Genomic DNA, 144179 nt, shown 5'->3' on the forward strand with positions numbered 1-144179 from the left:
CATCACTGAAGACATCTACAAGTATATTTAGGGTTGAGGTTTTCGCTCGAGATAAATGAGATCTTTGCCTTTTAGCAACGCTATATTTACGTGCCCTAATTGTACGGAGCGGAAAAATACATTTATGTTTTGTGCATTTTAGAAATAAAACGGACATACATACGTGTAAAGCCCTTTTCTGATGTTACTCGCCATGGTATTGCTTAAGGTGGCGTTAAGCGACACATACTCAGTCACATATCGACACATGGTATAACAGAGGGGACACTTACCGACACATTGTATATCTGTGCATACACGTACCGTCACATTGTATAAATGAGGACACACATAACAATACATTGTATGACTGGGTATACATATCGACACATTATGGAACTGTGGACACATATACTGAAACACTATATAACAGGGGATATTATCATAATACAATTATGTACATAATGTACAGGTAGTTTTTATCTGTACAAACTAAACATATTTCGATACATATCTTTTAGTGGATATCTGTCATCGTATAGGTATTTTTGTATTTGATAAGCTGTGTGGAATTGTAAATATTTTATGCTTATTTTTATTTTGTTAACCGCGTGTAAATGAATATATTTTCATTTCAATTATCGGAATGACATCTGGAGCTCTCTGTGACACACTGTATAACCGAGGACTCTCACTCACATACTGACACATATAACAGAGGGGACACATACCGACACATTGTGTAACTGTGGACATACATACCGACACATATAACAGAGGGGACACTTACTGACACATTGTATAACCTAGGACACTCGTACAGGCAAATCGTATAGCTAATGAGAAACATACCGAGCATTGTATACGAGTAACCATGCCAATATTTGACCAAACAGAACGGGGACACACGTAACGAATCATTGTTCAGCTGAGAACACACAAACCGTCACATTGTGCAACTGAGGACAAACATACTGACGCTTTGTGTAATTGAGGACATACATACTGACACATTGTGTAACTGAGGACACACATACAGACACATTGTGCAACTCAGGACAAACATACTGACGCTTTGTGTAATTGAGGACATACATACCGACACATTGTGCAACTCAGGACAAACATACTGACGCTTTGTGTAATTGAGGACACACAAACCGTCACATTGTGCAACTCAGGACAAACATACTGACGATTTGTGTAATTGAGGACACACATACTGACACATTGTGTAACTGAGGACATACATACTGACACATTGTGCAACCGAGGTCACTAATACCGACACATTGTGTCACTGAGGACACACATACTGACACATTGTGCAACCGAGGGCACTAATACCGACACATTGTGTCACTGAGGACACACATACTGACACATTGTGCAACCGAGGTCACTAATACCGAAACATTGTGTCACTGAGGACACACATACTGACACATTGTGCAACCGAGGGCACTAATACCGACACATTGTGTAACTGAGGACACACATACTGACACATTGTGTAACCGAGGACATACATACCGACACATTGTGCAACTGAGGACACTAATACCGACACATTGTGTAACTAAGGACACACATACTGACACATAGTGCAACCAACACTAATACCGACACATTGTGTAACTGGGGACACACATACTGACACATTGTGCAACCGAGGACAAACATACCGACACATTGTGTAACTGAGGACAGACATACTCACACATTGTGCAACTGAGGACACACCTACTGATACATTGTATAACTACGGACACACCTACTGACACATTGTGTAATCGAGGACACACATACCGACACATTGTGTAACTGAGAACACACATACCGACACATTGTGTAACTGAGAACACACATACCGACACATTGTATAATTGAGGACATACATACCGACACATTGTAGAACTGAGGACACACATACTCACACATTGTGCAACTGATGACACACATACCGACACATTGTGTAACTGAGGCCACAAATACCGACACATTGTGTAACTGAAGACACACATACAGACACATTGTGTAACTGAAGACACACATACCGACACATTGTGTAACTGAAGACACACATACCGACACATTGTGCAACTGAAGACACACATACCGACACATTGTATAACTGAAGACACACATACCGACACATTGTGTAACTGAAGACACACATACCGACACATTTTGTAACTGAAGACACACATACCGACACATTGTGTAACTGAAGACACACATACCGACACATTGTGTAACTGAAGACACACATACCGACACATTGTGTAACTGAAGACACACATACCGACACATTGTGTAACTGAAGACACACATACCGACACATTGTGTAACTGAAGACACACATACCGACACATTGTGTAACTGAAGACACACATACCGACACATTGTGTAACTGAAGACACACATACCGACACATTGTGTAACTGAAGACACACATACCGACACATTGTGTAACTGAAGACACACATACCGACACATTGTGTAACTGAAGACACACATACCGACACATTGTATAACTGAGGACACACATAGGTCAAATGACATTTTCAAAATGGCTACAATGGAGGCCTGTCTGAAGTTGGATCGATACTTGTGATTCTGTTGGCATCACCAATACACAGTTTCAGTATCGGGATGCTCATAGGCCTTTCGCAATGGGAGGAACATGTTCCATAATGTCAAGGTTTATGAAGGACAGATGACAGATAACATGACACACCATAACTCCGCTTGAACTTGAGCTAAAACTTGGAATATATATTCAGCCATCTGAAACACTGCTGCCTTTTCACCTGTCATGACAGACACAACCCACTGCGGGTACTATGTTACGATTTGGTCATTTCTACAACATAAACATCCTTGCATCCCTTTGACCTCTCCATCAATCTTGGGACCATAATGAAAACTTTAAAATCTTTTAAAGTTTCAGATTAAAACTTAACGATATTAAGACTGATATCTCATCTGTGAAAATGAACGGCCCTTCTGAGCCTTGTGTTTTATTCATCTGAAAGTAAACACGATTCTCCATTCCCCCTTGTGATTGAGTGAGTATGGTTTTACGCGGCCTTTAGCAATATTTCATCAGTATCACGGCGGGGACACCAGACATGGTTTCACACACTGTACTCATCCCCCTTGTGACGTATTAAGACAGCAATGCCATTTGCTGAACAACTGGTTATTGGAAATATTTCATTCGTTAAACAGTAGTCTCAAGCACAAGGCATGGCAAAGGCCAGGATATCCCAGGGTACATTGGGCACCGTAAGAAGCAATCATTACAGTTTGCTAATCATGCTCATATTGTTTTTTTCATTTTCCTTCGTGGTTGCAAATCAACGTCGTCAGCTCTAATCTGGATGGGACAGTCACCGTTGATGGACATTTATTTAGTTATAAATCAAGATGCCCCTGATCAATGGCGATATCAGGAGCATGATTTCACCTCTTCTTGTATTCTTGTGGAGAAAACAGTGAACAGTTTGACTGACGAATTGCCAGAAATCAAAAACATAACATCATCTGACAAACATCAGACATGTTCATGCGACTTTCCTTTAGAGGCACAAAGAAGCAAAAATGTGGTGTTGGCATATTCACGCGATACTGGAAGTTAACTAAACTAAATACGTCATCAAGAGCTGGTGGCCATGGACAACAGTTTGGGTAATGAGTAGAAAAATTAATATATAAGCGGGATTTATTGTCTCACCTTAGGTTAAAACCTTTGGAATGAAGTATTTACGAATGTACTGATTTTAAGATATCGAGATTAGTAGTTTTTGTAAAATTAGCATTCCAATGCAATAGTGAGTGAGTGAATGAGTTGGGTTTAACGCCTCTTTTAACATTATTCCAGTTATATCACTGCGTGTCAGCTTAATGTGGGAGGAAAGCCCGAAGTGATGCAGGTCTCAGACGTACCATGCAATATAGTGTTAAGATCAACTGCATCAGAGTAGAAGAATGAATCATGTCTTATATCATTATAAAATGAACAGGAAAAGAAATAGCGTGATACATTTTCATTCATGTAACCACAAGAGCAAGCTGCATTGTCAGAAATGTGTCTTCCATATCGATGGGCATTTAGATCGTGACAACCAAGTCTGAGGCGAGAATGAACAACATGACAAAATCTACTTCCAAAATTTAGATCAATATACAAATTGGTATTTTTGTTCTGTTTTTAATTCACCAACAGTTTCTATATTAATAACGTCATCAGGCAAATGGTTCCAATGTTTAACAGCGTCTGGTAAAAACGATTTAGCATAATAATTTGTCCTACCTCTCATTTAGTTTGACTGCCTCTCCATCTATAGCTACTGTTAGCAGAGACATTTCGAGGTATTAGGCGAGAAAAATATTCAGTCGTGAAGCAATATTGATAATTTTATAGAAAAGAGTTAGTTCTGAGTTCTGTCAACTCAACAATTCTGTTTGGACTAGTAGTAGGAGATCTGTCACAGCATACAAGTTATCGTGAATTGTGCCTCTTGTTGCTCCGCAAATCGCCCTTAATGAGTTCCAAAGTAAATTTTCAAGTGTCATCTCTTGTTCTTTCGTACAATTATCCCAAATATGAGTGCAATGATCAAGGACTGGTACGATGGTAGACTTGGACATTATTTCTAGCGATTTGCGTGACGATGGAAGACTTGGACATTATTTCTAGCGATATGCGTGATGATGGAAGACTTGAGCATTATTTCTAGCGGTTTGCGCGACGATGGAAGACTTGGACATTATTTCTAGCGATTTGCGTGAAGATGGAAGACTTGTGTATTATTTCTAGCGGTTTGCGCGACGATGGAAGACTTGTGTATTATTTCTAGCGATTTGCGCGACGATGGAAGACTTGAACATTATTTCTAGCGATTTGCGTGACGATGGAAGACTTGAGCATTATTTCTAGCGATTTGCGCGACGATGGAAGACTTGTGTATTATTTCTAGCGATTTGCGTGACGATGGAAGACTTGTGTATTATTTCTAGCGGTTTGCGTGACGATGGAAGACTTGAGCATTATTTCTAGCGGTTTGCGCGACGATGGAAGACTTGTATATTATTTCTAGCGATTTGCGTGACGATGGAAGACTTGAGTATTATTTCTAGCGATTTGCGCGACGATGGAAGACTTGAACATTATTTCTAGCGATTTGCGTGACGATGGAAGACTTGTACATTATTTCTAGAGGTTTTCGTGACGATGGAAGACTTGTGTATTATTTCTAGCGGTTTGCGTGACGATGGAAGACTTGTGTATTATTTCTAGCGATTTGCGTGACGATGGAAGACTTGGACATTATTTCTAGCGATTTGCGTGACGATGGAAGACTTGGACATTATTTCTAGCGATTTGCGTGACGATGGAAGACTTGTGTATTATTTCTAGCGATTTGCGTGACGGGCGGGATTTGAGACAACGTAGACAATTCACCACATGACTTACTTTTCTAATAATACTATCAATATGGAAATTCCATAAAGATCGTATTGCATGATTAATACTAAGTGTTTTTGCATATCAACTTCAGTTATATCAATTCCTTTCATTTGAAGACTAGGCTTATTGCTGGAAAATTTCTAACGAGATAATGATGTCTCGCTTGCAGATTCTGGGTCAAGTTTCCTTTTTACAAAAAAAAGACAAAACTTTCCAGATTTCTCTCGAAGAGTTATTCTCAACACAACACAGCCTTCAAAGTGGACAATTTATAAACACAATTCTAGAAAGTGGGTCATATTTATCGCTGATCCACTGCGACAGGCAAACTAAATATGTTTATTTCATTCAAAATGCTGAAAAGAATTAACAACATTTGATATATTTAACCATCAAGACGTTGTGTTTGGTTGGTTGGTTGGTTGGTTGGTTAACGCCGCACTCAACAATATTCCAGCTAGATGACGGCGGTCTGTAAATAATCGAGTCTGTTGATGTTGTGGGGAGACATTGTATAGGATATGTCGAGTCACGTATGTTAGTGTGTATTTCTACACTGGTTGATAAGAAGAAGAAAACAACTTCCTCTGTTAAATTTCTCCTGGTAAAATACAACAAATCAAAGTTTGTGTCCCCCTAGATTTTAACAATATTTGAGACAGAGACCGCGAGAGACATTGGCCTTGTTGCCGACCTTTTGATCTGGTACAGTGATGTGACGCTGGTATCGGTATACAGCATCACGTCAGGACTTCGAAACCACCTATATAAGTGCACAGGACGGCACCAAATCATCGCAGATAACAGACTGTTTGATACATACTTACATGTTTGTTGTAGGGAAATGCAGTACCTTACAGAGAAACCAGCAGGCTGGCTATATTTATTTGACAAAAAGAGGGTCAGTTCAGTAGTGGAATACTAGTTTATGTTCCGGTTGACTATACACAAACTGTGTAGGAATATGTTTCTCTACAGTTAAGCTACAGATACAAACTGTAGGAATAAATTCCACTTCATTTAATCTACAGATACAAAACTGTAGGAATAAATACCACTGCATGTATTCTACAGACGCAAACTGCAGGAATAAATTCCTTTCCTTTTAATCTACTGATACAAACAAGATTAAGAATGTATTCAGACTGTAGAAATGTGTTCCTCTGCATTTATTCCTTATTTATACACTTATTCTGTGTACCCCTTGAGGTTCTACTACACCAAATCAGAACTGGTTGTGACAGTGCGGTTTTCGTAGGGTGCCTTCAGTGCAGATCAAGAGACATCTGCAGGCTGTGATTGGATGATATTGTGTAAGATTTTTATGTCTTTTAAATGTACATCCATCCAGCAATTAAAACTGCCCATATTTTTCAATATTTGGTGCTGACTTTTTTAACAAGATGACTTGTGCTTTATGTGAGCACAGATATTTCAAGTAGGCGACATTTGGTGCGGAACTGGGGTTGGTGTGTTCAGCTTCCTGTACTCGGAAAAGGAGCTGATTAACCTAGCCAAAATTTGTGTTTTTATTGCAGCTTTAAGGCCAGACTGTGCATATATGTAAATGTAATGGCTGTTGAATGCCTAGTTATTTTTTAAAAAGATATAACGTTACTATAGAAGTCTATGGGAAAACATTTGGTTGTGTGTAACCTTGAGGGACATAGGGCCTTCACAACAGTTCTCCATCTGTTCCAGACTTGTGCTCTTCGTTTAGCTTCTCCCCATGACATGTGGATTGATCTCAGTTCTGATTCCAGGGTTCGTCGCCAGGTTGTTACGGGTCTTCCACTCTTTCTCTTGCCTTGTGGGTTCCAGTCGAGTGCTTGTCTCGTGATGATTCCTTGCGGCCTTCTTAGGATGTGATCTATCCGCCATTTCCTTTTCTTGATGGTATCTATTATTGGAGCTTGGTTTGTTCTGTTCCAAAGATCCTGGTTTGATATTTTCTCAGGCCATCTTATTTTTAGCAGTTGTCTGAGGCATTTGTTGATGAAGAGGTCGTGTTCTGTCTTCTTTGTTTGTTTCTATGTCTAATCTACAGTTACAAACTGTTCCTCTTCATTTTATATACAGAAACTGTAAGAATGCGTTTCTGTGAGTGTAATCTACGTATTCCAACTGTGAGTGTATAGACGTATGACTGGTGTTCAAGACTTCAGGTCAACTTATGGGAGACACGACCCGGAGCGAACTAGAACGTTGTCTACCTGATAGGACAGGATATCTTTACAAACCCATTACTTTAGTCATAAATGTTAACATTAATTTTATTTGTGCAAATCTAGACAACATCATGAACACCACTTCCGGAAACGTAATCTCTTTGTGGTCCTTGAATACTTATCAGCTGAGTAGAGAAGCTGCCCCCCCCCCCCCCCCCCCCCCCCATGAGTTCCCCGTGATGCAGCTTGTCACATTTGGAATTGATGGTGTATAGGGTGCACCTATCTGCATTTGAGAACCTCCGGTGGGGCGAGTTATCAGCGTTTCAAAGGTACCAACCATGGTATCCCGATGGATCCCAGAAAAATCTTTTTTCAAGTATCGTCCCGATAGCCGATATCCATCCATCCATACATCTTGTTATCAGTGGAATGTCGATTAAACTGAGGATTTGAATGTAGCTATCGTTGAGGTGTACATTAACAATACCACGGCGTTGCATCTGAATGCATCATCTAATTATAATGAAATTTCACTTCATGTATGAACCGCACGTGATGCACGTACACAAAGAAGCCAAAATGTGTGCGCCTATAGGGGACCTCACAATCACTAAAGCAGCTGAGCTGAGCATACGTTTGAAAATGCCTCCGAGACATTATCTCAATGAGCAGAGGTGAGGTGAGGTGAAATGGGGTTTAACGTCGCGTCCAAGATTATTGCACTAATATAGCGACGTGCATGTACGTGTGTGTGTTTGTGTGGCTGCTTGTACTAGTCCGGACTGATGCCGATTTATAGTGCTAGCTCACTGAGATACCATGCCGCAGTTTAACGTGAATACCCCACTCAGACACAGTATACTGACTCTGAGTCGACCAGTCCTTGTTTTAGCCCCTTTATGCCGAGCGCCAGACAGGGTAACAACAAGTACCATTTTTAAACGTCTTTTGGTATGACGCGGCCGGGGATCGAACCCCGTACCTTTCCGCTCTCCGGGCGGTCTCAATGAACAGACAAAATGGCAATATCTCTCACGATCACCTTGCCCGAATGTTTAACAAAGCAAAAAGTGTAATTTCTCAACTGTTGGACAAGTACCGTCAAAACAGTTGGGGTTGAAATGAGGGTTGGACGTAGCAGGCCGAAAAAATGACACCAAGGCAAGATCGTCTCATTACAGTGTTAGCGCATGCACTAGCACTACTAATCGATTCAAATCTGATCCTGTTATCAATAGAGACGTCCATACTATAACAAAAATAATAAATAATAATTCATAAAAACTGGAATATATATTGCAATTAACACTAAAGAATCGTTTTTATATTCGGAACAACGACGGATTCTGAATCTTCCAATAACATTTGTCAAATATCACTTTACAAAAGTGTTACAAGGAAAATTATTCATGTATATAACATAAATATTTTACGCTTTTTCTGACACCATGTTCAAGAAATTTTGAAATTCTGGTCTTTATGTCATCTTCTATGTTATCCGTGACACAAAGGTAAATGTTGTGCTTCTTCTTCTTCCACCTGCACTTTAGAAGTCTACACATTTGTAAAAAATACGAATAAAATCCAATACCGCACTCGACGCCCAGGGCGCTCTCACAATTAGAAATAGGAGGCTCTTATTGTTGAAAGATAAATTTCGTGGTTTAAGCTGACAGCCTGAAATGTTTATGTACGTCAGATACATTTTTCCAGAATTAAATTGCCCATAATTAATGATGCATATAACACAGGAGTGCGTATTATACGCGTATGAATAAGTCGTGTTTACATTGATCAATCGGAAGGGGTGCTAATATATTAGCAAATATCGCCGTGGGCGCTTATTAGAACGGGGCGCTTATTACGTCGAATACGGTAATAATAAAAAAAAGTGTCCGGTGACGTCACAATAGCAATGGTGTCATGGAATTGTTCCATGACGACGTTCCTGGTCAAAGCGCTCAGCACATTGTGCTTAGACGTAGCTTGCCATCAGGATCAGACTGTTATGGTTATTTTAATCCCTTGGCCTTTATCAGCGTTTGTCGCCTCTTACGACAAGCAGAGTTGCCTTTTATGGCAAGCATGGATTGCTGCCAACTGTGACAACAGAAAACACACAACATTTGATGTATGTATTGATACCCTGCTTTTAGTAAGCCTACAGGTCGTGTATGGGTACTGCTGAAGTCAGCCTACAGGTCACGTATTGGTACTGCTGAAGTCAGCCTACAGGTCACGTATTGGTACTGCTGGAGTGAACCTACTGATCATGTATGGGTACTGCTTTAGTACGTCTACAGGTCATGTATTAGTACTGCTCAAGTGAATATACAGGTCGTATATTGGTACTGCTGAAGTGATCCTACAGGTCGTGTATTGGTACTGCTAAAGTGATCCTACAGGTCACGTATTGGTACTGCTGAAGTCAGCCTACAGGTCATGTATTGGTACTGCTGAAGTGATCCTACAGGTCACGTATTGGTACTGCTGAAGTCAGCCTACAGGTCATATATTGGTACTGCTGAAGTCAGCCTACAGGTCACGTATTGGTACTGCGGAAGTGATCCTACTGATCATGTATTGTCACTGCTGAAATGATCCTACCGATCATTTTTGGTACTGCTGAAGTCAGCCTTCAGGTCATGTATTGGTACTGCTGAAGTCAGCCTACAGGTCATATATTGGTACTGCTGAAGTGAACCTACAGGTCATGTATTGGTACTGCTGAAGTGAGTCTACTGATCACGTAGGGGTATTGCTGAAGTGGTTTTGACCTCAACATGGAACTTTCATATCACACTGGCACTTACTTTAATGGTTCGGGTGGACATGCTTAATGACATGGTTGACCATGTGGCGTCGTGCCCCGACGACGCCGATTATTACTCATGATACTGATAAGGTTCAGACTTAACTGTTTACATGCTGCCGACATATAGCAGACAAATTAATGGGTGCGGTGTTTTCACAAAATGAAAAGTATATGATCACTGTAGATCAGTGATGTCACCACGTGTTCGCGAAAAGGGTAAGCATGTCATGCCCCGCCGGCAGCACCGGTCCCTAACACGCTTTGCATAAATTATCTAAGTGTTTATATGTTGTCTAAGGCAGAACCCAGTTGCAATATTCCAGCTGTGTGACGGCTGTATGATAATCGAGTTTGAGAAAGCTTCAGCAAGCCGATATCTACGGAAGCCTTTTAGGGCCATTTGGTTTTTTCCGATACTATCTTGAAATTTCAAGATACTAAGTTGAAATTTCAAGATACTAAGTTGAAATTTCAAGATACAGAAGTTGAAATTGCAAGAAAAGAAAATCCGAAGATGTAAAAATACGTTTGAAGTGAATGATCTTGAAATTTCAACTTAGTTTCTTGAAATTTCAACTTAGTATTTTGAAATTTCAAGAAAGTATTGAAAAAAAAACAAAAAACAAATGGCCCTAAAAGGCTTCCGTAGATATCTGATTGGCACACACACATATTTCATATTAAATGGGCTGCTAAAATTTGCCCAGGATTCGTCTGCAGTGACCACTGGTGAATGGTTTTCAGATCTTGGCAAAGAGGTATCAAATTGGACAAACAAGATCTGATTTTAATGAACTTGTGAAAAACCGTTCTCATTGCTGCATGTTAAACATCATTCAGTTCTTGTGACCTTAATCAAAGATCAGTGTTGTCACCTAATTTGCTTTTTTCTCGTTGCCATATTTCATGTACATGAAAATACTGGTATCTCTTTTCGTCTTTTATCTTAGTGAGTGAGAAGACACCGCTTTGAACAGTATTCTTGTTACACCACGGAGTGTCAGTCTAATGTGGGAGAACCTTTTATCTTAGGTTTGTGTCATCTTTTATCAAGATCATATATGCCAGCCCCCGTGTAGCCTTACATCAAAGATAACTTCGACACCTCGTAATACAGATCAATCGTGTCACCGTCAATAATAGACTGGTATCGCTATTTCAGCCTCAATTAAAATACCATGTCTTCTTATGATTTGCCTGTTTCGACGCCGTTTGTGTTTTAAATACCAATAGTGTCCCCTATCAAAGATTTTTCTCATCAACATAAATTGAAAATCTTTCATGTCACCTTATGTTATGTGAGGTGAAATTAGGTTTAACGTCGCGTCCAAGATTATTGCACTTATATAGGGACGTGCATGCACGTGTGTGTGTGTGTGTGTGTGTGTGTGTGTCTGTGTGTGTGGCTGCTTGTTCTAGTACGGACTGATGCCGATATATAGTGCTAGCTCACTGAGATTCCATGCCGCAGTGTAACATGAATACCCCACTCAGACACAGTATACTGACTCCAAGCCAACCTTGTTTTAGCCCCTTAATGTCGAGCGCCAGACAGGGTAACAAGTACCATCTTTTAACGTCTGGTGTGACGCGGCCGGGGGATCGAACATACAGGTCGTATACAGGGGATTGATAGGCATTTCGAAGTTGGGAGAAAATGCATGACACTTTTGTAAGGATAGCAACTTCTTTTTATAATGATGATTCAGTTGGTGAAGAAGCAAGAAGAGGCTCTGAAACGTCGTACAAAGAATAACAAGAAGTTATTGTCCATAAAAAAGTCAGGTATTCACACATAGTTCAGTTCCTTGATTTTTACTGGCGCTTGGTCATTCTGCGATCCATACACAAGCAGAGTTATTTAACATCTGACTTTTAGCCAGTGCAGTTCTCTTACCATTGGTGAAACATGATCAAATTTTCGTGATATTGCCATCAGTCCAGCAGCAGCAAGCTGAACATGCTACAGTTCCTGGATCAAGTGAGTGAGTGAGTATGGTTTTACGCCGCTTTTAGCAATATCCCAGCAATATCACGGCGGGGAACACCAGAAATGGGCTTCACACATTGTACCCATGTCGGGAATCGAACCCGGGTCTTCGGCGTGACGAGCGAACGCTTTAACCACTAGGCTACCCGACCGCCCCTCCTGGATCAAGGGCTTGGGTAAGCCAATGGGGATGTTGCAGTAAACAAGATGGCATGTTACTCGTGAGTTGGCCAATACAGCAGCTGTTTTGCAGTATAACTGCGAATGTGGCCAATAAATATGGTGTTATGAAATGGCTTCTTGTAGATTCTATTTATATAGGCTTCTGCACAGGGAACTGAGTTCAATAGAACTCCCAAGATTTCGCACCTGGGTAGCTGGCTTAATGATATGATGCTTCATGTCTCCCCTTGTTGCTCAATATGAAACATCTCTCTGTCCCTTATATTAGATCCTTCTTGTCGCCTAATATGAAACATCTCTCTGTCCCTTATATTAGATCCTTCTTGTCGCCTAATATGAAACATCTCTCTGTCCCTTATATTAGACCCTTCTTGTTGCCTAATATGAAACATCTCTCATGTCCCTTTATCAGAATCATTCTTGTTATCTAATATGAAACATCTTCAATGTCCCTAATGTCAGAATCATTCTTGTCACCAAATATGAAACACATTCTCATTTCGCTTATATCAGAATCATTCTTTTTGATGAAACATCTCTCATGTCCCCTATATCACAATCATTGTTTTCACCAAATATGAAACATATTCTCATTTCTCTTATATCAGATCCTTCTTGTCGCCTAATATGAAAGATCTTTCATGTCCTTATATCAGAATCATTCTTTTTGATGAAACATCTCTCATGTCCCTATATCAGAATCATTCTTGTCACCTAATATGAAACATATTGAATGTCCATATATCAGAATCATTCTTGTCACCTAATATGAAACATCTTGAATGTCCCTTATATTAGAATGCTTCTTGTTGCCTAACATGAAACATCTTGTTATCTAATATGAAACATCTTCAATGTCCCTTATGTCAGAATCATTCTTGTCACCTGATATGAAATATCTCTCATGTCCGTCATATCAGTCCTTCTTGTTGCCTAATATGAAACATCTTTCGTAAGTCTTGTCACCTTACATTAAATATCCTTTTTGTCATCCAATATGAAAATTCTTACATTCCCTTTAAATAAGGTGGTGAGGTGAAATGGGATTTAAGGTCGCGTCCAAGATTATTGCACTTATAGAGCGACGTGTGTGTGTGTTGGGGGGGGGGGGGGGGGGGGGGGGGGAGGTGTGGTTGAGGTGAGGTGAGGTGAAATTGGATTTCACGTCGCATCCATGATTATTGCACTTATATAGCGACGTGCATGCAGCACGTGTGTGTGTGTGTGTGTGTGTGTGTGTGTGTGTGGCTGCTTGTACTAGTCCAGACTGATGACGATTTGTAGTGCTAGCTCACTGAGATACCATGCCGCAGTTTAGCATGAAATACCCCACTCAGACACAGTATACTGACTCTGAGCCGACCAGTTGTTTTAGCCCCTTAATGCCGAGCGCCAGACAGGGTAACAACAAGTACCATCTTTTAACGTCTGTTGGTATGACGCGGCTGTGGATCAAACCCCGGACCTTCCACTCTCCGGGCAGACACTCTGCCACTAGACCACAGAGGCCTTTAAATAAAAGATGCTTCGTGTAGCCTTCTATGAAAAATCCTTCGTGTCCCCTACGAACAAAAATCTTCCTCGCTGATGATCATTTAAGAATTCTTCAAGTAGGTTTACATCAAAGTTCCTTCTTCATGTCTCATATGAATACTCTTTGTTCACTAATTTGAAAAATTCTGGAAAACAAATAAAAATTGTAGGCTAAAATAGTTTAATACTGTTATTTGTCAATGTATTTGACATCATGCACACAGCACCTCACATAACCGCATCATTCAATGCAAACAAGTCATCAACAGCAACTTGGAACATACATAGGACTACGCAATTACAGATAGGTATACTTTACTAATACCACAGGAAATCCTTACTCTCATTTACAACTGACAAAACTACTGCACACAGAGATCTGCTCAACATCCCCAAGTACATTCATGGGAATGCTCTGGTATATGTCATTTACTGAAGACCAATCCCAAACCCCCCCTCACCCCAATCCCCACCTCACCCCAAACCCCACCTCACCCCAATCCAGTTCAGTAACCTCAACACCTTACACATGTAGTCATCAACAGTCTAAAACCCAATTGCCATTTAACAGTTTTATCATGTCACAAAACCTCAAATCACATTTTACAACAAAAGCTTAGTACAGGAAACAGTGTTTGTCCCCCAACTCAACAGGTATCGTTCTGGACCCGTGAAGATCCCGGGGTAGAATAGGTCTTCAGCAACCCATGCTTGCCGTAAAAGTTGACTATGCTTGTCGTAAAAGGCAACTAACAGAATAGGGTGGTCAGGCTCGCTGACTTGGTTGATGCATGTCATCGTATTCCAATTGTGTGGATCGATGCTCATGATATTAATCACTGGATTGTCTGGTCCAGACTCGATCATTTTACAGACTGCCGTCATATAGCTGGAATATTGCTGAGTGCGGTGTTAAACAACAAACAAACAGTGATGTATCAATTTCATCATAGGGTAGATAAATTTGTCACTGAAACATGAACATATTGAATGCTTCAAAATCATAACTTGCCTGATATGAAATAAGTTCTAACAAAGTTTGAATAATGCAGCTCAAGGAGCCATCATGACAGCATGGAGCCACCATCACGACAGCATGGAACCACCATCAGAGAGCATGGAGCCACCATCACGACAGCATGGAGCCACCATCACGACAGCATGGAACCACCATCAGAGAGTATGGAACCACCATCACGACAGCATGGAGCCACCATCAGACAGCATGGAGCCACCATCACGACAGCATGGAGCCACCATTACGACAGAATCGAGCCACCATCACGACAGCATGGAGCCACCATCACGGCCATTACCACATGGAATCACAGAACTAGCTGCCATTACAGATGCCCTCATCAGTTCCTAGTTTAATATCAGTGTTGTATATGTTACTACCAGGAACTATGGATTGTCCCGTTAGAAATGTTTGTGCATGTACAGCCCACTTCTACATCTCCATAAAATAATTTTAGAATCTAATATACCAATCTCTTCCGAAATCTTCAATTACATAAACTTTTTCCCATTGAAAGTGAATTTTGAATAGGATTCAAGATGGAAAACAAGAACTGGTGGTTCTTTCGTTGGGAATGCAATCTTGTTTTCCCAAACCTGTACTAGTTATTGTTTTGGCAGACTTTTATGGGACGATCCGTTAGTGATCCGTTAGTGACTGAAACTGAACAAGGAACAGATTAGGGGATCAAGTAACTGCAGCTATCATGGACCAACCGAAAATGTACAAACCACAAAATTAGTTTAAAAAAGCAAAACTCATGCCTCATGTAAAAATACTACCAATTACTTCCTATCATTCTAATATGTTGAAAACATAAAGAGATTGAAATTGGATATTTTTTCAAGAAAGTCAGCAGACCATCGTGAGTTTGAGTTGAGACATTAATTTGTCAAGGCCTGATAGTCCCCAAATCCTGTGATTCCTGCTGATGACACTGCAGTACATCACAACAACCTATCCAGGTGACCATAAACAAGAAACATGGTGATCCTGCAAGGAATATAGACTTGCTATCAGTTTTCTGATTATTATTCCTGTTTCATAAACATAGATCAACAATAACATATACAGTAGCGCCTCATTTATACGGGCACTTGCGTCATTTCACAATTCATCCGTATAAACGAATGTCCGTATAACTGAAACCAGCTTCTTACTGGAAGAGTTACTTCCCTTCAAAAGATATACAAAGGGTACACAAAAAGTTTCAATATGTGTTTGTGGCAAACCATTTCACCTTTTACAGGAATTTGTAAAGAAGTTTATGTATTGTCTGTTATGAGTAATTCTACCATAAGATGTCTTGCATCAACAGAAGATATGTGCTACCCAAAACATATATGGACAATGAATGTTCTGTGATGGATTTTGTCATGTTGGTTTACCATTGATTGTACATCAAATTTCCCTGACTTCGTTTTGTTTTGTCTGTGTTTTTTTTAACACCTGACTGAATGAGTGAGTGAGTGAGTGAGTTGGGTTTTACGCCGCTTTTAACAGTATTCCAGTAATATCGCGGCATGTCAGCTTAATGTGGGAGGAAAGCCCGAAGTGATGCAGGTCTCAGACGTTTACCACTTCGGTGAAACCCACGAGCACGGGTATGGTGCTGACAAACCTAGAAACATAATTGGGGCGAACCGGTATTCAAACCCACAACCATAGGTTTCTGGCGTGTCCAAGGGAGGCAACTCTGCACAGTGAATCACGGCGCCTATGACGACCTGGCCACCCATGCCCCGCAGCTCATGATTTATAGTCTTATCTATACAGACATAATCTGCAGTTGAAAACATATGTTGACTGTAAGTGAGTATGGTTTGTACGCCACTTTTAGCAGTATTCCGGCAATATCACTGCAGGGGACACCAGAAATTGGCTTCACACATTGTGCCCATGTCGAGAATCAAACACAGAGTGAATGCTTTCATAACGCGGCTACACCAACACCTTCTGTTGACTCTAACCATTACATTGTAAGGGTTATTTCAACGGTACATGTACTTCAAAGATGCTTCATAGTCTGTGTGGACACACCAGGGGATAGTGTTCTGCCAAGAGGTGAGGTGAAATTGGGTTCAACATCGCATCCAAGATTAATGCCCTTATATAGCGACGCATGCATGTGTGTGTGTGTCTGTCCGTGTCTGCTTGTACTAGTCTGGACTGATGCCGATTTAAAGTGCTAGCCAAGTGAGATACTATGCCACAGTTTAACATGAATACCCCACTCAGACACAGTATACTGACTCTGAGCCGAGCAGTCCTTGTTTTAGCCCCTTAATGCTGTGGGTAACAACAAGTACCATCTTTTAAAGTCTTTTGGTATGACGCGGCTGAGGATCGAACCCCCGACCTTACGTGACTCCGGGCGGACGCTCTACCACAAGACCACGGAGGTGGTCTGTTCGGCCAGGCTCCCTTCAGCTTCAAAATATTTTGAAATAATGAAATGATTTTAGAACAAATAGGGCCATTGTCTGAGAAAAGGTAAATCATAATCAATGGACCATTGATGTACATTGGATATAAGTCAATTAGCTGCCACAATTAACAATTTAACAAATCCAATTCTTAACAAAAGTGTCAGTTCTCAAGAAACCAAACCAGTTGTTTCCACAAATTGTATAACGAGGAAATTACAACTAATAGTTTCTGCAGGCTGTCAGTGTAATGTCAGGGTTAACCTTTAGCTGCTTTCGACCGTATTTCATGGATAAGAAGAACTGCCAGATTAATGTGGGAGGAAATCTGAAAGTGAATCGAGTCATGGATATGTTCCTCTTCAGTGAAACCAACAAGCAGAACTAAGACCAAGGATCAGGATTTGGCAACTCAGGAATTAGAGATGAAGGACTGAATCTACCTACCCAGAGAGTGGCAGAACCTTGACCAGAAACAAATGCGCGTTTAGTGCTATGTGATGCTCTTCCATCAAACGATCTGGGCCCTTCATGCATATAGCAATAAGAAGCTAACATACTTTAAAGCCTTAGGGACCAGTCACTTTTTACAAGGGTGGGTGGGTCAAAGAGAATGAGGGGAGGGTCATCAAACAATATGACAGTCTCTAGGGGAGGGTAAAAAAATATAATACGCATATCTGGGGGAGGATCATAAAAAAATGGACATTTTATAATAAAATTATTTTCAGTACTTTAGCATGTTTAGTGCATGGAAATTTCATACACAGACACAAACACACAAACACACACACAGTGGGCTAGCACTATAAAACCAACATTAGTCCGGACTAGTACAAGCACACAGACCCAAACACACACTTGTAATAAATGACCGGTCCCTTAAATGTCACTATTAGGTGTCTTCAGCCCAGGTTGACTGTATCGAAATCGAACATTCCATGGCTTAATCTCCAGCAGGGATCGACACCTTGAGTTAAATCCAACTACATATGTAGTCCACTGCTCCTAGTGGACTAGTACCTTCATGCTTAAAAAAACTAGTACTTCCAGACCTTCACTAGTCTTTAACTAGCGGAATAGTAACTGTGTCTATCCCTGAACATCTCAAACAAGCAGGCGCACTTTTCCATCACTGTCAGCCATTTTGATCAGAGAATCAATACTCTCAACATCATTTAATACCTTGCTCTAGCAGTGTTCACTGGAATCACAAATGTACATGTCGAAAAAACAAACCATTGTTAAAAAAAATCAATTCAACAACTTAAGCAACACAACAACAAATTTAAGAATGACTTTAGAAGCAGTAAAGATTCTTTTCATAGTCTCTACCGTAAACAAGTTTTGTGTATAGCATGATATTCCCACCGTAAAACTGTGTTAGGGCACAACTGCTCTCCCTATTTCCCAGTGCCAAATTAAACAAGTTGTCTAATCTAAATTGTACATATTGTCCATCACAAGTCTTTCATATCATTGTAAATTCTTTGGGAGAGAAGTGGTTGAGCTTGTTGATGCTCCAATCTCCTTCCATGCCTTTTGTGAACTCTCGGATAAACCTGAAACAATTGAGAGACAGAGAGTTTGGCTCACATCACAGTGTTGTTTGTTTGTTTGTTTGTTTGTTGTTTAACCCCGCACTCAGCAAATATTCCAGCTATATGACGACAGTCTGTAAATAATCAAGTCTGGACCAGACAATCCAGTGATTGACATCTTGAGCATCGATCTAGGCTTTGGTTGTTGGTTGGTTTGTTGTTTAACGTCGCACTCAGCAATATTCAAGCTATATGGACCAGACAATCCAGTGATTAATATCATGAACATCGATCCACTCAATATTGGGATCGATGACATGTATCAACCAAGTCAGCGAGCCTGATCACCCGATCGCCTTTAACGACAAGCACAGTCGCCTTTTACAGCAAGTATGGGTTGCTGAAGACATATTCTACCCCGGAATCTTCACGGGTCCATCGATCTAGGCAATTGAGATAGGATCATCAACCAAGTCAGCAAGCCTGACCACCTGATCCCGTTTGTCATCTCTTACGGCTAGCAGAGTTGCCTCTTACGGCAAGAAAGGGTGGCTGAAGACCAATTCTACCCCGGATCTTCATGGGTTCTCAGTGAAATTACATTCACGAAGTAAACAGATGGATCAAAAGTATTCTTCTACTTGGCACACTGACACATCTTTAGAAGTGACCTGTTGCACACTTGAAAAAATATGCATTTCAGTCCCTGGTGGTATGGTGCCAACAAACCTAGAAACATAGAAGTGGATGCCTTGACGGCCTTCCCCCACTCTCGGCATCCGGCATACCACTTAATTTGTCATGGCATCCGATTTAAGATCTCTTGAGTTATATCAGTGTTACACAGTGGGTACAAGTACATTAGCCTGTGATTTTCACATAGAATGTATAACCATACGTGTTTATAACCTTAGACCTAACATTTTATTGGTTTTCGCTCTTTGCAAGAAAAAAACACGAAAACAAAATCAGACATAGAAACATTGGCATACACGTACCAGTTAACATTTCAAGAAACTTAGCGCTAACCCACTCAGCCACCGAGGTTAGATCACTGACGTTGTGTGCTGGCAATTAGTTGCCTCACTCTGGCAGTGTGGGTTCGAATCCCGGATGAGACTCAACCCAAAAAAGTACTGAATCTGTACTTTACTAAGAAAGTGTCATCCCATATATAAACACACACTGGTGAATCCTATGAAGACACTCACCTATAGTTGCATATATACAATCTTTCTTGGTTGTCTCGAACCTCATTGTAATATTCCACAGGCTCCTTTTCTTTGGCCTCATTGTAACCATGGAAACCCTGAAGCACCACTGTGACCTCTACAAATCTTCTCTCTGAAAGAAAAGTTGCTCCATTTTTTAAATATTGTAAAATCAATTCAACTCACATTAACACTGTACTGGCATACATAACTATAGCTTGGCAGTTCAAAAACAGCATATTGAAAGAAACAGAAAAACAAAAAGCTATTTTCTATTTATTGTCATGACAACCAGCGTAAGAGACACATGAGTGGTTGAGACCCTGCTGAAAGACATAGTATGGTCATCATTAAAATGATGCTTATGTTTTATAAAATCAGAGTGTATTTGTTGTTTAATGCTGCACTCAGCATGCTCAGCAATTTCAGTTATATGACAGTAGCCTGTAAATAATCGAATCTGGCCCAGATAATCCAGTGATTGATACTAAGAGTAATAATTACCCATTCCTTGGGGATGATACCAGATAATTCAGTGATTGATATTATGAGTATCTACCCATGCCTTTGGGATGATACCAGATAATCCAGTGATTGATATTATGAGTAACTACCCATGCCTTTGGGATGACACCAGATAATCCAGTGATTGATATTATGAGTAACTACCCATGCCTTTGGGATGACACCAGATAATCCAGTGATTGATATTATGAGTAACTGCCAAGCCTTTGAGTTGGTTGGTTGGTTGGTTTGTTTGTTGTTTAACGCCGCACTCAGCAATATTCCAGCTATATGACGTCAGTCTGTAAATAATCGAGTCTGGACCAGACAATCCAGTGATTAATATCATGAGCATCGATCCACGCAATTGGGATTGATGAAATGCATCAACCAAGTCAGCAAGCCTGACCACCCGATCCCGTTAGTCGCCTTTTAGGTCAAGCATAGTCACCTTTTACGGCAAGCATGGGCTGCTGAAGACCTATCCTACCCCCCATGCCTTTGAGATGATACCAGATAATCCAGTGATTGATATCATGAGTAACTACCCATGCCTTTGGGATGACACCAGATAATCAAGTGATTGATATTATGAAAACTACTACTTTGTAGGACTTCACTATGGCAATACTGTCACAATAGTTGTACCTATATTACAATAGTAAAACAATGGCAATAAGATAACATTAGTCCCATCTTCACAGTAATGTTTACCTGAGTGATCATCAAAGATCATGCCGATCTCGTACACAAAGCGGAAGAAGATATCCCGAGGGTTAACACAGATAAATCTTCTCTGGCCCACGTCTAAATCTGCGAATGAGTTCCTGATTTCCTGAATGGCCTGTAATACAAGCACAGAAAACAGTACAACATCATATCACAACTGCCCCATAAACACATTAGAGTAATCAGGAAACAGTACAACATCATGATCACAACTGCCCCATAAACACATTAGAGTAATCAGGAAACAGTACAACATCATGATCACAACTGCCCCATAAACACATTAGAGTAATCAGGAAACAGTACAACTTCATGATCACAACTGCCCCATAAACACATTAGAGTAATCAGGAAACAGTACAACATCATGATCACAACTGCCCCATAAACACATTAGAGTAATCAGGAAACAGTACAACATCATGATCACAACTGCCCCATTAACACATTAGAGTAATCAGTAAACAGAAACAAGTACCGTATTCGACGTAATTAACGCCCAGGGCGCTCTCAAAATGGGTTATAGGGGTCTCTTATTAGAATATTATTTTGGTGGGTAAAAGAGAGTGGAAAGATAAATTTCGTGGTTTATGCTGACACACTGAAATGTTTATATGCAACAGATATATATTTCCAGAATTTTATTGCCCATAATTAAGAATGCATATAAAACACGAGTGCGTATTATACGCGAATAAATAAGTCTTGTGTACATTGATCAATCGGAAGGAGTGTGAATTGGGATTGTTCACTAGCCAATATATTAGCAAATATAGCCGTGGGCGCTTATTAGAGCAGGGCGCTTATTACGTCGAATACGGTACTTGACAAGACTTTCAATTTTCCTGTTTTCTATTTCAGCCCATCCAAAAACATTTGTTTATATATTTGTTGTCTAACGCCCAACTCAGCAATATTCCAGCAATATGACAGCGGTCTGAAAACAATCTTGTCTGCACCAGATAGTCCCGTGATTGACATCATGAGCATCAATCCATGACATAGCATGCCTGACCACCTGATCCCGTTAGTCGCCTTTTACGACAAGTATAGTCACCTTTTACGGCAAGCATGGGTTGCTGAAGACCTATTCTACCCCAGATTCAGGGGTCCCATCCAAAAATAGGGTAGACAGGTTTGGGGGTGGGTGACAGTGACATAAAATAAGGACAATATCAGATTTTGCATCTTGTTAAAAATTGAAAAAAAATAGTGGTCAGATGGGAAACCCATATACACACAAAATCACAATGACTTTTTGTTTGTTTGTTTGTTTGTTTGTTTGTTTGTTTGTTGCTTAATATCGCACTCAGCAATATTCCAGCTTTATGACTGTGGCCTGTAAATAATCAAGTCTGTGCCAAACAATCCAGTGATTGACATCATGAGCAATTTACACAATTTGGGAAATGTTGACATGCAATCAACCAAGTCAATGAGCCTGACCACCCGATCCCATTAGTCGCCTCTTACAACAAGCATGGGTTGTTGAAGACCAATTCTAATCCACATTTTCTCGGGGTTAATCACTATGAAGAAACTATTCACTGCTATGTAGTCAAGGTTAACATGGCCACTACTCTGCTAATACTGGACTGGTTCTATGGACATGAACTTCCAAGTCTGAAATGACACATTGACATGTGCAATTTAAACATGGTGTCTACCCAAGGAATGTCGACATTATTTGGATGTATGACATTAACCAGTTAACATGATCAGTACTTATTTTTCTTGAATTCATTTCACAAGTTTTAGCATTAACAATATTTTTGTGGTAGCTGGTTACTGTTTGATTACATTGATGCCATCTACATTTAAACCATTGTTTACAATCTAATCCATCAACACTGAAGTCATCAACATACCGACTTGTTTGTACTTTGTGGTAAACCTTTTGATATTCTGTAAAGTATTGACCATGTGTTGGCAATGGATATGTTAAAAACACCTCTGAATTAAAAAAAAGATACCTCTAAGCAGAGTTAGAACTTCGTACAACAAAAATTTCTCCCAAATTTACTGCCATGGACACTTAGAAAAGATGGCAGATTAATCCCGGAATCTAGCACACATTCATTATCAGCTGACGTGACATGCAAACAAACCCGTGAAGATCCAGGGTAGAGTCACTGGATTGTCTGGTCCAGACTCGATTATTTACAGACCGCTGCCATATAGCTGGAATATTGCTGAGTGCGGCATTAAACAACAAACAAACAAACACATGCAAACACTTGACACAGCAGAGACACTGAGGGGATTTTATTACCTCATCTTCCACTAGTCCCTGCAGGCTGTCAAAGTTGCCCACTGATATGCAGCTTGATACAAGGGACACGGCCTGAAGTACAAAGTCAGAACAGTTTGTGAGTTGGATTTGATATTGTTTTTGAAAATATAATGACCTATAAGCATGTGGTAGGCAGCCCCTACTGAAACAGGTCGGAGACACAATACAGGTTTGCCAATTTGGTGAGGTGAGGTTTAAACCAATGAACTGTGGTTCCTGACATGGGCAGGGGAGGCAACTCTTCACAGCAAAACGCAACTGGTGAGGCCACTGGACCACCACTTCTATTATAGAACACTATCATGTCAGAGATGAGATATAATGGAGATGAACAATGCATTCAAGATTATTGCACAAAAGTAGTGACGTGCATGCATGTGTGTGTGTGGCTGCTTGTACTAATCCAGACTAAAGTCAGTTTATTAGTGCTAGCTCACTGAGATACCATGCTGCAGTTTAACATGGATACTTGCTCAGACACAGTATACTGACTCCGACCTGACCAATCTTTGTTTTATCCCTTATTGACTAAGGTAACAAGGACTAGCTTTTATCGTCTATAGGTATGATGCATCCGGGGATCAAACCACCGACCTTCCACTCTCCAGGCAGATAATCTATCCACTAAACCACGGAGGGGTCTGACAAATGTCATGCAGGTCTTCTACGTTGAGCACTCTATTATGAGTTAGTGGGTATGGTTTTACGCCGCCTTCAGCAATCATTCAAGCAATATCATGGAAGGGGACACCAGAAATGGGCTTCACACATTGTAGCCATATCGGGAATCAAACCTGGGTCTTCTGCGAAGGCTTTAACCACTAGGCTACCTGATCGCCCCCTCTGTTATGAGACCACAAATAACTATGATCATTTATTAATAAGCAGGTCTGTATGCAACACTAGATTTTAAGGCTAACACAAATCTCAATGTTGAACTTATATTACTGGAAGTTAAAAAGTTTAATTGACATGCATAAAAAAGAATGATAACTCTTTATTTACACCTTTGCCTTGAGATATCAGTGATGCCTTCAAATTACAAAGTATGTGATTATCAAACCTAACACGATACACCTTGTAATTACAATGCAAGGGGTAACCAATGATTTCGTTTTGCCATATTTTGTAGATATAAAAATAGCAATTCGTAATGATGGGTAGTGGTCAGTATGACAAACTCCCAGTAATCCGAGTGCAGCATTTAAATTTACATAAGACCTTGAAATCTAGCATTGTGTCAAAACCTTATAAGTGATTTACCTGTATGCATCCATCTATGAAAGAGTCAATCGTGAATGATTTGTCAAAATAACCCGTTATCAAAAAGGCAAAAATTCTATTTTTCATTGATTTTATAATATTAGGCCATAAAATTTCAGGAAATTCCATTAATTTCAATGGAATTCTACGTTTTTTCCCACTCTCGTCAAATCCTGTAGAGAAAGAACGTGTGTTCTGGCGTTGTTCCACTTTGGAGACAGGCACATTGCTCGCACAAATTTTACTACCCAAACCATCTTCATGCTTTGTGAATGTGAGGGTGGACAACTGGGGAAAGTTCTGTCTAGATGATTTCGATGTTTGACACAACAAAACACGACTCAGATTTGGACTGTGTGTCAAAGGAAACGTCCGCAAGCCAAGTTTTGAAAGTTTTGTAAGAACACGCGGGCGTATGTTGGAGTAAATTATCGCTCCAAGAGCCCAAATCGATCGCAAGGCCATTTTCGAAAATACACATTGGTTTAGAGTTGCCTCCCTTCCAGGAGAATCGGTTTGGATTTTCTTAGTAAAGAGTTCCACTTCCTCTCACTAATACTAATGTGGAGAAGAACTGCTAACCAAGACAAATGAATGATGACAGAGCCACCTCGATATTTAAAACGAATTACGATTTACCGATAATACACAATGCCACAAAGGAGATATTCTTGAATGATGTATATCCAAAGGTAAACTCATTAATGGTACACTTCCATCGTTGTTACAGGTGGCTGAAGCGCTCATAAAATACCCCTTGGGCTGCGTATAGGTTGAAGATGATTTCCTGTTTTGGCCTTGAAATGGATGAATGATAGGGCTGCAACGAATGTACACTATGAGGCGAATACGATTTGTATCATGAATATAGGGTAACGAATGCGAATAATAATTCACGAATACAATAACAAGTCAGCAGTTGATGTATCATTTGTCATATTCAGCATGTTCAGTTTGTGGTTTGTTAATTTTTAATATATTATTAAATATATTATTCATTTATATACTGCATTTATCCAGGTACTAGTATCTGCTCAAATGCAATAATGACCAGTGACCACAGTACTGTCAAATTAAATAGTATAAGAATGTTGTCTTATGAAGAAATCTATGCATTAAATATGTTCATATGGGGTTTTTTTTATGTAAATGGCCACAAATTCAATTCATGAATGGATACGGTTCAATTCACTGAATACGCGAGTGAATCTTAACAGCCCTAATGAATGACATGCAATATAATATAGATCTAATAATTTACAGTCGTAAAGATTTTTTTTTTAATTATAAATTTGATGCACAAAAATTGATGACAATCATAGATATCAAGATAGACACAATTTGATGGATAACAGCTTCTTTAATACTATATAAAGCGACGTTTCGGTATAGATCCTTATACCGTTGTCGAGCAAGACTGAATGAGGGAATAGTACAGAATATATATCGTAGGTGGAGGATTAACTGTAACAACAATTGCATACAAGAGTGGGATAACATGAGTAAGTGTTGACAACAGAAGGATAATACTGTCACAACACGATGGACAGAGAACACATAGATGGAAACCATTGGGATGTGAAGCCAATTAAACAGGATAAGTGATTATTGCTTGATAAGTTCATAGTAGGCGGGTGGGATGAAGTAGCCTTGATCTCTATTGATTGACAGCTTGTGGCGGCGAATGTGGACTGCTTCGGTTAGTTTTCTTTTAGTGAAATCATGGAGGTCGTTGGAGAGGATTTTGGACTTTGTCCCTCATTCAGTCTTTCTTGACACTGGCATTAGGATCTATACCAAAACGCCACGTTTTACAGTATAAATAAGTTGTTATCCATAAAATTGTGTCACCCTTGTCATCCGTCAACTTCTAAGTAATGCCTATCCAAATATTTAATCATATATCAATTATGTTCCTAAATGAAAGTGTTGATCTTGTGATGTAAACTTATGTTTTAACTGGCTTTTCAGAGAGTACCAGTTATTTTGAGAGGTATAGACATTGGGCCATGCAGAGAAAAATGGTCAGTTGAGCATCTCAGAAAATCAGGAGGGGACAAGGAGGTCAAGATCCATGTGTCCACGACTCCACAGATGGATTTTTTAAAGAAAAACTTTGTCTACAGGTAGGCTACACAGAGTTTCAGGGAATTTTCAAGGACACTGACGGATTATCCTAAAATTTGGTGATAATACAGAAGAATGTATTAGATCTACAGATATTTTTCAGAAAACACGCCAGTGTAGAAAGGGTATGTTATTTAATCGTAACCATTGTTTAAAACATTTGTATTTCATCAAGTTTAACTTGTTGTGTATGGTTTTAAAAGACCATCATCTGCCAATAGGGCACTTATAGTGTTATTAAAACAAATACGGTATTCATAACTCTGTAGTACTATGTTTAGTTGGAAGCCCATTTGACCTATTTAGACGTAAAAAAAGGTTACAGGGGCCTTTGTTTGACATAACGATGTTTGTTACCGTACTTAAAAAAAACATAGTATGGCTTTTCTCACCTAATGACATTTACCCTTTGCTCGCCTGTATGGTAATCATTATAAAAACCATAAGTCTTTTTCCCTTCAGCCATTATTAGTGTTAATTGCCAGAATTTTATTTTTTCATTTCAGATCATTACCATTTTCAACTTTTGTACAAAGGGCAGCAGAAATAAGACACTCCGAGTTTTTCCTCTCCGAGGTAAAGACATATGTTTACTGTAGTTACCCATTTAAGAGAGTAATGTCACTATACCTCAATTTATGGTTTATATTGATCTGTGAAGATTAGGGTTAGAATTGGTCTTCAGTAACCAATACTTATCATAAGAGGCAACTGACAGGATTGGGTGGTCAGGCTTGCTGATTTGGATGATGCATGTCATCATATCCCAATTGAGTAGATTGAGGCTCAAACTCATTCAACAATTCTTTGTCAGTAAACTGTCACTGTTTCAAAATCATTACAAAAAAACAAAAAAAAGGAAACCAACACTCCCTTGCTCCTCCCTCTTCCTTTGTCACTCACTCACTCACTCACTCACTCACACTCACTCACTACCTTCCACTCACTCACTCTCAAACACCCGCCCACCCACTCACTCACTCACTCACTCTCAAACACCCACTCACTCACTCACTCACTCTTTCACTCACTCACTACCTTCCACTCACTCTCAAACACCCGCCCACCCAATCACTCACTCACTCACTCTCAAACACCCACTCACTCACTCACTCACTCACTCACTCACTACCTTCCACTCACTCACTCTCAAACACCTGCCCACCCACTCCCTAACTCGCTCACTCACTCACTCACTACCTTCCACTCACTCTCAAACACTCGCCCACCCACTCACTCACTCACTCACTCACTCACTCACTCACTCTCACCCACCCACCCAACCACTACTCACTACCTTCCACTCACTCACTCTCAAACACCTGCCCACCCACTCACTAACTCACTCACTCACTCACTCACTCACTACCTTCCACTCACTCTCAAACACCTGCCCACCCACTCACTCACTCACCCACTCACTCACTCACTCACTCACTCACTCACTCACTCACTCACTCACTCACTCACTCACTCACTCACTCACTACCTTCCACTCACTCACTCTCAAACACTCGCCCACCCACTCACTCACTCACTCACTCACTCACTCACTCACTCACTCACTCTCAAACACCCGCCCACTCACTCACTCACTCACTCACTCACTCACTCACTCACTCACTCACCTCCTTCCACTCACTCTGTTTCAGGAAGAGCATTACTACCTGAGAGCTCTTGGTGATGATCCTAGAAAAGACATAGCAGATATTCACCATCAGTTCCCTGACCTGGCTGCGGACATTCACTTACCGGAGTTCTACGAGCCATCTCAGTTCTACTCCAGCGTGTTTCGTATTGCATCACCCGGACTACAGTTGTGGACCCACTATGATGTAAGGGTGTAATCATATCACTGGTCTGTAATATCCTGCCCTCTGTGCCGTAAGAGGTAGCGTCTATACCAAAAGGTTTCAGCTGTGCCGAGTTGCATCATTTGGCATTCCAGAGTGAGCTTTGGCGGATACAGCTTTTTTGAAAAGGGGGGGTGCACAATTAAGATCTATTTATTGTCTTTGGTGGTAATTTATACAGAAATAAAGATTTTTTTCGAAATAAAAAGGGGCACCCCCCCCTCTGTATCCGCCCATGGTGAGTATGGTTTTACGTCGCTTTTAGCAATATTCCAGCAATATCACGGCGGGGGACACCAAAAATGTCGGGAATCGAACCCAGGTTTTCGGCGTGAGGAGCGAACACATGCATCAACCACTAGGCTACCCGACCGCCCCTGGCATGCCAGAAACCTATGATCATGGCTTTGGATCCCAGGTTAGCCTTGATTATGTTTCAAGGTTTGTCAGGACCATACCTATGCCCATGGGTTTCATCAAAGTGTCTAAGACCTGCATCACTTTTGGTTTTCAAGCAATGTGGCTGAGATGATGTTCAAAGCAGCTTGAAATGAAATAGAACTCCCTCACTCATTCCGACAGATTATTTCCTGACTGTGTTCCAGGTTCATGTCAGACTCATGAGTTCTGTTCAGTGTTATTGATACCATGTTCATCTCAATATATAGGTGATGGACAACCTGCTTATACAAGTCAATGGTCGCAAGCGGGTGGTGTTATTCAGCCCCAAAGAAGTGGAAAATTTATACCTGAATGGTTTGTATTTTTTTATGTGTTTGTCATCACTGAATTATGTATTTTAAACAATTGCAAGCGATTCCAAGGCTTTTGATTGGCTAACCAATTTTTGGCATTTCCATAAACTGAAAACAAATAAGGCCTCGTCCCTAGCGGACAACTGCTTCCTCAATGGGGGGGGGGGAGGGGGGGCTTGCGTTGCACTATTGTGCTGATTGATGTTGCTGATTTTGTATGGATATCTACAGTTTTCAGTGTCAATGATTAAATGAGCAGTCTGTTGAGTTATTATTGCTGACTTGTTTACATGGACCCGGTTATATCAAACCTTCATTAACTAATGGCTACATTAAGACCTAATGATACTTTAGGCTAAAAGAATAATAGTCTTGGTTCTCAGGCACCGCTCGCATCATCATAATGTCCACCGCCCGTTTCGTTATATTTCCATTTTAAAAAAAAAAAAAAAATCCTAATAACTAAAAACAATGATATCCAATAAAGCACATTTACTTATCTTTGCACGCACGCAGCTTTAAAGCGCATCTCGTGTTATGGTCATGGCGGCAATAGGGGTTTGTATGCTTGTATATGTAGGGAGACCCTTTCCCAGGTTGATGGTACACAACTTTTTATTTGACTACAAACTAGTTTCAACAAGCAAAACAAAACAAAAACACCACCCGCCCGCACTATATTTTCAAAAGTCTTTGCCTGAGAACCAATTGTTTAATTTTTTTAAGCCTTATAGTCATTGTCATCATTAAAATTGGTTGTATCAAATGTTTATTAGATACCTGCATCATTTAAGTTTTATTCAACCGGCTCCTGGTATTTATAGGAATTGACTTTAAAGATTTTGCATTTCTGGAGGTATAAACATAAAAACCACTATGCAGATTTACTCAGTGTTCGCACCAGTTTTTACAGTTATACCTGGCCTGTGAAGATCCGGGGTAAAGTAGGTCTTCAGAAATCCCATGCTTGCCATAAAAGGTGACTATGCTTGTTGCAAGAGGCAACTAGCAGGATCGGGTGGTCAGGCTAGCGGACTTTTTTGATGCATGTCATTGTATCCCAATTGCATAGATCGATGCTCATGATATCAATCAATGGATTGTCGGGTTAAGACTTCATTATTTACAGACCGCACTCATATAGCTGGAATATTGCTGAGTGCGGAGGTAAACAAAGAAGAAACAAAAAAGACATATTCATGCTGTTTATACACGTAAATTGTATTTTGTATTATAGCTCAACAGAAGTGACTTATAGTTCTTTCATAACACAGTCCCAGACGATTTCTGCAGTAAAATTTCTGTGGCTAAAATTGCAAATCTCCCACTAAAAAATAAATACAAACTCATTTTTCGAAAACTCAAATCCAAATACAAAACAAAATGATTCCACAAACTGTCATTATAAACAGTTATCACTGGATCAGACATAAAATTATGCAAAAATAAATATGCATAGTGTCACTGATATTTATGTTTGGCTAGATGTAAACATGGTTTATGTAGTCATAATACCACGAGAAGGTTTAACATAGAGAATTATTTATTTCAAATTTAGTTTTAATTCAGGATTCACATTTTGTATATTTGTATCACATGTTAAATGTGTTGGCATCATTCAAGTTTTTGAAAATTTGACAGAAAATCTTGAAATTAATGAAAATTAGGATATTGATTGATTTTAAAATGGCTAATTTTTCTGCAACCCCGCAAGGATGGAACATTTCTGCAAATCTTCACACGATCACGGAATCACAGAATTTGTCTGGGACTGATGATAAGGAAGAGGCTTCAATGCTTAGTTATACAATCTTTTCCAAATTTGCTTACAAGGGCACTTAGTTTGGAGTGAGTGAGTGAGTGATTGAGTTGGGTTTAACGCCGCTTTTAACAGTATTCCAGTAATATCGTGGCGTGTCAGCTAAATGTGGGAGGAAAGCCCGAAGTGATGCATGTTTCAGACGTTTACCTCTTTGGTGAAACCCATGAGCACGGGTATGGTGCTGACAAACCTAGAAACATAATTGGGGCGAACCAGGATTCGAACCGACAATCACAGGTTTCTGGCGTGCCTGAATGACGCAACTCTGCACAGCGAATAGCGGCGCCTTAGACGACTGGGCCACCCGTGCCCCACGTAGTTTGGAACTGTAGGTAAATCCCTGTACTTGCATCACCAAGCTACCTTTATCATCCACCTGTTGTTGTCAGGAGACAAGTCTGAGGTCATTGACATTGACAGCCCTGATCTGGAGCAGTTCCCCAAGTTTCCAGATGCAGAGAGACACGAGGGATTCCTTGAGCCAGGAGACATTCTCTTCATACCTGGTGAGTGAGAGTGAGTGAGTTAAAATTTAACGTCGCGTCAGCATTATTTCAGCCATATAGCGACGAGATCAAGTTTATATATTCACAATTGAGTCATTTATGCAAAGTTATATTTAAAAACAATTTATGAAACATATTTGAGCATAACAATATCATGTATATAGTTAACACTGGCTATAGGCCACCAGTAACCAAAGCTAGGCCACATCGCGGCGGATCATGGGGACTTACAGTACCTTCGGCTTCCTGCATGATACCCCAGCAGGATTTACATCATCACTTTAGCTATATACCTTTTCCTGAAAATAGGCACCAAACTCAGTTGAATGTTTTAGTTGATAGTTGTGTCAAAGAAAAAAATTGTTTTACCGTGTAGCTGATGTATTCATAATGTAGCTGGAATTAGCATCATCCAGCCATGATAATGATGCTTCATGGGAGAAGTCCTGTTTGCTGTCTGGGATGCATGTAGAGGGGGCAAGGGCCCTGAGCTGATGATGAGCCTAACCAGCCTGATTGTGCCAGGATCACCCAAACCCTCTTTGCTGCATTTTTAGCTCACCGGGTCCGAAGGACCAAGGTGAGCTTATGGGATACTGTGGCGTCCGTCATCCATCCGTCGTCCATCCGTTGTAGTCCATCCGTATGTCAACAACTTATTCAAATGACTTCTTCTTCTGAACCACTAATTGGAAATAAATGAAATTTGACTGGAAGCATCCCAAGGTGGTGGGAATAGAGATAGTTATCAACCATATTTGGTTGGAAGCATTCTCCAATGGTGGGGATTCCTACTGGAGAAATGGAGGGGCTGAACCCTACCCCCATCACTGGGGACTAAGGGGCGGGGCTAAAAAGAGTTTATAACTTGGACACAGTTAAGATCCCCATCATATAACCATATGACATATATATATTATATGACATGCATCAACCAAGTCTGCGAGTCTGACCACCCGATCCCCTTAGTCGCCTTTTACGACAAGCATAGTCACCTTTTACGGCAAGCATGGGTTGCTGAAGACCTATTCTACCCCAGATCTTCACGGGTCTATAACAATATGTACAATTGAGAGTATAATGAGAGGAATGCACATATGCTACCAGGACTGGCACTGCTGTTCATCTGTCTGGCACTCCTAAAGGAGTCAGAATCTTAACCATAACATGCAAACTGATATTATCCCCACCCTATAATAAACAGATATATTGTATAGAATTATTTGTTATGAAGAGAGTAATACCTTTGATATGATATCCTGGATCATAACATGGAAACAGTTCAGATCTTTATGCTACATTTGTATGTAGAGAAATACACGTTCATGCTGTCAGATTTGTCATCCACCCATTTTAGATGCTGACAGTCAAATTTACGAAATATTTGCAGTATTTTATACATGTACAATGCAAATGTATATTTTGTCATGATTGCGTAAATATCTAGGTGAGCGATACAGGTCCTATGGGCACACACAGAGAATAATTAACGCAGTCAATGGAGCTGTGTGCACTCAGTTTTTCATTTTAATCTGCCTTAAGTTATTTCATCACTACCATAACGTTTTTCTTATGCTGCTTATGAAATATTACTCCAATGTTTATGGAAATTCTTATGAGTAATATATATGTTTACCTGATTCCTCACATACACATGGTGTAGTGGAAAGAATGTCTTGCTGGAGAATGGAAGGTCGGTGGTTCAATCCTGTCACATCTTACCAAAAGACCTTAAAAGATGGCACTTGTTACCAGACCTGGCACTCTGCATTACGGGGCTAAAACAAGAACTGGTCTGCTGACTGAGTACGAGTGGGGTATTCATGTTAAACTGTAGCATGGTCTCTCATTGGGCAAGAACTCTAAGTTGGTTTATTCAATAATCATCAAACTTTGTCACTACCCACAGCCCTATGGTTCCATAACGTGATCTCCCTGGAGTTTGGCGTTGCTGTGAACGTGTTCTGGAGACACCTCCGCTCGGACCTGTATGACCACAAGGACACGTACGGCAACAAGGACCCCCAGCCTGCTGCCAGAGCCACCCAGATCCTGGACCGAGCCCTGAAGGCCCTGGAGGAGCTGCCGCCCGAGTATCGGGACTTCTACGCCCGTCGACTGGTCACCAGGATCCAGACCAAGGCCTACTTGAAACCAGACGACTCCGTCACTTGATGTCAGTTCTGTTTGATATTGTATAATTTAAGATTATTAAATGTTTGGCGAACCCAATGGATTTTGTGTTTCTTTTTCACCACTGTATGTTTCATTTTGTACTGATCACGAAATGTGGGTGCATGTTTTCTCAAGAGTTGAGGTGGTGAGGTGAAATGAGGTTTAACATCGCGTTCAAGATTATTGCACTTATAAAGTGACACGCATCCAGGTGTGTCTGTCTGCTTGTACTAGTCCGGACTACTGCGCATTTTATAGTGCTAGTCTACTGAGATACCATGCCGCAGTTTGACATGAATACCACAGCGACCTGGGATCGAACCCTGGACCTTCCTATTAGGCCTGTTTTTGTACTGATCACGAAAATGTAGGGGGGGCACTGGTGTCCTCCCTGCACCAGGTACCCAACTGAGGTGTCTCCAGAACACATTCTCAGCAAGGTCAAACTCCAGGGAGACCACCAACTTTGCTGTGCAGTGTTGCATTGCATCCCTTGGGAATGCCAGAAACGCGTTCAAATCCTGGTTCACCCCAAATTGTTTCTAGGTTTGTTAGCACCATACCCGTTTTGGTTTCACCAAAGTGGTCAATGTGCTTGACCTGCATCACTTTGACCTTTCCTCCCACATCAAGCTGACACACTCTGATATTACTGAAATACTGATAAAAGCGGTGTTAAACCCAACTCACTCACTCATAGACAACAACGGTAATAGATAACAAGCAGATATTTGGATGAAGCCAAATATACAGAAAGAATAAAAAAAACACACAGGTAGTGAAGCCAGATGTACTGTGAGGATAAGGATTGAAGGGATGTTACAGTTGTGACAAGCTGATTGGAGGGGAATTGAAATTATTTTACAAACAACTGGAGTATATTTCTAGATGACTACTCCTGATTCGGACGACAGCCTTAGCACATTTTGGACACAGATAATCAACATGCATAAACATCTAACATTTACTTCGGAAAATGATTTAAATCAATTTTCTTCTTTAAAATCGTCGATTTCCAAGGTTGTGTGTGCATATATTCTTAAAAACATTCTGGACCTTTTCGCAGTGTCTTATAGTTCTCATAGCCATCAAAAGATTTACGTCATTACAAAAACAACTATTTCTACATACAGTATTGTAACAAATCGTCGTTACTTGTTCTCGTGATTATTGTGTCTGTATATTCAATGGCCGTAGGTGCCACAGCTCTTCCAGGAACTATGGCGAGTTCAGCCAAGGACACCATCTAGGTTCTGGTATTCTCAACCCAGGCATTTCCACAATGACTTCATTTTTCTGGGACAAGGCTTGATGCAGGCTCCTGCTCTTCTGTTCTGTAACATCTCGGTGATGAGGACGCCGCGCTATGGAAAGGAAGATCTGTGTTGCTTGCCCTCGAGACAGAGGGGAGTATCGAGGGCAGATAGACCTTATTCGTGAAAAGTAAAAAATATTAAAAACATTTGCTCCATGTTGCCAAGGCAAACCCTTGTCATCAAAACTCTCCATAACGATCCAACTTACCAAACAACTCTGCATGTATCATTAGGCCTTTTATTAATTATTTGGTTTACGAGTCCCTTGCACTTATTAGAGACTAGATATGATGCTAATAAGTGGGAGTACGTTTTGATTGAACAGTATTCCCCGACCATGTTTCCTGTTCGGTCAGACACTTTAACATTCAACTATAAAGAATAAATCCCCCTTGGAAGCTCCGTGTTAGAATATTGATCTTCAGCAATGGCGCTCAGGGAGGTTCCATGGTTATGATCGTGGGTTCGAATCCCGGTTCGCCCAGAATATGTTTCTAGGTTTGTCAGCAGCATATCTTGAGTTTCAGGTTAGTGGTAAAGTCTCCCACATCAAGCTGACATTCTGATAGGTCTAGTATACTGTTCCAATGGGTGTTAAACCCAACTCGCTCAACTTTGAGTATGTAGTGCAGTGTGACCTTTGTGATCTGATTGGTTGGGCGTTTGGTTTGTTGTTTAACGCCGCACTCAGCAATATTCCAGCTATAAGACAGCGGTCTGTAAATAATCGAGTCTGGGCTAGACAATCCAGTGATTAATATCATGAGCATCGATCCACGCAATTTGGTTTGATGACATGCATGAACCAAGTCAGCGAGCCTGACCATCCGATCCTGTTAGTCACCTTTTACGACAAGCATAGTCGCCCATTACGGCAAGCATGGGTTGCTTAAGACCTAGTGATTTGAACCCCTGATCACAGGTTTATGGCACACTTAAGGGATGCAATTCTGGACACCGAATTTCGGCACCTAAGTGCCCCTACATTCCAAAATGACGGCATTAATGATAGTTGCACGTAACACACAAAGACAGACTCCTACAACCATCGTATAACCATCTGCATGGTTTACTGTGTTTGCTGCCACTGAAAATGTTCATTATAAAGCAAACTTTATGGGGATTGTGTCTTTGTAATTTGTGTGTCTATTTCTATTTATAGTGCGTTCATATCCCATAGTTCGGTAGCTCTCTGTTGGATTTCTTTGGTAGGCCTGTTTCTGACACACCTGCATGAGGATCGCAAGGCTGCACACCGAATCGCAGCGCCTCTGCAGACAGGACCCTTCTGCCCCAAACCCCAAATTATGGCACTAATGATAGTTGCACATAACTGATACACGACACAAAAATATAAACAAGGTACATTTCAGGCTTTATTCAAGGAAGCTTGTGTCGCACACCTTCACATGGTAGCAAGTCTACATGTCTTTCAGACAGCAAATACATCAATTACTCCAAACATATGTAGGTGACTCTTAGTCACCTTGACATGACTCAGACCAAAAACAGCACTAATTTGTTCTGATTACAAACAACCTTGATCTTATCTATATATACTACTCCACGTTTGATAGGGATATTTTTATCTTTTCAGGGTTCACAAAACTGACTCAAGTCAAGTTTATATCTGAATTGAATGATTATCTGATTATCCCTATCAAATGTTCTGTAGCATACCACATGTATATCATTTCTATTACCTACCTATGTGACCTGTGAGAAGTCAATCTATTTTGCGCCATGTATATTCACTCCATAGATAACTGCTCTACTGCACTTCTACAATAACAGTATTATGAAAATATGGACACACAAGGGAGTCTTTTTTCACCTATGATTGAAATGAACCAAATTATTCATGTTTTGTCTGTGACTGTTCTGGGTGTTTCACTATCAAGTGAGACAAAGCTGAGAATACCAGATAGACTGTCTTATACTTCCCTACCTGGCCTACCTGGCTTATGACACAACACCACACAGGACACTTACATGAGGAACTTGTACTCATTAGTTTGAAGAACAATATATTTTATTTCTACTTATTGCATTGGAGCGTTGTCCATAATTTGGGGGTGTTCATGGGGGGGATCATCAGAATTAAACAAATTTGTGGTCACTAAAATTTGCGGATCTGCGGAAGATTCTCATCCCTGTGATTGGCCAGTTTGCACCTATTGCTTGATTGTTTATACTGTTTGCAAAGCAACACATACCAATGCCCGATGTCATATCAGTGCATTGTTGCAAATAGTTACGGTCAACATTTTCATGATGTCCAAACATCTTTTGAACACTAGGTTGCTATGTGGCATCTATATGTTCTCACAAGACAAAAGAATTCTGGTAAGTCGTAGAATCTTGTACCTGTAATAGGGAATAACAATTGATTTGTCCCTTGTGAGTGAGTGAGTGAGTAGGTGAGTTTGGTTTTACGCCGCTTTTAGCAATATTCCAGCAATATCACGATGGGGGACACCAGAAATGGGCTTCACACATTGTACCCATGTCGGAAATCGAACCCGGGTCTTCGGTGTGACGAGCGAACGCTTTAACCACTAGGCTACCCGACCGCCCCTTGTCCCTAGTGAATTAACATAACCAAGACTGGAACATAACTCAGGACAAATGATCTGGTACTCCTCATTGTTAAGCTACACACGACTTGTATTCCTGGCACAACTAAGGTGCACAACACTGGTGAGTACCTCCTAGAACGTTTGTGTACAAATACGATGAGATATTCCAATGACCTTTGTTCCAGCAAGGTGAGTGAGTGAGTGAGTGAGTATGGTTTTACGCCGCTTTTAGCAATATTCCAGCAATATCACGGCGGGGGACACCAGAAATGGGCTCACACATTGTACCCATGTCGGGAATCGAACCCCGTCTTCGGTGCGACAAGCGAACGCTTTACCACTAGGTTCCAGCAAGGTAAATGAATCAGATAGAATATTAGGGAAGAGAATGTATGGATGTCAACTTCTTTATTATGAGGAACACAATGTCTCGGAGTAAATGCTTACTCTTTTATAAGGCGAATACTCTACCTGAATATTTTTACTACACTTCACCAAATAGTATCATCTGGATATTTTTCATAAATTATTCATAAATAAAAATCAGTTCAAAATTGACAAATATCATACCAACATGTAGTGCTAGCTATATGTAAAACCAAATGTCCAGGGGTAGAAAGCTTCCTGAAAAATGAATATTTTCTTTCTCCTAATGAAGGAGTAAGTATATACTCCGAAATGTTGTGTTCCTCATAATATAGAAGTTGACATCCATAAATTCTCTTCCTTACGAGTATCACTTCTAAATGCCTTTCAAAGACGAGATAGGACATTCTTATGTTATTAAATATTTTTTTCAGCTGAATACTGTGGTGAGATGCCCTTTTGTTAACACCCTATAGCACAGTGCATGTTACAATATTAATGGACCGGTCTTTCCACATAACGCAAAATCAGAAAAGAACTTTAAAAAATTTACAACTCTGATATTACACCTTCAAGAACCTCAATAATTATTCCTGTTCAAAAATATAGAAAACAATGCTGCCAGATTTCTGTACAAGGTGAAAAATGTCATGATTGCGAATCCAACCAGAAATTTAGTATGTCTACCTCCATCATATCCTGTCAGCTACATTGCTTCACAAATCTCATATTTCTGGCATTGGGAGCACACAACCAGGTCATATCTAATATTTTATATTTCAAATTCGCTTCACCAAATAGTATCATCAGGATATTCATCATAAATAAAATCAAATATCGTACCAACATGCAGTGCCATCTATATGTTAAACCAAATGTCAAAAGTCTAGGGTAGAAAACATCCTGAAAAATGAATATTTTCTTCAACCTTTCCTGCAATCAAACAGCCTCTGAAATGAACTATGCCTGAAAGTTATATATGCATGGTGGTTATCATGTCACTGTATTAGCAACACAACAAACACTGCTACAGTACTCGAGCAGCAATTCAATAGGCAAATGCTCTGTGCTGCATGTATAAATATACATGATCCACCAACAATACATACACATAATAATTAATATCATTATTATACAAGCCAATGATTACACGTACAGTGACTACAAAATCACAAAGTGAGTATCTACAGCTAAATGAAGCTACTATTTTACACACACTACACAACAGATGAACTCTGAAATATATTACTTCTCTGAATATTGTAACCAGTTGTGTGAAAATAGTATTTAGGTTACAAGGTGAAACAATTATTTATGCTTCTCATTTGTCAAACTACGAAACCTTTTATGAAAGATTAATTATTTACAACCAATTCACAATAGCACACTTTTTAAGAACTGAACGTTGTATCTGTCCTGTGATATACGGCTTGGGGATTTGGGGTTAGAGTCGGTCACAGCACACTATGCTGGTTGCGAGGGATGGTTTAATGGATCAGGTGGTCAGGCTGCGACTTGGTTGTGTGTTGTACCTGCACGACGTGGATCTTTGCTCACAATATCCATCACTGGATTGTCTGGTCCAGACTCGATGATATACAGACTGCCGTCATATAGCTGGAATATTGCCGAGTGTGGCGTTAAACAACAAACACACACATGGTTAAACATGGATGTTGTTTGTCTTTAAAACAATACCATTCTGTCCGATCTCATAAATTGAAAATTTTACTCTTTGTCAAATTCAGTATAGTATTACAGGACTGGGGCGTGGGATAAAGTTAGGGATATACGTCTTTCATCTGTTATGGATACGATATGATATGAAAATGAATTGACGACCGAAGACAAAGCTTGCAAACTAGGAATTTATTTATTTTTTAAATACCTTTATTTCCAACCGCTCCATCTTTGATGGATTAGAAGAATAAAACAATTAGCCTACAAAAAACACACAAAATTGAAGTTACTATTACATGATTAGCTAATGATTAATCAGATGCATTAAATGTAGTGTCTGACCACTGCAAACCCAATACTAAAACACAAAACCTTCTCAGAAGAAAACTTGGTAAATACATGTTGCTGTAAACCTTCCTAAAACATCCTGAAATTGTAATGCATATTAGCATGTAATTTATCCCACTAAAGTGACCAAAACATCATCAAGCCAAATAACATTGATACACTGAGCTACACAAGATTATTTTTACATTTATTTTAACTTACCCAAGCTAACTGGTAAACAAAAATCTGTAAACCATTACATAAAAAGTGTGACCATGGTTATGACACTCCATCCTCTATGAGACAACCCTGGACCAATTCCCCACCACAGTGATGATGTCAGCAGGTCCATACGTCGTATCACTAACATCGCACATACTTTCTCCAGCCTATCAACTTGACATCAACAACCAACTCAGCAGAGATCTACATTCAAAATCGCAGCCTCATCCGAATGAAATCGCATGACTTAGAGTGAGTGAGTGGGGCTTTCTGCCGCTTTTAGCAATATTCCACCAATATCACGACGGGGGACACCAGAAATGGGCTTCAAACATTGTACCCATGTCGGGAATCGAACCCGGGTCCTCGGCGTGACGAGCAAACGCTCTAACCACTAGGCTACCCGACCGCCCCACAGGACTTAGAGCTGGAAAAGATACTTTCCCGAAGACTAATTCAGGTGAGGCAAGTCCTTTCCATGAGAGAGAGAGTGAGTTGGGTTTAAACTCCACTTGTGACCGGAATTCCAGTTACATCAAGGCATGTCTGCTTGATGTTGGAGGAAAGCCTGAAGTGATGTAGGTCTCAAATGTTTGCCACTTTGATGAAACCCATGAGCACTGGTAGGGTGCTGACAAACCCACACATAATCGGGGCAAACAGGGAGACCAATCCATAATGCCACAAGCTGTTCCAGTTGTATTTGAGATGGCCAATAGAGGATGGACACTTAAGCAGCTACCAGTACTGACTTCTCCAGGTCTTTTGAAAATCAATGTCCTACTTCTATTTTCACACCGATTTATCGATTTTCTTTATGCATGTAATGTGCAGAAAATAGTCAAACTTCATTTGGCATATATGTTTTCACAATAAATACAACAAAAACATCAACAACACAATTATCATTGACTGTAGACTAACATTGTTCACAACATGCCTCTAACATCATCACATCTGAAGTGATCAGTTCAAATTTACATCCAAGAACAACCAGGTAGCCACACTGATAAATACATCGCTCTCATTTAAAAGATTCTCAAACAAAAAACAAACAGCAAAATACTCTAAATTTCTTAATTTGTCAAAGGATATTTTCCTTAGGTATCAATCTTAATGGCAGGTCAATTCATACTTTTGTTTTACTTGCAAGTCTAACTTTGCAAAAGTAAGTTAAATAATGTAAAAAATATAATGATGTGATATTTAGTTCATTTTTTTTAAGGATATAAGCTCCAGCCTTTTGGCATACTGACCAAAATGATTAAAACAAAAAATTTAAAAAATAGTCTGCCCTTAACAATTGTTACAAAAAATTGTTTGTTGTTTTTCAATGACAAAATACTGAGTTAATGAACACACTAAACCACTTTTAATAACCACAGGAGAAACATGCTCCACACCAACCGCTCTTCCTTGTGCGATATATATGCAGGTATACAACACATGTTCATGTCCAGCGTCTGGAGCATTTCATTCATACAGCTGTGTACACAATCTTGAAAGACTGAAGATATTTTGTTCATGGAAGATTATTTGCCTGACACTATAGCCCATGAATACAAATCAGTACTCACGTGAAGGGACAATACCACACTCTGGGCACTCTGGGTACAGGGTACATCTTGGATCCTCCACTAAATGCCCTTGGCAGGAAAATGGATTAAAGAAACATCATTTTGAAAGGGACCAGTCATTTATTAGGAAAAGGGAGGGGGGAGGAAGAGGGGTGCTAAATGGAAACCAGGGGAGAGTTACCCCAAAACATGACAGTCTCGAGGGGAGGGTCAATGAAAAAGGAACATTTTATCATGAATATAAAGTGCTTTTGCATTTTGTCTTTGCAGGGAAGGTGATGATAAAAATGGAGAAGGACAAAGGGGAGGGACCTATAAAAATATGACAATCGTAAGGGGACGGTAATTAATTTCAGTATATTTGTGCAGCAAAAACCTCTGACCCACCACCCTTGTATTAAATGACCAGTCCCCAAAATAAAGTTATTATTTTCTTAAATTCAGAGGTCTTTTAATAACATATTTTAACATTGCACACAATAAAATAATGTTAAACTATAAATTAAAGCGTCTTATTGGTCCTGTCATCAACAAAAAACAAATCACCTCCACAAAGCTATTATATTAGATATAATTATATTACATAAACTTTGACATTTTTATTTCCAGTTTGGGAATAATTACTCGTTTGCTGCAGCTGAATATCGACCTCTGAGCAGGTGTCGATTAATCCTTGATCCATCAGGATGACAAAGACCATTGCAAAGACTAAATGAAGACTAATGGCTTGTGTCTGGTTTTGTAAGCAGACCCATCAACATGATGGGCTGTTTACTCTGAGCAGAAATATATAAATAACCCTACTTGAAAGTACTCTTTGTTGTCCACAACAAATTTCAATGTGAAATTTTCTTGAGTTATTTTAATGCACAAACATCATATTTACCCATGTCAATCAATATACATACTCAAGATAAGTTCAGGACCACCAGATTCTTTCATATTACTATCGTTAATCTGTCATGGAGACCCTGACTGAACAGACCTACCCATCTCTCGTTTCATGTCTCACATACTTGCAGTGAGTGGTCCATTAACAATCAGAAGTTTCATTATATGGGAAGCCTCGTCAATACATCATGATTTTACACCTCACTTCTCCGTCATCCATCAATACATATTGCTGCTTTGTCATAGCTGCTACTTTAAACCAGACCCGTGAATATCGGGGTAGAATGGGTCCTCAGCGACCATGTTTGTCATAAGATGCAAGTAACAGCATTTGGCGGTGACTCAGTGACTTGGTTGATGCATGTCATCATATCCCAACTCAGAAGATCTATGCTCATGATGTTAATCTCGGAATTATCTATTTATTACTGCCTTCATAGAGCTGGAATAATGCTGAGTGCGATGCTAAAAAACTAACAAACAAACCAGTGTTTAACCAACAAGTGGCAAGTTAGTGCTCAGATTACATCACACAGAGATGTCCTGTGCAACATATGCATCAACCTTTGAGTGAGTGAGTGAGTTGGGTTTAACGCCGCTTTTAACAGTATTCCAGTTAAATCGTGGCATGTCAGCTTAATGTGGGAGGAAAGCCCGAAGTGATGCAGGTCTCAGACATTTACCACTTCGGTGAAACCCACGAGCATGGGTATGGTGCTGACAAACCTAGAAACATAATTGGGGCGAACCGGGATTCGAACCCATAATCATAGGTTTCCGGCGTGCCCAAGGGACGCAACTCTGCACAGCGAATCACTGCGCCTTAGACGACTGGGATTGAATGATTAAAATAGGCACTGGTCACTACTACATCACTTTTCGCTCATATGTATTCACAAGTGATGGAGGAACTAGCGTATACAAGCCCCTAGCGTAGCATATAAACAACCTACTGCTGAGTGAGTTGCCTAGAAATGAGCAGACTTGAGAACCAACAAAAATATACACTGAATATCTGTTAAACTCTGAAGATTCAAAATAATTCTTCATGCAACCGTCGATGCCTTTACATCTGTTCCCTCGATGTACACATCTTGAAGCAATAGACAACATTCTACTCACTGAACTCCTGTTTGTTTTATCAGGTGATGTGAGTGCCATCATTAATGGATGCCATGAGTCTTTGTTGAATTGTGACAGACACAAGGCCCGGGTGTACAGGTGGACAGTGTACTATCTTCCTGTGAACACACTCTAACAGAACAGAATATATAAAGTCGGTGTTCATTTAGCAAACAATATGTTTTTGGTCACTAACTAGTAGTCAGTAAGGTGCAAAAATAACCTGTGCCAGTTTTACAATCTCTAAAACCAAGAATTCTAGAGCAGAGACACAGCCACAGCAAGACACAAGGCCCCGGTGTACATATGGACAATGTACTATCTTCCTGTGAACACACTCTAACAGAACCATTACATACTAGTAGCCTCTTGACACCTTAGGTCTTCTTTTCTGTATTACGTAGTTTACCCATTTTTTTTCAATATATAAAGTCGGTGTTCATTTAGCAAACAATATGTTTTTGGTCACTAACTAGTAGTCAGTAGGGTACAAAAATAACCCGTGCCAGTTTTACAACCTTTAAAACCAAGAATTCTAGAGCAGAGATATCTTCTGTGTCATCCAGTAAACAAATGTAATATATTATTACGCACAGACAGTCTTTGTTACAATTTACGTTACAGAGATACCTCTCACTGGCCGACCCAGGGGAATAAGGAGCATAGAATGGCCACTTCACTTCTACAAGTGAGTGAGTGAGTTGGGTTTAACGCCGCTTTTAACAGTATTTTAGTTATATCGTGGCGTGTCAGCTTAATGTGGGAGGAAAGCCCAAAGTGATGTAGGTGTCAGACGTTTACCACTCCGGTGAAACCCACGAGCACGGGTATGGTGCTGACAAACCTAGAAACATAATGGGGGCGAATCGGGATTCGAACCCACAATCATAGGTTTCTGGCATGCCCAAAGGACGCAACTCTGCACAGCGAATCGCGGCACCTTAGACGACTGGGTCATCCGTGCCCCCTCCACTTCTACAAAATCTCCCAAACGTTGCTCTTTGCTCAGATAAAGTGAGTGAGTGAGTTGGGCTCAACATCGTTTGTAACAGTATTCCAGTTCTATCATGGTGTGTCAGAAAGTATTTGGATATCAAAGTCAGTTGTAGACAACTATGATATTGGAAACCTCTGCATCCTCAACACAAACCCATATGAAGGATGGACAGGCAGTCTTGAAATTTGAGATAATACTAACGGTCATAGGAAACATGAGCACAAAGTGGCCGACAGTAGATTCATATAATTTGTTGCAACAATATCAACACCTATATACATATAATCATGATTACATAGTTTGATAAATTACAAAACTGTGGATAATAGCACTTTGATTCTATAGAACCTAGAAACTATAAACGTAACATTAAACATGTTAAACCATGTTAAAGATGTTTCCAAAAACAAAACAAAAATTTTGTCCTTCGTTGCCACATAAAACGTTTCTTCCTATTTCTTTAGGCAAAATGCCAATCCATTCAAACTGTGCCCACACAGTAGTACTAAAAATTAAAAAAATCTTCTACAAGGAAACATTCAACTCCAAAATGTCAAATTTACTTTTCAAATGAACTTGATGAAGGCCTCATAACATTATATAGATTTATTAAATCCATATAAAACCAGAATATGCTGATATGTATCCTTCTCATGGGCAGTAATACAACGACCTTTGGCCCTCAACATGTATGTTAACAAAGCAACGTCTCATCAGTCTTAAACTGTGACAGTTTCTATATTGACTGTCAATCATTCTCATAAAACACACACAGTTTTACAAAATAGAAATATTCCTCTGCATCGTTATTTCTACAAGAAACAAATCAAACAATATTTGTCAAAAAATTGCATATCAAAATTCACATACTTTTCAAAAGGCATACACAGCGTTCACACATGTTTATGATACTCCCAAGAATAATATATAGGCTTTGTGCAAAATCCCCTAATAAGCACACTAATGAGTCCACCAGCCTCTGCCGAAGCAACGATCACACGATTATTATAATAAACTCTTATAGTACACAGCAAGCACTCTCCCCATGGAGTTGAGATGGGAGGACTGGATGATCAGGGCATATTTCTTATTCACCTCTCTAGGCTGGTACCATGTCGTCCTCACTCAACTATTTCCAATATAATTTTGAAACTGATGAAATATTAGTTTGAGCAGAATGTCAGATGCTAGTTTTGAGTTTCAACTGTGTAAATGTACAGCCAAAAAGTGTTAAAGAACACCCGATTATTTCATAAAACTATAGCTTATCGGTCATGCCAGAATAACTATAGTAACATGAAAGCACCGTGTGAATCATAACTTTTTTCTAGTAGTACATGATGACAATAAATACCGGTACAGCTCTTCCTGAATAAAATCATTTTGATTTTTCAAACATTGTCAAACAGGATCATTCAAAAAAGAAAACCAGATAAGTATGTGTGACAGGCTCATTTTGATGCATTTAAACATTACACTTGTATCCTAGTTTGTAAAAGTATCTAGAAAATCATGTTCAGTGAGATATTTTGTGAAGAATATGAAGTGATGACTCCTGCACATAAAATGATCATAACACCGTGACACCATCAGTCTGTTCACCACTTCTGGGTCATTGATTATTACATGTATTTGCTTTTGAAATATCAAAGAAACATATCCTGATCACTGATCTCAATCCAAGATCCAACTCCTCGTCACACATAGAAAGACTGTCTCTCCCTCCTCTTCTTCTTACTCTTCCTCTTAACCGGTTCCTCTTTCTTCTCCTCCACAGCAGAGTCAACAATCACAATCCCGGTATCATCAGCGCTGCCACCAGCAGCTTCAAGGTCACCAGATGTCACAGACAAATCCTCTTGCACATCACTCACATCACCAAGACAACCAACACTGCCTGAACACACATCAGCCTGGTCCATCTGACCTTCGTCTGTCTCTACCCCAGGGGCAGTGCTCCCTTCATCCTCCCTCCCCACTGCTCCCTCCATTGCACCCTCCCCATGCGTATCCTCCTCGACCCCCACCCCGCTGCTGTCACCCTCATACATCCTATCAATGTCCTCGATCTGCATGTGCATGTCCTCCGACATCTGAAGCAGGTTCTCGGCCATCTCCAGCAAGGATACATGGCCGGAGTCTCCGTAACTGGTGTCTGGCGTCACTTCCGGCACCTGGCACACCTCACTCAATGCAATCTCAATATCTGCCTCGCTGAGTTCGGGTAGGTCCACCTTATTACCTAACAGTTCTGCCTCGGATGGAGATTTCACCAAGTCATCAAACCCTGAAGCTATGATCTCATCCAGTTCTGAAGCCAGGTTAGAATGGATGTCAGCCTCAGTGAACAGATCTTCTGGTGGTGAGATGGGTGTGTCTTTGCTTTCGTCCGTATGACTGTACGTGTCTGATGGGGTCTTCAGTGCTAAATGATCAGCTTCGTAATCCACTGGTGTAATCTGATCACTTGATATTGACTGTATGGCAGCCCGGGGGCGCCACAACTGGGTAGATAAGGCAGATTTTTCCGATGACGGGCTGTTCAGCACATAAGAGCAATCATCTTCAGAAGGTGTGTTCGCTGCAAAAAGCTTGCCACCATTGCCTTGTGATTGAGAACAAGCAGCCCTGCCATCCTGTTTTTGAAACAGGGCAGCAAAATCTTTTGATAGAAAGTCTTTGGTTTTATCATCATCTGTAGCATGGATATTGGACACTGAAAGATCCTTGATTGCACCGAAAGTATTGCTTTCAAGGCTGAGAAGACTGAATCCTCTAGGGTTGTCTGGGGCAGCATAAGCTCCCAGACTCTCAACACACTTATCACAAGCACAGGTCGGAGTGTGCGGGCTGGTGAGCCATGTGCCATCGCCTCTATACAAGTCCTCAACGCTCTTGTTAGGCACCCTCGGGACCAGCGTCGAGGTGGTCTCATCAAAATGAGACTGGCTACATTTCCGTTTGTGCAGTCCAATCTTACCGTCTCCCTTCTGAACATCCACCTTGAGGACACCATCGGGGTCACTCTCTGTAACAACATCAGGGACATTTGTTGGAATTGTGATGCTTCAATCATCAGCAAAATGGAAGACAAACATGTTTTTATTGCAAATGTAGGGATTGTGTATGGGCTGGTCATGTGCTTCATTCCGGATCGCCTTATCACTTTATAGACAGGGTATGTAAATTAGCATCAGTGTTAAAGGTATTTACAGGGAGTCACCACCTTATAGGCGGAGCCACTTTATAGACGGATAATATACGGTAAGTTAAAGAGAGGAACACATTGACATCTTGAACTCATCAGTAAAACTGGTTGGTTAGGCCATAATAGATCATTTGATTTTTGTCCCCACCCACCTCAACACCAAATATCCTGCCTCAAAAGATTTGGGGGCATCGAAAGAAAGTCGAAATGTGTGTTCTCTTCTCTTGTTTTTGATGAAATACATATATACGCTGTCCAACTAAATATCCATATTGGAATCATAGTTGTTGACATTTAACGTTTGAACAGTTTCTTTAAAAAACATTAAAAAAAAAAAAATTAAAACAATTCTCGAATTTTGAAACGTTTGGATGCTCATCTAATAATTAACTATTGGACTTATCGTGACTTATCTGATGGTAGTTGACCTCTAATAATTAACTAGTGGACTTATCGTGACTTATCTTATGGTAGTTGACCACTGACCTTTAGGTATGGTTGATGATATTTCCAGCACCCTCTGCAGCTCCTGGTCCAGCTCCTCCATAGGGGTCAGACCCTTCTTCTTGGGCAGGGACTCGGAGTTGGAGCGGGGTCGACCGGTGTCTACAGGGGACTTCTTGTAGGTCAGTCTCTCCATATGCTGGTCACTGTAAACAGAAGAAAATGTCCGTGTGCAGTGTAGAAATTAGTTTCATAAATGACTGGCCAGGAGGGCTTGTCAACAAAAATAAGCACATGAAAACAAAATGTCAACAGACCTTAGCCTATTTCTCATGTCAGTGGTTCGTTGAATGGGACTTCAACCAGACAGCTAGTCTAGCTTTATAAAATGACTGATCTGAATCACAATGCACACTCCATTTTAATCCATTTAAAACACTGTCAGTATGTATACACAATAATCTTATGAAGCCACAATCAGATAAACAAATCACCAAACACATGATCCCATTGGTGAGGGCAACATTTTACTGTCAGAGTGACAACTTAACAGAAAGACATCAAAGAATGTTTTCGCGACAGACATGAATACCAACTAAAAAAGAAACAGAAGCTTCTTCGGCATGTTAAGTCAGTTAGGCCCCAATCAGAACTAGGCTGGTATTATGGAGTTACATTTTGGCTGGACTAACGAATCTATACATAGTCCAATCAAAATCGTGCACCGAAATCGAAATCCAGTTCATAAACTGCAGGGCAGATTTCGGTCGATTGCAGGATTTGCAAAGGATGTACACCACCAACTCATTGTCAGCAGATATTTTCCAAACCTTTTCATGTTTTTAATCAAGGTGCTCATGTGATTTGATGCATTTCGCGATGTAAGACCCGTCTTATCACGATATAGATCTTGATTATCGATCAGATCGTCCTGACTGGGCGCCACCATTTTATGTGAAGCAAACGCAAGTGATACGAGAGGTGGAATCTGATTGGTCCATAGGAGAGGTTTAGAAGGGACATAACTGGTAATAGTCACTGGTGGTGCTACGGTCAAGCCAGAATTCCAGCCTAGTTTGGCAAGGGTGGAAACTGGACTTGTATTGTCTGTTTACTCTCTTGCCCCTGGAAGATGGGCCCCAATGGAGTGAGTGAGGAAGTGACTTGGGTGTTATGACACAGGCCTGATCTGTAGGCACCAGCTCCCATTCTTTTCCAAGTTTAGGCCATTGTAACTAAATTATTTGATTGTCATCACTGCCAGCCAAACTACCAAACAAACAAAAGAGTGGATGATAGCATGAGCATCTTAGCACAGTGAAGGAGCTCATGAACATTCACAGTAATTCGAGTTGAGAGAAAGGACAGAAAGGAACTGACTGACTGACATCTTGAAACCAAAACATCCTCTGTTAAATGGTGGGGTTAGACCATCACAAAGTAATTATTACATTTTTGTCCCTAACCGCCTCACTACAAACATCGTCTGATTGTCTCCAAGTACTTACAGAAAAAGAAAATCAATACATGTGTTCCCCTAAATCATTGGTATGTGAAGCTATTGTTCTGGCAGGTGATTCTGACCCAGGAATTCATTGGCCATTCTGAACAGGCATTTAAACAAGTAAAACAGGTGCAAGTATAGGTTAGGCGAAATTATAGAGAAATTATACATTCGCCATGACATGGTTTAGTGAGTGAGTGAGTTGGGTTTAACGCCGCTTTTAACAGTATTCCAGTTATATCGCGGTATGTCAACTTAATGTGGGATGAAAGCCCAAAGTGATGCAGGTCTCAGACATTTACCACTTCGGTGAAACCCACGAGCATGGGTATGGTACTGACAAACCTAGAAACATAATCGGGGCGAACCGGGATTCAAACTCACAATCATAGGTTTCTCGCGTGCCCAAAAGACGCAACTCTGCACAGCGAATCGCAGCGCCTTAGACGACTGGGCCACCCGTAGCCCCCAAGGTTTAAGTCAGAGAAATCGCGAAAATACAAATATATAACAAAATCACATCCCACAAGATATTTCGGAAAAACTGAATGTAAATCCTTTAATTGATGATCAGCAGCCTAAAGTGATCAACTCACAGGGGGGCCTCTGTGTCCGGCACATGAATGAGTCCACTCTCCCTCAGGTACTGGAGCCGGGACATCTCCAGAGCCCGAAGCAGATCCATGTGTTCATCAAGGATCACCTCCGGAATGTCATCTGTCAAGGAGCAGGTATCACATATTGTGGTTTCCCATAGCAGATGTATGAATAAACAGACAAACAAACAAAAACATAACTGTCTTTTGTATCGTCATGCGTCGCAATACATGTCCTGTGTATCGTTATCGTCTTGAAGGTCATGTCTCACAGTGCTCAGCATTTCGGTGAATCGTTTCAACCTTTCTATGGCCACATCAAAGTGAGTTTGTTTTATTATGTGCTTTTTTTTCCACTTAACCTACATGAAAATGAGCTGGCCAAAAATTTAACTGTCAAATGCTATGTCATTTGTTTTCTAATTTTAGTTGGGTTCTTTCAGTCAGTCTTGTAAACCAGCTGAAACATATTGTAAGGCCTCATTCGCCTTTGGGAAGTACAAGGCGTTCACAGTTCCGAAACAACTCATACATTTCTCAGTAAATGAATCTACGCTACTGATAAGATGCTGACACACTATCTGGTCATTACCATGGTAACTCACCCTGGTGTTCCTGCTCCACCTTTTCCTCCTGGTCCCGCCTCAGACAGCTAAGACTGCAGTAGTCGTGGATGTCCCCAGTGCGGGGGTTGGGGGCGCGGGGGCGGCTGCAGCCAGGGCGACAACATTTGCCTAGGAGAAGAGGCAAGGTGTCAGTCACAAATGTCACATGCCATTCATGAGCCAGGCAAATTAATCATGAAACTGCTTAACTTAAACACAAAACATAGCTTGCTGCAATGTCAATCTTACTGATTCGTCATTGAGTGAGCGACTTAATATTATGCCGCTTTTAATCTGCTTTTAATCATAATTCTGAAGCAGGATCAGCAGATCCTGGAATCACTTAAGAATTGACCTTCACTTTGTGTGAGTTCATTGGAGTATGAACCTGCATAGAGTGAGGGCCAAACTGTATGAACGTCGGAGCTTGCAGTCAAGCTCTCTTATGTTTCTCAATGTATACTGAAATGCTGAGACCAAGATTAAAGGTTCTAAGTGATCAGAAATAATGCTTATGTATGTTTTCGTGTTAGGGAATTCCCAGGGGTTTCCCCAGGGATGTGGAAGTATTCCGTCAGTGTTTACGTATGAACGTATGAACGTCAAATTGTGTCGTTCATACACTTATGAACGTCAACTTCGCGGTCATGTGAACGACCTCTCGTCCAATGGAAAAGCTGCATATCGTGTAAACGTCAAATTAAAAAATTATTATGGGATGCAACTCTGCACAACAGATTGAACTGAGACATCACAGAACTTAAGGGATAACAACCCCTGGTTTATTGCATATAGGGATGTTTCAATGTAAAATCTTACACCATTATCATGCTGGCGGGAATCTACAGCAAGACGTCATTAAAAGCAATAAACAAGAAGTTACCCTTAATTTTGTATATATTCTTATTTACTCACCGACTTCTAGAATGCGATTGAAACAGTTAAATTGAACTGAACCACCCATATTTCAAGATGTTGGAGATTAAAGTCACGTACACTGATACTGTTTTTGATACTAATCCAGTGATTGACATAATGAGCATCAAGCCATGCTATTGGGATACGATGACATGTAATCAAGTAAGTCAGCAATCCAGAAAACCCAGTCCATTTAGTAGCCTCTTACAACAAGCATGGGTTGCTGGGAACCTATATTCTCAGTGGGAATTTCCACATGTGACCCTGATGTACAGACAGATTTGTGGCTGATCATATTGCAGAGGAAGAATGATGTTACCATATGTTCTGAGTGCTGAGACAGATATGTCAGTGTCGGAATCATCGCTGTCCTCCGCTGGCCACTCGAGGTAGGCCATGACGTTGGTGTGTCGGCCTGAAGCGTCCTTGATCCAGGGGTTTGCTGGGTCCACTTCTTGTATGGAGGCTAGTATGGCCTTGCGGAGGTCCTCCTGCAAACAACCATACCATTAGGTTATGCACTTGAATAATGGATGATGAAATTTCAGCAAGGGTGTTTTCAGTAAGGGATATCAGGAAATCATGTCAGTTCATGATGGCAAGATTCCAGCTCATGAAGTTAGGCAATAAAGTCAGGTCATGAAATCAGGTCATGAAGTCAGATCATGTGAGGTCATGATGTCAGATCATGACATTAGGTCATGACAGATCACATCAGGTCATGAAGACAGGTCATGATGTCAGGTCAAGGAGACAGGTCATGATGTCAGGTCATGGACAGGTCATGATGTCAGGTCAAAAAGACACATCATGATGTCAGGTCAAGAAGACAAGTCATGATGTCATGTCATGGACAGGTCATGATGTCAGGTCAAAAAGACACATCATGATGTCAGGTCAAGAAGACAGGTCATGATGTCATGTCATGGACAGGTCATGATATCATGTCATGAAGACAGGTCATGATGCCATGTCATGGAGACAGGTCATGATGTCAGGTCAAGAAGACATGTCATGATGTCATGTCATGTCAGGATATATAGACAGGATATGAAGACAGGTCATGATGTCAGATCAAGAAGACAGGTCATGATGTCATGTCATGGACAGGTCATGAAGTCAGGTGAAGAAGACAGGTCATGAAATCAGGTCAAGGAGACAGGTCATGATGTCAGGTCAAGAAGACAGGTCATGTTGTCAGGTCAAGAGAACAGGTCATGATGTCATGTCATGGACAGGTCATGATGTCATGTCAAAAAGACAGGTCATGATGTCAGGTCAAGAAGACAGGTCATGATGTCAGGTCATGGACAGGTCATGATGCCAGGTCAAAAAGACAGGTCATGATGTCAGGTCAAGAAGACAGGTCATGATATCATGTCATGGACAGGTCATGATGTCAGGTCATGTCAGGATATGTAGACAGGATTTGAAGACAGGTCATGATGTCAGATCAAGAAGACAGGTCATGGTGTCATGTCATGGTGTCATGTCATGAAGACAGGTCATGATGTCAGGTCAAGAAGACAGGTCATGAAGGCAGGTCATGTCAGGTCAATGGCAGATCATGTCGGGTCATGATGTCATGTCATGAAGACAGGTCATCATGTCAGGTCATAATGTCAGATCATGTCATGTCATGAAGGCAGGTCATTTCAGGTCATAATGTCAGATCATGTCATGTCATGAAGGCAAATCATGTCAGGTAATCATGTCAGATCATGTCAGGTCATGAAGGCAGGTCATGTCAGGTCATAAAGGCAAATCATGTCAGGTCATGATGGCAAATCATGTCAGGTCATGAAGGCAGGTCATGTCAGGTCATGAAGGCAGGTCATGTCATCAAGTCAGATTATGTGAGGTCATGGTGTCAGATCATGTTAGGTCATGATATCATTTCATCATATCAGTATATGGAGGCAGGTCATGTCATGAAGTCAGATCATGTCAGGTCATGATGTCATGTCATGAAGACAGGTCATCATGTCAGGTCATCATATCAGGTAATGAGGTCAGATCATGTCATGTCATGAAGGCAGGTCATTTCAGGTCATAATGTCAGATCATGTCATGTCATGAAGGCAAATCATGTCAGGTAATCATGACAGATCATGTCAGGTCATGATGACATGTCATGGACAGGTCATGATGTCAGGTCAAGAAGACAGGTCATGATGTCAGGTCATGTAAGGATATGTAGACAGGATATGAAGACAGATCATGATGTCAGATCAAGAAGACAGGTCATGGTGTCATGTCATGAAGACAGGTCATGATGTCATGTCATGGACAGGTCATGATGTCAGGTCAAGAAGACAGGTCATGATGTCAGGTCAAGAAGACAGGTCATGATATCATGTCAAAAAGACAGGTCATGATGTCAGGTCATGGACAGGTCATGGTGTCATGTCAAGAAGACAGGTCATGATGTCATGTCATGGACAGGTCATGATGTCAGGTGAAGAAGACAGGTCATGAAGGCAGATCATAGTGTCAGGTCATAAGGGGGGTCATGTCAGATCATGAAGGCAGATCATGTCAGGTCATAAAGGCAGATCATGTCAGGTCATGAAGGCAAATCATGTCAGGTAATCATGTCAAATCATGTCAGGTCATGAAGGCAAATCATGTCAGGTAATCATGTCAGATCATGTCAGGTCATGAAGTCAGATTATGTGAGGTCATGGTGACAGATCATGTTAGGTCATGAAGTCAGATCATGTCAGGTCATGATGTGAGATCCTGTCAGGTCATGATATCATTTCATCATATCAGTATATGAAGGCAGGTCATGTCATGAAGTCAGATCATGTCAGGTCGTTGTCAGATAATGTCAGGTCATACTGCCAGATCATGTCAGGTCATCATGTCAGTTCATCAAGTCATTGAGATTTGTAAATTGCTTTCTAGCAAACTTAGCTAAGTGAGTGAGTTGGGTTTAAGTCTGATTTTAACAGGATTCCAGTTATATCATGGCATGTCAGCTTTATGTGGGATGAAAGCCCAAAGTGATGCAGGTCTCAGACATTTACCACTTCAGTGAAACCCATGAGCACGGGTATACTGCAGACAAACCTAGAAACATAATCGGCAAAAACCGGGATTTGAACCCACCATCATAGGTTTCTGACGGTGCAAAGGGACGTAACTCTGCACAGTGAAACACAGCGCCTTAGACAACTGGGCTATCTGAGCCACCTAACTTAGTTAAGACAAACCCAAGCTATTCTGCTGAAAACAGTAGTTCAGCCTCATAAATGGCAATGTCTTGGCAAAAAAATCAAATGGACTCACATCCTCTGTTTCCATGCTGTATTTCTTCCTCTTCTTCTTCCTCATTGATGGCGGAGTCTCAGGAGGCACCAGCCCCATTGAAATGGCGGTGATGAACTCAAGTCGTTTACGCTGAACAATATGTGCCTGGTCTATGATCTTCTTCCGTGGTGTGCGCAGATACAGACGATTCACCATCTGGGAAAGAATCTCAATACCCTCCTCCAACTCAGTCTGAAACAGAAGTTTATTGAAGAATTGACTTCAATATTTGGTGTGTTTATGGGGGTATGAACAACACTGTGCAAATCCATGTAGTCAAGTCTGTATATCACATTTCACATCAACACCTCCATTAATGCAAAAATATAATGAAATCTAAGTCACAGCATACTGACTCCAAGTCGACCAGTCCTTGTTTTAGCCCCTAAATAGGGAGCACCGGGCAGGGTAACAAGAAGTACCATCTTTTAACGTCTTTTGGTATGACACGGCCGGGGATCAAATCCTTGATCTTCCGCTCTCCAGGAGGATGTTCTACCACTGGACCACGGAGGTTATTCCAAACAGATCTGGCAGATACAGAGCACAAAGATATGATTATAATGAGATTGTTTCCATTATCATGTGAATACCTACCTGCATGAACTCAAACACAATCTTCTTATAGCCAGGCCCGTCCAGGTAATAGCCATACACATAGGAGCACTTGAGCACCAGTCTGGCCTTCAGCAGCTGGTGTACTGCATCCTCCACAAACTTCGTCTCTGTGTTGGCAGTAGCTGTTGGCATAGACACAATGATGAATTGTACCTTCGATTAGCCAAGGACAGTGTTAGCAGTAGCTGTTGGCATAGACACAATGATGAATTGTACCTTCGATAAGCCAAGGACAGTGTTAGCAGTAGCTGTTGGCATAGACACAATGATGAATTGTACCTTCGATTAGCCAAGGACAGTGTTAGCAGTAGCTGTTGGCATAGACACAATGATGAAATGTACCTTCGATTAGCCAAGGACAGTGTTAGCAGTAGCTGTTGACATAGACACAATGATGAATTGTACCTTCGATTAGCCAAGGACAGTGTTAGCAGTAGCTGTTGGCATAGACACAATGATGAATTGTACCTTCGATTAGCCAAGGACGGTGTTAGCAGTAGCTGTTGGCATAGACACAATGATGAATTGTACCTTCGATTAGCCAAGGACAGTGATAGCAGTAGCTGTTGGCATAGACACAATGATGAATTGTACCTTCGATAAGCCAAGGACAGTGTTAGCAGTAGCTGTTGGCATAGACACAATGATGAATTGTACCTTCGATTAGACAAGGACAGTGTTAGCAGTAGCTGTTGGCATAGACACAATGATGAATTGTACTTTCGATTAGCCAAGGACAGTGTTAGCAGTAGCTGTTGGCATAGACACAATGATGAATTGTACCTTCGATTAGCCAAGGACAGTGTTAGCAGTAGCTGTTGGCATAGACACAATGATGAATTGTACCTTCGATTAGCCAAGGACAGTGTTAGCAGTAGCTGTTGGCATAGACACAATGATGAATTGTACCTTCGATTAGCCAAGGACAGTGTTAGCAGTAGCTGTTGGCATAGACACAATGATGAATTGTACCTTCGATTAGCCAAGGACGGTGTTAGCAGTAGCTGTTGGCATAGACACAATGATGAATTGTACCTTCGATTGGCCAAGGTGAGGTGAGGTGAAATTAGGTTAAACGTAGCGTCCAAGATTATTGCACTTATATAGCGACATGCATGTGTGTGTGTGTGGCTGCTTGTACTAGTCTGGACTGATGCCAATTTATAGTGTTAGCACACTGAGATACCATGCCGCAGTTTAACATGAATACCCTACTCAGACACAGTATACTGACTCCGAGATGACCAGTCCTTGTTTTAGCCCCTTAATGCCGAGCGCCAGACAGGGTAACAACAAGTACCATCTTTTAACGTCTTTTTGTATGACGCAGCTGGGGATCGAGCCCCTGACCTTCCGCTCTATGGGCGGACGCTCGACCACTAGACCACGGAGGCAGTTTGATTAGCCAAGGACAGTGTTAGCAGTAACTGTTGGCATTGACACAATCATGAATTATACCTCAGATTAACTAAAACAGTGTTAGCAGTAGCTGTTGATATAGACACAAGGAGGAACTATACCTCAGATTAACCTAGGACAGTGTTAGTGGTAGCTGCCGATATAGACACAATGATGAATCATACCTTAGGATTAACCTAGGACAGTGTTAGCAGTAGCTGTTTACAGAGACACAATGGTGAATTATGCCTCAGATTATAAGCACTGACAAAGATGCACGAAAAGCAATCACAAAAGACGCTGTCTAGCTCATTGAAACTGCAGTAGTTGAGTAACATCAGCTGAGTGAGTGAGTGAGTTTGGCTTTACGCCGCTTTTAGCAATATTCAAGCAATATCACGGCAGGGGACACCAGTAATGGGCTTCACACATTGTACCCATGTCGGGAATCAAACACGGGTCTTCGGCGTGACGAGCAAACGCTTTAACCACTAGACTACCCGACCGCCCAACATCAGGTGAGAAGCACCCTGATCAACTTTCTCCTCCACACCTACCTGTATCAGTCACTGCCTGTGCTAATTTCATCATCTTATTCTTCGCTGTTTTTAACAGGGGTTCTTCAAGCTACAAAACATAAAAGTTAAAGATACTACAAGCAATGTTGAGCACAGAAAAATAAATAAGACTGTATCATGAAACAGAAAACGTTAAGTGTGAAATTTTGATATCAGTTGGGTCCAACATGACTTTGAAAAAAATCGTATCTATGTTCAAGCCTTCTTACTTTGTAACTGTTTTCATGGTTCTTGAATCTTGTGTAGTAGTGAACAAAACGATTTAGTTCTTGTAGTTTAGTGTTCTTCTCCTCAGCCTGAAACATATAATCCATATCTTCAACACTGCTAGTCACATCGGGATCCGGGGAAGAATATAGGTCCACAGTAACCTGTGCTGGTCGTTAGAGACAACTAAATGGATTGTGTGGTCAGTGAGTGAGTGTAGTTTTACACCACTTTTAGCAATATTCCAGCAATATCACCCATGGGGACACCAGAAATGGTCTTCACACATTGCACCCATGTATAGAATCGAACCCGGATCTGCGGTGTGATGAGCGAACACTTTAACCACCAGGCTACCCCACCACCCTGATTGTGTGGTCAGGCCTGCTGACTTGTTTGATAGCATGGAAACATTGGATTGACTGGGTCATGCTCGATTACTTACAGAATGTTGTCATATTGCTGATTGCGGTGTTTAACAACAAACAAACGATTAACACTGACATTTACCACATATGATTTATGATAAAAAACATCTTGACTGAAAAAATAAACAACGCAGTTTTCACCAAATTTAAAGTCCAACGTTGATACCAAAGATGTTCAGTTATTCACTGATATCACTTGTTTTGGTTCTTAATTCCTAACGTCAGTCCCAAATGAAATCTCAAAAACACAATAACACCATAATTCCGAAAACACACAATTAAATGTTTATCACTAAATTGGACCCTGCTCTTGGCGCCTTGATACGTTACTTGATAAGTTTATTTTTTTCTCAATCCCCAATTTGAAAGACAATGATACATCATTTGTGAAATGTCAATATTTATCAGAACATCTATGGGCAGTATATGCTCAATACCACCTGCAAATCTGAAAACACATGTTTATCTCCTGACTAAAACATCCACAACAACTATCATAAGTCTATGTTAAAGTACAGGAGTTACCGACGTTCAGCACTACCACTGTCCTATGTCTACTTTAAAGTACAGGAGTTACGATCATCCAGCACTACGACTGTCGCAAATCTATGTTAAAGTATGAGACTAACAGTCGTCCAGCACTACGACTGTTATAAGTCCTCGTTAAAGTATGGGAGTTACGATCACCTTAGCGTTAAGATGGCTTTGTGGGAAGGGACCCAGTTCACTAAATAAATGCCAGTCAAACTATCTTGAAGATTGTTATAAACCATGGCAATATGGAAGAATGTCCATCAAAAGCTGTACAAATCATGAAGAAGTCCTAACATTTATTTCTTGCCAACATACTGAACACGCGATAAAGCCTGCCCTACCTCTGTGACCAGTTGGGCTGTCTTCTCCTCCACTTTCTTCACGGCTTCGTATCTATTACACTTGAAATACCCCCCCGTGCTGGAGTTGTGGCGCTTCCACTGCTCCAGGCACACCCAGCAGAAGTCGTGCTTGCACTGGAAACATCAACATTGTTAAACACTTATACAGCTCAATGTGTTAATTCTGCCAAGGTAGGACTCTAAATCATTATCTTTTATAATTTCTTGAAGCAATTATTCTTGTCAGAAGCATCTTATCAAGGACTTTCAACTGAATACTGATGGGAAACAAATGTGGAGAAAGAGTGATTTAATATGAGGAATAATCCGCAACTATGAGTTACCATGGTTACACGGTATATTCTAACAAGAAGAAGGCAGTATCTTTGTGATTTACCTTTGAACACTTCATGTGGTTACAGCCCTCATTCTTCTGTATAGGAGACTTACAGTTGGGGCAGGGTTTGGAGTTGGTCACCAGCCACAGGCAGTTGGCTGCTGTCTCAGTCTCCTCCTCCGTACCATTTACTGAAACATTCAAAACCTCTACATCAGTATCTCTACTCTACAACACCAGTCACTGAAACATTCACACAAATCTCTACACCATTCACTGAAACATTCACACAAATCTCTACACCATTCACTGAAACATCCACACAAATCTTGTCATCAGTACCTCTATTCTACACCATTCACTGAAACATTCACACCTCTACATCAGTATCTCTACAACACCATTCACTAAAACATTCACAACGTCAACATCAGTATCTCTACAACACCATTCACTGAAACATTCACAACCTCTACATCAGTATCTCTACAACACCATTCACTGAAACATTCACACAAACCCTACATCAGTGTCTCTACAACACCATTCACTGAAACATTCACAACCTCTACATCAGTATCTCTACAACACCATTCACTGAAACATTCACACAAACCCTACATCAGTGTCTCACTCTACAACACCATTCACTAAAACATTCACACCTCTACATCAGTGTCTCACTCTACAACACCATTCACTGAAACATTCACACAACCTCTAAATCAGTACCTCTACTCTACAACACCAGTCACTGAAACATTTGCACAACCTCCACACCATTCACTGAAACACTCACACAGCCTCTCCATCAGTACCTCACTCTACAACACAATTCACTGAAACATTCACACAAATCCCTACACCATTCACTGAAACATCCACACAAATCTCTACACCATTCACTGAAACATACACACAAATCTCTACACCATTCACTGAAACATCCACACAAATCTCTACACTATTCACTGAAACATCCACACAAATCTCTACACCATTCACTGAAACATCCACACAAATCTCTACACCATTCACTGAAACATACACACAAATCTCTACACCATTCACTGAAACATCCACACAAATCTCAACATCGGTAACTCTACTCTGCAACTCATCATTAGTCAAACAACTCAAAAGTTTCACCAAGCTGTTAATTCAGCGCATTATTAATGATATCCATTTCACTTTATTGAGACTTTCATTACATGTCTGTGTATAAATATCAGGAGGAAACAGTAAGCTGGGGGTGAGTAATAAAATGGAGGCACTCTGTAGCTCACCTGAATTCCCTGGAGCATCTGCAACATTATAGATCATGGGGTACGTTTTAATTTGGAAAAGGAAGGTCATACTAGGGTCATAATCAAACATTCTGAATCTTCATATGTTAACACAAATGTTACATTAGACACTGATACCTCCACAAATGCCGAAGCAGGGGGTCAAATTTACATGTTTAACATGGTAGGCTAGGTGGCCATATAAAAATTGGTTCAGAATGATGAAAACAATTTTAATGACAATGTTACTTTGTTAGTTCCAGTCTAGCTTCATCAACGCTATGATTTTAGAGAATGGTTACAATATGTGATGTGACTAGAAGAGAGGCTAAAAAAAGGTTCAAGGTCTTAACTATTTAAACAAATACTTGACACATTAAGAGAATCAGTTTTGTGCATCATGGAGTAGTATTTTTAGGACATTGTTTCTGTTATAACTAAACATAATAAAATGCCTTTAAGAATCCTTTGATAATTGGCAAAGGTACTGAAGAATATCTAACTGAAACCCTGATAAATAATTCCTCATGCTAACAGTAACTGATTGCATGTCATTGTACCCTGATAAATAATTCCTCATGCTAACAGTAACTGATTGCGTGTCATTGTATCCCTATAAATAATTCCTCATGCTAACAGTAACTGATTGCGTGTCATTGTACCCCGATAAATAATACCTCATGCTAACAGTAACTGATTGCATGTCATCGTCCCCCAATAAATAATTCCTCATGCTAACAGTAACTGATTGCGTGTCATTGTATCCCTATAAATAATTCCTCATGCTAACAGTAACTGATTGCATGTCATTGTACCCCAATAAATAATTCCTCATGCTACCAGTCACCAGTTGCATTGTCTATCATCTAAAGGTAGTCATGGTATATTGGGAATATAGCCGACTATGGCGCCACTCCTAGTCCTGAATACAAAATGCGTCTCAATACACGATGAAGGTTGTTAACATGACATTGGGAGGACATGATGACAAGGTAAATGTTCATGATGGACCATGCCATAAGCTCACAGGAACTTTTGGTTCAGGTGAGCTAAGCAAGAACTTAAGACCATAAACATATTATATCATTTCCTGTACACAGTTTTATGGTGTGAGTGAGTGAGTGAGTGAGTGAGTGAGTGAGTGAGTGAGTGAGTGAGTGAGTGAGTGAGTGAGTGAGTGAGTGAGTGAGTGAGTGAATGAATGAATGAATGAATGAATGAATGAATGAATGAATATGGTTCCATTCTTACTTCAGCTTCATCATAGACCTTGACAAGAGACATCTAGCAGTTTTAATATAAGCGAATGAAATGAGATGCGGTTTCTCATACAGCTTCGTTTCCAAATAAGTAAGTGCCAATGCTAGAAACTAGTACTAGACGTAAATCCCATGTCACAATCCTAAGGGTTAGGGTTAAGGGTTAACAATGTATCATGATATACAGTGAAGCCATCTGGGCAAATTCATCAGGAAATCCTTAATACTGTACATATAATGTCCATAATAATCATGTTCCTGACTGACTGGGTTTCCATACCAACAGGATCTGGACTGGCATGGTACACTGTACCTCATCATAAGGTCATCCATATTATTTTATGTGTTTCTCCTCTCAATGCTCCGATTCAGAAAAGAAAACTAATGCCAGCCTTTAGTTGAGGCTACAACTGACAAGATGCCTGTTGTTTAAGTTATGTGCAAAACTGGATCACAATGGAATTGTTCTTGTGATATATTCCAATTTTGCTGCACCAGTGTTTTTCATGCCTTCCAAGACAAAATCAACGGAAAGAAGAAAACAAAGCAATAGGCTGAGTTACCTCCCTTATTGTAACATCTTTAGATGAACTACAGCTCAGATTTGTTCATGGAACAGCAAATTCAGAAAATATCCAGGGCGGGAGCAGAGAGAGGAGAAACTGAAAAAATATACATGTCCCAATGGCAAGTTAGTTTCTACAGCCGAAGAACAGAGTGTACACTCTCAAGAGAAAGAACATACTCTTACACTGCTCAGGCTTCACCTCCGACACCTTCAGGGCCCACTTCTTCCAGTTATCACAGCTACAGGGTTCGTGGGCATCCTCCAGACACTCCCTGGGGACACAAGACGCACCTGCTAATGTCACATACTTCACACACTGTATAGTCTGGAAGGTAATTCAAGATACCGACGTTTACTACAATATCTGAAAAACTATCGGACCTACTCCAGTCAAAGTTGGTGTGAGATTATTAAACAGTCATACATAATTGGATATTACATTTAAAGACAATCCGGGCATGAATAAAAAATCTGTCTATTTAGCTATCACTATATTTCATCAACAACCAGACCTGTTCGTCACGGGTGGAACGAGCATTCATTGTAATCTTGAGACGCCCAATGCTAACACCGTATTTGTGCGTGCGTGATTCCTGTGCACCCCTTCGAGTTGAGTTGATTGGTTCAACTGTGTCATATGGCCCTGTGATGCAGGGGTAGCATTATGCAGATGGCTGTTACAATGAATGCTCGTTCCACCAGTGACAAACAGGTCTGGTTGTTGATGAAACATAGTGATAGCTAAATAGACAGATTTTTTATTCATGCACCGATTGTCTTTAAATGTAATATCCAGTTATGTATGACTGTTTAATAATCTCATACCAACTTTGACTGGAGTAGGTCCGATAGTTTTTTCAGATATTGTAGTAAACGTCGGTACCTTGAATTACCTTCCAGGCTATTTTTTATAGTTACTTAGCAGGAGCAGGGATACTCCTGGTGCAGAAAGACAGAAAACATTTCTCCTGCTTCACAAAGGAATCTTAGCTATGGTTGTCCCATAGGCTCACAGACACCACAGCATTAATATGACTTGCTGAAACCAGGCCTTGTTGTTCCTTGTGATCATAAAGCCGCTAAATTCAAACAAACCTTCTTCAAAGAATAATGTGTGGCCATGCTCCAGTTATTAATCACTACACTGAAACATTGTTAAGCTTCTGAATACTTAATTTATTACCTCATAAAAATAATAAAATGAAGGCAGGAAGCAAATTTCTAATATCAGGGAAATCAACCATTTATTTATTGTAAGAAATGATTTATGCCAAAAAACATTTTGGTAAGTTCCACATTTGGACATACTTCCATGTTATTTATATCACATTGATCATATACATTTCAGAATACCAGTCAGCAAAATTAAGACAAGGGATATATACAAAGCAAGATTATATTGTATGGTATCATCTTTCGATGTTAAAAGGTCCTCAAATGTATTAAAGTCCCAGTTTGAGAAGTAACGTTCTGGTAAAAGCTGTGTTCATGAAATTACCCTCACAGCTGACCACATTACTCATACCACATGTCCTATTTTCCTCTTGCCCAACCTACCAACAGAAGTAATGCCCTGCCCCACAGTCGACCCCCCGGGAGGTGTCACTTGGGATCTTGATCCGCCCCTGGGGGCCTGATGACGACGATGACGCGGCCTGGTTGTCCAAGTCTGGCAGTTTGACTGCTCGGCCACAGCCAGGATAAGGGCACCATTTCATGTCCGGGTTGCTGTCCACGAATGCCTGGAAAAGCAGTCATATGATATGATAAAGTAACCTTGGTCTGACCATCTTGGTTTCTTACTAACGTCGAAGGGGTCGTTGTCGGCACAGGTACATTTCTGAATACAGACATGTACCCGAGTCAAGATTAGAATACACAAACGTACCTGCTACCCTAAATGGCAGATGAGTCCATATTCCCCAAACCCATAACCGAAACCGGTTCATACTGGAGTTCTGGTTCGCCTGATTATGATAGCATGCGTGCATCGCGGAATATTGCCGGAATATTAGATTAATGTATGTGTGTCACTGTGTATGACTGTTTCCTATATGATACGCTGGAATTCATCTCAGGAGTACTGCCATGTTGAATTAACCGCGGTTTGGCACACAGAAAATGACGAATATGTAAAGAACAGCAGTAGAAACTAACAGGTTTGGACCACTAGTCCTTTTAATGATAACATGTAGCAAAACCCTTAAAAAGGGAAAATTTCTACTAGTCCTTATGATACCTTAACTATTGGGCAATTTGGCAAGGACTACAGGACAAGTGCCAATTTCTAACGCTGAAGAACCGGTTACGCGCATTGCGCCCTTCGGCCCTGCGGCAGAATGGACTCATCCTAGGGTGCGTTTCTGTATTCTGATTTTGGCTAGGGTACATTTCTGTATTCAGAAACGTACCTGGGGTACATTTCTGAAATACCTGTGCCGACGACCCCTTCAGCTTTACGTACTTGTCCTGGCTACCTGCAGCCACTGTCATCATCAAGTTGTTTGATTCAGCAATAATTCCATAATCAGAGTGTTATGTTTGTTTTATATACTTATCCTGCATTATATATTGCTCTTACTACCAAAGTCCTGACTGGAATGGAATGACGATCTATCAGCATCTTCAGTAACTCATTCACCCAATATGACGTCCCAGACCATTGTGACATCTGGTGTCGGAAGACATGCACCCTTTATGTTGCTACTGTCTTCAAAACGTCTCTCAGGACTGATGGTACAATGCTGAGGAAGACAATAGTCACGGGATGGCCCTTGGGTAATGTAGGATAAGTCTATAAAATTAACATAACACTTATTCGAGCCTTTCCTCCCTGAGAACCCCAATCGGCCGCCAATGCTGGTTCCACCTCATGATTCCTGCCTCAAAGGGAATTCACACATGGCTGGTAGCCGCCCTGGTGGGTGTTGAAATTATATAGGCAGGCATGTCTTCCGACACCAGATGGGGACACAAGATGTCATGGGGTCAGGGGTCATTTTGGGCAGTAGAGTTACTGAAGACCCTGATAGATCATCATGCATTTCCAGTTAGGACTTCGGTAGTAAGAGTGAGTGAGTGAGTGAGTGAGTTTGGTTTTATGCTGCTTTTAGCAATATTCTAGCAATATCACGACGGGGGACACCAGAAATGGGCTTCCCACGTTGTACCCATGTCGGGAATCGAACCCGGGTCTTCGACGTGACGAGTGAACGCTTTAACTACCCGACCGCCCCTCGGTAGTAAGAACAATGCGCAATACGTAATGCAGGAAAAGTTAAACATATCCAGTTATATGACTGCAGCCTCTAAATTATTGGGTCAGGACTAGACAATCCAGTGATTCATATTGTGAGCAATGATCCAACATGAAAAGGGAAATTATTCCAAAAAGAAAACTGCTGCTTTTGAAATGGTTCATTTGTGGTCCTGTAATACTATTCCCTCTTTTGACTAAGTCAACACTTGAGCGTAAACATGATAAAAAAACAGCACATTACCTTGATATCAAACTGCAGGTACCTGAGGGCCATGTCTCTGGACACAACACTCTCTATCACATCTACAGGTACCAGCATGGTGCAGTCAAATGCTGGGCAGGTAATGTGGTGGGCGTCGCCCTCTTGGATCTTCAAGTTCAGGTATCTACAAACATGACAGCGGATTATTGACGGTTGCAAGAATAGATTAAAGTCTACCTAAATCTAAGACTTAGAGTACATCATTGGGATGAAATGATGTAAAAGAATTCATTCACTGATTAACAATATTATGACTTTTCATCATTATAATGCCAAAAAAAATTAGAGTGAGTGAGTTTGGTTTTACTCCGCTTTTAGCAATATTCCAGCAATATCACGGCGGGGGACACCAGAAATGGGCTTACACATTGTACCAATGTCGGGATTCAAACCCGGGTCTTCGGCGTGACGATCGAACACTTTAACCACTAGGCTACCCGACCACCGCCTGCCCCCCCCCCCCCCAAAAAAAATTAGATGTTGTTTAAATTGGATGAGATTAGTTCACTTATAAAGACAAGTGCAAGCACTTGTTTGTGTGGCTGCTGGTATTAGTCCAGACTTCTTGTGCCTAGCCCACTGAGATACCATGCCACAGTTTAACATGGATACCACACTCAGACACATAATACCATCTCCGAGTCAGTCAGCGCTTGTTTTAACCCCTTAGTTCCCTTAATGCTGAGAGCCAGGCAGAGAAACAACAAGTACCATCTTTTACTGTCATTTGGTATGATACGGCCAAGGAATAAAACCACCGACTTTCTGCTCTCCGGGCAGATGCTATCCAGCAAAACATGTTTACAATTAAGAAGTACATGAAAATCTGAAATCATGATTACATCATGGGAGATGACAGCTCTCATTTATGTACGGAACAATTATGTTTATTGTGAGCTGGAAATATTCAGGAACTACCCACCTTTCCCAGCATTCTCGGCAAAAGTCGTGGTCACACGTCATGTGGACTGGTTCATCCGAAATGGGAAAAGTACAGGCACAAATTTCACACTGCAAGAACAGTCACAACAGTCATATTATTATTTCAGTCTGTAACTGTGTCAGTTTATAATAGGACTTGGGTATTAACATCATAACAGTAACCATGGTAACCGTTTGTTAATTTTGTGTTATAGGTAGATCAAAGGTGTAAAGCTGTGACTAACTGTTGATGGAGAAGTATAAATAAAAGAATCTAAAATCATTTTCCCTTCTGACGTGACCCCTAATGGGATGTCCTCAGATCTTTGTTTAGCCGTAGTGAGAACTAAAGTCTGATTTTAATGAGATTGTTGCTCTAGTTTATCCTTGTTTCTAAGGGAGGTAACCCCAAAATCCGGGATTTGAGATTTAAAAATAAATAAATATAAAGCATTGGATTGACGACAAAATACCAAAAGACATGGGGCAAATTAATATGCTTAAAATGATTCATCATTTGATGCTAAGATAGCGTTCTATGGGTTACGAACGATATGGAGCTATCATGAGGTTCATGACATTATGACTATATCTTAACATTGTCTGAATCCTTGCGATCACTTTACAATAACCGTAGCCCTAAGATCATTTCAATATCCAAAGGCCTTCTAGGTCTACTCTATTATTAGCCAAGTCATGTTTCTAAATTTGATTGAGACATCGTTTGTTGTCATGTCAACATGCCTCAGTATCAGGACTGGCTGGCTCCGACTTGCTGGGACTTGGCAGAGGACTTGCTAGATGTTCCTGAACTTGGGGCTTCTCACTGAACAGTGTGGCAGGGGGGGTAACTCCGCATCGCTCACAGCAAGCAAAAGCATCGGTCATCCATGATTCAAGCAACGCCTCCCGTGACCATTCTAAGAAGAGGAATTCAAATGTGTCAGAAAATGGCTTCTGAAGAATGTAATGAAGTTATTTCACTATAAATGGGGGCCTGTAAATAAACATGCTGGTGATTCTTATAGTGAAGAATGATCCATGCTGTCGGGGTATGATGGATGACACGCAATCAACCAAGTCACTAACCCTGAGCATTCATTCCAATGAGTCGCCACTTACAACCATCATAGGTTGCTGGAGACAACCCAGAATTCCCACAGGATTATTTCCTATGTATCCATAAGAATAAATGAATAATTCAAAGAGTTACAATTCTCCAAACTTACCGAATATCAAAAGACACAATAATGGATTCTTGGGAAGAATAGATCATCCCAGTACCCTGTGCCAGTCATACAAGAAGAGTGAGGTGAATTGGGGTTTAATGCACTTATATAGCAATGTGCATGCACAGGTGCTGTGTAGCTGCTTGTACTAGTCTGGAGTGATGCCGATTTTATAGTGCTAGCCCACTGAGATACCATGCCGAAGTGAACATGAATACCCAACTCAGACACAGTATACTGACTCCGAGCCGAACAGGCCTTGTTTAAGCCCCGTAATGACGGGTATTAGGGTAACAACAAGTACCATCTTTTAACATATTTTGGTATGACGAGGGCAGGGATCAAACCCCGGACCTTCCGCTCTCCAGGCGAACACTCTACCACTGGACCACGGAGGCGGTTCATTAGAGAAGACTAAAATGAGCATGTGTGACCTTGCTTATTGCATGTCAACATGCACAATGTCAACCTCAACTACATGGATCAATTATTCACAGGCAGTCTTTACAAAGGTTGAATACTGCTGACAGCATCATAAAACATGCATCAATTCAATATAAGTTAGTAAGTTTTGATAGTATTTCAGATATTTCAGTTATACAATGCAGTGATGAAGGTCTTCGATTTACTACCTTGGTGTTGACACACCTAACCATAATTATTTGTTTGTTTGTTTGTTGTTTAACACCGCACTCAATTATGTTCCCGCTATATGACAGCGATCTGTAAATATCGAGTCTGAACCAGACAATCCAGTGATTGACATAATGAGCATCGATGATGACATGCATCCACCAAGTCAGCAAGCCCGACCACCTGATCCCGTTAGTCGCCTCTTACAACAAGCACAGTCGCCTTTTACAGCAAGAAAGGATTGCTGAAGACCTATTTTTCTAACTGGATCTACCCTGGATCTTCACGGGTCCTAAACATAATCAGGGCAACACAGGATTCAAATACACGATCTTACGTTTCTGTTATGCCTAACAGAGGCAACTCCTCACAGTTAAACCAACAGGATTATTTTGTGGAACTTGTCCAATTCAGACCAAATCTGGGATTCAAACCAACGCCCACCTGAGCAATGTAACTCTGCGCAGTGAATTGTGGCACCTTAAGACAACTGAGTCACCCGTACCGACCCTAATTAAGTAAGAACAGCAGCCTACCATGGTTCCTGAGCAGGGCCTCTGCTGTGAAGAGCGGCACACTCAACATGTCGGCCGTCTCCACCAGCAGCTGATCCTTGGCTTCCTGCAAGTCCTGAGCCCGCAGACCAGAGTACTCCTGCAATACACAGAACATAAACAGAATGCCTCCAAGTAACTGGGAGCAATCACAAAAAACGCAACATGTCGCATTTCTTTCTGAAGAAAATTCCTGCTACTGACACATACTTACACTGCAACTCAGTGGTACTGTTAGTTGATGAATGATCATGTTGTGACTATTGTTTGTGTTATATGAAGTCAATGATAAACGCACTTCCTATGTGTAACTAGACATGTACATGGAAAAGTAACGCATGAATCGGTCACAAAATAAACCTGAGGATATATACTCAAGGTAAGATTTGTAGTGAAACACAAATTACAAACAGAATCAGTGTTAAACATTTACTGCCGTGAATATGTCACGCTTCTTGCCAATTTCATCCAATTCAGACAGTTGGTTGCATTTCTTCAATTTTAACACACTCTTTCTCTGGTTTAAATACAAAAATTCATTCACAAGGTTACCAATGAAAACATTCCATGTCACAATAACCATGATAACTTTTGCCTCTGAGTATCCCGATGTTATGGGTTTTCGGACGCTTAAGAAACATTTGTAGTTTTCTCTCTAATCACATGAACAAATGTAAAACATCTCATTAAGTTATAAAAGACAACTTTCTCTTAAAAACAAGCCATCATCTGAGTATTTACAATATCTGTGTGATGCTACACCCCCCGTTATAGTGTGAGTAATCGTGATAAACATGGCTGTCCGAAAATGTATGACATCCGAAACCCTATGATCTAACGAAATGGATGTTGAGAGGGTACTGTCAATCTCAATGATAAAGAAGAGAGTAAACTCTCTATATGACAACTACTTATCAGGCTGAACTGAATACCCACAATTCAAAGATGGATCATGTACGCCATTACCTCAATTGGTGACAAGGTGAAATCATCTTCTTCCTCTTCAGGCACACCATCAGTCTGATAACAAAGGGAGGACATTAACACAGCAGCCAGGAATGCCCAACCCTGCATCACTTTTGGATCCAGGAATGCCTACCCCTCCACACTTTCCCCGATTCAGGAATGGCTACCCATGGACCCCTACAGGATCCAGGAATGTCCACTGCACCTTTTCTGGATCCAGGAATTCCCACCCCTTCCAGATCCAGGAAAGCCCACACTTCCACCCTTTCAACATCCAGGAATGGCCACCCCTGCACCCCTCCTGGATCCAGTAATGACCATATATTAACCATGTTAACATTTGTCTTAACTACCAGAATCACTCCTGAACTACTCACCGAAAATACCATCTTTGATTCCAGATAGAGAGCTATGTCTGAGTGTCCGTTTTTCTCTGCCAAGTCACATGGGGTCAAATTGTCATCATTTTCAATGAACAGAGGAGCACCATGATGGACCAGCCACTGTTGAAAAAAATAACATTACTCTCAAACATATTTTTTAAAAATAATAATGATAAACAAAAGAACAGAGGACAACTCAACGGAAGATTGCGTCAAATGAACTTTCTCTTATCAGCCAATCAGCATTGAAGCAGTTGAATTCTTGGTGTGAGTGAAGCATTCAGACGAGCATATCTGTTTTCTTTATCTTGAAAACAAGTATTATAAGAAGTTCAGAATGCCAAAAATGTATTGCCACGCTACTTTGTTGTAGGTATTTTATCCATCCCGTTGTTTCCTGTTGTAGAATGTCTCAGCATCTACACTCAAACAGCTAATCTATAGAGGGAATATTTGTGCTCTGTGGCAGGTCTTTTTGCTAAGATAGAAATGGTAAAGAAATTAAGCTAAATTCTTTAAGGAAAGTAACACCTGATTGGCTCAAGAACCCATGCAACCTTATCATATATTAGATTGTGTGGTCAGAGTCTGCTTAGGGTTCATCGGACAGGTCCTTCTATGGGGGTTTCCTTAGATCTTCACACAGAGAGGTATTGTATCACAGTAAAACATCTGATGTAATATTAATCAAACTACACATTTATATACCACAGGTAACCAGGTACTACTATCTGCTCAAATGTGGTTTTATTTGTTCCCCGACCAGTCAATCAATTTGCATTCCAGTGACCATTCTCAACTCCCTGGGGAGTATACAACCCAAGCTGCCCAGGGGCACTAGAAGGTTTTTACTTCCACCTCACATAGCGGGTACCCATTCCCTGCTGGGTGAACAGAGGCACATTTGAACTAAGTCACATGCCTAGGGTGACACCACACATGTTTACACTTGTGTTTCAGGTGTATGTACGTATTCATGTTTCCACCATCTGGTCATCAACAATTGGACGAGTGTGTTCTTTCGAGTGCACAGGGTGTATGTACTGTACACTAGGGGTAGTGACAACACTGTAAAGACCAGTAAACATGGTTGGTCCCAAGGCTGAATTACAACCCGGTCACTAGCGGGATACGATCTCAGCACCTGGGGCTTGCTAGCTTGGTGCTTTTGACCACTTGCCCATATGATTGCTTATTACTGCAAACACACTGAAGTACTTGAGATAGTCATCTTGGTCTTACCTCTACACATTTCTTGAGACCAGATGCTGCAGCATAGTGAAGGGACGTGTTCTTCTTCTGGAAATATAGAAATGAATACATTTATATCATGTTTTCAGTGACATAGTAGCTTATATAGTAACATAGTTGCTTATCATTTAATCAACAGCTTAAAATGCCAACAAAGACAGACACTTAACGAAAGTTGGAGTCACACTGATTTTCAAACATTTTCTGCATTGACATGATCTAGGGTACAAACATGTGAAGATTCAGCATCACTGACCAAGTGGTTTCTGAGGAGATGTGGTTTGCAGTGAGAGGACATGCATTTTGAGAGTTATATGCATGTTCATGAAGACTGTCAAGGAAACTACCTTCTAAAATGAGGTGAGAAAGACTCTGAAAGAAAAGTTTGGGACGATTGACACAAAAGGTTCCACAGACACAGCACAGATACAGCACAAAACACCCCACCTCATCTTGGGCGGCAAGGTCAGCTTTCTCCATCTCTCCTTCCTGTAGGGTCGCCCCTCGCCACTTAAGAATAAGTAGCAGACTGTCTGCTCTGCGCTGTCGCACATAGAACTGGGTGCTCTTCTCCATGCACACACAGTGGAGGGAGGTCTCCTTCTTGCCATTGGTCTTATTGGGATTTCCACCTCGTTCCAAAAATATTCTGAAAGCAACATATTTGGGTTTACCGTATTTCCTCTATTAGACACCTGGGCATCTACTAATTTCGTGCAAGCTGTTGACCTGTCATCTATCTGAGGCAGGTGTGTATTAGAGGCCCTGCGTCTATACTGTTTAATGCTGGCACAGTGGCAACTCACTACCTTACCAAATCCCAAATTCTGGTCATACAAAGGGTACATTTGCAGGAAATGTCATTATTAATCACAGTATCAGAAGCCAGCTTCTCACAGAGGACTGGCCTCTAATTTTTCGACAGGTCAAATTGAGGTCGGTATGCATTTGAGGCTCAGCATCTATTAGAGGAAGTACAGTATATCATCTTACTATGGCTCACATTCAATTTACCAATAATATTATCTAAAGAATTAGATGTCTTTTCCATTTATTGTTCAGAAAGCCAAAAGATAAGAAACAAGCACTGTGGGGAATCCTTTAAACAGCAAATCTCCTATAATCATCCATCCTTTCCTTAAATACAGTCATCGAGTCGGGAATATCTAAAATAACACATAGCAAAAGCGGAATTCACTTACTGCACCAGTACAACATCTTAACTGAACGCATCTTGCACAACATGCAATTAATTTGTCTGTGTGGTTTGTTATACAATGCCTTCATTGTACCCAATAGCTACCATTAAAAGCAACTAAAACAGTGAGATGGGTAAAATATTATGCAGGTATAACATGGCATATCAACTTATCATCAGTGAGCATGGTGCTGACTAACAAATTACCACTGCTAACACGAGAATTGGCTGAACATTGAACATTGGGATGTATGTGCGCTTATGGTTTAACGCCACACTCATCAATATTTCAGCTATATGACAACCGCCTGTAAATAGTCGAGTCTGGACCGGACAATCCAGTGATGAACATGCCATCAACCAAGACACCGAGCCTGAGCCCCCCCTTCAAAGTTCCCCCTCACCAGCATAGTAGTGATGTCGAGATTCACTGGTGCACGACACAAAACCTTAAACACTTAATTTGGCGCCAGTTCACATATAACCCTGTAACGATTGTTCATGTTGATCTGCCATCAACATAATTGTTTAATGCCTCACTCAGCAATATTCTAGCTACATGACGGCAGTCTGCAAATAATCAAGCCTGACCAGTCAATCCAGTGATTGACATCGATCCATGCAATTGGGATACCCAAACATTCAATCAAGTTAGACATTGAGCCTGGCCACCTGATTCATTTAATCACCTATTTTGACCAGCATAGTTTGCCCGTGACCTATATCGAAAGGTCTACCATAGATAATAGGCCCCTAATGAAGTAGAATTAACATAATGGGATCAATAACATCAATCAGTGGCACACATTACTCAAGAGGATTCATCAGATCTGAATCATCAAATGCATTACCATATCTTCTTTCATTTGTTTGCATAATGCTGCACTAAATGACAACGGTCTGTTAAGATTCGAGTCTGGATCAGACAATCCAGTGATTGACATTATGAGCATCTATCTACGCAATTGGGATATGATAACATGCATGACCCAAATCAGTGAGTCTGACCACCTGATTCCGTTAGCCGCCTCTTACGACAATAATGGATTGCTGAAGATCAATTCTAAGCTGGATCTTCACGCGTGTTTTCTTTCATTAAAAAAAAGCTGTGTATAGGGTTGCATATGAGTCTATACCTGAGTAATCCCTTCATGCCATGCCGGGCAGCGTAGTGCAATGGAGTCTCATGCTGGTGGGAGTCTCCATAGGAACAGTTGGGGTCGAGAGCCTTGCGCAGGTCACTGTTATTCCCATACAGCTGCAAGGCCATCACCTCGTCCCCATTCTGGAGATGCTTGCGGAACTTGGAAGATGCGCTCCCCATCCTCCTGAGTCCCGTGCATGCAGTCTGTGGAACAACAGAGATGGAACATAGTAAACAGTGTTAGTGTTGGGGTTCTCAGTTTTCTTAATCGTAAATCGTTCATGTTAAAGGGCTATTACAAGGACCCCTTTATTCTCATTCCTAAGTTCATTTACTTTAATTCTTAATTTCTAACTCTGACAGTAAAAAACTGTGCTTCAGACTGTCGGCGGTCTTGAGCATTGTGCATGCTGACCAAAGAAAAATAAAACAATAGGAGTCTCCTTGGTCAAGTTTCAATCCATAAAGTACTTGTAATGTACACAGGGCCTCTTATTTCTATTAGCTGGTTTACAAAAATAACCGACCTAAAATTCAACGTAGACATCCTCCCGAGGCAAAGGATTTAACTGACTTTAAAAGTCCAGTTTCCACCCTTGCCGAACTAGGCTGGAATTTTTGGGTTCAGTTGTAGCGCCACCAGTGGCCATTGCGAGTTATGTACCTTCAATTCCCCCCTACAGACCAATCAGATTGAACCTCTCATACCACTTGCATTTTTTTCAAATAAATTGGCGGCGCCCAATCAAGATGATCTCATCGACATTAAAGACCTTTATTGTAATAAAACGGCTTTTACCCCGCGAAGTGCACCATGTCACTTAAACACAATTAAAAACGTAAAAAGATTTGGAACGATACCTAAACTTAGATTTGACTGTAGTTTTTTTGTTAGAATAACAGTGCTGATAAAAAATTTAAAGCATTTAGTTTCATTTCACCTAATTGATGAACAGAGTCAGACAAAAAAATGCAGTTTTTTCCTAATTTCAGGGATCTTTTGAATGGGGCTTGTAAACCACGCCCTCTCCCCCCCTCCCCCCAAAAGGGGGTATTTAGTAAATATTTATCATATAGACATGACCCTCTTTCATTTTTTTAAATGACGTTTCAGCTACTTCTTGCCCCTTCACCACTTGAATACTGAGTAATCAAACTGAGCTAATATACATGCTGATATTTTCACACAGAAATGTACAAAGTTAACAATATGATTATTAGGGCTGTTACATATTCGGTGAATCGAACCGTAACCATTCAGGAATTGAATTGGTTATTCGTGGCCACTAGAATCGAATATTTATGAATATGCTATCATGTATATTTACTTACCCTGTACCTAAAAATATCCATAACAACATATAAAATGCATAGATTTCTGTCAATGACAACACTCTAATAATATTTAATTTGACAGTATTGTCACTGGTCATTGTCGCAGTTGAGCAGATACTAGTACCTGGATAAGTGCAGTATATGAATGTATAATTTATCAATAATTAACAAACCATGTCAAATAGTTTATGATATTACTGTTTCACTGAACATAATAAATACTACATAAACTGCTGACTTGTTATTGTAATTGTAAATTAATATTCATATTCGTTACCCTATAATCGTGATATGAATCGTATTTTCCTCACAGTGTATTCGTTTATGAGATAACAAAGAGGTGAGGTGAAGTGAATTGGAGTTTAACATCACCTCCAAGATTATTTCACTTATGTAGTGATGTGCATGTGTGTGTGTGGCTGCGTGTACTACTACTAGTCCGGTTTAATGCTGATTTTATAGTGCTATCCCACTGAGATACCATGCCGCAGTTTAACATGAATACCCCACCCAGACACAGTATACTGATTCGGAGCCGACCAGTTCTTGTTTTAGCACTTTAATGCTGAGTGCCAGCCAGGGTAACAGCAAGTACCATCTTTTAACGTCTTTTGGTATGACACGGCTGGGGATCAAACCCTAGACCTCCTGCTCTCCAGGCAGACGCTCTACCACTTGACCACGGAGGCGGTCAAGATAAGAAAGAGATGCCTTGTTTAACAATATCACAAGATAATCAAGATGACCATTTGCGGGTATGATTTGTTATAGCACACTACAGTACATGATGTTGGGTAGGACGATGCCTTGGTCTGTTAATGGCTGGCTGGTTACCTCATTTTCCAATCATTGATGTAGGGTATTGAGAATTTTGCTTTGTTGCCAGGAAATATAGTGGCCAGGATTGTTGATGAGGTCTTCCGAAAGGCCATTTGGGTTTGAAGTCATGTGACTTAAAGAGAAACCTGTGCCAAGATCTGCTTGTATCCTGTCTACGTCTAGATGCCGTAGTTAGAGCCATGTGTGAAATTTAATGTCATTAAAATGAAAAATCAGTTATTTCGATATGATACCTCTCTATATTAATATGATTAAGATCTGAGGACACCTCCATAGAAGGTCACGTCAGGTGAACTTGATTGCCTAATCTAAATGTAGTCTGTGTGGGTTCTAAGCCAATCGGGCTTTCTTATACAATTTGGCTTAATTCTTTTACCACCTCGATTCAGAAATTTTGATCAGTACAAATGAAAACCCACAAAGAACACAAATATTACGTTGATAGGTCCTCCCGTTTGCAGAGCTACAGATATGCTGCGTATTTGCTTAAAATACCAAAAACAAATATTCAAAACCCAATTACTTTCAATTAACTTGCGTACAGAAACGCATGCATTAAATGAAAAACTCAAATGTATAAAAACAGCACGTGTAAATACCCAATGAAGCTTTTTCAGCATGCGCACAATGGGGCAAATTTCCAAAACACAATAACGAGCTAATTTACTTTCCAGGTTAAGCCTGTAGTAAGAACCCTTATATACATCTAAAACATTATTTTATTTTTTTTAAATCTGAAAATGTTAAATCATTTTGTGAAAAACCCAATAGAATGAGGAATAGATGAGCGAAAAATATTGGTTACCTAATGAAAAATGTAATAACCCAAATAAAATAGAAACCTCCGAGTAAAATTTCATTAATCATTCTCAGACAACACTAAGGCTACTGTTCTGATAATAAAAATATAGATGATATATTTTGGAAGCCATTTTCTGATTAATACTGATAAGATGATACAGGTATTATGTATTGCTGTACCGGCAGTATACACTAAAGCTATCTCACTAAGCCAAAGCTTCTAAAATTCAAAGGGATTGGAATATAGAAGGCCAGCATCCCTTCTGTCTGGGTCAATCATTAAGCAAATTGAACTTTATCCATCAAACATGTTAACTACAAATAATAAACATTGTTTTAACAACATAGTACTAATAATAATATGGCAAAGAAAGGCGATACAATCGCCACGGGTAACGCTGACTTTGATCTAAAATATAACAAATCACTCACAAATACAACAACCCAGTGTGTTGTGCGCTTGTATAAACATGATCAGATATTGATATTGATGACACATTTCAGTCGAGTATAAGGTGCAATTCATCAGTCCTCATGTAAGCATTAGATAAAATCAGTTGATTAACACCTGACATTTATCATGTTTATGGTGATTTCAACAAGTTTAGCAGGGTTAGCTCAAAAGCTTTAGTAGCCCGGGTGAAGATCAGATGTCTGTGTAATGTTGAAACAATGGAGAAATTTGTACAAGCCTGCACGAATTTGTATTAACCCAGGGCTAGCGGGCTCCTGTTTAATTCTAACCCTGTTTAGTGCTGCCTCTTTGTGCCATCTGGTACCATATTTGGCCTTAAAACATACACCATATATACAATATAGACTGAGGACACTGCACCAAACCATTACAACACATGGACCATTGGCTTAGTGAAGTAAATCTGTCCACTTTCTGCCATATTTACTCAGAACCACACTCAGACATTTGGTGACTAAACCAATTCGGAATGCATACAAAAATAAACACATACACAACAAATAGGACAAGGCCCAGACAGACAGGGGCACTTAGAGATTTTCCATTTCTGCATTCCGATTTATGAAAATCTCTTTCAAATGCAGATGGTATTCTAGAATTGATTTTATTTAAATGCCTGCATAAAAATAAACACGGCACTAATACTCGTGTCCCAGTCATATCTGACTGAGTCACGAAGTAAACAGACAACATTTCGACGGGTGTGGGTGTTACAAGACAAAACACCAGTCTATTGTCAGCCGTGAGTCTCTCAAGCATGTCGGTCGCAGTCTATAGTTTGGCTTTGTTTATGTCGGAATCGAGAACAAAATACGTCAGCGACAAGTGGATTTTTTTTCTCCGTGACCTCCGAATATGTCGGAATTCTCGACATATTGAAGTTGTTATTCATCGAATGTTCTGTTTATGTTGAGATCACGTTACCTGGACGTAAGGGACACAGCCCTGGTCGACAAAATCACACCACACACCAAAACACAGTCATGCTAGACTCCATGATATATTGTTCCGCTTCATCGCGCACCTGACGGAAGTAGTTCGACGGAAATGTACGGAAGTAGCCGAAGTTCATTTGCGTGTAAGATCGGGCATAAACTTGACAGCTGTATTTCGTATTCAACACTCTTGGTTAACTGTTACCTTTCCAACTTACGTCTTTTATCCACAATTTCACATTCAATACCAACATAAGCACCAAATGTGTTTTGAGCAATAATATACTCTTAATGCATAATTAGTTTTCTTGAATGCACAATTTTAACGTACACGAATGCACGCAAAAAAATAGAATTACAAGCATCCACCTGAATACAAAGTCTCGGACATTTAAGTCAATAAACTCCTCATTGGAAACTAAATATATCATTACCTAATGATACATATATTTATATGTTCAAAAATCATATTTGGAAGCGCCCGTAAAATCTACCATATTTGAAGGTACTGTCTCAGTCAGGACTCCGTCCAAGTTTTGCTTCATGGAGAGAGGAGGGGAGGGGGTGATGGGTGGGTGGGGGGGGGGGGGGGGGGGGGGTCGTCTGTTTTGTCGTTTAACGCCGCACTAAGCAATAATACAGCTATATGACGGCAGTCAGTAAGTAATTAAGTCTGGGCCAGACAATCCAGTGATTTATATCATAAGCATCGATCCACGCAATTGGGATACGATTACATACAATCAACCAAGTATTATAGTCTTACCCGGAATCCCACAGGGTTTAAGGGCGCATTCTCCAATCTTCCCGTGATATCATGACGTACGTATTAAGCTCTAAGGACAACGATGACTGTAGATCGTAGGATCGCGTGCCAGTGTTTTACAGAACAACTTCGCATATCGTATATCCCACTATTCTGAGTTCCATAACAGTCACATCTGTCCTTTATCCCATTTTCGTGTGTTCCATATCAATCACACGTGTCCTATCGCCCTTCATATAACAGTCACACGTGTCCTATATAGAGAATCTCACCGAGTGTCTTTTGCAATCAAATATATCAACGAGTGTTGATATATTGGATATCAAAAGATACTCGAGTGAGATTTTAGTTATCATCCAACATCATTCTTCCTTTTTTTCAGTTTGTTAACAGTAATAAGCAGCGTCTTAAGCGTAAAAAAAGAACTGCTAACAGCTTCAGTGGCAGAGCCACTACTGAGCAATGGTCTGAAAAGCATTGTGATGCAATTTCATTGCAGCGATATCTACAACGTAGATATCGCTTGATCTCATCCAAGCGATATCTCCTGTGGGAGCCAGTTTTGTATGATAAATCCCATTCTTGTGTGTTCCATAACAGTCACACGTGTCCTAAATCCCATTATTGTGTGTTCCATATCAGTCACACGTGTCCTATATCCCATTCATGTGTGTTCCCTATCAGTCACACGCGTCCTATATACCATTATTGTGTGTTCCATATCAGTCACACGTGTCCTATATCCCATTCATGTGTGTTCCCTATCAGTCACACGTGTCCTATATACCATTATTGTGTGTTCCATATCAGTCACACGTGTCCTATATCCCATTCATGTGTGTTCCATATCAGTCACACGTGTCCTATATCCCATTCATGTGTGTTCCATATCAGTCACACGTGTCCTATATACCATTATTGTGTGTTCCATATCAGTCACACGTGTCCTTTATCCCATTCTTGTGTGTTCCATATCAGCCACACGTGTCCTATATCCCATTCATGTGTGTTCCATATGAGTCACATGTGTCCTTTATCCCATTATTGTGTGTTCCATATCAGTCACACGTGTCCTATATCCCATTATTGTGTGTTCCATATCAGTCACACGTGTCCTATATCCCATTCTTGTGTGTTCCCTATCAGTCACACGTGTCCTACATCACATTCTTGTGTGTTCCATATCAGTCACACGTGTCCTATATACCATTCTTGTGTGTTCCATATGAGTCACACGTGTCCTATATCCCATTCTTGTGTGTTCCATATGAGTCACACGTGTCCTATATCCCATTCTTGTGTGCTCCATATCAGAAACACGTGTCCTATATCCCATCCTTGTGTGTTCCATATCAGTCACACGTGTCCTATATCCCATTATTGTGTGTTCCATATCAGTCACACGTGTCCTATATCCCATTCTTGTGCGTTCCATATCAGTCACACGTGTCCTAAATCCCATTCTTGTGCGTTCCATATCAGTCACACGTGTCCTAAATCACATTCTTGTGTGTTCCATATCAGTCACACGTGTCCTATATCCCATACTTGTGTGTTCCCTATCAGTCACACGTGTCCTATATACCATTATTGTGCGTTCCATATCAGTCACACGTGTCCTATATCCCATTCATGTGTGTTCCATATCAGTCACACGTGTCCTATATACCATTATTGTGTGTTCCATATCAGTCACACGTGTCCTATATCCCATTCTTGTGTGTTCCATATCAGTCACACGTGTCCTATATCCCATTCATGTGTGTTCCATATCAGTCACACGTGTCCTATATCCCATTCATGTGTGTTCCATATCAGTCACACATGTCCTATATCCCATTCTTGTGTGTTCCATATCAGTAACACGTGTCCTATATCCCATTCTTGTGTGTTCCATATCAGTCACACGTGTCCTATATCCCACTCATGTGTGTTCCATATCAGTCACACGTGTCCTATATCCCATTCATGTGTGTTCCATATCAGTCACACATGTCCTATATCCCATTATTGTGTGTTCCATATCAGTCACACGTGTCCTATATTCCATTCTTGTGTGTTCCATATGAGTCACACGTGTCCTTTATCCCATTATTGTGTGTTCCATATCAGTCACACGTGTCCTATATCCCATTCTTGTGTGTTCCATATCAGTCACACGTGTCCTAAATCCCATTCTTGTGTGTTCCATATGAGTCACACGTGTCCTATATCCCATTCTTGTGTGTTCCATATGAGTCACACGTGTCCTTTATCCCATTATTGTGTGCTCCATATCAGAAACACGTGTCCTATATCCCATTCTTGTGTGTTCCATATCAGTCACACGTGTCCTTTATCCCATTATTGTGTGCTCCATATCAGAAACACGTGTCCTATATCCCATTCTTGTGTGTTCCATATCAGTCACACATGTCCTATATACCATTATTGTGTGTTCCATATCAGTCACACGTGTCCTATATACCATTATTGTGTGTTCCATATCAGTCACACGTGTCCTATATCCCATTCTTGTGTGTTCCATATCAGTCACACATGTCCTATATACCATTATTGTGTGTTCCATATCAGTCACACGTGTCCTATATACCATTATTGTGTGTTCCATATCAGTCACACGTGTCCTATATCCCATTCTTGTGTGTTCCATATCAGTCACACGTGTCCTATATTCCATTCTTGTGTGTTCCATATCAGTCACACGTGTCCTATATACCATTATTGTGTGTTCCATATCAGTCACACGTGTCCTATATACCATTATTGTGTGTTCCATATCAGTCACACGTGTCCTAAATCACATTATTGTGTGTTCCATATCAGTCACACGTGTCCTATATACCATTCTTGTGTCTTCCATATCAGTCACACGTGTCCTATATCCCATTCTTGTGCGTTCCATATCAGTCACACGGGCACGACAAGACGAAGGTTGTTTTCGCTTTTAAATAACTTCAATACTGAATTTCTCAGACATATTCAGATAACAGTGACATTTTTGATTTCGCATTTCCCTTGCTTGAAACGGCAATTTAATACTTATTTATTTGATGACACATAGTATACACAAATTATAAGAATTCATTACAATAACACTTTGAAGGAATGCCATGTCCACCACATCTAGAGATGGATAGAAGGATTTCTAAATATATACCAACAACATAGTATGACCATTTTAATATTCAAACCCCGGGGGATCCCCAAAACACATATGCATGTCGTAAGAGGCGACCTATTGGATGGGGTGGTCAGATACGTTCACTTGGTTTCGTGCCATCTTTCCCTGACGTCGTGCATTGTTGCTTACAATGTCAGTTACTGGTTGCCACCTCAAGTCACGATTTTGTGTGCGTGCGTGCGTGCGTGCGTGCGTTCGTGTGCGTGTGCATGCGTGTGCGCGTGTGCGTGCGTGTGTGTGTGCGTGCGCGTGTGTGCGTGCGTGCGTGCGTGTGTAGGTGTGTTTGTGTGCGTACGTGTGTGCGTGTTTGTGTGTGTGCGTGCGTGCGTTCGTTCGTGCGTGCGTGCGTATGTTCACTGCAGGACTGGCAATCAGTTCTCATTTTGGTCGTTTAAAGCATCCAATCAATGCCACTATTAATCTCGTAGAATAATTGTGCAACCTATGGACCAGAGACAACATTGAAATCGTCTATGGTTGGCGTACACATTAACTTGACGCTATTGCCTCTAGCAGTACTTTAGTCGTTATTACCTGTATTTGTTTGCCGATATTGAAATAGTTAGTCAATGGAATTGCTAATTGGCTGCATGTTTGTCTCATGGGGCTGGCGAACGTTATTAAAGAAGTTTGATTGGTATTCTGGGAGTTGGTGAGAACACATACAAGAGCATAATAAGAATAAATAAATAACAACACATACAATTTTATAAATAACTAAAATTTAAGTGCAATGAACCAGAAGTTGTTATCCATAAAGTTTAGTAGGGTGGGTAGGGTATGGACATATGCCAACACGCGTCAGTAGCTCTGATTTTGTTGACAGCATGATTAACAGTTGAAGAACATGTTGTTTATGCCTATGTCACACTGGTTGGATGCTTATATGGTACAGGAACAATAGACGACCACCATTATAAAATGCAAGATGGAAGGTGACGGATAAAGCTACCCAAAACACACGGCTGAAGGCAACCAATGTTTTTTAGCCTGTGCAAAACAAGAAACAGCCAATGGGTACAAAATGGTTTATTCAAGATGCACTGAATTCCACTTTTGGATGTGGAAAATACCAAGCTTTATCTCTTATGAATGATGCGGAATATACAATGACTTGAATCAAATTTGTTGGGAGTTTTTGACATATTGTTTGGAGTTGAACTAAAATATGCCATGATTAATTATACAATCCTGGCCACAAAGAGATATATTTATGTCTCTAGTACAAAAACACAAATGCAATTTCTTATAACATTTATATATATTTTGAAAGATATATTTAAGATTAAAAAATACATAGCAATACATTATACTACTTCTAAATTTAACAATAAGTGGCAAGAACTGATAAACAGATAATAGGTTTTTAGTATCGCCAGTACGGACGATGGACAACCACAGGGCATTGGAACATGGGTATATTGAACTGCCATGGTTGATACTAGGGAAGGGAGGTAATCCTCAATGATGGAGGTAGAGTTACATAACGTGCATACCACTAATGACGCAACCACTTTGTTCTTTGTGTTTGTGGAAAAACAATGAATAAACACAGGACATTACATATCACACAAACTGGTAATCTGTCAAAAACAAATGAAGGAGATACTATTATCTGAAAAAAGATAATATTAAAAGTCAAATCATTTGGCATCTCATTATGAGAACATTAGGCCTCAAAAACAGCAGCAATAATCATATATGGAAATGATCATAAAGGTGTGTATTATTTATGAGGAACTTAAAGTCAATAATGAGGCAGTCTGGTAGGCGACTCTTACGCGAGGAACGCCTTAGCGTTGGCTTGGGGGGCAGGGGGTGCACGAGAATCAACACCGTCAGGCTCAGAAAAGTTGGAATCCTCGACTGAATCCTCGACTGAAGTATGCAAGGATTCGCTGTGACAGTCAGCGTTTGAGTATCTAGGGATACAGAGAGCTCTTGCGGTATTCAGGATCGGGTGTGGGGTGGGGTGTGGGGTGGAGGGTGGGGGGGGAGGGGGGGAAGCTGTTTATTGCAATCAACATTGTTCTCAGTGTCTGATGAATTGATCCGTGGCATTTCTAAGCATGTGGGGCAAGGTAAAACTGAATTGAGCATGTGGCACTTTGTAGTAATGAGACTTGTTAACTCTTTAGGCCCATCAGTAGGAACAACCGTATAGCGATCACGGGCTTTAGACTTATTTTTTACTACCTATACAAATACACACTCACCAGGCCCTGCGTTTGACGAATTTCATTACAAAGACTAGAAAGTAAATCATCTTGGATTAAGGATTTGAAACCTGTGGCAGAATCTGTTCTGATTACTGCCAAAGGACCATTAACGAGAAGCAGACGTACCATTGCATCTCAGAGAGCCTCCGTGTGCTCATTTCCAGCAATGCAAGAACATGTAAATGAAGTTACATTTTTTCTCTGGACCAGAATTAATTGTCTCTCACGTTTCAGAGTTTCAGCGCCAAAAGTTTTGGATCTTCTGTGGACTGGCTCACATGAGGAACCTTCTTCAGTTAGACACCCTTTCACTCGATTTACCAAGACCAAAAGCATAGAAGTAACTGAAAACAACCTTAAGTTGGTGACTGGAGGGATGATTAAGCTGGATATGCAAAGATGTAATATGACCACCCAGCACCGTGCGAGGTGCCACAATACAGTCTTCTCGGGGATATCAGAGCCTCTTCCCTGCGGACAACTGACAGTCCATCTTCAGCGATCGTAGCTTCATTCAAGTAAAGTTTAACATCCCTAACCTTGGTCTGTTTCTTTTAGGGTCGAGTTCGTTGTTTGAGATGGTAATGAGTCCGACGTAGGCCACGAGACACAGACTGAATAGCTAGCCAAGCAACTGTGCCTGTTAAAGGAAGTTCCGCATGGGCTGATAATATGTCTGAAATCGAGATGTTATGAATGACTGAGTCTTCTGTACGTCTAACGAAGATGCATATACGACAAGTTAGCGGGACACGATCAGATGCATTACGAGTCTTAAGGAACACGTGCAGTCCCATGACATGTGATGTCAAATGGAAGACAGGAACTGAAACTCGTGGACTTGCAAAAAACTCTCCTTGGCAAAGTTTTTCGAAGGCCTGGACACATGGCTTACTAACTGTAAGCATACAGGCCTTGTGTTATGACAGGATAGTAAACGGTCTATCATATCTGGTGGCAACTGCGAAACACAGGGCCTCTATTTCACAAGGTAACAACATCACTTTACCTTCTCGTACTCACAGACATTGTTTGTCTTTGGGGGGCTTCACCTAGAGTGTGGCACCAATGCCCCGACTCTTTACTTGCACGTCAGTAACTGTCCAAAGCTAATCATCTTGTCGAGGAAGGACAATTGTTTCATGCCATGACTTGATCCTCACTCAACTGCATTTTGAGATAGCCGACCAGCCTGATTGTCATCAAGAGTAGCTAAAATGCCTCAACATCCTGGAGGGGCAGTCGGGCAGCCTAGTGGTTAAAGCGTTCGCTCGTCACGCCGAAGACCCGGGTTCGATTCCCGACATGGGTACAATGTGTGAAGCCCATTTCTGGTGTCCCCTGCCGTGATGTTGCTTTAATATTGCTAAAAGCGGCGTAAAACCATACTCTCTCACTCACTCAACATCCTGGAATCACTCGAGTCAGTACTCTATAGGCACCAATTATAAACCATCTTAATCCTTAGGCGCTAGAAGAAAGAATACAAGTAGAGAGTGTAGAGATTTTTGCAAGGATGGTACCGTTTAGCCAAACTAAGATTGTTACGCTGGAAGGCACTCTGTGTTGTGTTACCTCGACAGTGAAGATCTGCAAGCTTTGCCAATGGTGCCGTCCTCGAATAAATGTCTGAGGACTCGGCACATATATTCTTCTAAAGCCGCCTCAGAGTCAGGCATACCCATTGCGAATATAATATGAACCCTTACGTCACGGAAGTGTGTATCTACGCCTCAGTATTATATTGAATTGCGTGACAGAGGTATTTTGGTAGAAGGCACTTGTCAGATCTGAGGTAATTAAATGTTTCCACAACGCAATTTGGCGAAAGGTCGAGTACTGTGGTACGCGGTCCTTGCAATGAGTTGGTTGAACAGGTCCCGTGTTGAATGGTCCTGATGTATCATTGAATCCTGGGATGTGAGGGTCGAAGACTTCATCATATTCTTCATTTAAGGCTCAAAATTTCTTTTCTCACATTGGGTTGAAATGTACTGCGTGGATCAAGGATACATTGTTGTGAGCTTGTTAGTTGTGACTGGTTGACTGTGACACGTACTCGTTGATCTTGGCAGAAATGTGTACCTTTCTTCGGGTCATGGGGGTTCATATGTAAGTTTGGCAATGCGATTCTTTTCTGACACACTGGGTACTATTTCTGCGTTATCAGTTGTTACCAGAGGTTCTAAGGCAAACATATCATCAGGAAGTCCAATCTCAATGTAGTCCTTTGGTCAACATGTTGTGGAAGTATCAGGGGCACGGAGTAAATGTGCATGCCTTTGTGCTGTGACGTAGACTTGTCATAGGATCCATACTCATATGTTGTGCCAAAATGATAATTCTTGGCTAGACGTACTGCAATATCGTTCACTTCCATGAATGGAGTACCCGCTGACATTTTCAACATCAAGATTTTTAACAACTAACCCTTCAAAGGCAAAGGATCGTTTGACCCGACTTAAGATAAGTTTAGTTTCGCCGACGACTTTAAGAGGTGAGCAACCATCAGCCTGATAAGCTGACTATGAGCCCTTTTCTTTAGGTGCGCCATGTGTATAGGCTGCTGTCAAGTAAACCATGTTACCTGTCACACCACCGTCCACTGTGAGACGAAAGATGATGCTGATAGAACACTCTCTTGTGTGGGGACTGGCCAATACTTATGCGGAGAATGGAAGCGGAACTAGTAGTGTCAGATATTGACAGATTCCGTTGTAATCTCACATGGAACAGTTTCACTATATCATCTTCACTCAATATGTGAAAGCTTTGGGGAGCGCGGCCATGTACTTCCGGTCAGTTTCAGGCAGAAATAAACACTCGCTCAGATTGTGGTTGTGTTGGAGAGTCCTACCTGCTTACACAAGAAAAATACTCTCTGTGTTTTCTGAAAACGTTGACCACGAAGTCGTTGTGGACGTTGAGTACGTTGAGTATGGCGAAAGGTGCCAAAATGAGACGCTGCTGTTCTTATTACTTTGGCATCTTCTGATACCATTTGATCCAGAAGTGAATCTTGTGCTTGTAAAATGCTATTGAGTGTAACACCGCTGCTTTGGGGCTCTGCGTATGGAAGTCATTGTGGTAGTGTACTGATGCTCAAACGCTAGTGTTCCCGTGAAGATTCCGGGGTAGAATAGTTCTTCAGCAACCCATGCTTGCCGTAAAAGGCGACTATGCTTGTCGTAAAAGGCGACTAACGGGATCGGGTGGTCAGGCTCGCTGACTTGGTTGATGCACTGTCATCGATCCCAATTGCGTGGATCGATGCTCATGATATCAATCACTGGATTGTCAGGTCCAGACTCGATTATTTACAGACCGCTGTCATATAGCTGGAATATTGCTGAGTGCGGCGTTAAACAACAAACCAACCAACCAACCGTAACTCGACTGGGAAACACGTCCTCAGGGCCACGTTCCACAACGTTTTCTTAGCGCCACGATTGTCGTAAGTCTGAGTTAAAGTATTGGAGTTGCGATCGTCTTAGCACTAAGATCTCTTTGTGGGACAGGGCCTTGGGGATTGAACTCTTACTTGTGAAGGAGCTGCCTTGTCACATTTGCATGTAAAACTACCGAGTGACGACGTATTTTGGTTCTTTGTGGGTGCCTCTACGTCAGCACGGATCACGGAATTCACTCAACCACAGAGCATTGGAACATAGTATATGTGGATTCAAAGGCACACATACTAATGCCCCAAATATGCCTACAAATCTCGTTAATCACTGAACAAATCATATGTACAGTGAGTCGCTATATACATTACAGATAAAGATACGAATTTCAATCCGTTCATTCTGAAACAGTATTTGTAAACAGTGTTCGTATGGATAACCAAGAGTCGTAGAATTGAACCTGGTTACAATATTCAAAGACATTTCGCTTTGTTGTTCATACTATTTCTCTTAGAATTTGATTGAATTAAAATTCGCTTTTTTGCGACTCACTGTTTATGTGCTCACTCGGGATCTATGACATCACTTCCATTGGGTAAGATAAACCGTAATTCCTAGTAGTTCATTAGTTATTTTCATATTGTGTACAGATCTAGTGCTACATCCTTAGAGGTAAAAAAACGTGATATAAAACATTGTGAGAAAGATCCGACGTTCATGCAGCTTCGCCCTCACTCTATGAAGGTTCATACGCAAATAAAGTGAAAGTCAATTCTTAGAAAATGTACTTTCAATTCGAGTGTACAGCCCAGTATATTTAGAATTTGAACTAAATTCAACACTGATTATTACTTCCTGTAACAGCAACGATGACATCATGCGACAGTCATTATGACGTCATTTAACCTGCTGGATGCCGAGCTTTTTCACTGACGCACATTTCGCTCAGATCTGAAAAGTGAACGTTGTGCTGAAGCGACACTGGATCTACATCCGGCTATGAAATTACGCAGACATGTAGAATATTAAATTCAGTGTGAAACCAACAAACAACAAAGAAATGGTTTACAATTAACCATTGTATTTTTAAATTAACTAGGTTTACAAATCAATACAAATTACTGCACAGAAATTACACAGTAGAGTGGTAGTAGTACAAAATTCAGTGGCAGGACAATTCCAATGGCAGTATAAATTTTGATGGCAGTGGTAATTAGGTTCCCCTAACAGCAACAGTCCTCAATCTTCAAAAAAAGGGGCCTAGGCTGAATATTCAGAGTTCAAAAAAATTATCTTCACACATCAGCCGGTCTTGATGTAATGTGAGATGAGAGAGCCATGCATTTGCCCACTTATAATATAGTCTAAATACCTTTAAAAAACTTCCACATCATTTTGGATTAGTCTGTAGCTGTTCTACAAGATTCCAGACCGCGTTGGATTTCAAAAGCATCTAAATATCGTAACTTCCACACCACTGCTTATATTCGACAATACTACATTCTTGACAACTAACATTTGTCACAACCCAATGCTTTCCCACTGAAGAAACAAAGTAATACAATTACAACATTGTTTAACAATACATTACACTGCCATATAACATTTTAAACTATTATGTTTATTAAGTTGATGTTCATTTCTGTGAAACTTGTGGGAAATTAAACATGAAAAACGAAAAACGAAACTCCCCAAACCACTAATGCACTCGAGTTCTAGACACGTAACATGAGACAAGAGACAGGATGCAGGGATGCAACAAAGGCTCAGTTGACTACAGTAAAACATACCGTGAAATCAGTTTTTAATTCTTGGGGGACTGATACGTGAAGAAGCAACAAAACTGCCTCCCATACTTTCACCCCTGAGGCAACAAATATGAAACGCCAACGTCAGAGATTAATTAGTCTCGAGTATCTGCCGAAACTATGGAAGCGTATTAATGCCACAAAATATGGTATATATTACTCACAGCTACGCAGAAGATACTTCATCTGCGTAAATGATATTATAATCATGCGTATCGTTAATCAGACAGTGATATTGTCTTGTGAATTTGCGATCCTAGTTGGACAAAGTTCATACAAACATTATATATTTAATAAGGGTGGTTGGCAGCATGATGGTCGGTTTTTTTTCATTTGACGTTTTCCGTATTTTACAGCATACTCAGACATTTCAAATTCTCAAACTATCAACGCTAAAAAGACAACATATACGAGCATTTTACAAACCAGCAGAGTTGTACCTAAAGTGCTTCATTTCATTATGATGGGTATCAGTTTTTATAGCTTGGGTGATTCTCATCCCTTCATATTCATGTTTCACGTCTAAAACCTAACTTCCGTAAAGGAAAAATCATGAGAATCAACAGATTCGAGAAATTTCTCCGAACTAAATCATGTTATGGTTGATGTATCATTTCGTTACAATTTTGCATAACGACCTTTGGTTGCGTCAGTTTTCCTTCCACATAAAGCAGGTTCAAAAAGGCCAGTTAACTCCTGGACGATATGCAACTGGAATAACAAAAGCGTGACATTACATTGCTAAAGAGTTAATTACTTTTTAACGAATTCTGAACAATTTGTAGATTTGTGTACTCTCCTTTCTTTATTACGGCCATAAGAGGGTTGGACGAGCTACCAGACGAACCACGCTCACGTTTTGGTTCGATGATGTTAACATCGACAAATATTGATGGTTTTGACTTAATGTGGGTCCTTTAACAGGCCTTCATAAATGGAAGGCCAAGTTAGAAAATCGGCCAACTAGAAAAAAAATCGGTCAAATATCCCATGACCATCCTGGACTTGACCTGGTTCTAGTCTCTTGTCAATAACTTCACCATGTTTAAATAAAGAGTTACTTCATTCAATGTTTAGATAATAACCCAATAAAGACATGTCAAGGCTGAAAGTCAAGAAAATAGGTCATTATTAATTAATATAAGCCAGAGAAGTGATACTTTCTTCTACCATGTGAGGAGTATCATCTACGTAGAAGATACATTCTTTTTAGAATGTTGTACTAGTACGCATCAATACGCATCAGATTCCATTGGGCGTAAAAGGCGGTGAATATTACATAAATGGTCACTGAAATCAGAGATGACTGGGTGTTCACAACACAATATGCCTTCCTTGTTCTCATCACTATAAACATGTTCGGTCGGTTAGGTTTTATTTGTTTTCTAGTCTTATATTATTAATGATGATAACCATTTTGGTGGCACCAGGTTTAACACTATTTCCGTAATACCTTTAAACTCGGACCAGATAACGAAACAGTTATAAAGGCAATATTTTCAAGAATTTTTTTTTAAAAACACGGATGTTTCGTGAGATCTTCACGCAGAGAGGTATTGGTGTGGATACTTTGAGATATCGGAGATTTGGGAGACATTTTTTGCCTCAGTGCCGTATGAGAAACAATTTAACTTGTAATAGTGAGTAGTTAGGAATTCCTGGGTACCAAAACGTTTCATTAGGGACGTTGAACAGGTACCCGTCGTTTGGCCGAGTTAGCGGACCTGTAGGGTTGCATTCCCCACACGCCGTGAACCACCACGCCCCCTGGTGGACAGCGGCGCAGTTCCTTTCGGGGTCGTCGTCGTTGTCGACGTCAAAGGTGCTGAACTTCTTCCCCTTCATGGGCGTCAAGCAGTCCCCAATATCATGCGGAGGAGCTGTTTCCCAGTTGTAAGCGAAACTCATGACGTAGCCCGTGGATTCGGCCCCAACCGTGAACATACTGTACGTACGTTGTCTGTAACATATTGAAACGGTATGTGTTCAATGTATGCGTATTAGGCCATGGCCCGAGGCCAGGAATTGTTAAAAGTATTTTAATATAACATGTTACCTTGTCTGGTGATTATTATCATTAATGCATGTTATGACATAAAAACATTGTTGTACCAAAATTAACTGTTCATTAATAAGATATCAACATTTTTAGCAACAAGTTTTGTTCTACTAATCACTATGGCTACAGACGAACATTGACCAATCAGAATTCAGGGGCAGTATTTTGCCCTGTCATTCAACATGGCCGCGCCCATGCTGCAATGTGTTTGCCACATTTTACATATTGAAAACGAACCTCTATCTGCAGTTACTGGTGTGTCTTGGGATAGAATTTGTGAATGTATGGATATATGGATAGACCTGGATGGGTTAGAGAGGCAAAAAGCAAGACAATTTGAAGAAAAACGCTCGATTTAAGAACCGAATATAATAAGGCCTCAGACAGAAGGATAAGGGGTCTCCGTGATGTGATTATGTATTTCAAATTGAAACTTCCACCGCACTTTTATATCCAAGATTTGTGCACATACCACTAGTTCAAGATGGTCAGTACATGTTTTGCCACAGGAATGCACTCGGGGTCGCAAATCAAAATATGTTACAGGTAAATGTACTCGCAAGAGGAAGTTAGAAAGACTAGCCACTTGTTAAATACAAGCTGAAAAACTGCTAGAAGCAGCTAGAGAAGGAAGATGAAAATAGTGTTTATTCTGCCTCTTACTATCCTGAGTATAGTAAAGGAAGTATGACGTAACAAGTTCACAGACTGACCATGTGGGATCGAACGTAAGCCTTTTTTATGTAAGGCCTTTATTATGGACACTGACCAGAAGTGTGACCACTACGGCATCTTTCCGAGTCAAGTGAGTTAGCTGAATATAAAAGTCCAGTTTCCACACTTGCCGACTAGGCTGGTATTATGGAGTTACATTTTGGCTGGACTAACGACTCTATGCATAGTCCAATCAAAATTGCGAAACGAACTAGACATCCGGTTCGTAAACAACATGGATTTCAACGTACCGTATTTCGGTCGACTGTAGGATTTGCACAGCATGTCTACCGCCAACTGGGTTTCGACAGATATTTTGCAAATTCTTTCATGTTTTTATTCAAGGTGCTTAAGTGATTTGATGCACTTTGCGGGGTAAAACCCCTTTTATTACAATAACGATCAGACCGTCTTCAACTGGGCGCCGCCATTTTGTTCGAAGTAATTGCAAGTGATATGAGCGATGGAATCTGATTGGTCAGTAGGAGGAACATAGAAGGGACATAACTCGTAATAGCCACTTGTGGCGCTACGACCGAGTCTCAAAATTCCTACATGAAAATAATTACATCAACAGAAGTACGATAACCATTGGCTATCGCTGCGTTCTCATTGGACAATATGTGCAATGCATAATATACACTTTCATTTGAATGAACATGAAGAAATTGACTTTACTTGATTGACATTTATGCTTAGAATGCGTACATTGTACTGATTTATAAGGATAGGCGTCGCTGGGAATCCTAGTGTGGAACACACAAGAATGCGTACATTATACTGATTTATAAGTAAAGGCGTCGCTGGGAATCCTAGTGTGGAACACAAGAGAATACGTACATTATACTGATTTATAAGTAAAGGCGTCGCTGGGAATCCTAGTGTGGAACACAAGAGAATACGTACATTATACTGATTTATAAGTATAGGCGTCGCTGGGAATCCTAGTGTGGAACACAAGAGAATACGTACATTATACTGATTTATAAGGATAGGCGTCGCTGGGAATCCTAGTGTGGAACACAAGAGAATACGTACATTGTACTGATTTATAAGTAAAGGCGTCGCTGGGAATCCTAGTGTGGAACACAAGAGAATACGTACATTATACTGATTTATAAGTATAGGCGTCGCTGGGAATCCTAGTGTGGAACACAAGAGAATACGTACATTATACTGATTTATACGTATAGGCGTCGCTGGGAATCCTAGTGTGGAACACACGAGAATACGTACATTATACTATTTTATAAGTATAGGCGTCGCTGGGAATCCCAGTGTGGAACACAAGAGAATACGTACATTATACTGATTTATACGTAAAGGCGTCGCTGGGCATCCTGGTGTGGAACACACGAGAATACGTACATTAAACTGATTTATAAGTTTAGGCGTCGCCGGGAATCCTAGTGTGGAACACACGAGAATACGTGCATTATACTGATTTGTAAGTATCGGCGTTGCTGGGAATCCTAGTGTGGAACACAAGGAAATTCGTACATTATACTGATTGACAAGATTTATATATACTGAACCGCAAAAGAAACGTCACCCCAAGTGACATTGCATGAAAAGTTGTCATTTAAATATCTGGGTAATTTTTTTCAAAGTTTCTAAAATTTAACATTACCTTGTCCGGAAAAATGAAATTCAATGATAAAAACAAAGCAGATGACAATAAATCCTATCGCCAAAACGTATCACGGCAACGGCCAAGGTAAACCGATGCACGTAAGTTCCGTGCAAATTGAAATGCACATGCGTTCCCCCATTTCTTGCCCTATAAAAATCCACCGAGATCGGATGACATTCATTCATTATCGAATTGCTACCACATGCCAAGATTGACAAGAAATCAGCGACACCAAGCCCTTGGACAATTGCAAGCTGGACAAACCGCCCCGCAAATAGCCAATGCATTTCAAGTTCACGTAAGGACCATATACAGGCTCCAGCAACGGTACCAGACCACCAACACTACAGATGACCGACCACGTAGTGGAAGAACAAGGGTCACCACCCGACGTCAGGATCGTCAGATCGCTTTCAAGATCGCTTTGTTACTGCTGCAGTTTCTGTTTGACAGACCATTGGGACACACCAGCGACATATTAGTGCCCACCGTGCGTCAACGATTGACGAGCAGACACCTCCACTGTCACAGGCCACACCAAGGACCAATTCTGACACCACGTCATCGCCGGGACCCTATTCAGTGGGCAACACAGCACCAGCATTGGCGCCACCAGCAGTGGGGAAGAGTCCTCTTCTCAGACGAGAGACGTTTCTGTATCTCAACAGCAGATGGCAGAGAGAGAGTCTGGCGACGCCATGGGTACGTTATTCGGATGCTTGTTTTGTTGAGACTCGTGGGGTGATCCGAGCATCATGGTGTGGGACGAAAATGGTCTTGAACAGAGGGTTGGCCCTGTGGTCTTCCAGAACATCGGTCCAGGGAGAGGCAATGGTGTCACAGCAGCTCGGTACATTGATCAAGTCTTGAGACCACACGCTATACCTCATTTGGCACGTCGCCGCAACCACGAGTTTCAGCATAATAACGCCCGTGCCCACACTGCGAGCGCAACAAGAGACTTCCTCCAGCAGAATGGCATCAGAACCATGCAGTGGCCTGCCCTCAGTCCCGATTTAAATCCCATTGAGCACCTGTGGGACGAGATTCAAGGAAGGCTGAATGACCTCCAACAAAGGCTACAGCTGAACTGCGTCAGGCTTTCCTCAGAGTGTGGGCTCAGGTGCCTATGGCCTTCATCAACCGCCTCATCCATTCCATGTATCGACGTTGCACGGCAGTCATCAATGCACATGGCGGACACACGAAATACTGACTTGTGATGCAATTTTCTCAGAGACTAATGTTGTGTTTCACCTTAAGAACATTTAACACTTTAATTTCAACCTTGATGATCTGTTTTGCCAAGTTTCATCTTTTTAATATGTATCAAAGTATGTTTACAGTGTTTGGACAAATAAGGTTAATCATATGTCTATCCAAGGTGACGTTTCTGTTGCCGTTCAGTATAGTATGGATAGTACCTCTGAACACCAGGAAATATGTACATTATACTGACCGGTAAAGATAGATGTTACTTGGCATCTTAGTGTGGACTTCCGCTATCAGATTTTGACTAAGCGAGTTGGTCAAATAGTGGACGTTGTCCAGCCCCAACCAGAACTCCCCATCCAAATCTCCGAAACCTCCCTTGTAGGCTGCCCAGTCTCTGTAGAAGTCCAGCGTCCCTGGACTGCGCGCCATGATGTATGTCCTGGTGTCCCATGGGTTTTCTTCACAGAACACCAGGAAAGGCTTCGGAGACCCATTAGGGTGGATCATCGCAACGTTGTCGGGGGGTAGAAATCCCCAATCCTTACCATCAGCACAGTCTGAAGTAAAGAGGTTATGGGTGAGTGGTTGAATCAGGAGACAAACATGATTTTCAAGTTGGACATGCTTACTATTTTTTCACTGCTTTTTCAGTAATCGGTTTTTACAGCATTCCTTTTGCGCCAAATGGCATCTCTTTCGTCGGATAATCGAGAATAGCTATTCTGTGGCGATGACGTTTTATATTTAGTGTAGAACTTTGGTACATATAGATTTAGCCGCCCTAGCTTGAATTTCGAACCGAATGCCCTATTGTGATTTAAAACCTCTGATTGACCAATCAGATATTTTTCAATGTTTTCCAATAGTCGTCTAAGGCTCAGCAATTCGCTGTGCAGAGTAGTGTCCCTTGGGTACGCCAGAAACCTATAATTGGAATATCACTTCAGTTTTAACTCACTCACTCACTAACTCACTCACTCACTTCGTAACCTACCAATCCACGTGTACAATAATGCGACAATCATGTAAGTGTGTGTTACAAACTCATTGGTTGTGAAACGGTTAATATTCTTGATTAAACATTGAACATTTGTTGAGCATAAAACATTTGTTTTGTATGTGTCGATAAGCTGATCACTACTTTGGATCCCTGGGTATCCAGACCGTTTCTGTGGTGTAGTGGATGTAGAGCGTCTGCCTGAAGAGCGAAAGGTCGGTGGTTCGATACCCGGTATAGACATAACATAATAATAATACGTTAAATGATGGTACATGTTGTTGTCCCGCCTGGAGTCGGTTTGCTGTGTCAGAGTACCCATGTTAAACTGCGGCATGTTATATCAGTGGGCTAGCACTATAAAAAAACAGCATCATTTCACTAGCACACACACATACACACACACACACACACACACACACACAAACACACACACACACACACAAAGAGAGAGAGAGAGTCTGACTTAATGGCTGGTTGTTTTAAAAACCCTCCTGATAACTGTTTATTCTGGATGTGGAACCTCCTCAATGCCAGGCCTACCCCGTGGAAACAGTGAATGCTGTACTTATCTTGATCACTGTGGCCTGTAAAATATCTAATCTGGACCAGGGACACCAGTGGTTGACAGCATGAGCAATGATCGAGGCAAATGGAAACATAGCTTAAAAGATGGTACGTGTTACCCTGTCCGTTGTTGAGGGAGGGAGGTGTGTGTGTGTGTGTGTGGCTGTGGGTGAGGGGGTGGGGGGGTTTATGGGTGGTGGAACATATAATCAAATAAACAAAAAATTTCACTACGGTAAATTCATTCTCTCTCTAGAACAATACATACTCAGCGGGCGAACAAAGGGTGTGTGTGGGGGGGGGGGGGGGGGGGGGGCGTACATTCACACCTTATGAACTTTATACAATAAAATACGGGATGTAAAGAGGGGCAGAAGCTTCAGATGCCATTTGTATTCAGTTTTGAATTGTCCTGAATGCCTGAAACCAGATATGTAGCTCTATTTGTCACCTCGTTTAGTAACACTTTGGCAATGAAGAAACTATCCGCTAATAGGGTTCTAAAAGTTCTGACATTTGATCAAAAACGCACCAGGCACATCACTTGATTCACTACCACCAAAGGGGGTGTCATCACGGTGGACTATCTCCCCAAAGGCCAGGCACTAAATGGACATATTATGCTGTACTTGTGGGGCTATTACGGGATGATTAAGAGACTTGAGAAGCTAAAAGTGGTATGCTCTTCCATCAGAAGAACCTGGCTATGAGCTCCTTTAGCACCTACCATATCCTCCTGATCTGGCTCCTTCAGACTTCCGTCTGTTCCCAAACATGAAGAGAGCTATAGGCAGAAACTATTTCGATTACTACTGTTACGATTAAGCAAACCATGCTTGCCATAAAAGGCGACTATGCTTGTCGTAAGAGGCGACTAACCGGATCGGGTGGTCAGGCTCGCTGACTTGGTTGATGCATGTCATCGTATCCCAATGTGTGGGGATCGATGCTCATGATGTCAGTCACTGGAGTGTCTGGTCCAGACTCGGTTATTTACAGACCGCCGTCATATAGCTGGAATATTGCTGAGTGCGGCGTTAAACAACAAACAAAAACCAATCGTAACTTGAATATTGGCCTGCGACGTTAAACAGGTGAATATTTATCTAACCTAGCATCAGTCTTTCACAGCGAAGTCCAACATAGCCACCAAAGCACGTGCAGTTTCCGCTTCCGGGAACACGAACACCTCCGTTCCGACAAGGCGAGTTGAGCTGAAACGATAACAGGTAAGTCTTGGAGAGCACGAAGCTGACAAATCACGAATCCAAGTCAGGCCCAATCTGGGATAAGAACCTACGATCATAGGATTCTTTACGCCGAAGGGACGCAACCGCGATATGCCGCGCCTAACATGGATGTGTCTTTGAATAGGCATGAATATATAACCTGAATTAGAAACGTCAATAGTTCCGGGGTATTGATCTTTGTTTTTCTCTGTCAAAATCTAAAGGAAATACCGGGGTGACCAAATAAGACAATATGCCGTCAGGAAAAACCCGGGAAAAAATATATTTAAATAATATACAAACATTTAATATTTGTACAGGGTATATTTCTTAATGTGTGTGTCTAAACTAAACACACGCCACGATGTAGAAAAAAGAACATTGGATTTGCTGTCAATACAAGGATTCGAATACCTAGAGGAATAAATATTGTCGGTAACCTTGGGAACGCCGTTAGTTCAAAAGGAAAGTCATCATAGATATTTGCACTCCTGGCAAGTTTGTCTGAAGTCATTTTATCACACTACAGATGTCTGTTTACTTATAGTTGACGATGTTTGTTGATGTAGATGTTAACGATTACTGTAAGTGCAGTGAGACAATGTGGCTTACAGGAAATTACTAACAACGTCAAGTTTTTGACCACACTCCGCCGCAGTAATGACTAACATTACACACACAGAGGATCTGGACCGGAAATGGCCACTAGCCTGAGCCCAGTCTGCCTTCAAAGTGCGACTCTGCACCTCGGTATGGTGCCCATGTTCTGCCTATGTCATCAATACACGTCAAACTTAGACCTATGTAATTAGACCTATCATTAACTGCTAAATTGGCACGCACAATAACATTTGAACTAGCAGACCAACAAACGGTCATTTGAGGGATGTACGTCATATTTGCTGGCACTGCTATTCAGTCGACCGTAGTTTCCCTTTTACAAACCTCATGGATCCGATAGTTAAATATTGCTGGCGACAGTGCCGATAGCCGTACTTACATTATCGTACATGCGGTATGTAGTCATCGTGTACTGGTCACATGTTTGCGACTGCTGGGTCCGGTTGAATAAAGTGCACGTAAAAGGTGCATCACGTGACAATCGGAGAGATTCACACTGAGCATGCGTAGAACAAGCAACTGCGCACGCAATACGCGTGTTAACCTGCGTCTCCGCTATCTGGAAGTCCGAGTACTTAGATGCTAAGATACACTGGAAAACCTCCCCGAAAGTGGCTGTACCGATGGATCCGTGGCAGCTTCTCGCCAGAACAGTCACAGCTAGGATCACCAGGAACATGTCTGCAAACTGAGAGTGTGGTTTAGGTGTAACAGAATTTCAGTTAAATCACGTGTGAGCATAATATGGAAGTAAAGCAGGATAACTGATTAAACCCTTTCCATAACCATAAAAAATCTGTCCATTTTGCGATTCCGACTATATAATGAGCTTGTGTTTATAAATCACTGTCAAATAGTGATGATACCAGGAGTTCGCCTAAAGGTGAGCGTATTCTGCTCCACAACCGTCACAAACACATGCAAGTCAAGTCAACTGTAATAACACGGGAAGATTGGTACGTGTCAAAATAGGGCATTGCATGAGACATTTCGGCCGCTGATGCGTTTTCAGAAATATCCACATCATGTTTACCATAACTCTTTTTGAAACTTAGTGCCGTTACCGTTCTTTAACCACCTTCACAAAGTGACGTAGTACGTGACGTCTACCCGCAAGTGACGAAGTTCGTGGCATTTACCGCACGTGGCGTCGTTCGTGACGTTTACCACCAGCTGACGTATTTCGTGACGTTTACCACGTAAGTGAAAGCAGTGAGTGCAGTTTGGAGAATCTAGTATTTGAATTCCTAACAAGTGTATCCTGGTACGTCGAAGGGACACAACTCCGTATAGAGAGATTTGGCGGGCTAGGTCGTTCGAGATGATTACAGATGGGGCACAGTTTCTGGAAGTGTGAATGTACCTTTATCAGAGCGACAAGAGGGCGCTTCGGGGCCTTTTACGGTCTCGTTAGCGTCTTATCTACTTGCCAAGGACCCGTGAAGGGTAGTATAGGTCTTCAGCAACCCATCCTTGCCGTAAAAGGCGACTATGCTTGTCGTAAGAGGCGATTAACGGGATCGGGTGGTCAGACTCGCTGACTTGGTTCATGCACGTCATCGTATCCCAATTGCGTGGATCGATGCTAATGATGACAATCACTGGATTGTCTGGTCCAGACTCGATTATTTACAAACCGCAGTCATATAGCTGGAATATTGCTAAGTGCGGCAATACAAACAAACAAACAAACAAACTTGCCAAGTGTGGATGGGATACCTATAAAAAAACGCAAATCCCGCCAGCTTCCAACACTGTTCTGGATACAAGATATTTCCAGATATATGACTGACAACTTCTGCACATTCGTGTGTGCAGTGACATACATATATTGTAAGGCATGTTACTTATTGCCGGAACAATTTATTTGACCATTTGTGATTAAGAAACCTAAAACTGTTTATTGCAATACATTTTTCATTTGTTAATTACTCATTGATCTTGTGTGGTCATTTAAATACTGATTTCACATTTTAGTTCTGTACGTACCGATTTCTGGGTTAATTTTTGTGTTTCAATTTGGAAATCACATCACAACAATAACTTTGGCAAAGGTGTAAAAAACGAAACTGATAGCCGTGCCTGTAGACGCTCAAAGATGTTGTTACAGATAATTTTCACGAACTTTCAAAACTCTTCTCTAACATAATTGAATATATCCAGAATCATAATAAAAGGAGTTCAATAAACGGCGAACAACTGGGCTCCTTTTGGACACCTCGTCTAGAATATTAAAATTGCGTTTCTAGTTTGATGAAACATAGCAGTATATCTTTATTTCTGAAATTTGAAACATTCAGACATGAATTTTTCGTCACATCGCTTTATCGTCTCATATTATCACTTTGTCGTCTCGTGTTATCGCTTGTCTGCCCAAAACACGAGAACGCGAGGTTTGGCAGAAGTCTCGCGTTCTCGCATTCTCGTGTTTTCCTACAAATTGATCCGTGAAAATTTTGTTTTAATAAATATGCTAGCCGTGTATGCTTATTGCCTCATGGAGAAACTCACTGACCAGTGAATATTTCTATAATTGACGGTGTAGCATTTGGGCATATGTAGCTCGATTCCTAATGTCGAGATCGCTAGAATGCGAGATCGCAAGAATATCCCATTATTCCATATTCAGTGGTTAACAACTTCACTAGATATCTGTCCATTTAGTTTATTATGATAACGAATTACAAACATTTTTATGTTGAATTTCATCACCCAGTGACTGAAAATGATAGCATAAAAGGACAACGAAAGTCAATTTATTTTTTATTTATTTTTGGCTTCTAATCCTAGCATAGTTAATCTTTTGTGATGCTTTTAAGCCCTTTAGAACTTCTTAATAATGGTCACTCAATCTGTGAAATAAATGGAGGGTAAATTATAAGTAAATTTGTCAAATGAAATATTTAGGCATTTTGTAAACTGCCTTATTGAACCACATTTTATACAATGACTGATTTTATACATTGACATATTAACATACATAAGGTTCAGTACACACACTTTTGAATAAAGAAAGTTTTCAGTCTCACTAACGGTCTTTCGTTGCTGCAACAGACCCGCCAAAAGCACACCAAGCAACGAAACTGAAGGTAAATGTTTCTGAAGATCTATAGGTATAAGGAGTAACACGCTAAAACCTACCTCGTCACCTTTTCGTGAATATCTTGCACCCTCGCTGAGACGTGCACTCGATATCGTTTTGCCCCGACGATTATCAACACTGTGAGTATTTTTCTCCATATAATCTATGCTGATCGTATCTCACGCATATATTTTAAAATACGAAATATACTACTTCCGGTTCCTTAGGTACCCAATACATGCCAATTTTACTCTTGTTGAATATTTTGTGTGACCAATGGCCAAACAACCTTGGCCAGAGACAACATGGTAACCGTCTAGGACTGGCGTATATTCCAATACACATTAACTTGAAGCTATTGCCGCCAGCAGTAATATTCGTTTTACCAGGATTTGTTTATCGATATTGAAATATTTTGTCAAAAGATTGATTAATTTCCTGCTACAGTTATGCCTCGAGGCGAACGTTATAAAAGAGGGTCTATGCTCAAAGATGTGTTGTTTACTGTCAGCAGAGACCTCAAAATAGAACCTATTACTGTCTCTGTAGTCAGTACAGGCCTAGACGTTGCAACTATGACCCTGTGTCAAACAGAGCCATTTACTGAAGAATGGTCTGCTATAACTGTTATACTGTTGTGCTTTATACCATGTTAAAGACCCGTGAAGATCCGGGGTAGGACAGGTCTTCAGCAACCCATGCTTATCGCAAAAGGCGACTATGCTTGTCGTAAGAGGCGACTAACCGGATCGGGTGGTCAGGCTCGCTGACTTGGTTGATACATGTCATCGTATCCCAATTGCGAGGCTCGCTGACCTGGTTGATGTTGAGTGAGTGAGTATGGTTTTACGCCGCTTTTAGCAATATTCCAGCGATATCACGGCGGGGGACACCGGAAATGGGCTTCACACATTGTACCCATGTCGGGAATCGAACCTGGGTCTTCGGCGTGACGAGCGAACGCTTTAACCACTAGGCTACCCGACCGCCCCTGGTTGATGTTGATGTTCATGATGTCCAGACTTGATTATTAACAGACCGCCGTCATGTGGCCGAGATGTTTATGTGAATATGCAAAGCTTTGTTCGTAACCGAAGGCCTTAAATACAATAAATATCTTTGACTCTGACAATTAACCTTATCTGTACGTATTACGTGTAGACGTCCACATTAAAACAAAAAGTTACCCCAGATATCTATACGTAAAAGAATTCAGTGTGAAACAAACAAGCAACAAAGAAACGGTTTACAATTAACCATTGTATTTAAAAAATTAACTAGGTTTACAAATCAACACAAATTACTGCACAGAAATTATGATGACGGTAGACAATAGAGTGGTAGTACAAAATTCAGGACAGGACAATATCAATGGCAGTATAAATTATGATGGCAGTGGTAATTAGGTTCCCCTAGCAGCAGTGCTCAAGCTTCAAAAAAGGTTTAGGTTGAATATTCAGGGTTAAAACAATCATCTTCACAAATCCGCTGGTCCTGATTTAATGTGAGATGAAATGTGAGATGAGAGAGGCATGCGTTTGTCCATTTATAATATAGTCTAAATGCCTTCTAGAAATGTCCATATCATTCTTGATGTTATTGAACATTCAAGACCCTGTTGGATTTCAAAAGCATCTAAATATAGTAACTTCCACACCACTGCTTATATTAGATAGTACTACATTCTTGACAACTAGCACTTATCAAAACACATTGCTGTGAACTCAACAGAATCCCAACAGAAACAATGTAATACAATAACAACACAACACAATTTGATAAAAAGAATTAAATGGGAGTGTGAAATATAGATATTATGTAGTTCTGCATGTACTGCTATGTAAAACATTTGTTTTTTATGTGTGGATAAGCTGATCACTACCTTGGATCCCAAGGTATCGAGACCGTTTCTGTGGTGTAGTGGGTGGAGTGTCTACCTGGAGATCGAAAGGTCGGTGGTTCGAACCCCGGTAGGGTCATAACAAAACACGTCAATAGATGCTAGTTGTTGTTGCCCTGCCTGGAATCAGTATACCTAGTCAGAGTACCCATGTTAAACTGCGGCATGTTATCTCAGTGCGCTAGCACTATAGAGTGCAATAATCTTTAACGCGACGTTAATCCACCTTTCACCACACCTACGCCCTGGGTATCGAGCTGTTTTCTTGAATCATGTCGGTAAAGTCATACAGTCAACCATTGTTTCAGACAGACAGACAGACAGACAGAAGTTTATTCAATATTTTAGGCCATATGACCTATAGTACAGTAGTGTTGTTTTTTTGTATGAACATTGTACATAGAATTGTGTATAGAATGCAAACTCGACAACCATTGTTTCTCGGAATGTCAAGGCAAAAAAATCGGTCAATATCGTACGACCCCATCGGAAACTACACAACTGATGCTGTTGAAAGTGTCGATACCTATTGATTGCTTCCTTTCAAATCAACACGTCAACATGGTAAATAAGAAATGTATAAAACAATCATAAGCTCAGCACATGTCAATTCGGTGTAGACCTGAAATTGGTTGGGATTTATTGATGAAACACATCATACACACACCTGCACGTACAGAAGAAAATTATAACACTATTGACATGAGATCTGAAACATGAAACATAACACGGAGCTTAAGTCGAATTCCGTGTTAAAATGAATGAATAGCATGCGGGGGGTTGTGACAGAGTATCGATACAGTGACGGATGGCACAATAGTCGTATGATAAGCATCATCTGTGTCGCACATTCAATACTATCTTGCGCATACACCGCATGTGGTGTAGTGAATAGAGCGTTTGCCCGGGTAGCGGAAAATCGGTGGTCACGTCATAACAAAAGACGTTGAAAGATGCTTCGTGTTGTTACCCTGCCTCGCGCTCGGCATAATATTAAGACAATAAAACAGCGGCTGGTCGGCTCCGAGACTGTGTACTGTGTCTGAGTAGGGTATCCGTGTTAAACTGATGCATGGTATCTCAGTGGACTAGCACTATAAAAACGGCGTTAGTCCGGACTATAGTCTGGCACACAGACCCTGAAACCAATATATCCAATGCAGCCTATGCAAGTTTATGATGGTTGGCGAGTCTAGATTACTGCAGCTGTTAGTATATCGGGACTAGTACAAGTAGCAACACGCACGCAGACGCAAACACACACGCACACGCACACGCACACACACACACACACACATCAAGTCTGACATAATGTCTGTTTGTATTATTGACACTCCTAATAACTGTTTATTCTGGACTTGGACCCCACTCCCCACCCCCATGGCCAGGCATACCACATGGAGTGAGTGAATGTTCATATTCCAACTGGGGCGGTCGGGTAGCCTAGTGGTTAAAGCGTTCGCTCGTCACGCCAAAGACCCGGGTTCGAATCCCAACATGGGTACAATGTGTGAAGCCCATTTCTGGTGTCCCCCGCCGTGATATTGCTGGAATATTGCTAAAAGCGGCGTAAAATCAAACTCACTCACTCACTCATATTCCAACTTGATCACTGTGGCCTGTAAAATATCAAATATTGACCAGAGAAACCAGTGGTTGACAGCTTGAGCAATGATCTAGGCCATTGATTACGATGTTAAAAGATGGTACGTGTTACCCTATCCGTTGTGTGGTATCATAAAAGGATACTTCAGGGACTGTGGCATGGTATTTCAGTGGGCTAGCACTATCAAACCTGCATTTGTCCAGACTAGTACAAGCGGACAAACACACACGTCATGGATTGTTCAATACTGTGGGAAATTTGTCGTTCAGGAAATAGTGATGACACCTGGCGTTCGCGAACGTATCCTGCCCCACCAGTGGCACTCCTCACAAACACATGCAAAGGTAAGTCAAATTGTTCACCTTAAAAAACACGGGAACAGTGTGGTACAAGTCAAATAGGGAATTGCATTGGACATAAATTTGGTCACTGATGCGTCAGATTTGTAAAATTCCTCATGTCTACCGTGGAGATATGACGCTATTTAAAATCTTCGTAGAAAGAGCACAGCTTTATTGTATCTCAAAATCTGTGAAATGTAGACACCAACCGCTGGAGCTGCAGGAATATTGCTCGACATAAGGACAAGTTGGAGTAATCCTTCTTGTCATACAGTCGTTATTGGGCGATAGCAGATTATCGCTATACCTGTAGCTTAACGTTTTGGCTAAATTCCCCTGTTTTGATTCATAAGCTTAAAGAAACAGATCATCAAGAAAGGGAGCACAATTGGTGCCAATGTGGATACCTTCTTCTTGCCTAAATGTGTCATATTCCTAGTTCAGTATACATTTCCCAGGGTTGAGTTCATTCCCTCATTTGGCAATGAAGAAAGTATCTGCTGATAGGGATCTGATCAAAAAAGCACCAGGGACAACATGTTGCGTGATAATCTAGCTCTGTTTGAAGCTGATCCTGAAAGGTTCTTGCAATGATTTGGGACTATCGGTGAAATCTGGGTTCACTACTTCCAACCTGAAACAATAAACAATCAAAACATTGTAAGCATTTCACATGCCCCATCAAAGACTGTCCCATCATCTCGAAAGGTTATGCCCTCCGTGTTCTGCTTCCGATGGTGTCATCATGATCGACTATCTCCCCAAAGGTCAGGCAATAAACGGTGCATATTCTGCTGCACTTGTGAGGCAATAACGGGATGATTAAGAGACTTGAGAAGCTGTGAAATGGTATGCGCTTCCATTAGACGAACCTGGCTTTGAACTTCTTTAGCGCCCACCATAGTCTCCTGATCTCGCTCCTTCCATCTTTTCCCAAACACGAAGAAAGCTATAGGCAGAAACTATTTCGACTCAAAGATTCGACTTTTGGACAGCCAAGAGAAGGATTTCTACGTAACTAGCATAAACGCCCCCCAACATCGTTGGTAAAAATGTATCAATGTGGACATGGATTATGTTGAGAAATATATCATTCTAATGTCTTCAGGTCAGGTCTTTCTATGTGTGGCTCAGAACTTATCAATCAACCCTCGTAACTTGAATATTGGCGGGCGACTTTAAACAGCAAAACGTAAAACAAACTTTAGGATGAATATTTATCTAACCTAACATCAGGCTTTCACAGCGAAATCCAACCTAGCCACCGAAGTACGTGCAGTTTCCACTTCCAGGAAACCTCCGTTCTGACAAGGCGAGTATAGCGGAAACGATAATGGTCAAGTCTAGGACGTTAATCACTTTGGTGATCCCCGAGAGCACTGAGCTGACAAACCACGAATCCAAGTCAGACCCAATCTGGGATTAGAACCTACGATCATAGGATTCTTCAAGCTCCTCACAGCGATAGCCCGTTCGCGGAGCTCTCTATACTATCGAGAGTGTTACCGAGAGTGTAACGAAGGTGTCACGCGCTGGGAAGGAGCTTGAGGATTCTTGCACGCCAAAGGGACGCAACCGCGATATGCGGCGCCTTACATGGATGGGTCTCTAAATAGGCATGAATATATAGCCTGAATTAGAAACGTCAATGGTTCCGGGGTATTGATATTTGTTTTTCTCTCGTCTCAACACAGGGGAAAACCATAGTCAAAGAATATACAAACATTTAATATTTCTGCAGGGTGTACTTCTTAATTTGTGTGTCTAAACTAAACACACGTCACAATGTAGAAAAACAACATTGTATTTGCTGTAAAAAATAGAATATAACCTAGTGGCATAAATACTGGCAGTAACCTTGGGAAGGTACTAAAAGATTTAACATTACAGAGAGAGAGAGGATCTGGACCGGAAATGGCCACTAGTTGGAGCCCAGTCTGCCTTCAAAGTGCGACTCTGCACCTCGGTATGGTGCCCATGTTCTGCCTATGTCATCAATACATGTAAAACTTAGACACTATCACTTTCTAAATAGAGCTATCATTAACTGCTAAATTGGCACACACAATAACATTTGAACTAGCAGACCAAGAAACTGTCATTTCTGGGATGTAAATCAAATTTGCTGGCACTGCCATTCAGCCGACCGTAGTTTCCCTTTAACAAACCTCATGGATCAGATTGTTTGATTGGCATTACTTAGAAGTTGACGGATGACAAGGTAGACACAATTTGATGGATAACCACTTCTTTAATACTTAAAAAGGCGACGTTTCGGTATAGATCCTCATGCCGTTGTCAAGTAAGACTGAATGAGGGGCATTGTACTGAATATATACTCAACAACAAAAGTTCCTGTGACACCAGTATTTTAGTGTACTTTTCACCAGCGGCAGCCCTGTTTAAGTAATATTTCAAGCAGTGGTGCAATACATGTAGCTGGGAAAGACCTTCGCCATAACCATGACTAAGTATTCCTATTCCGTCACCCGGAGCTGTGTACACAGAGTATAGCTTCAGTACACAGAATTTGAAACCAGCTAGCATAGCTAGACTGTCTAGCTAGGTAAGGCTGAACTGAACTGAACTGAACTGAACTGAACTTTATTTACACTCAGACCGCTGTCACCGTGCATCAGAGGTACAATTTATATTTCAACAACATAATACGAATACATGTAAATATAGAATAGATGTAAAAACATCTTGGCCGAGCATGCATGCATATTTATACAGATTCACCGGGGTAGCAATTTATGTGCAATCAAATAAGAGGGAGATTAACTTGATTTACAATGACATGATGATTTTACAGAATTTGGACAGTTTTCTCAATGTTCCTAATCGTCATTTATTGAAAAGTAAATTCATTTGATGCATGTTGTGTTTGACGTAGTAGAATCTGTGTAAAAATGTTTTCTTTCGTTTTCTAAAGATGGACAAATAAACAAATAATGGAATTCATCACGTATGTCAGATAATTTACAAAGTGGACATTTCCTTTCGGTTAAAGGTATTTTACTCCCTCTCCCAGTTTCAATAGGTAGATTATGGTAAATTCGAAACTTAAGAAAGACTCGCCAAACGTTTTCCTGCAGTACGTTTAAATAATATTCAAAATTTAGGCAATCATTTTTTGATGATACTATAGATTGTGCCCTTTGAAGACTTATCTCTTGCACTTGTGCAACACTGTAGGTTAATGTCATTTAATTTTTCATGGACTAAATGTTTTAGATAAGTAGGATTTTCGAATCTTTGTAAAAAAACAGATGTGTCTAGGTCTAAGTTCATCAAAAGCTCGCTTGATGTATGTAATCCATGTATGTTTACATGTTCCAAATAGGTCGTCATTAAATAACAACTTGTATACAAGAAAGGATAATTTAGATGATTTCCCGGAAAGTAATTTTGCCCCAAAACTTATCATTCTCATTTTGACGATGTGTGACAGATGGAGTCTTCCAAGTTACCCATGTACCATGAAATTTGGAGTACATTTTCTTAATAAAAAAAGATATTTTAGGAAATCAAATGTAAACTTTCTAGAGCTGAGATGTTTCAAGTCCCCATACTTCGCATCCGAGAAGAACTGGTACAACCATACTGTCAAAAAGCCGCAGTTGACATTTAAGTGACAAATGTAACTTCCGTCCTCGGCATAAAACATAGAACATAGCTTTCGTTGATATTCTATTAGCTTTTTCTTTGTTAAAGTGAATTTGGATTTTTTTGGAAAGATAACACCAAGGTAGTTGAAGGAATCATTTTTTTCCCAAACATCATGACCAATTTTCAAATTTTGTTTATAGTCATGTTTTGATCCACCAAATATTAATATTTTTGTTTTGGTAGTATTAACCTTAAGCCTCCAATGTAGACAATAGTAATGAAATGAGTCTAACATATGTTTTATATCATAAGCATTTGTGGTCAATAACACTGCATCATCTGCGTACAGTAATAGAAATATTGTGATAATATTTTCGATTCGATCATAGAATTCATCTGGTTTCAATTGGATACATTTATATAAATTCTGTACAAGTGCCGCTTCGAGGTCATTTAAAAATATTGCAAACAAGACAGACGACAGGTTTTCTCCTTGTCTTACTCCAAATTTTCATCAAAAGAAACTTGTTAAATTACCATTACAGGAAACACATGATTTGATATTCTAGTACATATTATAGATAACGTTAAAACACTCTCCATATACGTTATTTTGAAATAGTTTTTGCCAAAGTCCTGATCGTCAAACTGTAGCAAATGCTTTTTAATCTATTTTAATTAATCAAATCTATAAACGCACAAAATAATTTCTTTTTCTAGCTATTAATAATTCCATGAGATTATATAGAGCAAAAATGTGATCACTGGTAGAATTACCCTTTCTCAAAACTGCCTGAGCTTCCGACAGTATAGAGTTCGTTTCGATGAATGTTTGCAAACGGTTATTTAAAACTGCTGTAAAAAGTTTACCTGAACAGCTCAGCAGAGTGATAGGTCTGCAATTTTCGGGGTTTTGTGGTTCACCTTTACCCTTCAAATGTGTTTCACAACACTCACAAACCATTTTCCTGGGATGGTACCAGTATCAAGAACTATGTTTAATAGTATATTCATTAATTATATTATCAAGACCAGCAGCTTTGTTTTAAATTCTGCACACAGTTTATAATCTAACCTCTTGTTACAGCTGCATTAAGTATTGTGCCTTCTTCCATGTTTACTTCACTTAGATTATCAATATCAAAGTCGTCATGTGCCGAAACTACATTCAAAGATTCAAAAAAGCTGAATAATGACAATCTGGTAGGTTTTCATCGCCAGACTGCTTACGAAGTTTCCAAAATGAACGGGGGTCATTTCTTTCGACATTATATAATTTTTCTTGAATTTTTTTTCAATGCATATTTGAAAATTTATGAATGCAGTTTTTATAACTTTTACTTGCATTAACTAGTCGCTTTTTTATTTTGGAATGTTTGATTACTTTTTAAATTTCTCTTGACTTCAAAGTATTTTCCACGGGCGATATAACATTGTTTATAAAACCTAATTTTAGAACGCTTGTGGTATGTTGAATTTCTCTTACTCTTTTTAACAAATCCAAACACTTTGCCAGCAGTTTGAAGCGGCACATCACTTATTTTGTCATTTACGTTTGTTATAACATCAATTGCATTACAACAGTCAGCACACAGTAGCTCAGATTCAATGGATTGTATAACCTCTTTGTGCATTTTCTTACATAATTATTTGTAAAACAAACTTTGAACTAGTCTTCAGGAACACATGCTTGACGTAGAAGGCGGCTAACGGGATCGGGTGGTTGATGCATGTCATTGTATCCCAAGTGCGTAAATCGATGCTCAAGATGTCAATTACTGGACTGTCTGATATCAAATTCGACATCTGCAGATAAGAGGATTATTCGATTTTGAAAAATAAATCATGAAAATGCACACAGAATGTGCAGTTAATCATGTTTGTAGGTTGCCTAGTTACATAAACACAAACCCAAGTGGAAAGTCGGTAGTCAAGTGCACGAAACTATATACAACATGGGTTCCTGGCAACGCTTACTGAGGTCCAAAATGAATGGAGCCGAGTCAATCTAAGTGAGTGAGTGAGTGAGTATGGTTTTACGCCGCTTTAAGCAATATTCCAGCAACATCACGGCGAGCGACACCAGAAATGGGCTTCACACATTGTACCCATGTCGGGAATCGAACCCGGGTCTTCGGCGTGACGAGCAAAAGCTTTAACCACTAGGCTACCCGACCACCCTTCCAGTAGTGTCAAACGAGACGCTGAGAATAGGCTTCACAAGATGCGTGTTATGGGGAATCGAACCCAGGTTGCGAGCATGACGAACGATAACGGTTACCACTTGACTACCCATCCGCTCCTAACGAACAACAGAATAACTATGATATCACCGCCGTAGGACAGAGAGACGGGCAACAGACAAGCCACAAATTCGCTTGAACAAGTTCAATTATGAATTGACTGTCACTTTGTGTGAGATTATTGGAGTATGAACCTTCATAAAGTGCAGGCCAAACTGTATGAACGTTGGAGCTTTTGTCATATGTTTTTGCCTCAAAGGATGTAGGCCTCTATACAATTTTACCTAGAACGTGTGGCTTCATATTTACACTGACAGCCATACAACTACCAGCTGTTTCGCGGGAAAAAATAGTTCCTCTAATAGAGAGGAGACATGAGTGCATGTATGCTTAACTTGTTCTTCAGAAACGTCTCAAACGACAGACAATTCAAATAATATCCTCATTAGATCAGAACCTCAGTAAGTCAGTCACAATCATGGCGCGTCGTAATACATTTACATCAAGTACAAGACGTCAAAACGGCCAACACGATAAACGTGACGGGAGAGTTGTTAATGAATCTGTGGCGTTTATATGTTTAAGTCATCAATGATCAATTGGCCGATCATTGAAAGTTGATTAAAGATGTGTCAAATAGACACTAAAGTAAATTCATAGATTGCTGTAGACTGTCACTGTCAGCGTAGACACGGATCGAATCGATACTAAGATAGTGTGGATTTGCATTTCTTCGTTTTGTTCACTACACAGACCATATAATATATATCTATATCACGAATATTCTTTGCTACGACACATCCTAGAGAACCAAACACCATATGATATTTTTTTGTATGGTCTCTGGTTCACGGGGATGGGTCGTATCAAGGATATTCGTGAACGATCGTGCAGTCAAAGTCTCTGACGTTTCTAAATGTACACTAAAACGCAAGATTTAAGCGTCTAAATAATCAGAAACAACACTTCTGTGTGTATTCGTGTTTAGGAATTCGCACGGGTTCCGCCAGGAATGTTGAAGTAGTGCCTCCGTGTTTACATCATTTCAAGAATACAGTCTCGTGAAAAACGTCAAATTCTGTCGTGCAAACACTTATGAAAGTGAATTTGACGTTCTTGTGACCGACCTCTCGTATAATGGAAAAGCTGTATATCGTGTAAACTTCAAATTAAAAATTGCATCACTTTAAAAACATCTCGACTTTGGTGAGTGAGTACGTTGGTATGCCAGGATGCCAGAAGGCCTCGTCTGGGATGTTCGAAAGATATCCTGATGTCTGATTGATTATCGGTCCGGTCGGGTTGCACTCTCCACACGCCGTGAACCACCACGCCCCCTGGTGGACAGCGGCGCAGTTTTGGCCGGGGTCGTCGTCGTTGTCGACGTCATAGGTGCTGAACTTCTTCCCCCTCATGGGTGTCAAGCAGTCGCCTAGGGTGTAGGTGCCCACGTGAGCCCAAGTGGAGTTGAAATTTAGGACGTAGCCAGTCGATTCGTCGCCCACGGTTAGGTGTCTGTAGGTGTGTTTACTGAAAGAGTGAGTGAGTTTGGGTTTAACGTCGCTGTTGAAAACATCACGATGTGTCAGCTTCATGGTGGACTACCCGGAAGTGGTGCTATGCCAATGCTGAGAATCTAAAGATGGTAATCAGGTTGAATCTGCGATTCGAACCCATGTGTATAGGATCCTGGAACGAGTAAGGGACGCAACTCTGCACAGTGCATGGCATCGCCTTAGTGGACCTGGCCACTCGTATAAAAATGATATTTGCAAATTATTTTAATAACAACTGAATAATATTTGGATTTCGGGTTTCAGTTATGTCATGTTTCTAGAGATAATTCATCAATAAACAAATCCCATTTGGGCTGAGAACGCACCCTTGTCATACACCAAGGTCGCATTCAATCTAATGAGAATATAGATATTCAACTGGAACGATCTATATGGACAACATCATCCTTGACGAAACTCCTTTTTATGTACGTAAAATCAATATTTGAGAAAAAAACAAATGGGAGTTCTTTATCGTACAATAAAACACTGCAGGAGACATTAACCATGACGGGCGCAGTCCTAAATAATGTGACATAGGTGTGAGAGTATTACCGTGTAGGATAGAGTCACTAGACATGCAAGTGGTGATGTGACATAGGTGTGAGAGTATTACCGTGTAGGATAGAGTCACTCGACATGCAAGTGGTGATGTGACATAGGTGTAAGAGTATTACCGTGTAGGATAGAGTCACTGGACATGCAAGTGGTGATGTGACATAGGTGTGAGAGTACTACCGTGTAGGATAGAGTCACTGGACATGCAAGTGGCGATGTGACATAGGTGTGAGAGTATTACCGTGTGGGATAGAGTCACTGGACATGCAAGTGGTGATGTGACATAGGTGTGAGAGTACTACCGTGTAGGATAGAGTCACTGGACATGCAAGTGGTGATGTGACATAGGTGTGAGAGTACTACCGTGTTGGGTAGAGTCACTAGAAATGCAAGTGGTGATGTGACATAGGTGTGAGAGTATTACTGTGTAGGATAGAGACACTAGACATGCAAGTAGTGATGTGACATAGGTGTGAGAGTATTACCGTGTAGGATAGAGTCACTAGACATGCAAGTGGTGATGTGACATAGGTATGAGAGTACTACCGTGTAGGATAGAGTCACTCGACATGCAAGTGGTGATGTGACATAGGTATGAGAGTACTACCGTGTAGGATAGAGTCACTCGACATGCAAGTAGTGATGTGACATAGGTATGAGAGTATTACCGTGTAGGATAGAGTCACTAGACATGCTAGTAGTGATGTGACATAGGTGTGAGAGTATTACCGGGTAGGATAGAGTCACTCGACATGCAAGTGGTGATGTGACATAAGTGTGAGCGTATTACCGTGTAGGATAGAGTCACTGGACATGCAAGTGGTGATGTGACATAGGTGTGAGAGTATTACCGTGTAGGATAGAGTCACTGGACATGCAAGTGGTGATGTGACATAGGTGTGAGAGTATTACCGTGTAGGATAGAGTCACTGGACATGCAAGTGGTGATGTGACATAGGTGTGAGAGTATTACCGTGTAGGATAGAGTCACTGGACATGCAAGTGGTGATGTGACATAGGTGTGAGAGTATTACCGTGTAGGATAGAGTCACTGGACATGCAAGTGGTGATGTGACATAAGTGTGAGCGTATTACCGTGTAGGATAGAGTCACTGGACATGCAAGTGGTGATGTGACATAGGTGTGAGAGTATTACCGTGTAGGATAGAGTCACTGGACATGCAAGTGGTGATGTGACATAGGTGTGAGAGTATTACCGTGTAGGATAGAGTCACTCGACATGCAAATGGTGATGTGACATAGGTGTGAGAGTATTACCGTGTAGGATAGAGTCACTGGACATGCAAGTGGTGATGTGACATAGGTGTGAGGGTATTACCGTGTAGGATAGAGTCACTCGACATGCAAATGGTGATGTGACATAGGTGTGAGAGTATTACCGTGTAGGATAGAGTCACTAGACATGCAAGTGGTGATGTGACATAGGTGTGAGAGTATTACCGTGTAGGATAGAGTCACTGGACATGCAAGTGGTGATGTGACATAGGTGTGAGAGTATTACCTTGTAGGATAGAGTCACGCGACATGCAAGTGGTGATGTGACATAGGCATGAGAGTATTACCGTGTAGGATAGAGTCACTGGACATGCAAGTGGTGATGTGACATAGGTGTGAGAGTAATACCATGTAGGATAGAGTCACTGGACATGCAAGTGGTGATGTGACATAGGTGTGAGAGTATTACCGTGTAGGATAGAGTCACTAGACATGCAAGTGGTGATGTGACATAGATGTGAGAGTATTACCGTGTAGGATAGAGTCACTGGACATGCAAGTTGTGATGTGACATAGATGTGAGAGTATTACCGTGTAGGATAGAGTCACTCGACATGCAAGTGGTGATGTGACATAGGTGTGAGAGTATTACCATGTAGGATAGAGTCACTAGACATGCAAGTAGTGATGTGACATAGGTGTGAGAGTATTACTGTGTAGGATAGAGTCACTCGACATGCAAGTAGTGATGTGACATAGGTGTGAGAGTATTACCGGGTAGGATAGAGTCACTAGACATGCAAGTAGTGATGTGACATAGGTGTGAGAGTATTACCGTGTAGGATAGAGTCACTAGACATGCTAGTAGTGATGTGACATAGGTGTGAGAGTATTACCGTGTAGGATAGAGTCACTCGACATGCAAGTGGTGATGTGACATAGGTGTGAGAGTACTACCGTGTAGGATAAGCGTCACTGGACATACAAGTGGTGATGTGACATAGGTGTTAGCGTGTTACCGTTGAGGATAAGCGTCACAAGACATACAAGTGGTGATGTGACATAGGTGTTAGCGTCTTACCGTTCAGGATACGCGTCACTGGGCATGCGGGTGGTGATCCTGACAATCAGTTTCATTGGTCGTGAGTTGGTCAGATAGTGAATATGATCCAGACCAAGCCAGAAGTCTCCAGACAGATTTCCAAAGCCTGTTTTGTAGTCTACCCATGGTCGGGAAAAGTCCAGGATCCCCTCGTGGCGCATAGTGAACATCCTGGCTCCATATTGGCCTATGTCGCAGTAGACGAGGAAGGGTCGCGGAGCCCCGATGGGGTGGATCATGAACACCATCTTCTCCTCCACGTAGTGCCCCAGTTCAAAGCCTTCAGCACAGTCTAGAAAAAAACAACTCTATTCAGCGAAACCCTGTTGTTCCGGACACCTCGCAATCCGTACAAGTCTGTGAGAAAGGTTTACCTATACACCTACTAAAAAGTTAAGCACCGCTAGCTGAGTAAACTTTATATAGGTCTACCCCTTCACGCATCAAATCCGCTGTTCATTTGGTTGTTTGCCTTCCATTTATATGAGTTAGTATATGAAATTTTCAAAAACAAAATACATTTATTGGTTTGAAAAATGACAAGCTAATATTGACAGATAGAAACAGAGATCGATGGTCTAACTGTTCCAAGCCAATAGTCATTTAACTATACAGTAAACTACAGTTATAACGAACTCAAAGAAAGAACCAATTTTAGTTCGTAATAACCGTAGTTCGTTATAGTGAGTGAGTGAGTCTCGTTCAACGCCGCATTTCACAGTATTCCAGGTATATCACGGCGTGTCAGCTTCATGTTCTAGGAAAGCCCGACGTGATGCAGGTGTCAGACGTTTACCGCTTCGGTGAAACCCACGAGCACGGGTATGGTGCTGGCAAACCTAGAAACATGATTGGCGCGAATCGGGATTCGAACTCACAACATACGTTCATTGCCCAGCCAGTTGCGGCGCCTTAGACGACTGGGCCATTCGTTCCCCCCTGGTTCGTTATAAATATATATACAGCATATACAGTAAAGTACGGTTATAACGAACTCAAAGGGACTACTAATTTTAGTTCGTTTTAACCGTAGTTCGTTATAAGCATATATACAGCATAACTACAGTCGGGACCAAAAAAGTAGTTCGTTATATCCGTCAGTTCGTTATAAGCGTGTTCGTTATAACCGTTGTTTACTGTATACAACAAATGGAGAAACTAAAAAATAAGTTCGTTATAAGCATGTTCGTTATAAACGTAGTTAACTGCATTTTCAATTGAATCCTCTGCTTCTTTATATGATCTAATACCACCCAGTACCTGCACCTAGAGGGACATAATTCTTCTTGAACTGCCCAGGGCCCACTCGCCCAAACCGAGCTTAGCGCAACGTTGATCATAAATATACTCAACAGCAAAAGTTCCTGTGACACCAATATTTTAGTGTATTTTTCAAACAAGTAAAGTTTGGTTTTCAATATTGAAGTACATGTATGGAATCAAGTCACAAAAAAGCAACTGCTACAGAAAAGTATGCATTCCATGCAAAAGTTGACTTTTATGCAAGCCCCATGCATTTCACTACCCAAGAATGGGTATAAAAACATGTGCGTTAACGGGATTCCATATGCATTGTTTAGCATGTGCTGACAAAACCACTCAGAAAAACAACAAAATTATTCAGCATTACGAAATGCCACGCCTGTCCGAAAATGAGCGTCTGCGAGCCATTGGTATGCTTCAAGCGGAATCGAGTTTATGTGATGTTGCAAGACAATTTAACGTCCACAGAAACACCATTTGGTGTTTATGGCAACATTGGCAACAGACGAATACAGTCAGAGACTATCCTCGGAGTGGCAGGCCACGCGTAACCAATAATCGACAGGACAACTGGATTCGAACAACACACCTACGAAATCGATTCAAGCCAGCAACAGTGACTGCAAGAAGCATCCCTGGTCTTCGACGAATATCTTCACAAACCGTACGTCGTCGCCTCAGATGTGCAGGGATTGTCGCCAGAAGACCCGCCAGACGTCCCATTTTGACATGACACCACTGTCAGGGACGTCTACACTGGTGCAGACAGCGTCGACGCTGGACGGCCATGCAGTGGGGACAAGTTCTATTCACTGACGAGTCTCGTTTTCACCTCAGCCACAGGATGGACGGATTTGAGTGTACCGACGTCGAGGTGAACGTTACGTCAATCGGTTCGGGGGCGGCAGCGTTATGGTATGGGGTGGGATAACAGCAAGACAGAGGACCCGTTTGACAGTGGTAAAGGGAAATCTCAATGGACAGCGCTACCGCGGCAAGATCATCGGCCCTGTTGTTATATCGTTCTTGCGTCGTCATGTCCCAAGCATAACATTTCAACATAACAACACCCGGCCTCCTATTGCTCGACTTCTTCAGGATTCTCTTCAACAAAACAACGTGAATGTCATCCCCTGGCCGGCTCGCTCCCCTGATCTCTCACCAGTCAAGCACATGTGGGATGAGATTGATCGGCGCCTTCGACGTCAACCACGTGTTCCACAGACACTCCAGGAACTTTAATACATGCTCCAGCAGATATGGACAGATATCCCACAGGACTTTGTGCGACGCCTGGTCCATTTAATGAGACGAAGATGTGTTGCTTGCATCGCAACCAAAGGTGGACACACACGCTATTAATTTGTAAATTAACATTTTGGCATGTTCATGGGTTTTTTTATGAAATCACGCATTTTCTGAAGTCAGTATGGCAAATTAAACCATTTGAACTTTTACAGGAGTCTTTTATCTGTTGCAAACCGAAATTGTTTCAGAATTGGTAAAAAACATAACTTTGCATTAAATCGTATTCAATGTCACAGGAACTTTTGTTGTTCAGTATATAAATTGCCAATGCAGCCAGTCAAGATTATCCACCGAAACAGATTAAGATGTGGCGAAAGGGGCAAAATAGCGGTGAAAATTTTATGAATGGACCACTGAAAATCAGTGATAACACCAGGTGTTCGCGAAAGTCCTACCGGTAGAACCCGCTATTCACACAATTTGCATAAAAAGGAAGTATTCATTGTCTGTCGCCGCACATGAGTGCTCCTGCCATGCGACGGCGGCCTGTAGACAAACCAGACAATTCAGTGATCGTGAAGTCCGTGACACAATAGTGCATGTACTGATGTTGTTGAAACTTATAATAACGACATGTTACTTTTGAATTGCGTCTGCTGTGTAACAGTGCAGAGATTCTGACGCTTATTTGTAAGGGAAAAGGTTTAAGAAAAATATTAGTTTTGTGGTAAGTTATGTTTGAATTCAGTACATACACATTCATATGGCCTTCATACGAAAAAAGACTTAACACGATTTGATCCTATAACAAAATCTACAGCCACAAAGCAATACAAAACACAACATTCTTCTTTTGTGGATTTAATATGGAATTCACCAGGTTTAACTGCAATGACATTCATAATCCATAATCATAATTCATAATTCATAGTCACGTGGACGCAGTGATCAAGCACAGTGACGGATTCTTGCAATGATAAAGATTACAAGTTAGATTTAGTCATGGGCAAGTAAGAGTCAGTGTCCAAGCCATGCCTTTCATCAATAATGCACGTGATGGGGTGAAATCTTGATCCTGAATCGTGGTATCCAAATATACCTTTAAGTGTGTGAGTTGAAGGCTAATTTTAATACATATACTGTTTTACTTATATCATTGTCAAAATAGTTTGGAGATTATAGGGTTTGAATATTGATAGCTGACGATAGCCAGCACTTAGTAGCCACTGAACTGCACCAGTGGTACCGATGTTTGTTTGTTTGTTTGTTTGTTTGTTTGTTTGTTTAACGCCGCACTCACCAATGACGGCGGTCTATAAATAATCGAGTCTGGACCAGAAAATCTAATGATTGACATCATGAGCATCGATCTACTCAATTGGGATACGATGACATGCTTCAACCAAGTCAGCGAGCCTGACCACCCGATCCCTTTGTCGAATCTTACAAGCATAGTCGCCTTTTACGACGAGCATGGGTTGCTGAAGACCTATTCTCAGAAACATACAAACTGAAAATGCGCCTCAATTTTCATAGCCGAGTGAGTAAACGACTGTAAACAAGAAAACAAGACTCAAAAACATTTGGAATAGCTCAACACATTTTGTAGATTATCGTCGGACTCAGCTAAACTTCTTAATTGACAAGACTAGTGATGCGCGTAGCGGCAAATACCATTGTTGTGTGCTTTCGATATAACCGTGATAAGGGATTTATCTGCGATTGTGAGGTAATACAATGAAATCGTCATTCGTAGTCAATAAAACAATGTTGAGGAAACTGGCCCACACGGGTCAAGTAGAAAGATTTAAAAGCAGGGCAGGGGGAATTCGAGTTGGAAACGAACAAGTCAGTGCTCCTTTCACTGTGACGTAGATCAATACAAAACAAATACATGACACGGTGGAGACGAGATCTGTATGGGTGGAGACGAGGTCAAGCGGCGCCCGAGTGTACGCTGACACGGTGGAGACGAAGTCTGTATGGGTGGAGACGAGGTCAAGTGGCGTCCAAGTGTACGCTGACACGGTGGAGACGAAGTCTGTATGGGCGGTGACGAGGTCAAGTGGCGTCCAAGTGTACGCTGACACGGTGGAGACGAAGTCTGTATGGGCGGTGACGAGGTCAAGTGGCCTCCGTGTGAACGGTGACACGGTGGAGACGAAGTCTGTATGGGCGGTGACGAGGTCCAGTGGCGTCCATGTGAACGGTGACACGGTGGAGACGAGGACGCCACTTGACCTCGTCTCCACCATGTTACCGTATACTCGGACGCCACTTGACCTCGTCTCCACCGCGTCACCGTACACTCGGACGCCACTTAACCTTGTCTCCACCGTGTCACCGTACACTCGGACGCCACTTAACCTCGTCTCCACCGTGTCACCGTACACCACTTGACCTCGTCTCCACCGTGTCACCGTACACTCGGACGCCACTTGACCTCGTCTCCACCGCGTCACCGTATACTCGGACGCCACTTAACCTCGTCTCCACCATGTCACCGTACACGCGGACGCCACTTGACCTCGTCTCCAGCCAAACAGACATCGTCTCCACCGTGTCATGTATTAGTTTCGTATTGATCTACGTCACAGTGAAAGGAGCATTGACTGCTTCTGATTCTTCCTACTGACCCGTGTCGACCATTATACTCGACATGGTCTTTTCTTTATACACGAATCACGATTCCATTGTATAACCCCACAATCGCAGTCAAATCGCTTTGTTTCCACGGTTCCATGGAAAGTATACTACTTACCATATATGCTACATTACCCATTTCGTTCACTCGTCTTACCTGTCATAAGCCGTTCACAGCGAGAGCCGACATAGCCACCAGAGCAGGAACAGTTGCCGAATTCCTCACTGTACACACCTCCGTTTTCACATGGCGACATAATCTTAAAAAAAAACATTAAAACATTTTAAACTGTACATAAAAGTCATAATTATTTAAACTTTCGAATGAACTTTCAATTTCAACAACAAAAAGGTTTCTTCCGTAGAACAGAGAACCGTGTTTATTCAACATAACGTGCCAGATCAAGGGGTACCGGCCTCCGTCAAGAGTGAGAAGGGTTTGAAATAATCTGTTCCCTTAAAACAACTGGAAATTTGTCCTTAGATGTTATAAAAAGAAATGTTCTGAAAAAAATGTATTGTGAGTAAACTAAAATTGTCTAGTTCCTGCTCCAGAGACAAAAAAAATTATGTTTTAAATTCTTGATTGAAAAATATTGACGCTCAAACCAAACTCCAACCGGTCCATCTCCACCACCGACAACACTGCCAACCTTTGCTTCTCTGATCGCTGTAAGTTTGAATTAAGGGCACCCAGTGTTCGCGAAACGGGCAACTACCGATCATGAATGAGGGTATATTATCCTTCATTAAATCCATTTAATAGCTGTATAGTATTTTGTAAAAAGAATTGTCACAATACTTACATCATTATAATCAGGCTCCGTAGAGGTATATTTATCACAGGTCTGAGACAACAGTGTTCTGCTGTGAAGAGTGCACATGAACTGCGCATGATCGGATGTAGGAAGCAACCGGAAGGCTTTGCATTGCACATGCGCAGAACAGACAGCTGCGCACTCTACTTGGGATTCAGTTTTGAATTCCTCGATTGCTGAATTGGGGAAATCCTCTGTGGTGATGCAGTGAAAGATTTCTCGGTACGTTGTGGTCCCATCACAGCACCCAACCCGAATCGCCACAACTAGGAACAAGAGAAACATGGCAGAAAAAGGTTGCTGTGCCACCAGAACGATTAGCTACCCATGGAACAACTGCAGCAGAAGCAATCAGTGACGCAAGCAGTAGCACTTATGGTGTTTCAGAAGAAGCAGATCAGTGTCAAGACCAGCAAAGATTTGTCTGCAAAACTTCTTTTCAAAAAACATGACATTATCAGACTTGAATAGTAGCCTAGCTTCAAACGCCTAAGTACTTGGTTGACAGACTATTCCTAAAGTTTGTGCATTGACTATTGGACATTTCATCAACAGCTATGATCCATTGAAAATGTTCGCAACATCAATATTAATGCCATATTGATTTTCAGTTATTATTAGTTCCAATCGAACTATTTCCTTCACAACAGAATTGAGTGGCTCAACCTGAAGACGCGCTAGTACAATGCAACTCACAGTAAATAGAAATCACAAATCACAGTCCCGTGCCAACAGGTTATTTCACGGGAACGAATCAAGGATGCATCATAAGGGAGAATCCATTTGATTTGTGTGGAGGGAGGGGAATGTTTTTTAGAACAATCTATTTTTTTCACCAGCTGTATCCAACAAGCGATTTATTTAATGACCACCATCAAACAATTTATTCATTTTCACTATTAACACAAAACAAATTACGCTTGGGTATTTTCCACAAAGCAAACTATTCATTTGTTTCACCACTGCCAACAAACTATTCACATTGGGCACATTGCTGAACAATCTATTAACTTATTAAATCCTATGGACAAATCTAGGGGTAGTGGGAACCTAGAATGTATTCTTACCTGGAATTAAGCCATGGACAAAACTACGGGTACAGGGGACCTACAATGTATTATTACCCGGAATTACCTCCTTGACACAACTAGTAGTACTGGAACCTACGATGTATTCTAAACCAGATTCACCTCTTGGACAAAACTAGGCGTGCTGGGAACCTACAATGTATTCTAACTCGAAATTACCCCATGGACAAAACAATGGGTACTGGCAGCCAACAATGTATTCTTACCCGCATTTACCTCCAGGACAAAACTAAGGGTACTGGGGGCCTACAATGTATTCTTACCCAGAATCAACTCCAGGACAAAACTAGGGGTACCGGCAACCTACAATGTATTCTTACTCAGAATCTTCCAAAAGACAAAACTAGGGGTACTCGGAAAAACCGCCAGGACAGAACTAGAGGTACTGGGAACCTACAATGTATTCTTACCCGGAATCTCCCCGTAGATAAAGCTAGGGGTACTGGGAACCTACAATGTATTCTTACCCGGAATCTCCCCGTAGATAAAGCTAGGGGTACTGGGAACCTACAATGTATTCTTACTCGGAATCTCCCCGTAGACAAAGCTAGGGGTACTGGGAACCAACAATGTATTCTAACCCGGAATCTCTCCGTAGACAAAACTAGGGGTACTGGAAACAATCAACGTATTCTAACCCAGAATCTCCCCTTAGACATAACTAGGGTTTGCTGGAAACCTACAATGTATTCTGAAGCGGAATCACACAATGGACAAGACTAGGTGTGCTGGGGACCTACAATGTATTCCTCCTCGGAATCACACAATGGACAAGACTAGGTGTGCTGGGGACCTACAATGTATTCTGAAGCGGAATCACCTCATGGACAAAACAAGGCTGAACAACACTTTTGTTTTAATCGACCCAATCATTTTTTTTCCCTATCATTTATCTTGTTACGTAACAAAACGTTTGTCGCCAGCGGAATTCGAACCCGCGAAGTCCCCACAGGTTAGCGAATGTAGTCTTCTGCCACGGCAACATGGGAAACATTGTGTGAAATTATATAGATACATCAGGACTAATTTCTGAATCCGTTTATGAACTGCGAAATATGTTTTATGCATTTTTTATGCCTTATGTTACTCTATGCATTCTAGTATTTGTACAGTACCAGATTTGGTAGCTTTTCAGACAGAAACGAAATTGCTGTTTTCTTGATCAGGGCTATGTTTGCTCATGGGCAAGTAATATTTAGGTGGTTGATGAAAGTGCTCGAGTTGCTCCAAAAGATTGTACTTGTTGTTACCCTGCCTAACGTTCGGCATTACGGGGCTAAAATACGGACTGATCGGGTCGGAGTCAATGTACTGTGTCTGAGTGGGGTATTCATCACACGCACGCACACACACACACACACACACACACACACACACACACACACACACACACACACACACACACGTGTATGCATGCTATTTAAGTGCAACAATCTTGAACACAACGTTAAACCCTATTTAACCTCACCTAGAAGCTGGGGAGTTAAAAAGAAAACTTCATGAAAACAAACTTTTGTCTATTGCATATAGTGATGTTTAGGTGTACACATGGGGCTAGCTATAGGAGTGCATAAGCCCCATTTCACTTCACTCCGGCAACACGTACATGAGTTAGCAGAATTTATATCCCGATTCATAGGATTCCCATGATTCATATAGCATTCTGTGTGGAATTCCATCAGTCTTCAGTAATTGTATATTTTGTGCCATTATGTCTGTTGCAAGTGTATACTCTTGATGTCGACTATCTTCTCGTTTTCAAGGGCATTTAGAAGTTGGAAGAACCTGAATAAGTGACACTTGTTTCAGGGATAGCAACTTTATTCTCTGTATCCTCTTTCTCTTCCACACTCCATGCTTTCAAGACACCGTGTTTGGAGTATTGATTGGTTGACGAGTTCAACGGGATTTACCGTTAAAGGTTCCAAGATATAGCTGCATGATCGTCCGAATAGAAATAACTGTTATCGATTTCCAAAACAGATTTTTTGATGCAAGTTGGCACGGAACACGACGTGGCTTGTCCGCAATGGAAAAAATAAAAGGAATAAAGATTAACGTTTCGCTCCAAATACCAAAGATAGATCGATGCAATTATATCATTATAATATATATTCCAGCGGCAGACACCTGAAATGGGGTTCACACATTGTATCCATGTCGGGAATCGAACCCGGATGTTCGGCATGACTAGCGAACGCCTTAACCTCTAGGCTACCAGATCGCCCCTAGTTCTATAAAAAGACACAATCTACCAGCTAAGGATGAGCGTTTGACATAGCCCCCTAAACCCTATCCCCTTGATGCATTCAATGAAAGTATACAGACGTTTCACAATGAGTTTAAAGTGATACCTTGATCACGTCCAACATATTGAATACGAAAAAGTAGAGAGACAAAAATTCGAGTATTGTGTATACGAAAATATAAAAAAAGTATCTGGCAGCGGTGGGATTCGAACCCACGCCTCCTGAGAGACTGGTGCCTAAAACCAGCGCCTTAGACCGCTCGGCCACGCTACCTCTTACCTGCCTCACGACATTTTCTTAGGCAACTGCTGCAATAGACCATGTCAACCTCACAAGGAAATTAATACATGCATGTGAATAAAAATGTATTCGGATGTTTTCAAATAGAAAGAAGCTGTCACACGCGTTCGCTAAAACAATGAAAGTAGCGCACTTGACGGCTCGCATGTCGTGTGTGATAATGAGACCCCTATGTCAAATAGCTAGGTTATCTTCCTCTTCAGCTTCATCATTGGTATGGTTGATGGATGCATGTAGATGTCATCCCTTGTGTGCTTATCAAAGAGCATGCTAGCCATCTGACTCCACACTGTCGCGTTCCGCATGTGCCGCGAGCTGCACGCATGTGTTCGTTCTTCTTTGACCCAATGTAAGGGAAGTAACTCTTAATCATTTCGTTAACTTTATGGCGGGAAAATGTTCACACGTTTCTTTACGTGTCAGTCATGGTAGATCATCAAGAGGGGTTCGAATCCTAAATTATCGGGTCATATGTGTTATCTTTATTTTATTTATTTTGGGGCATTTTTTTCTACACCTAACAATTCATAGTGATTGAGAAAACACCTTGAGCTCTTGTGAATGATCTTGCTTAACAATGAGTCGAAAAGTCGTATATTAAATTGACTCCCTGCCACAAAAAATAATATCTTTGTTTTTTTGTGTAAGTCCACTTTTGATTATTAATAATACGGTTTGTTAGTCATATGTTTTAGTTATCATCCTCGTTATAGAGTAATTAAACCTTACTACGCTTTACTTATTATAGTCATAATATTAGATCGATAGTCCACGTAGATATTTACCCCTTATTCTACACAATTAAATAGGTCACGCTGGCGGACTTGGTTGACGTAATTTATCATATCCTAACTGTGTGGATCGATGCTCATGATGTCAATCACTGGACCAACCGGTCCGGACTCGATTATTTACGCATCGCCGTCATTTTAGTTCACGAATCTTTGCCTCTCTTGACGTCATATAGCTGGAATATTACTGAGTGCGGCGTTAAACAACAAACAAACAAATAAACAATCTTTGCCTCTCTTTACAAAGGGACTATGCTCCACAGTGTCGGAACACCGTTGGATATAGTCATTATAGTTTATAAGGTTAAGTTTGTTGTTTAACGCCACATTCATCAATATTCCAGCTATGTGACGGCAAGAGGGGCAAAGAGTCGTGAACTAAAATGTTTGAAGACCAAAGTAAAAGTGACCAAAATACGACACAATGGCGTTCCCTTTCCGCACATGTAAGCACTACCACATCCTATTAAGTGCATTTCGAACAAAACAATTATTGAGTGTATAATGTAGTTCCCTGTTTATGTTTTACATGATCCTACAACCATAGCATTTATGGTCGTTCGATGGCTCACTTAAGGAAGAGAGATATATAATACCCGATAACTTAATACATGAGATATGAAGAAATAGCCTTCAAAATGCGTAGGGATTGACTACGACAAGTGAGTGAAGACGGTTTTACAACTTTGCAATATTCCAGCAATAGATTTCACACATGTCCACTAGCGGACGGTAGCACAGGGTAGCGCCATGTATCGATGTATCGTCGAATCATCCCAGCCCTGACCCTGAATAAATACAGTCGAACCTCGTTGTGGCGAACTTGGATGTGTCGAATTCTCTGGTCGTCAATCTCTGGTCCCTGCGAATTCCTTCTATATATGATTTATCACTTATACTCGAATCTGTCGAACTGGATGTCTCGAATTCTCGGTTGTCTCGAATTCATTTTGGAGTCCCAAGTATCCAAATTAAGCATAAAATTCCCCTGATGACTCGAACAGTTCAAAATAGGTCGACACCCCCACACTCGCCAAACTTTTAACTCACTTCTCACACAATTGACTGATCTCACTGTCTGTGATTGTGGCAATTACATCAAATGCAGAGTGCTTTCTAGAAGCATACCAATTAGGAAGTAAACATACTGTGTTTTTCATATAGAGCTAGGTTACCTGTAGATTTAACCGCGCTAGATTGAATTTGGAACCGAAAGGGCAGCGTTCCAATCGCGCCTAAGGTAACAAGCACATTTTTTATCAAAAGGAGTAAACCGATTACTATAAACACATCGTACACATGTATATGATTTACTTATATGATCTAGTTCAATTATTTCCCAAGTTCCACTCGTGAGTAAACAATGTTGAAATGTACATTTGTTAGTTAATTGATATCCAAATCTAACAGACGAAACAATACGCTTTTATCAAAATTGTATTACTTAAAGCTCTAAAACCTTTGTAGATCGGCAAAACTCGTTCACTCGAAGTCCTACGTATATAGATCGAGTTATCAGTACTTCGAGAAAACCGACAATGGACCCTGATGATCTAAATGCGTCAGAGTGAAATACTCTATCTACAATAAGGATTTCATGGCGTCCTTATGCCACAATAATGTAAGACTTGTTTGGGGGATATAACTTAAAGAAAACAACTATATAAACTATAATAACTATATAACTTAAATCAACTATTTTGAAAGCATCTTTATCTTACCTGTTTCCTCTCCGATTAGATAAGATGATGTACTTTTCTTGATGTGTGCGTCACGTCGAATGATGCGTTCATAAAATCTCAGTCGCTTCGCCGTGAATATTCTAAATCGCTTTTGCCGTCTGAAATCCTGCAAACCAAACGAAATGCAATAAAATAGTGAGTTATTTGGGTTTAACGCCGCTTTTAACAGTATTCCAGTTATATCACGGCGTGTCAGCTTAATGATGGAGGAAAGCCCGAAGTGATGCAGGTCTCAGGCGTTTACCACTTCGGTGAAACCCACGAGCACGGGTATGGTGCTGACAAACCTAGAAACATAATCGGGGGCAAAAAAATAAAACAAGACCAAAATTAATTTCTGTTCTCCTGCTCTCCTTTTGTGGTTTTCTTCTTGTATTTATTTAAAAAACAGCATTTTCTTTGTTAAGTATATTTTTTTAACAATGAAAAAAGATACCTATTTTACAGAGTGCACAAATTGCACCCCTTAACATTGCCAGGATCCGCTGATCGTGGGTTTTAATACAAGATTCGACCCAAATACTATCCTCGTTTGTAAGCATTACAACCATGCTCGTTGGTTTCACTAAAGTGGTAGACATCGAATAAATGCATCACTCGCAGATGAAGCTGATAAGCCATGATGTAACCGAAATAAGCGACATTAAAGTTACCTCACTTCACTCACACACTCGCATACAAACTGTACATGAGAATGCCTGTACATGTCATTGGAGAAAATCTGTTAAATTCAATGCATTTGTATGAGTGAGTGAATGTTGTTGCATGCCGCAGATACATGATGGTCTTCAGCAACCCATGCTTGTCGTAGAAGGCGACTATGCTTGTCGTAAGAGAGGCGACTAACCGGATCGGGTGGTCAGGTTCGCTGACTTGGTTGATACATGTCATCGTATCCCAATTGCGTGGATCGATGCTCATGATAACAATCACTGGATTGTCTGGTCCAGAGTCGATTATTTACAGACCGCCGTCATATAGCTGGAATTTTGCTGAGTGCGGCGTTAACAACAAACAAACAAACAAAAGTTACATGACTGCAACCTTTAACTGATCGCCCGCCGTGATATTGCTGGAATATTGCTAAAAGCGGCTTAAAACCATACTCACTCACTCACTTCAACTGATCGAACAAGGTGAGGTGAAATGGGGTTTAACGTCGCGTCCAAGATTATTGCACTTATATAGCGACGTGCATGCACGTGTGTGTGTGTAGCTGATTGTACTAGTCCGGACTGATGCCAATTCATAGAGCTAGCCCAATGAGATACTATGCAGCAGTTGAACATGAATACCCCACTCAGAGACAGTATACTGACTCCGAGCCGACCAGTCCTTGTTTTAGTCCCTTAATGCCGAGCGCCAGGCAGGGTAACAACAAGTACCGTCTTTTAACGTCGTTTGTTATGACGCGGCCGGGGATCGAACCCCGGACCTTCCACTCTCCGGGTGGACGCTCTACCACTAGGCCACGTGTCAGTTTGATGTGTAAGCAGATCTTTAGTCACGCTGGTGACACCAATAAGCATGGGTAAGCTGGCAAACCTGTAAACAAAATCAAGACGAATTTTGGATTCGAACCCACGACCATAGGTAAGGGACGCAACTCTGCACAGAGAAACCTGGCACCTTAGATATGCCCCAAGAACATGAGAAGTATATACACGTGTTTATCAAGATGATATTTCGACCGATTTTTATATTAAAAAATACAGTTAATACCACAGTTTCCCCATGTAGATCCCCAGCTAACCCTCATGCACTTTCTCTACATTTACCCACTGATACACATGTTAGTTGCTCGGCTGACATTATCCTAACTGGATAGCGGAAAAGAAAAATGCATTTGTGCGAAACAACACGCCTATACATTGTTTACATACCCACGCCTGAATCTTAAAGAATTATGTGGCTAATAAGATGTTGAAACAAGCTTGGGTGTGAAAATTGTGCAAAGTAAGAGAAAGGGAGCAAAATGTATTTGTCAGCAAGCTTCCAAATGTCACCGAGTTAGTTCCCGGAGCACCCTACACGCCACTGGCATACACGGGTTCCCCTTTAAGAGCCCGTCTTCTCTGACGTCCGCGTGTTTGCGCTCGCCTCAGAGGTATTTGATTCTAAGCCCTTCAAAGAGGCGACAGGAGGCGTGGCACTGGCGTTTGTTTAGTTAACTGCCTTTGAAGTTGCCCGCCCCGAGTGTCGCAGCTCAGCACATTAACGCTCGGATCAGTCCATCCCTGCTCTACAGGGGTGATGATACATTTGAACTCGTCCTGTTTACATATCGTGTGTGTAATTATGTGATGACAATCTCTAAGTCACTGGAGCAGAGGAATGTCACGGTGGCCGCTACCGTTGGGCACAGGCGGACAGTGGAGGGATCGACAGCCTTGTATTGGGGGACAAGGTAACACATTCTGTACCGCTTACGGAGGCTACGAGTAGGCAAACACCGAGAACTTCCTCAAGACCGGTGGATGTACATGTCTACAGCAGATACAAACATGGGATGGTTATGTTCAGTGATAATCAAAATAACAGTAAAACGCCCACAAAAAAAAGTGAAAAGTGGAAATCAACATACCAAAAATGATTTGAAAAGTTAAATTGTCATTTGTGTCAGTTTGAACAACTTTTCAGTTAAATTAATTAATATGTAAACTTAAAGTATAGTCAATAAATATTAACGCCAATATTTTAACTCTTACTGCAATATCAGAACACCGTGAAATGGGCACTAGGTATTAACACCTATTCCTGTCCGAGTACAGCCCAGCTATACTTCTGACGTATAAACACACAATGTCAGTCATCAGTATTTTATACAGAAAACGATAATAAACTTTCTATGCAATTCAAATCAGATTACAAAACATGCGCATTCTAAGCAAAACGAATTTGATATAAAAAAAATGGAAATAATATTAATCTTGTTATATGTCGCCTTTTACATTACAAAACAAACAGACCAAGCAAAAAAAAACAAACATATCTTTCACATTGAAAAACATAACACTGGCTCTAATGATAAATAATAATAATTAATGCTATTGTAAAGATCGTAATGGTCAATCAAAATACATTTCAAATTCAGAGACAAGTCTTCGAATGATATCTAGAAGTGATACGCATAAGGAAGATAATTTTGGGATGTCAACTTCTTTAGTATGAGGATCACAACGTTTCGGAGTATTAAAGATGAAGAAGTAAGTAGATACTCCGAAGTTGTGTTCCTCATAATAAAGAAGTTGACATCCATAAATTCTCTTCTTTAAATCCAGAGACGTTTTTATAATGTTATCCTTCAGTCTCGCTATTTTAACGACCATTCATTTAGTCTGTGCAAGTCTGTGGAACCTAACAGAACCTGATACACGTTCGTGTTTCAAGTTGTGTTTAGAAGCAATGTGATAGATCCTTAAAAGAAAACACATTTTTTCTTGTACGTTTGCCAAACTTTCACTCCTGTGAAGTAAAGATGGCTTGGTTAGCTCGCCGTTTTAGTCAACCCTGAAATCAGACACATAAACATATAATGCGCTTTGACATTTCAGGTTTAACTACTTCACTGCATTTTCCTACTGAGGGAAATAGCAAGCAAATGTTACAAAAATATACACGTATTGGCATATTTGGAGGCTTAGCCTATGTACCACCAGTAATGTTAGATCCCGTGCCGGCGATGAAGGCGTACTACGTATGTTGAAGTACTCGGAGTACATTAACCTTCTCCATTTAACATTGCATGGTACATAAATCCACAATTTTATTATTTTCGCGACCTCATCAAAACGGAGGCGAATTCGTTGAAATTTTGGACTAATTCTAACAAAATATATCATCGAAGTACATGATGAGGAAATTGTTTAGAGACACAGGTTTGTAATAGGTGGTAGCTTTTGATTAACACAGATCTTGTAATTTAATTCGTCAGTACTTGCTGGTGGGTTTCATTGACTGTTTCGCTGTAGGGCCTAAACTGCCGGGCCCAAGGGAAGTATACACCAAGTTTGATGGTTGTTAAAAATGAACAAACAAAAATGGTTATTCGATGGTGATGTATTTGATACGGCTATCACTGTTGTTTTTTTGGACCTTAAGGTTGCAGTGTTTCAGCGACTGTTTTCAACCTAATTATCAAATATAATTTTCATGTGTATACTTTCTTTAGTCCAAGAGTTAAGAATAAAACTTAAAAAATATCACAGATAGCGACCTTATTATCTCTATAAGTTAAACCGGGGAGGCTATACAAAAACTATATCGTCTATATAGACTCCCTGCTTAAACGACTTATATATAGAACTGGTGATCCTTGATACCTTTTGATAACTTTGTCATGTGTTATATAAGACTCCCTCATATAAGATGAGTTACAGACACCTCTCATTACCGTATCAATCTTAAATGTCATGCTAAACAGTATCACAAAGTGAGATTCGTTAATCATAAACAATCCGTTGTGGTCCAATGGTTTGTCATTCAAGCATGTTAACAGACTGTCTGTGTTAACGTCCAATACACTCTGAAACATTTACTCTCGGTTTTCTTCTAATTACTGAGACATTCCATGAACCTACATTCAAATAAACTAGAATATTTTCGACACAAAAACATGAAAAAATGCTATTTATATTGAATGTGTTTTTATTTTATTCGATTAATTTAAACTTAAAAAACGTACAACTTTATGGATAACAACTTCTGTTTTACTGCATATAGCGACGTTTCAATGTAGATTCTTACATCGTTATCAAGCAGGAACGAGTTCTGTCAGAATCAAGACGTCGCTACATGCAAAAATATATATTATTTACCCACCAACTTTTAGAATGCCAATCAAACGGTTGGTTAATCTAACACATCTCTGGAGGTACTTGGGATATGTGTTTTTGTATCCTATGTGTATATTTGTATCCGTTGCATGTGAATTGTATCTAACGAATTTTCTAATTTCATTTTTCACTTGTTTATTTTTACCAAATCAGCTTTAAGACAGATAAAAATGAACCATGCACGTGTTTAAAACATAAAGGTTTGTGTGTCGTCGTATAGACTTACATAATTTTCTTTCTAAACTGTGAACATTTTTTCACTATTGATCGATATACTTAACATTACAGTAATCAGCAGTAGCGATTGCCTTTGCTGGTGGTCCTGTAACAGTATGGCGTCTACATTTCTCAATTGCCTAGCTGCTGTAGAGTATTACATTTGTTTCAGATATGTAGAGACACATTTTGCTTACAACAAAGCTTTTCAATCAGTTAAGATAAGTCATTCCAGAAGCGTTATGGTAGACATATAGAGGCTCTCTCATGCTGTGTGCCTCATTTTGAGTTTTCACACCTCCCTATTCACTGGCACTTGCTTCTTTAATAAAAATAGTGAGTGACGGGTTCTACCTGTTGAGCAGGACATACTTACCCCTTTCGAGAACACCTGATGTCATCACTGATTTTAAGTGATCCATTCCATAATTTGCATCAATAATGTGTCTTTTACGCTTAACGGAATCTGTTTGGGCAGAGATTCGCGACTGATTATTCTCAGGCGGTTTTTTTCATTTCGTTTTATTTTGAGAATGCTCCATCTTACTAAAGTATATTTTCATCAACATATTTTCATAATTTCACAAATGGTTACAAGAACTGGTGGTGATATGATTACTATTAATTTAAGTGTTATAATTATATTCCGTTGAAAATATGTCTTCGATTGAGTGGTTGATATTTTTTTTAAATTCAAGATCATGTAAATATTTAGGGAAAACTGCAGCATATTTGCTTGAGGATCGTTTGGATAACGGGACATTATAAATATCTGTCTCACGGAAAATAAGCAAAACACTCATAGTCCCAAAAACGTGATAGTTTGCCCTGCGTTTAACGGAATATTTGAAACGTCTTCAGCATGATGGAACGTTCGTTGACGGAAGAATGGATACAGTGAGGTATACACAAAAATGCTCCTGGAAATATTCCATTTGTTTTTTAGACTATACACTCAAAGAATAGGGACGAGCCTTTGTGGCACAAACGATTTGTTTAAATCAATAGATGTTTTGTTATTTATTCTGGACCAGGTCGGATTGTTGTTCATAACTTTATATATGCCATTTTGGAAATAATCGTATTAATAATGATTCATTATAATTCGATGCTTGATAGTAATAATATTCTTACAAAATTTGAAAGTATGACATTTCAATATGGTAATGGTTTCTACCACTGCGGTCGGGGATAGTATTCAAGGGGGTGTTATAAGCTTCGTATAATTACTATCGTTATTATAGCTATTTCTATGATGGCAATAAGAAGAACGTGTATTTAGCACCAGAAACATGTACCCAGGTCAACGTATCATTTAGCATTGTATTAATTAAATATTCAATTTTTATGCAAGTATAATATTCGATTAACAAACAAAATACTAATGGTTATGTGTAACTACCCAAGGAGAAGATATATTCTTCATGTGCACTCTGTCACTGTTAAGTAAGGCATATTAGTCTGTCACGTGTAGTTGCCAAAGTAGTTATCCACAGGGTTGGCTAACACTTAGTCAATGAAAACATGTCTTTAAAATAATATAATCTTTTTTCGAAAGAACCTTTCCTCTTCCGCTGTTTTCATATCTGGATGTGGAATAAAGCAAACTCGACTTGGGTAGTTTGATCTTGACTTACCTAGGCTTGTATTAAAAAACAAAAAACAAATATAAATTCCACAGTCATGGTGCAGGACTATCCACGGGGTTAACTAAACTAGTTCTATAAAGAAATCATCAAGCCTCTTAGTTTAACGGGCTAAAAAGGTTATGAGAATATCCTGCTGAAGCTAATGGGGTGATTATTGACTAACATTTAGCCCCAGAAATAAAGTTATCTTAATTAAAAAGTGAGTGAGTGTGGTTTTGCGCCGCTTTTAGCAATAGTCCAGCAATATCACGGCGGGGGACATCAGAAATGGGCTTTACACATTGTACCCATATGGGGAATCGAACTCGGGTCTTCGGCGTGACGAGCAAACACTTTAACCACTCAGCTACCCGACCGCTCCTTCATCAAACGGGAAATAGATATGCGTAATTCAAACGAATTGTTCAATAAATATAACAAGAAGGAGATTATTACAGAAAAGGCTGCGCTGAATTATACATGACAAGACCAACCAAATACCTTCATCTACTTTCCTATGACCACCGAACAAACGAGAAGTAGCAGGAGAAACTCCACACCTGTGATACCGTCATTAACCAGGTGTGTCATTTTATCACTCGCTAATCCCGGGTATTGCATATACGACGGCTGTGTTGGAAATATATCGAATTTTCGCCTATACTTTTGATCGAGGTACCGTCAATCCCGTGACCATGCGTTACAAGCATACCCAAGTCAGTACCTCACACATATAACTCAACATGCCGACATCGCGGGGCTTTGCCTACCCAAGACTTAATTTGTGTGTCTTTGTTGTCGCTGCCTTTGATGTGTAACGGACGTGCGGGCTCGCTATTTAGACAGCTCATCGAAGGTATTAGATAGGGTACAGGCTATGTGTGGCCTGTGGGTGGGGGAGGGGAGAGGGAGGGGCAGGGTTGGCGACACAGCCAGGATAATTTGTGAATGAGGTTTAGAATTAGCATGGGAATCAGCTTTGACAACTTTATATTGAGTTAAGTCGCTTAACACAACAGTAGCGTTGTCTGGTCGTTACTTGGGCCTTGCCCGAGGGGCCGGTTTGGTCGGGGTCAGTTATTGAGCCCTGTGGGCGTTAAGGAAGCGCTCTCATAGCGCACTGTTTGATGAAACCCCCGCCTTGCTATTATGACATCGACAAATTGGCTTAATTTGGCCAAGGCTACGAGGAAACAGCTATATTACAATACTCTTTTCTGAATATCTGTTCGAATGTGGGATGGAATTTGATGTTTCCGGCAAGAATGTTATGTAATTATTGAAGGGTAACATAATCGCAATTGCAATACTGATATTTCACTTAATCCATAGGCTGGACCTAAGGTGGACCAAAGGTGAGAAATTAAAGTTACTGTTATACAATCACATAACGGTAACAGATCCATGAGTTTTGCCTATTGATTTTTAACATATGAGGATCACCATCTAATCTGAAGCTGTTTTTTTGAGACACGTGTAAATTGGAAAAAATCCGTATTTGAATTTAGTTTGACATAATTACGGGCTGGTGCTAATAACTCACTCGAACACACTATGTTTTCAGGGGCGGTCGGGTAGCCTAGTGGTTAAGCCTTCGCTCGTCACGCCGAAGGCTCGTGTTCGATTCCCCACATGGGTACAATGAGTGAAACCAATTTGTGGTGTCCCCCGCCGTGATATTGCACTCGCAAACAAAGTTTTCACACATAACTTTTCGAAAAGACAGCGTTCGATAATTTCAATTATGTTTGTTTATCACATAATGCTTCTAAAAGTATTTTTTCGTCTTAACCTTCATCACTTCGGGATTTCCTCCCACATCAAACGGACACGTGAGTGATGTAACTGGAATAGTGTTCAAAGCGGCGTCTAACCCAATTCACTCACTCACCCTAAAAGGTTTTTTTAAAGCTAAGTATCGATAGACATAAATCAATAATTGTATCATATATCAATCATATCAAAACGGTTATACAACTTTAAGGTCTAAGCATGCCATTTGGTAAATTTCCCTAATCATATAACAACGTAAACATGGAAGCGCGGGAATGTAGCACCGAGGTTACGAGGACCGGCAAGTCGATGCTAATCGCACGTAACGAACTCTTCCGATTGTCGTCGATTTTAGCCGAATTAAATCTGAATGAAGCAGGAAAGCTGCTATCAGTGAATGAACTACGGACGTTATTACTAGGTTATCCCAATTTGGTGGGAGCCGCCATGTATTGTGAGATAATTACACGAGTGTTTGATGCGCGGACCCGCCAAGGGCTGTGTATTTAACGCCATGACGTTATTGTCGATTGTATCAACTCCCTGCAGAGCCTTTGTGCGATTGTATCGGAATCCACTGAGAGAAGTCGGTGTGTGGAGTTCGTCTATTAGCATGTTTCTACGTCGTCGCTACTTCATCATAGCTCAATCACTGTTATCTAATGAGTAAATTAGCGTGAGCTACCGAACGCCAACAAAGCGGGAGCGCCCAACAAAGACGGGATTTAGCGCATTCCGGCGTCACGTGATGTCTCCCACCAATCACAAACCAGTACCGTCGGCTCGGTCCCTTTGAAGTGTAAATCCAATTATGCTAGTGTGTAAACTGGCTGCAAGGCGATTACAGTCCCGCCTTCGCCTGCCCCTCAAATAACAAACCATAATCAGCCCTATTATGCGTGTCAACACACTCGCTCTAAGAAGCATATGGACTGAAAGGATTTAATTTCCTTTTAAACCACCCCGCTATTGATCGTAATTGGCTGGCGGCGAACATCAAAGGGAAAATATCGCGTTTTGATTGGAGGGCGGTAGATCAGAGCCGATACTCGCCGCACTAAGTGTGACCGCCTATTCACAGTGGAGTGAAGAAATTACACACATCGCACGACCATGGCCAGTTGAGGGAGGCAGGCAGTAGACTTTACAATACTGCGCTTGGAGGACGTTGATACTATCGCATAACTATACAGTCTCCGGTATGGCGGCCGTCCTGCCTCGTCCCCATTCTTATCACATACAGGTAGGTACAAGACAACGCCGTAGGTGATACACCTATCACTGGGATACTTATTGTATTTACGTGTGTTGGTGGTATGATATTAATGTACGTGTCCATGTCATCAGCCTCGAGTGCTCCTTGTGTTTGATAAAGGAGCACTTAATGGTCGAGAATAATTTTCCACTTAGGTCGTTATCATCGATGTATTGATATACATGTATAAGTGCTGTGATTGTAACGAGTAAGTCGTGAAGCGTGTATTGGTATTACACATCTACCAGATGACACTAATATATTGAAAATAATCCATAATTAAATAAGTATAAACTAGATTTAATCACACAACCCATAAAATTAATAATGCTTTCAAATTATATTCATTGAATTGCTCTACAAAATGATATAAGATAAAAAAAAACGTATTTTTTTCATGTTATTTAAGCCTTTATATCATATTGTTATGATGCAACTGTATAGCTGAATGACAGAGCGTACCTGTATTGGTTTGTGAATATGCATACTAAGTATGGTATCGCTCTGACAGTTACGTTTGAAACCAGTTATCCGCCTTACCTACATTATAGCTGACTATGCCCGCTGGCCGTCTCGTCAGCTGCAAGAGACTCACAGCTGGGTGTCATGTGTGTATGTGAGGGCTAAGCAATATGAAACAGTTGCTTGTGTCTCGATATATGGGTGCCAAGTAGTCGGTAAACCCTTTGTATATTAATGGTATATTTGTTTATAGGTGGTAATGTAACTGTTTAACTAGTACTCATAATAATAAATACACACGATTGTAAGCTTTTGCATTTTGTATTGTAAGAACCATTTCAATTAAACCGTCATGTTATAATGTGAACCATAAACTATGATTAAAAAGTATATTTTGTATCGTTAAAATATAACTTTATAAATCATTGTCGTTGTTATGTTATTCGGATAATACATATATAATGTTATGACACTTGTAGTGACGTGATAATGATGAATTTGCAAGTTCTCTAAGTCGGAATATAATATAATAATGATAATATAGCATATGTCACAAGTGTTCCTATGTGTTTAGAACGGATAGGAAAGACAGACGCGATGACAGGTACCACGTACTCAACCCTTGCGGATGATTGAGATGAATTTACTTACCATAAATATACATACATGTACATAAAATATATATTAAGAGACATCTCGGTATTTGCTGTCAGTGTCATTTACACATCCCGATATTAAATCACTTTTTGACAAGACTGTATCAATGTATACAGTTTACAAAGTAACACTAAGCATACTTACTGGGCACGCACATGCTATTTCTAACGGGTAAACATGGATTGGAGCCTACCAAGTTCATGTCGTTCAGAAGCGTTTACCCTAAATTAATATAAGGTATTTACAATATAACGTCTCAATTATGTCGAACAGCATCTGTATATTTAACCATGCCCAGTGTGTCACTGTCAGATCGAGTTGAAATTCTGTGGGAATGTTTGTTTAACATGTTAGGGGCTGGGCAAGTATTTGCTTTATGGTATGTACATAAAATGTTTGATATGTATTGTTAATAATGTTCATAAAGTATCAATAGAAATCATTAACGTGTCAATTTAAATAGTAAACGTATAAAATGGGCTTTATATATAGACAACGTTGTCGCGGATTATAATTTGCAATGAATATATGTTTTCAATGACGCTAAATATGCCCCCCAAAAGTTTAATACACGCATGAATCACGTTTCACACCTGCTTGTTACTTATTCAAACAGCTATATTCAGTATATTAATAAATAAAACTGTCCGTTACTTAATTCTGAACAAAGTACCAAAATATAAATATCAAAATAATGAATAAATAATATTCAAATAGTTTTAAAAGTTGTCAGATCCTTTTCTTGCGCTTACTCATTTTAAAATCCGATTAATGATTCAAGAAAATGTTAAAAACAAATAATTCAATTTAAATTTAAACTTTCACTCATTTATCACCATTTAAGCTCAGATAAGGAGGGGTTGATAATATTCCTGTCTGAGAGCATACCTTGAACATGGTCATTATAATATTTGGGTTACCATGCCCGGAACGACATGGAGTACTACACCATTTCCTATGTAGTTAACCCAAGAGTGGATGTATAAACTGCCGAGCACAAGAACGTATATTCCCACGTCTAGAAATGAAACAAACAAGGAACGGCTATTCGATGATGATGTATTTGACACGGGTATAATAGTTATGTTTAGGACCTTGAGTTTGAAATGTTTCGGCGACTGTTTTCAGCCAAGTAACGTTAAAAAAGTAACGTTATGATAACTTTTGTAATTTGTTGGTCAGATTCAATTTGGTTTAGTAGTGTGAATGTGTACGTCCTAATTCGTTGCGGTTACGTTGTATTCTGAAACTGCTGTACACCATGTAACCCATCTGTTGCTGAGTACTTTCTATTTTTCTTCTTCTTCTTCTTCTTCTTCTTCTTCTTCTTCTTCTTCTTCTCCCAATTTCAAATCACGCTGTAGAGACATGTGAACAGAAACACGTTTCTGAAATGTGAATGAAAAAGCGTTATTTCGTCAAATTCGTTTTCCCCCTTTACTATAATTGCAGTTGATAAGGTCGTATAAGCATGTCATTATTTCTTTTCGTTATATGTTAACATATTTTATGAGGACTTTGAACATCCAATGGACGAGCTTAAGTGTAGCGTTGTGCACAACGCGCTGAAATCTGATAAAACCTGCTTGGCAGTAATTGTTCGGTTTATGACTCCGATGGGAACTTGATATCCTGTCTCCAGACTGTGTCGGACTTAAAGGAAGCATCAAAGTATATAGATTAAAAAAAACGTGTAAGCATTTTTCTTAAATAAAATTGAAAGATGGAATATTTGCCGAAATTTGAAAAGTTTAAAGTCCTTGCTGATCAACGTAAGTAAGAACGTCTCCAGCAGCCATGACATACTCCTACAACTATCAGGTCTTTGGAAGGCATTTAGAAGTGATACACATAAGAAAGAGAATATATGGATGTCAACTTCTTTATTATGAGGAACACAACGTTTCGGAGTATATGCTTACTCCTTCATCAGGTAAATGAATGCCATGAGGCAGAGACCATGCCTGACCATGAGAACAAAACTCAAAATTAGCAACGTGTGTTTTGTTATACTAAGTCGAAAAAATGTATATTAATTACAAATGAATTATCATGTTCAGTTTTCATTTTATCACTGGATGAATCAGTGGTTATAAAAAAAACGCTTTGACAGACACAACAAAAATGCAATACTTACAAAGTCAATGTATGTTGTCTGACCGTGTGAAGGAGGTGCTAAAATATATGATCAGTATCTTTACTATGCTTTGTATGTAACTGTGAAGAGATATGTGTATTTACGTTAGTGGTTTCTGAAGCAGGTAAAGTAATGTATTTACAAACGCTTTGCTCGCTGACATCTATGTACTAATGGATGTTTCACTTTATCGGCCATAAATTATAAGATAATAATGGTATAAGTTCTCATAGTAGAGAACTAACACGAGCTTTTCATAATGATATATACTTTGTAATTAAAGTTGTTTATTTTAATTGTTTTTTTAATGTTAGGTGAAAAACAGTATTTAGTTTACGTTATGCTTGCGGTATGGCTATTTGTAAAGGGACAACAGACTAACCACAGCGTGTATCATCTCACCACTCGTTATCATAGAACGCTATACTCCTGTATGTGACGTTATTCAACGTTATTGTCATCATCATAATTTGATAGTACAAAGAAGATGTTTATTAGGTATGAAAGGCCACTTGGCCAAGAGTGCAATGCATGAGATAAACATTTTGATTGTACAGAACCAGATATTAAGGCGTTATATAGTGGTAGTATTTAGGTCAGCTTTATGCTTTGTTTGTTTGTTTGTTTGTTTGTTGTTTAACGCCGCACTCAGCAATATTCCAGCTATATGACGGTGGTCTGTAAATAATCGAGTCTGGACCAGACAATCCAGTGGTTGACATCATGAGCATCGATCCACGCAATTGGGATCGATGACATGCATCAACCAAGTCAGCGAGCCAGACCACCCAATCCCGTTAGTCGCCTTTTACAACAAGCATGGGTTGTTAAAGGCCTATTCTATCCCGGATCCAGCTTTATGCAAAAACGCGACAAAACCCTTTTCATATCCAATAGAAATCTCTGCATAAATAATATAATATAATTTATAATACCACATTTTTTTCAAAACCAATAAATGCCTTAGTACGACGTGTGGTCGATATGGGAAGGTGTTATGCGTGTACATACATGGTGTCACGTTAGTTTCAAGGACAGCTGTGACGGTCTCCTGTGACAGTAATGACGGTCCCCTGTCACAGTTGTGCGTGACTTGTGACACCATGTACGTGTTAAGGATGCGCGGGGACCAGATACAACAACTTGTTAACAGTAAAACACCATGTACCCTACACGTTATTTGCGACAATGTAGTCCAAGCAAACACGCCGTTGGTCACTATGAGGTAAAACATGACAACGTTCCTCAACCAAATCAACATGTTACCATGGTAGGGAATGTCAATACAAAATGTCATCAGATGTGAAAAAGAGTGTGTAGCCACCCCAAGCCCTCATTCACCTTTTTGGTCCGCCACTGATCACTCGATATTCTCGTGGAAACGAGATTTCACAGTATACAATAGATGTAAAGATCACAATATTTCACTGTGGGCTAAAATCATCACTACGTTTGTACCGAACTATGGATCTCTCGATATGTTCGAGGGAATGGGTAGATATACAGGCCACATAGAGAGACGTGTTCAAATAAATTTTACTGTATCAATTATATGTATGTCATTGTCAAAAAGTGGGTTTGAATCTAATTTTAAGCCACAAAGAGGGAGTGAATCCTCTTTTAAGCCACAAAGAGGGAGGGTATT

At 40.6% G+C, this 144179-nt stretch overlaps 6 protein-coding genes and 1 non-coding gene across 7 annotated transcripts in view; 2 read left to right on the forward strand and 5 right to left on the reverse strand.

The window, feature by feature from the left end:
* Nucleotides 1–19034: 19034 nt before the first annotated feature.
* On the reverse strand, nucleotides 19035–25601 carry LOC139463928 (m-AAA protease-interacting protein 1, mitochondrial-like). Its single transcript, XM_071245369.1, has 5 exons — nucleotides 25133–25601; nucleotides 23849–23920; nucleotides 21562–21691; nucleotides 20344–20476; nucleotides 19035–19153 (listed from the first exon to the last, which is right to left on the reverse strand). Exons 1-5 carry the CDS (start codon nucleotides 25595–25597, stop codon nucleotides 19063–19065), a joined length of 891 nt encoding a protein of 296 aa, XP_071101470.1. The 5' UTR covers nucleotides 25598–25601; the 3' UTR covers nucleotides 19035–19062.
* Nucleotides 25602–25680: 79 nt separating this feature from the next.
* On the forward strand, nucleotides 25681–34411 carry LOC139463473 (tRNA wybutosine-synthesizing protein 5-like). Its single transcript, XM_071244745.1, has 7 exons — nucleotides 25681–25824; nucleotides 27104–27258; nucleotides 27766–27835; nucleotides 28912–29094; nucleotides 29781–29868; nucleotides 32079–32195; nucleotides 34105–34411. Exons 1-7 carry the CDS (start codon nucleotides 25723–25725, stop codon nucleotides 34368–34370), a joined length of 981 nt encoding a protein of 326 aa, XP_071100846.1. The 5' UTR covers nucleotides 25681–25722; the 3' UTR covers nucleotides 34371–34411.
* A 6705-nt stretch (nucleotides 34412–41116) lies between these two features.
* On the reverse strand, nucleotides 41117–79854 carry LOC139463929 (ankyrin repeat and IBR domain-containing protein 1-like). The gene is made up of 24 exons (XM_071245370.1): nucleotides 79767–79854; nucleotides 75384–75595; nucleotides 73497–73698; nucleotides 73041–73097; nucleotides 71793–71918; nucleotides 71416–71469; nucleotides 70432–70549; nucleotides 68778–68953; nucleotides 68035–68123; nucleotides 67092–67236; nucleotides 65149–65333; nucleotides 63769–63863; nucleotides 61765–61782; nucleotides 60539–60669; nucleotides 60142–60276; nucleotides 58841–58927; nucleotides 58611–58680; nucleotides 56635–56777; nucleotides 56017–56229; nucleotides 53042–53213; nucleotides 51805–51933; nucleotides 51200–51320; nucleotides 49142–49305; nucleotides 41117–48475 (listed from the first exon to the last, which is right to left on the reverse strand). Exons 2-24 carry the CDS (start codon nucleotides 75569–75571, stop codon nucleotides 47145–47147), a joined length of 4149 nt encoding a protein of 1382 aa, XP_071101471.1. The 5' UTR covers nucleotides 75572–75595; nucleotides 79767–79854; the 3' UTR covers nucleotides 41117–47144.
* Nucleotides 79855–92763: 12909 nt separating this feature from the next.
* LOC139463616 (microfibril-associated glycoprotein 4-like) lies at nucleotides 92764–100872 on the reverse strand. Its single transcript, XM_071244889.1, has 4 exons — nucleotides 100738–100872; nucleotides 99455–99557; nucleotides 97024–97336; nucleotides 92764–93118 (listed from the first exon to the last, which is right to left on the reverse strand). The coding sequence occupies exons 1-4, from the start codon at nucleotides 100870–100872 to the stop codon at nucleotides 92764–92766; spliced, it is 906 nt and encodes a 301-aa protein (XP_071100990.1).
* Nucleotides 100873–114158: 13286 nt separating this feature from the next.
* Nucleotides 114159–123686, reverse strand: LOC139463617 (microfibril-associated glycoprotein 4-like). Its single transcript, XM_071244890.1, has 4 exons — nucleotides 123390–123686; nucleotides 122741–122843; nucleotides 117409–117721; nucleotides 114159–114507 (listed from the first exon to the last, which is right to left on the reverse strand). The coding sequence occupies exons 1-4, from the start codon at nucleotides 123684–123686 to the stop codon at nucleotides 114159–114161; spliced, it is 1062 nt and encodes a 353-aa protein (XP_071100991.1).
* Nucleotides 123687–126929: 3243 nt separating this feature from the next.
* On the reverse strand, nucleotides 126930–127011 carry Trnal-uag (transfer RNA leucine (anticodon UAG)). The gene has a single exon. It is a non-coding gene; the product is annotated as a tRNA-Leu (tRNA).
* Nucleotides 127012–139128: 12117 nt separating this feature from the next.
* The window catches only part of LOC139463474 (transcription factor Sp5-like), a 7134-nt gene continuing 2083 nt past the window's right edge, over nucleotides 139129–144179 (forward strand). The window contains exon 1 of the mRNA XM_071244746.1: nucleotides 139129–139266. Within this exon, the coding sequence (XP_071100847.1) occupies nucleotides 139225–139266 (42 nt within the window). The 5' untranslated portion in view covers nucleotides 139129–139224. The remainder of the gene's footprint in view (nucleotides 139267–144179) is intronic.

This window comes from Haliotis cracherodii, unplaced genomic scaffold (assembly GCF_022045235.1).
Source record: "Haliotis cracherodii isolate W230 unplaced genomic scaffold, xgHalCrac1.p SCAF_16, whole genome shotgun sequence".
NCBI lineage: Eukaryota > Metazoa > Mollusca > Gastropoda > Lepetellida > Haliotidae > Haliotis > Haliotis cracherodii.

Bases quoted from the DNA above. Each gene is read 5' to 3' on its own strand.
- LOC139463928 (XM_071245369.1), bottom strand. From the start codon at position 25,597: ATGGCCTTGCGATCGATTTGGGCTCTTGGAGCGATAATTTACTCCAAC. The intron at 23,921-25,132 runs GTAAATCACTTA...TTTGTACTTCAG, and splicing joins TCATAGATGGATGCATACAG to GCCGTGTCCCTTGTATCAAG. The intron at 21,692-23,848 runs GTAATAAAATCC...CTTGTATTACAG, and splicing joins AGGGACTAGTGGAAGATGAG to GCCATTCAGGAAATCAGGAA.
- LOC139463473 (XM_071244745.1), top strand. From the start codon at position 25,723: ATGAATGATGACAGAGCCACCTCGATATTTAAAACGAATTACGATTTA. The intron at 25,825-27,103 runs GTAAACTCATTA...CTGGCTTTTCAG, and splicing joins TGAATGATGTATATCCAAAG to AGAGTACCAGTTATTTTGAG. The intron at 29,095-29,780 runs GTAAGGGTGTAA...CTCAATATATAG, and splicing joins AGTTGTGGACCCACTATGAT to GTGATGGACAACCTGCTTAT.
- LOC139463929 (XM_071245370.1), bottom strand. From the start codon at position 75,571: ATGGGGAGCGCATCTTCCAAGTTCCGCAAGCATCTCCAGAATGGGGAC. The intron at 71,470-71,792 runs GTGAGTAGTTCA...CTTTGTTATCAG, and splicing joins AATCAAAGATGGTATTTTCG to ACTGATGGTGTGCCTGAAGA. The intron at 48,476-49,141 runs GTCAGTGGTCAA...ATGTTGTTACAG, and splicing joins ATCATCAACCATACCTAAAG to AGAGTGACCCCGATGGTGTC.
- LOC139463616 (XM_071244889.1), bottom strand. From the start codon at position 100,872: ATGTTCCTGGTGATCCTAGCTGTGACTGTTCTGGCGAGAAGCTGCCAC. The intron at 99,558-100,737 runs GTTAACACGCGT...TTATCGTTTCAG, and splicing joins TCCAGATAGCGGAGACGCAG to CTCAACTCGCCTTGTCGGAA. The intron at 97,337-99,454 runs GTTAGATAAATA...TCTTTACTTCAG, and splicing joins CTGTGAAAGACTGATGCTAG to ACTGTGCTGATGGTAAGGAT.
- LOC139463617 (XM_071244890.1), bottom strand. From the start codon at position 123,686: ATGTTTCTCTTGTTCCTAGTTGTGGCGATTCGGGTTGGGTGCTGTGAT. The intron at 117,722-122,740 runs GTAAGACGAGTG...GTTTTTTTCTAG, and splicing joins CTGTGAACGGCTTATGACAG to ACTGTGCTGAAGGCTTTGAA. The intron at 114,508-117,408 runs GTAAGACGCTAA...TCACTCTTTCAG, and splicing joins AGTGACGCGTATCCTGAACG to TAAACACACCTACAGACACC.